Source organism: Oryctolagus cuniculus, chromosome 2, assembly GCF_964237555.1.
Source record: "Oryctolagus cuniculus chromosome 2, mOryCun1.1, whole genome shotgun sequence".
NCBI classification, from domain to species: Eukaryota; Metazoa; Chordata; class Mammalia; order Lagomorpha; family Leporidae; genus Oryctolagus; species Oryctolagus cuniculus.
In genome coordinates this window covers 127,242,355-127,386,533 of record NC_091433.1, presented here as the reverse complement: position 1 = coordinate 127,386,533, position 144,179 = coordinate 127,242,355, and the positions used below count along the sequence as shown (strand labels likewise).

Here is a 144,179-nt window from a genome sequence, read left to right as displayed (position 1 = left end):
TGAATGCAAAACCTTTTCAAAATATTTGGAAAAGGTATGCTATGAAAAAACTGTGTGTGATTTCAACTTTTTGGCATTAAAATCAATTCACACTTTGAATTCCATTTTCCACACGTTTTTTTCAAATGCTCTTGCATACATACACAGAAATGCACACTCGTGTAATTACATACAGATCAGGGGTCTTCAAGGGGTTCATGAAAACGAGTATTATGAAAGATTACACTAGATTTCAATCTTTTTGCACCAAAATAAATTTATCTTTTAAAATTCCATTTTCCTACCAACTGTAAGTACCATGTATCTATTTTGTTCCTTTCTCAAGCAAGTTTCATAGCCACTGATGTTGAAAGAGGGATGGGGTACATCCGCCCAGGTTCTCCAAGAAGCTGTCTCCAAGATAGAATTAGGCGTGCAAGAACATTACATGGAAATGACTGGGAAGGACCAAGGAGGAAGCAGAAGGCAGGAAGAGCCTTGCAGTCTTGACACAGGTTTGACACTAAAGGAGAAGGCTGAGGAAGGAGATGGGGAACAAAGAGCCTTACACAATAGCGCTTCTCTGAGTTTTGGCTAGGCTGATGGAAAACTCAGAGCAAATATTGTCCTTCTTTGTTTTTAAAGATTGATTTTCTATTCTTTATGTGATAAGCAGAGTTACAGATAGAAAGGGAGACACAGAATGACAGATACGGATCTTTCATCCACTGGTTCACTCCCCAAATGGCTGCAATAGGCAGGACTGGGACAGGCTGAAGCCAGGAGCCCGGAACTCTATCTGAGTTTCCCCTGTGATTGGCAGGGGCTCTTTTGTTGCCTTTCCAGGTGCATAAGCAGGGAGCTGGATCAGAAGTGGAGCAACCAGGACCCCAACAGGTGCTCATATGGGACGCAGGCAAGGGGTTACCCAAAGCATCACAAGTTGGTCCCAAAAGTTGTCCTTTGAAGCAATCTGTCATTATGTAGAAATGGACCAGAAAAATAAAAATCCTCCAGTACTAGACCTGGAATTGTATGGTGCTGGCATGGAAGCTCCAGTAGGACTTGAAGACCAGCTTTGGAGGCTGCCTACCAAGGATACTGCCTGCAGCCACTTCTCCTGAAAAAGGAGATTGATTCTTGGCTGTACATGGAAGTAAAAGGGGAAGGTGTCTCCATGTCTAAGTCATTCCATCTGGTGTTCACAGGTACTACAGGCAGGAATATGTACTCAAAACAGAGACTCTTTGGGTTTAAATTCCAGCACCCAGTCCAGGACTCAAGGGAGGCCCCCAGGGCACCGACTGTAACAAGACTGTTACTCTCAAGAGGCACATGCACACACTGGGATTGAGGTCCTCCTAAGTACTGTGGCCCAGAAATCTCCCGCCTCTGCCAGTGTCACCCAGCAAGGCCATTTACTTCATAGTGAGACTTTGGGCCAGTTACTTAACTTCTGTTTTCTCATCTGTAAATGGGAACGAGAAAATAGCCCCTACTCACAGGACTGCTATGAATAGTAAATCAGTTAATGACATTGAAACTTAAGACAGTGCCACAGAGTAATGGTTATATAAGGGCTGCAAACACATGTTGTGAGATGTTACCTTTCTTTTTAAAACTGAGATTTTCAGGCACCATCTCCCCTAGTCCAACAGTTTTGATTCAGCAGGTCTGGCATCAAGTAGAAGAATAATGTTCCCTCTTGGTTGTTCTTAAGCACAGCAAGTCTGAGAACCACTGAGCAGCCTGCAGTCACTGAACCCCTGGAGACTTGATTATCAGCCACCTGATGCTCATTGTCTAAAAAATTTTCCAAGTGTCACAACATGGGCAGTGAACCTAAACATTTGCAGGTATGCCTTCAGCACAAAGAAAGCTGTGGGGGGAAAGGCCGAGGCCTCCAGGGTCCAGTCTTACCAGGACATGAGCTTAACCGAGTCCAGGTCACTCCATCACTGGGGGACACAGCCCTGGGGAGCACACACATCAGGTCTGTTCCCCACAGCATGCCTGAGTTCTGTGTTACTGTGTTACTGCGGTCTCACCTGAACCGAATTCCTCTGCCTTCTCATCTCTCCCCCTCCCTGTCTGCCTCTCTGAAACCTCTGGAGAATGCAATCACTAGGCTATTCATGGTGCTCCGGATCACAACAAGGACACCTTTCCTAAGTGGCACCTTCTTTCACACATAGAGACGCATCAGGCACATGGTTGTGACGCTTCCAAGCTGACTGGCATCAGGCCCCCAACACACACTTGCCCCCAGCTTTGAAGTCTATCATCCTGGAAATGCAGACCTGAGAAGCACACAGGTGCAATTTGAATAAGGGTGTGTGGGGGACAATAGCTTCTGATTGGGATGCAATCCCACCCATGTCAGAAATCGGCTGAGCATAATCAACAGCTTTGTGTTAGATGATACCACCGAGCCACCGTTACCTTGTGTTCTGAAGGAATTGGTTAACATAAAAAACACAAGGCAGGAAGCAGGAGAAATAGCAACGGTTCTACCTAACTCTCAAAGAAAGGCTGGAGTAAGAATGAAAAGTCTCTGTTCCCAACACAACCTGAGAAGTCACAGAGGCAGGGAGAGCATCCCAACCTGATCATCCATTCCCAGCTGCTACCCTCCTACATTCAGTACATGGCATGGATGCCCAGCACGGCCTTGTGTGTCACCCAGCTCAGAGGACAGTGTGCTGCTCGTCACAGTCAGAAAAGCTGCTACCCCAAGTTGTTGTTGCTATGATGCATCAAGTTCGGACTGAATACTTGGCTCAAGTGTTTACAAATATATTATTTCATTTAACAGTAAAGGCCTCTATGGAGCAGGTATTTGCCTTAGTCTGTTTTCAACTGCTGTAACTGAGTATCACAGACTGGGTTGTGTATAAACAAGAGAAGCTGATTGAGTGCTCGATACTGCAAGTCTAAGAGCACTGTGCTGGCAGGTGGCTGGCACCTGGTGAGGGTCTTCTGAAACACAGGCACTTTATAGTCCCTCTGATGTAGATGCTCGCTATTATCAGCCCTCAGCTTCCACTCTCAGTCTGCCTCCCTCAGCCTAAACTTTCCTTGCCAATCAACTCCTTACTGCCTCCTAAATTCAGAGAGTGGTGCAGCCTGTCTTACATGGTCCCTGATCACAATGCTCCTGAGACTGTTTATCTCCCCTGTAGGTAACAGCTTGAAGTATGCTCTTCTCTTTAAAGTTTCTCCAGGAACCCAGGCCCTGAGCAAGAACTACTCACCACCTGACTGACTGGATCCATCTTTGCCATCCTCAAACTCCCTCAAGAACACTATATTGCTGACCAAAAGAAGAAGGGCCACAAGCACTGCCGCCAACCAGGAACCGGGACTCAAACTGAACTTGCATCTCTCAACCCCAGCTTCAGCCTACAGATCCCTTGCTTCTAATCCCAAGGTGTCTAGGAATTATAGTGAGACATGTCTGGACTCCTGGGTCTATGCTTTGCTGTAACTATATCTACCGTTTTGTACCACCTTAACATCAGTGATTAGCTTGCTCAGTGTCAGGCAAGTAGACCAGGTTTTGAAGCTTCCACAACACTTCCTGCCTAGTCATAACATGTCAAGGAGAACGTTTGCCACCGTGGGTCCCCCTTACTCTAATAAAGCTACTCATGCATATATGGGGGTCTACTTTTATGCTCTCATTCAACTTTAATTACTGCCTTAAAGTCACACGTCCAAATACTGTAGTCAGATTACATTTCCACTCTTCATACGTCCTACTGGGAATTGAATTTCAACATGAATTTTGGTGTGGACATCCAAACCACAGTGATACTACTATTATTATACAGCTGCAATTGCTAGAGATTAAATAACATGCCCCAAACCACAAAGTTAAATAGTAGAGAGTCAAGGCCACAGTCGAGGTCCATCTGGCTCCCTAGTCACTGTCCTAAGGAAGAGACTTTGAACAGAAAGCAAAGCATTGTATGATCTTCTCCTATTTATTACAAAATATACCTGAGTGATGTAACAACCATCCAAGAAGGGGTTGGGAGGCAGTCCATTTTGAATATGATAGACCATGAATTCTACAGAATCAGAGAACATCAAAGTGGAGATGAGATGAGTATGGATCATAGTAGGTTAGGAAGACCTCTTATAGCTAGTCCATGTTTTTATAGAATCAAGACTAGGCAGACTGTAAGACCTGGGCCTCAAAACTGAATTCATCTCCGGGACCGAGACCCAGCTGGGTATTAGTGGGTAGTATCTGGGCTTTGGGTGAATAGATCTAGGTAATTTCTGCCCCAAAGAAGTACAAACCAAGGAAGCAGGATGTGCTGATGGAAAGACAGGGAGGTCAATGTGAGGACGTTGAGAAAGGACTCTTTTTGCCATATGACAGAGGAAAAATCGTGAGGTAGAAGAGAGCACAGACTGGGTTTAATTGAGCTTCAATCAGAAGCCTTGTGATTTTGAGCAAATTATGTAGTCCCAGATTCCATTTCTGCAACTGGAAATTGGAAATAAGGATACATAAATCAGAATTGTAAGGAATACTGAAGTACCTCACGGAAAATACCTAGCATAGTATCTGAAACAGGCTATTTACTAAAGCTTTAATAAGGATTTCAGGTTTATTAAGTATGTAAGGGGTTGCTATTAGTTTAACCATCCATACGACGTAGTGAAAATGGTTTGAAGGAAAATGTTCTCACAACCGGACAGGGCAGAAAGGGGGAGGATAAAGCACATCTGACAGCCTGGGAGCAGTGGACAGCAGTGATATGTATTGTAAATGGTGAACCACAGGGACACTGTCAGTGGGAAGTTGAGAAGTACATAGCAATTCATCTTTAATGCATGCCCAGCTCTGTACTAAGCATCATATGCCTTACCTCTTTTATACCTGTGACCCCTATGATGTATGTAACTATGGAACCATATTTTATAAATGAGAAAATCAAGGCTCAGACATAGGAATTAACTTACCCTGGATCATCTAGCTAATACATCCTAAAAATCATTATTTATAAGTGAATCTATCTACTATCTTCAGACTTCCATTAAATTTTTGGTCCAATTTATTTTGGTCTCTATCCCATATGTTGAGAATATTTTGATCCCCCTCTAGATTTTAACTTGACTTCCACCCCTAGCAATCCCAGTTACCCAGTAAAGTAACACTGTATCAGCATACATTTGGTCTAATCTCACTGAATGTAGCCATATTCTGATAAGTCTCACGCTGTCAACTATTATTCATTCTGTCTTTCAACCAATACTTTCAAACGTTTTTCCTATATTCTAGTCATCATTCTAGGCTTTACAAACTCAAACATAAGAAAAACAGAGGCAGAAAAACAGGTAAATAAATCAGAAAATTCTTGTAAGTACTGTGATAGAAGCACAAGAAGACTTGTATGGATTTAAGCAAAGGACAATGGGCAAAGCCCAGATTATAACATTTAAAGGATGCAAATATTGGAATCTAGGACATCAAGATCAGTCCTGGATATGCTCACTCTAGCCTCCATGTTGCTCCATTGCAAGCTGCCCTATGTACAATGTCTCCCTTTATATTCTAAGCCTTAGGTTGACTTTGGTTCCAATCCAGTCCCTGAAACTCCTACTAACATTTCTTTGACCTTATAATATGTAAATTGACTAATTAGTATTAGAACTGATATCTACTTTCTTCCAAAAAGTCAGATTTAGGTTATAAAAAAGCATAAAAAAGACTGAATTCTAAGAGGCATGGGATAGGAACTATTAAAAGGAAATTCTGTACATATTCTAAAAGATTTTTGTATGTGTATATGATTTGCACTGGGAACCAATATTGAATGTAGCAATATATGAAATATTTATCAGTACAAAATGTTCACAACTACAAAATTATTTTCATTGGCCTTTTAAAATACATTAATAGACCAAGTCATGTTACCTTCTCCACAGTAAAGATTTGACAGGTATTCATGGTCCTACTAGCTAATATTTTCACAATGCTGTGATGCTAACCTGATCAGTTGCAATAGCTGTTAGTACCACTGGTCATCAATTTAACACTTGTTAAGACCCTATATCCTAGCAACCAACACAAACATAATTGAGAAGATTCCCCTTGCTAGTTCATCCAACATGTAATCAAAGTCAGGATTTGACTTTCAATAAGTTTGGGAGGGAGAGACTTTCTCCTTTGTGTATAAGGCCATTAAGTATGGCTTTTCATCATCATTAGGCAATCTTTTCTGCCCCAAATATTTTCTAAACTACTGCTGGAAATTCTATTATTAGTAATTTTTATATCAACCCTTTCCACCACTAAATCCAAGAATTTGAGAGCTGCAGGCAAGAAGTTATAATCAATTCAGTTTGGGTCAATAAACATGTATTGGGTGCCTCCAACAGACCCACACCATGCCAGGCTTAGAAACACAATGAAAGTAAACCACATGCTGTAAGGACTATGTAGTCTACACAACAATTTCCCAAAATGGGCCAGATTACAAATGATCACAACCATGGTCCTTGTTAAATAAAAATAATGACCCCAAGGCTCTATCCCCGATTCTGATTCTATACCTCTAAAGTTCTCCAAGTAAGTTTACTATGGAGTCAAAGATTCACTAGGCTAGGAAGGAAAGTAAGACACCCATAAATTCATTTTCACAACTCCGTAATAGAAAGATCTATGAAGTGCAATGGGGGCAAGCAATTATACCAACAGGAGTATGAAGTGGGAAATCCACAGGTAGATGTGGTGTTTAGACTGGGCAGTGATAGATAAATGGAGTTCATTTGGTGCACAAAAGTGTGAGAGAGGTGCATTCCAGCTGAGAGAAGAGCTTGAGTACAGATGCTAGAGAGGAAAATTCTTGGCATGTTCAGTGGGCAATCACTGCCTGCTGAGATTTTACAGACAGTGGAATATGGAAGACAAGTGGACCAAGGGGATGAAACTATGGGAGCGGTCAGCAAGAGGCCAGACACAAATAGGAAAAATGCATTAAGTTATCCACTCACTTGCAGATTTATTCATTTGCTTATTCATTTATTCACTCATTCAACCAAGATTTATGGAGCACCCACTGTGCTCACTGGATTGAGCACTTTGTCAGGTGATTAACAATCACAAGACAGGATGGGCCTTGGGTTGCGGAAAGCTAAGAAAGAAGGTGCAAAGATGACCCACTTCAGCAATTCAATGCCGATTGTTGAAAATCTTGGGGGTTAAGCAGAGGAACTGCAATTAGGTAATTTGAATGTTAGTTGTAATGATACTGCTATACAAATGGTCCCACTGCTCCATCTCTGGACAGAAATAGTGTCATGTGTGAAGTGTGATGAGAGTAGACTGGTCCCAAGATGGGTCATTATTAAGCCGATAGTTTATTCTAGTCTGGTAGTTTAGAACTAGAGCAGTCGGTACCTGTTGTCAGAAAAGTTAGAGGCTTGAGTCTGACTTGTCATTCCTTAATGATCATAAAATCTCCCAGGGGAGATCTTAAGCCATATACAGTGGTTCTGTTCAGAAAAAAACCTATGTGCCTCCAAATAAGAGTTCAATTAAGCCAATAAACTATGTTGCTCCCATCCTCCTCCCCTTTTCTGGGAGGGGGAACTTAGAGGAGATTTTGCTTTGCTTTTGTTGTTCTAGTTGAACCTTTGTTTTTCTTTGTGGGGATTTACAGTGCAGGTTTACTGGTGTGATTGATGATCCATTACATGGTAGATCCCTGAAAGATTCTCTGCTTCAAGAGACCTGGGATGGAACTCCTGCCGGGATGGAGATATTCTCAGTGTCTTCAGGAGGAGAGCTGGGCCAGGGCCTTAGTTAGCTCAGGCTGCAACCACAAAGTGCTGCAAACTAGGAGATTTCAACAGTAGAAGCTAATTTTTTTTAACAGTTCTGGAAACAAAGATGAGGATGTCAGCCAATTTTGTCTGATGAGAGCCTAATTCCTGAACTGTGGCTGGCCACCTTCTTGCTGTACCCTCACATCATGGGAGTAAAGAGTGAGCTCCCTGGTGTCTCCACTTATAAGGGCACTAATCCCACCATGAGGGCCCACCCTCATGACCTCATCTTAACCTTATTACTTCCCAAATGGCACATCTCCAAACACATCACACTAGGACTTAGGGGTTCAACATATCGATTTGAGGGGACACAATTCAGCCCATTGCAGCTAGTGCCTACCCAGAGGCCAAGAACCTTCCTCCTTACTCTTCCCATGCTGGGGCTGGTGGTCCAGGGTACTTATTTTTTTAGAAGCCATGTGGGCTATCAAGTCTACCACACCAATGCTGTGGTCAGACTTGCCACTATAACTGAAATTAAGTGCAAGAAAATGGTCGTGAGGCCAAGGACAGACAACACATCAAATGTAAAAGAAAATAGATCACTGTAAGACTTCAGTGCAGCCTGGGGCACCCCTAAAGGGTCCTTCTAATTCCTGCATTGTCAAGCTTTGATTTTATGTTTTGCACCTATCTCCAGAGGTCAGATCCATGACACATACATCATGAGAACTTGGAAGGTCATGCTAGTGAGCTTCCTTTCCAGCTCAGAGATTATCTTCGCACACACAGCCTTGGCAATGCCTGTTCACACAGGGGTGATGTTCTAGATGGCCCTCCCATTATCATGCTAGCTTCTAGAAGAGTTGCCTAGAATTTTTTAAAGATTCATTTGAAAGGCTGAGTTCCAGAGAAAAGCAAGAGAGAGAAATACTCAGTTGGCTCACTCTCCAAATGGTCCCAATGGCCAGGAATGTACCAAGCCAAAGCCAGGAGCTTCTCTCAGGTCTCCTATATGGGTGCAGGGGTCCAAGGGCTTGGGCCATCCTCTGCTGCTTTCCCAGGCACATAAGCAAGGAGCTGGATCAGAAGTGACATAGCCTAGACTTAAACCAGTGCCTATGTGTTATGCCAGTACTGCAGGCTGTGGCTTTGACCTGCGGCACCACAGTGCTGACCCCTACAATTTTCTGTGTCTGAGATAGCATGGGCTGTGGTCACCAGTCTCTCTGCATTGTCAGTGTCATAATGCTATGGTCACACATCTCATGGCTTTCTGCCACCATAAGTGTGGCAGCCTTAGGGGAAAGAACAGAGATGATGTCCCTTTCAGGTCCACCCTGCAAATGAGCCCCAACCTCCTGTAAGGTAGTGAGGATGGCGGTGGGCTCCACAACATATTCAACACTAGCTTCACTGCCACTCAGTGCTCTACAATGGAAATCCATTTGCTATTCATACGATTTCCAGTCTCAGCTTTGACAAAGGTGCTTTTGAACTTGAGATAGGAGGAACCACACTAGAACTGTGGCTGGTGATTGAAATGTGGTAGAGATCAATGAAGGGGTCAACAAAGGTGACAATATTGCTCTGTGGGATTCAAAGCAGCCACACATATGTTTACCCTTAACTACCTCATCCTAGGGAACACAGGCGACATGGCACAAGAAAGCACTGCTGGCCATGTCAAAAGGAGATTTTTCTCAAGTAGGAAAGATGGCTACCTGATCCCTATCATCTCCCATTCCCTCTGAAATACTCAGAGAAGTCACTTATATTAACACTAATACCTAAGGATGGGTATCAACATATGCCAGACACATGAAGAAATGTTAGACATTATGTGAAGGAATCACTGGGGACTGTCATGATGCTCTAAGAATGAACAAAGAAGCTAAAGACACTGTTAGACAAATAACTAAGGCCAGAACATGCAGCCCCTTGCAGCTCATAGGAAGGGTATTTTATTTGCTCATTGAAGCCATTGAGAAGTTTTAACCATGAGAATGAGATAATGGATTTATGTATTTTTTACCAGTTAATCAATTTACCATATATAGACTGGAAGTGTACAGGAAAGGATAATCTACACCATTTAAGATCCTTGGATGAGGGTGGTGGATGTGGAAATGAAGTAAAGTGGCTGGATTTTCTATGCAGATTGAAGCTCCAATAATAGGACTTTGTTGGATTAGGCATCAAAATTAACCACCTCTGAGTGGTGGGATTGGAGGATGACTTTTAAGCTACCCTCTTTATGTTTTATAGCCTTTCTCCAATAAACATAAATTATTTCAATAATTTTTCAAACTAAAAATTTTTTAACTTCCTTCTGAATATACTAGAAAAAGAGTAATTAGGTTATGTGCAACACAGATCCTCAAGAAATAGTATCCCAGTAAGAAGGGCTCTGAAAAGAAAAAACAGACTGAAAATGATCAAGACTGGCTGCCGGAGTGTGTAAGGGGGTAGGAATTTTTCTGTCTCTATGTTTGGTCAGGACAGTGGCTGTCAGATTTTTTTTTCTTCAGCATTGGAATTCTTCCTTCAAATAAAATCTCCAGGGAGGCTCTGTATACAGTAGAGATCACACGAGCAGTGCTCTGGCTGAAGGGATAAAGTTCCCAAGCCCTCCCTCCATCTCCTCGCTTCCTCAGAAACAAAGACCCAGGCCTCTCTGAAAGTACGATCAACAAGGGTTTGCTTTTTCTGTTTTCTTGGTTTTAGGGATTCCAGCAGAGGCAGCTCTGTTTGATGCATGGGATACACGGATGTCAGGCAAAGCTGAGTAGAAGCCTGGTTTCAATCCTACGTCAGTTAGTTACTGTGCACTGGCTAGGAAAAAGGCATTGTGAAGGCAACACTGCCCTGATTACAAAGATGCCTTAGATGAGGAAAAAAAAGGTGGAGAAACAAGTCTTTTCTCTTTTAAGGAAAGAGAAGACAAATGAGTGACAAGATCATGACTTGAAAGCAAATGTCTGCCCCAGGGTGGGCTTGAACTGCGTCTCTTTGATCTTCTGTTTCAATTCAGCACGTAGCTAAGGACACTTAAGACAGCTGCAGTGCCAGAGAAGCAGGGCCAGCCTGTACCCAACATCAGTCACTACCTGTTGTCTGTTGCCATTCAGATACTGTAATTTCTTCCCTCCAATTTAGTTTACAACACAGTATCAATCAAGGAAGAACACCAGTACTTTTAGACTGGTCTGTAAGGGAAGAGGTTTTATGAGAAACAGCCTTTTTTTTTTTTTTTTTTTACATTTTTTCACCTTGCACTCCTGTTCCTCTCCATCCTGACAATCTCAGATGAGTGTAAACTCCTGGTCATAGATAATGCACCAGAAATAAGCACGGACCTGGCTGGACCAATCCTAGCACCTCTCGCCTGCAGTCCTGGCTTATTTCTCCAAGGATGGCCATCTAAGTCATGTCGGCTCTCTGGAAACTGCCCTGGAGGTTTTGAGATTTGAAACTAAGAACATCAGTAAATCTTTTTCAGGTGACTAAAGGGTAAAGCCCTGAGACGATTTCCTTCTTCAGCAGAAGAGTAGATGAACCAGTACATCCACGCATGGAATGCTAGACAACTATAAAGCAGAAGACACTACTGATACACGTTAATTTGCATTATTCCCAGACACTCTACTACTGAGGAGATGCCGCTCTCCAAAGGCTACATCCTGTATGCTTCTGCTGCTATGACATCCTAGAAGAAAGCACAGTGCTGTACATTGAGGCTTAATGCTATAACGAGTACTCAAACAGTATATTTCACTTTGTGTTTCTATGGGGGTGCAAACTGTTGAAACCTTTACTTAATGTATACTAAACTGATCTTCTGTTAAAAAAAAAAAAAGAAGAAATTAGCAGTTCCCAACTTGACTCTCGCTGGGATTAAACATGACAATAGGTCTGATCTGATTCCATCATCATTTAAAAAATCATCTATTATTTGTCACTTTATGTTTCTGTGTGGGAGCAAACTGTTGAAATCTTTACTTAATGTATGCTAAACTGATCTTCTGTATATTAAGAGAATTGAAAATGAATCCTCATGTGAATGGAAGGGGAGAGGGAATGGGAAAGGGGAGGGTTGCGGGTGGGAGGGACGTTATGGGGGGGAAGCCATTGTAATGCATAAGCCGTACTTTGGAAATTTATATTCACTAAATAAAAGTTAAAAAAAAAAAGAAGAAAGCACAGTGAGAGAGACACATCAACAGCTTGCAGGAGTTATGGGAGGGGGGCAGTAGGACTACAAAAGGGTGGTAGGAACTGCTTTGCCCTGTGTCCCAATTCTAGTGACAGTTATATAAATTTATACCTGTGCTAAAATTCCATAATTTTTACAAAAGGAAAAGGACAATTTTACCACATGAGGGTCTTTTAAATGAAAATTTAAAACTAAACAATTTCTCTCCCCTGTAAAGAAGAAATAGATGATTGATTTACAAAACCTAGAAAGCAGAAAAAATTACCACTGCTGAAACATGAGAGATGATGAACCCGAGGCCTCTTGGGTCCAGTTCTTCCAGAGGTAGCTGCAATCTCAATCTTTGATTCTATCAGACAATCAGCTACTTTTTGGTTATTTTTATAGAAAAAATTTGTTGACCATCATTGAAAATATATATCTACACTATTTGTGTTTTTATCATCAGCAACATGGAGCCATTACCACGTGGAGCAAAGGCAGACACAGCACCACACAAAGAGCTGTTGCCATGGCAGAGCTAATTGACTTGTTTAGTATCCCATTTTCTTTCTATCAGGAAGAGTGCCTCTGACCACGCTCGCCATGGAAACATTCCTCATGTCCGGCTGTGGGTGTTCCTTATTTAGGGTTCACAGTGTCCATCTAAGGAGAAACCAATTGATCCCCAGTGGGAATGACTGCCCAATATTCAGACAGCACTCTCTACAGTTTATACTCAGGATATCTCCATTTGAAAATTACACATTTTTATTTATATAACGAGAACATGTTTCATGTATTGTAACATAGATTTAAGAACATGATGGTATTCCCTACTCTCCATCCCTCCTTCATTTTTCTTTTGAATTTTGTGATGACCTATTTTCATTTTACTTCATAATCACAGGCTTAATCTAAATTAAAAACTCAATAAGAATTAAGTAGAATAACCACCGATCCTTAGGTGTGTAGACAAGGACTATAAACAATAACCAAGTCTCAAGACATAAACAAATACCAACAAATCTCGGCAAATGTAGTGAGACATCACTGGTCCAATTTTGCATCCATTGTTCTGTAGCCAGGGACAGCTTTACTCTTGACAGTGTGATAATGAGTGGATAGATATATTACAGACAAACCCAACTCTGCAGGTACGGATTTTGCCAGACAACTAAAACCTGCATTCCAAACTCCTGACCCACTAAGTCCTAACCCTTGCCAAGGAGACTCTAAGGTTGCCACACAATGCTGCGAGTGCTCATTAAATCTCCAACATTTTTAAGTGACATTTGTTGTTAGACACAGTTGAATTGACCTTATGGGGTAGTTTCCACAAAGCATGCCAGGAAAAGTCCCCTGTTGCTGGCCTGCCAGTGAACATTCCTTACAGGGTAAAGGTGGGGAGAGAGAGGTCCAGAGCAGATACAAACGTTATCTTCTTTTCTGTTTAAAATTATTAAATTTTTATTTGTAAATCATAATTACATGCATCTGTAGGATACAGTGAGATGTTTTAATACATTTACAATGTGGAATAATGAAGTCAAACTAATTGACTTCAGTTCATTGGCCTATCATTCGAAATTTACTGTTATTTTGAAGTACACATTGTCTATAGTAATCCTTCTGTATAATAAATCTCAAAACCTAGTCTTCCTATCAGAATCTCTCTCCCTCTCCCCACCCCTAGCCTCTGATAAAAATTTTTAAGGAGTGAGTTACTGATTTGAAAAACAAAGAGACAGACAAGTCTGCCAAGCACTGATTCACACTCCCAATGGCCTCAATGGCCAGCGCTGGGCCAGGCTGAAGCCAGGAACTCCATCGGGGTTTCCCATGTGGATGAGAGGGACTCTAGTACTTGAGCCAGTGTTGGTTGTTCTCGCAGGTGAGTTAGCAGGGAACTGGCTCTGAAGCAGAGCAACAGGACTCAGATCAGTACTAGGATATGAGATGTCAGCATTACAAGCTGCTTAATTCACTGCACCGCAACACCAGCCTCATTCTGTTTCTATGGGTACAGTTTTCTAGATTCCATATTTAGGTGAGATCATGTGGTATTTGCCTTGCTCTATCTGGCTTGTTTCACTTAGCATAATGCCCTCCAGGTTCATCTACATTGCTACAAATGGCATAATTTATTTACATCAAATAATATTGTGTATATATATATATATATGCCCCATATCTTATCTATTCATTCACTGGTGGACACTTGGGTTGATTTCTTATCTTGACTGTTGTATATAATGCTACACTGAACACAAGAGATATCTGACATCCCGATTTTAGTTCCTTTGGGCATACAGGAAGAAAAGTTATTACTGAAATCACATGGTAGTTCTGTTTTTAGTTTTCTGAAGAGCCTCCATATGGCTGTACAAATTTAAATTCCCACTGACAATACACAGGAGTTTATTATCACACACTGTCCTTAATGTGTTGTACTATGCGAATTAATGTTAAACTACTACTTCAACAGTACTCTATACTTTGTGTGTCTGTGTGGGTGCAGTCTGTTGAAATCTTTATTTAGTATATACTAAGTTGATCTTCTGTATATAAAGATAATTGAAAATGAATCTTGATGAAGAATGGGATGGGATACGGAGTAGGAGATGGGATGGTTGCAGGTGGAAGGGAGGTTATAGAGGGAAAAAGCCACTGTAATTCCAAAGTTGTACTTTGGAAATTTATATTTATTAAATAAAAGTTGAAAAAAATTCCCACTGATAATACACAAGAGTTCCCCTTTCTCTACCAACACTTATTTTTCGTATTTGCTAAGATCCATTCTTACAGGTGTATGGTGTCACAGTGGTTTTAGTTCTCACTTTTATAACACTTAGTGATGTGAGTCATTTTTCCTCAGAATTGACAGATACTTGGGGGTATCCATCAAGTTTGTTTCATTCTTCAAAGATTTATTCTACTGAGGGACAAATGCGATGAACATCTCATTTGTTCAGGATTGCACTTGGCCCCCAGTAGTACAGGGGATAAAAGAGGAAACTGTGCTAGGGGTATTCATTCATGTGTTTATTTATACGCCAGTGGTTGATACCATCTCATTCCCTTCAGTGCTGGCAGCATTTGGAAGGAAACCAGGGTGGGTGAAACAGTGATCCAGGAGCCCATGGCCACTTGAGGAAAACTACTGCACGCTGAAGGCAGATCAGTATTCAGAAATGGCACCAAGGAAGGAATAAAGGAGGGAGACAGTACAAGGCAGCTACCTGGGAAAAGTGACTGATTGGAATGACGTGGAGGGGTTCACCATGCTTCCAATCAGAAGGGCGGTCTAGACTGAGAGGACACAACCATGGGTGCTACCTGTGCACAGTATTAGGAAACTCCATTCAGTTTCATGTTGCAGGGGCTAAAGAGGCAAGCCAAAGTAGAATCAAGGTGAAAAGCTCGGGCTTTGGCCTGACGAGGGGACAATGAGAAGTCTGGTTGTGCACAAATGATCCAGGTACACTTACAAATCCACATTTCAGGAACAGCACTTGCCTGGCCACAGCGATGGTGGATTTCAGGTGAGCCAAATCTAATGGGAAGCAGATAAATTAGGAGTCCAAAGCTGCAACCCAGAAGGAAGTATTAACAATGAAGGCCAAGATAAATTTAGAAGAGAAAAATGGCATCACTGGGTTTATGGTCAGAAGGACAAAGATGCCAACGTGCCATTCTCATTTATGACTGGGATCTCCAGTGCATGGTGAGATAATGGTGTTAAGGAACAATAAAGGCAGAGAAGGATCATGGAGTCAGTAATGGTGAGAAATACTGAATTCAAAAGGGAAATTGAGACCAGCATTGTGACACAGCGAATTTAGCTGCCACCTGCGATGCCAGCATCCCATGTGAGTGCTGGTTTGTGTCCCTGCTGCTCCACTTCCAGTTCTGCCCTCTGCTAATGCATCTAGGAAAGCAGTGGATGATGTCTTAAATGCTTGGGCCCTTCCCACTCATGTGGGGAACATGGATTGAATGCAAGGCACCTGGCTTCAGTCTAGGTCAGCCTTGGCTAATGTGGAGCAAATTTGGGGAGCAAATCAGCACACTCAAGAACTGTCTCCCTTCTCTGTAACTCTACCTTTCAGTTAAGTAAAATAGTTTTTAAAAACAAACAAAAGCAACCAGGAGGGATCGCTTTCATTGGAACAAGAAGTTGATTTGATCAACAATGCAATGTATCACATATCTTGTTTAAATCATATAGAAGTAACAGAGAAAGCTCAGAGGCAGGCTGATGAACCCGGGGAATTTTTAGCAGACCAAGAAATAAAGTCTTCTCATTTGAGACACTCAGGGCCACTTGGAAGAGCTGCAGCCCACAAGGTAAATGCAAGCTGCAGAATGAGGCCTACAATGTCATGCTCAAATGAATGACTTAAAAATGCAGTAGGAAGAAGCCTTCTGGGACATCCACATCCCATAGCGCAGTCCCTGAGTTCAAGACAAGCTACGTTTCCAATTATAGCTTTCTGATGTCCACATTGGGAGGTGGCAGATGATAGCTCAAGTACTTGGGTCCCTGCCACCCATGTGGGGAACCTGAATGGAGAGTTCTAGGTTCCTGGCTTTGGCCTGTACCAGCCATGGATATTGTGGGCATTTAGAGAGACCAGTGGATGGAAGATCTTTCTTCCCCACCCAATCAGCCTTTTGAATGAATGAAATTGAAAAAAATTCATTTTAGCAATCTACTCACTACTTGTACATATGATTAGGTCTGGATAAAGATAAAACCTCTTATAAACAGCGAGACAGGCAAAGGTCCTTTAGACTGAGATCTGGTCACCAAGACTTGTAACATTAAGACCATGATTTTAATTATTTGAAAACTGAGAAATGTTGGCTCAAGCATGCCTTACTGCTCCTGTAAACAAACAAGAAAAGACAGGCAATTCTGGGGGCGGCGCTTTGACATAATGGACTAAACATCCGCCTTAGGCGCCAACAGCCCATGTGGACACTGGTTGTCTCCCAGCTGCTCCTCCTCCCATCCATCTCTCTTCTGTGGCCTGGGAAAATAGTAGAGGATGTCCCATGTGCTTGGGCCTCTGCACTCACATGGGAGACCAGAACAAAGCTCCTGGCTTGTGGCCTTGGATCCTCCCAGCTCCAGCCACTGCTGCCATTTTGTGAGTGAACCAGCACATGGAAGACCTCTCTCTTTCCTCTTCTCTGTAACTCTGCCTCCCAAAGAAAATCTTTTAAAGAAGTAACATCTTAAAGGTTGATTTTACAAAGCAGAATTCAAAGAGAAATGCTATGGTTTTATTTATAAAATTTAGATTTTAGAAGCTCTGAAACAGTCTCAGCTAATCAGTATATAATAATCTAGGTTCATTGTCCTCTTTGGAAGGCGTGGTGACTCATGCTTAGGCGATTGCTGCTCTGTAGTGTGCCCCAGCCTTTTGCATCTACCAGTTGAGTTGGTCTTTTACCAAGAATATTTGGTTCTACTCCAACTCAATGTATTACTTTACACACATTGTAGTTAAATATTCCATCTGGTAAAATGTGACTGCAAGAGGAGTGTAATGTTTTAGAAAGACTCATTAAGACAAATTGCTAAAAAAACAAAAAACAAAAAACAAACAAACAAAAAAACCCAGAAGTTATATGGATTGAGAATCTTTTCTTGACCAAGAGGAAAAGTGCAATCTAAACAAGACAGGTATTTGGTGTGATGGCGATGCTACTTCTTGGTACACCTATGTCCCATGTGGAGTGCCTGGTCAGAGTCTCGGCTCCAGTTCCAAATGCAGCTTCCTCCCAATGTGCATCCTGAGCAGATGATGAGTCAAGTCCTTGCGTCCCTGCCACAACATGGGAGATCCCAACTCGATTTTCAGATCCCAGTTTTGGCCTGGTGCAGCCCCCACACACCCAGCTGTTGAGGGAACCTGGAGAGTGAACCAGTGCGTGGAAGATACTATGTTCAAATAAAATCCAAAGGGAATATGCTTTTCTTCCAAGTGTCTTTTGGTTCTCATTGTACTTTATAGAGAGAAAAGAATCTAGAAAATCTAGAAATCAGGTAATGAATTCATAGTGTGATTTAAACAATCAAGTCTATGGACAACTCCTATCATAGGCAAGTTTTAAAAGATACACTTTTATATCAAAGACTATCACGTAAATGTATTTATGTATCAACATAAAATGTTGTAGTATTTAGACATACATTTGTTTTAATCCTCATTGTAACCAACATTCCAGTCACCTGCCTTCTCACTCTTCTGACACTAGATGAGAGAGCACCTGGTCCAATACTTCATCTGTCTGCTCATATTACTTCAGTTAGCATCAAAATACTTATGTCTCCCAAATTTGTATCTCTAGGACAGATTTTCCAATTTAAGGTCAGACTGCTTATTGGGTATTTCCATGTGGATGTGCATTCCCACCCCTGACCTTGACTCATTGTAGGCCTCTGTGTTTCCTATTCCCATAAGCCCACACATAGCCTTCAGCCCTGATTTCTTCTCTAACTACTACCACAGCATCTATGCAATTCCTGTTGGGGCGGGGGGGGGGGGGAGAAATGGACTCTCATTTCTATAAAGCCCCTCACCTCTGTGTCATCCTCTCTAGCCACCGTCCTGCCTCCAGTCTCTGGCAACCCTCTCCTGGATTACTCCAACAATCTCCAAATTGATCTCATCTGCTTTAGTCTTGTTCCAATTCAATCACTCTCCTTACCACTAGGTGACCTTTCTAAAATGGAAGGGTGACAGACTGAATCCCTTGCTGAGTTATTTATTGCAATTCTATGCTTTCCCTTTATTCCTGTAATAACATTCAAAATCCTTAACATAATCTTCCTCTCATTATGGCTCCAGCCTTAGATGTTGCCACTCTTAGCACAAAACTCAAGCTAGAATATGTCTTTCCCTTTTAGGGACACACTGAGCTCGCTATTGCCTCCTGGGATTTGAGTACATTCTTTCTTGCTGTACCCCCCTCTCTGCCCATTTCACCCCACCCCCAAACAAGTACCTTCCCCTGAATTATTCTCCCATCTCCTGTCATTCTTCAATGGACATTGATTCCACAAAACACACAGGGATCCCCACCCCACCAGGATGTTTCAGATGTCCTTCTAAGAGTTCCCCCAAGCATCCTGAGCCTTCCTTTACATGGCACTTGTCCCTCTGTGTGATAGGCCCTGGGGATAGAGCAGAGAGTCAAACAAAGAGTTTAGCTTCCTAATCAAGACATGTTGGATGAGTCAAGGGCCCCTGAATGTATTCATGGTTTTAACAATAGGGTCTCCTTTATTTGTAGGACAACCTCCCTCAGCTTCCACTGTTGTTTTTCCTTATTTTGTGTTCATACTCCTAAGTACTCTAGTATTTATTACCCTATCACTAAGACTCTAGTTCCAAGGGCTTCTAGAGGTAGCATATCTTAAAGATTCTTCTCAGAATCCTCACAGTTAAAAAATAAATAAATAAAAATATATTTCTGTCTCAGCCTGTAATAAAGTCAACTATAACTGACTTGTTTTTATTTAATAGCCCTATAATGAAATCATCTGACATCAATATTTAAGGCATAGGATTTCATCTAATTCAAGGGGCTGCATTTTCTGTGAGGAAGTTAAACATGCCTGAAGTAATTCATTTAGCATACACTAAGCATACACTAAGCTCCAAATGTACTCACTGGTCCTGTCACAAAACAATATGGTCATCAACATTAAATTGACTTTTGAGGTTTAGGCATGGCATACTGGCATACATGGCTATACAGTCTTTCACCAGGCTAGGAACTCAACCTTTATCATCTGAAAGCTGACCATAAGGACAGCGCAACAGCTAATGATATAAGGTATAAGACAGCAGAGAGATCGATTTTCATGGATCAAACCTGCGTCTAGGCCCTCATCACTCACATGTCCATAGCTTATCAATTTGTCTCAGGTGATAGTCTACACTGAGGGGGATTCTATATGGTCCAAATTTAAAAATATAGTTTCTGGTGCTGTGACCTGGTAGGTTAAACCTCCACCTGTGGAGCCAGCACCCCACAGGGCTGCCAGTTCAAGAACTGGCTGCTACACTTCCAGTTCAGCTCCCTGCTGATAGCCAGGGCAGGCTGTGGAAGATGGTCCAAGTGCTTGGCCTCTGCACTCCTGGCTTTGGATGGGCCCAGCTCTGGCCACTGGAGCCATTTGGGGAGTGAACCAGTGGATTTGCCTCTCAAATATTTTTTTAAAATTCACAAGGATAGATCTACTTGTAAGACAGCTGATTGTACATGGTAACTATTAGCAAAATAACATTATGGTTGGCTGGGGCCAGTGTTTGTGGCACTGCTGCCATCTGCAACACCACCATCACTTTTGAGTACCAATTTGAGTCCTGGCTCCTGTGATTCTGGTCCAGTTTCCTACTAATGTGCCTAGAAAAGCAGCAAAGGATGGCCCAAGTGGTTGGGTCCCTGCTACCCATGTGGGAGACCTGGATGAAGCTCCTCCTGACTTCAGCCTGCCCCAGCTCTGTTTGTGGCACCATTTGGTGAGTGGAACAGCAGGTGAAGTCAATCTCTCTCTCCCGTGCTCCCATTTTCAAATAAGTAAGCAAATGTTTCCCAACATTATGGTTGGCCCCTTTGAATAGGTCAGTTTATCTTATTCTCACCCGGCATATTTGGTCATATACCTGTGTGACCATATGAGCTCTTAGGGTAACGTCTAGACTCAACACAGAAAACTACTCAGCCTGCACCCAGCTCACATCTAAAATTCATTTCTTCTGAATCTCAGTATCCTAATTTCTCTAAATTAGTGGACAAACAATACACTCTGCATGTTCCATAGACACGCTGTTCCAGTGCTTGGTTAACACTTATTTAAGGATGACAAACAGGCCATGAGAAAGAGACAAGCTGTTGAATGGCTACACAATTTTTCCCCAGACAAGGCATGAAAAAGACAACTCTGCATTAGAAAGCCATAGAAATCAGCACCCATCTGTGAACCTCTAAAAAGCTGAAATACACTTCTTCATTAGTGATCCAAGTGTGGCTCTGCAACAAGTCTTTACATTATTGGGATCAAAAAACTGACAACAACCTGGTATTGTGTTGTTCATTGGCCTCATGGGTCATGGCAACACTAAGCCAAATCCCTTGGCAAAGGATAAAAGCAGTCACAGGATGGATACTTGGTGACAACTCATTCTGGGTAACAACAACTGTATTGCAAAATCATGTGAAAAATCTAAAGGCGTGAATTATTTCCTTTCTCAATATAATGTGAAAAACTAGTTTTCTTCATTCTTTTTGTGAGCAGCAATTGTGTGTGTGCCCAGTAGAGGGAGGCTTCTCACCTGCAAGATAACATTCCATACATGAGAACATTCAGATTTACAAGGGGGAGAAAGAGAGTCAAATCAACAGCTTGCTTGACATGCAAGATCCAGCCTGCTAGCAGTATCGTTGGCTTGAAGTCTACCAGAGAAGTAACAGAAAGTAACAGAAAAAGAGAATAGAGTACAGCATTTTGTTCCTGGAGATCCTTACCAAGCTCTCAGGTTTAGCCTGCCTGGGTTACAGAAAGACAAGAACACATAGCCCAGCCTGGGACTAGAAAGTCTAATGGATGACCCAGGATCTCCACCCTTAACAACTCGTGCAATGTGATATAGAGGATTTCTACCTCCAGGGCTGGTGGTGTCAATCATATTGCTTTGTTATAGGATATGTCCTGGGAGTAAGCATTTTTAGTATCATATCCTGAGCAGAATGCAGAATTCTGAACTTACAAAACCTACAGAACACCATATGCAGTATGGGGATGGGTTATAAGCAAATGCAGGCTCTTGTCTACCTTAATCATCAGACTGACACATTCTCTTCATGAATGAAGCTGGTTTCACAGAGGCCCAAACCAAGGCTCAGAATGAAAGCACACTACTGGGGCTGGCGCTATGGCAAAGTGGGAAAAGCCGCTGCCTGCGGTGCCAGCATCCCATATGGGCACCAGTTCAAGTCCTGGCTGCTTCACTTCTGATCCAGCTCTCTGCTATGGCCTGGGGCACCAGTAGAAGATGTCCCAAGTCCTTGAGTCCCCGCACCTGAGTGGGAGACCCAGAAGAAGCTCCTGGTTCTGGATCCGCGAAGCTCCAGCCATTGTGGCCAACTGGGGAGTGAACCAGCAGATGGAAGACCTCCTTCTTTCTCTCTCTCTCTGCCTCTAACCTCTGTGTAACTCTTTCAAATAAATCAATCTTAAAAAAAAAGAAGGGGCCATCAAATAAGTAGGTACCTTTCTCTGAAAGGAAGAAAGACCTTCCACTTTGCTTATGGCCCTGTCTAAATACTGACAGAGTTTGTGGACTCAAAAGGCTTCCATAGCCTTGGCAGCTCATGACAAGAGCCTCGGGTGATTACGGACATCATAAATAAGAGTGTCAGTTGTTACATCAACAACAGGAGTCACTGTGCACTTGCTCCCCATGTAGGATCTCTGTCCTTAATGTGCTATACTATGAGAATAAATGGTAAAACTAGTCTTCAAGCAGGACTTTATACTTTGCGTGTCTGTGTGGGTGCAAACTATTGAAATCTTTACTTAGTATAGAGTTTATTTTCTGTATATAAAGATAATTAAAAATTAATCTTAATGAAAAATGGGATGGGAGAGGGAGTAGGAGGTGGGATGAGAGTGGTGGTGGGAGGGTGGGTATAGGGGCAAGAACCACTATATTCCAAAAGCTGTACCTATGAAATTTTATTTATGAAATCAAAGCTTTCTAAAAAAAAATGAAAGCAGACTAACAGCTTTCTCCCAAGAAGTTGAACTCTCATTTCAGCCTCCTAGGCCTTGTCTGATGATGAATACAGGGGAGCCAAACATAATCTAAGACCAAGGAAAACCCCCACCCCACCCCAGCACAGCTAACAAATCACTGGCCTCAAGAATGAGGTGTAATCTAAGTCACTAAGGGCTATAAACACATGTTTGAACCCAAGGCACCTTTGAAGAACTGATTAAAAAAATTGAGGACCAAACAAAAAAATTATGCAGGCTCCACAGTAGGAAAAGCAAACTACACAATAGAAGTGGTAATATTGGCAAATGCGTATGTAGTACTTACGCAGCCCTAGGCCCTCTTCCAAGAGCTTTGGTCTCACTTGCTCTTCAGCATCCCTCTGGCACTGATAGTTACATAATCAATTTTATAGAGAAACTGAGGCACATAGTATTTAGTTCATCTGTGACTAATTATAGGGTTTGAATCCCAGTAACTGGTTACCAAGTCCCTTGATTCTGAACCTCTAAGCCAGGAATCTCTCCATACAGCACATCTTGAATTTCAGTAGCTACAAAATTGAGTTTCTGTCAACCAGAAAACTACAGCTCAACTCTTAAAGTTGCATGTAAGTTACATTTTTTAAGGATAGGGTACATTTTAATGAACTTTGGTCAAGCCTGAAAGACCAGCAGCTGCAGATCTAAAAGTGGTTCTGATCCTAGGCCTTCAGAGTCCCTGCAGCCTCATTGGGGAGCATGGGAAGAAGGTGCCAAAGAATCACAGGAGAGAACTCAATGCCCACTCAGGGCTCCAGCATCATCTCTTGCTCTATGGCCCAATCAGTGTTGCTGACCACCCTAAAGGAAGGGTTGGCCAACTACTTCTGCCAAGCACAGACAGTAAATATTGTCAATTCTGCAGGCCATCTGAGCTCTACTGCAACTACTTAATCCAGCCATTGTAATGCTAAAGCATCTACAGCTAATACGTAGATGAACAGAGTTGAGTGCATTCCCATAAAACTGAACACCAAATCTGAATTTCATGTAATTTACATTTGGCAGCCAATATTTTCTTTTGATTTGTTCAAACAAATTTCAAATTCTAAAACCCTTCTTCGCTGACAGGCCTTACCAAGACAGGTGAGCTGGACTGGGCCTGGGGCCTTAGTGTGGTATACCTGCCTGCTTTGGAAGTCAGGAAGAATACAGTGACAGATGGGGGAAGGAGAACGTGGGGAAGCATCTAAAGCCATAAATTCTAATGCTTCTCCAAAGAAAATGAGCGATTTTTTAAGTTACACTGCAAGTGCCTACAGAATTATACAGGGCACTTATTCAAAACAAAACTTTTCAGGCAATACCCGATCCACTCATCCAATTGAGCAAACAATATAATATTTTAAAAGCAGCCTATAAAGGCCAGCGCTGTGGCGTGGCTGGTAAAGCCGCCCCCTTACAGTGCTGGCATCCCATATGGGTGCCAGTTCTACTCCCAGATGATTCACTTCCGATCCAGTTCTCTTCAATGGCCTGGGAAAGCACTGGAAAATGGTCCAAGTCCTTGGCCCTCTGCACCTGCGTGGGAGACCTGGAGGAAGCTCCTGGCTTCTGATCAGATTGGCCCAGCTCCAGCCATTGCAGCCATTTGAAGAGTGAACCAGCAGATCAAAGACTTCTCTCTCTCTGTCTGTTTCTCTGTAAGTCCGCCTTTCATGTAGATAAATCATTTCAAAGAAAAAAAAAAGTAGCCTGTTGATCTGGGGAAGAGATCTCCAAAATGTGGCTTTCACTCTAAGGAAGTACCAATGTTTCGAGTACAGTGAATAAAATAGTTGTTTGAATAAAAATACCATTCTTAGTAAAGGAAGCTTTTAAAATATCTACCATATGAATTAATTTTAGTTTCCTCACTAGAGCACTGGTGAGCATTTATCTATAAGCAATACATTAACTTTCCCAAGGAAAAAACGCACATTCTACAATGTAGAGAAACAGATGACCCTTCTATGTTTACTCTCAATGCCTTGCATAAAGAAAAAGTCAGTGCTAAGGAACAGTTCTCAAACAATTTTAAAGGTAGGAGATTGTCTACCATATTCCCAAACTCACTATAATGGTATGTTAATTAAGATGATGGTAATGGTGCAGATACAGACAAACAGATAAATAGAATGAATGAAAGCATCAAGCATATTGGGTAAGTGGGACCAAGAATGTTCTGTTAGTGATAAGGGACAACTAGTCATCCTTAGGGGAAAAAATGAAATTAGATCCTTAACTTACCACATCAATAAGAAATGAATTCTAGGATAAATAATGTCTGCACAATATATTGAAACTTGAGTATAGAGGAGTAACTTTAGTTTTGGAGTAGGGTAGGGTATCTTAAGAAAGCACAAACCTCCAAAATGACTCTTCCAAAATGAAGACGTGTCCACAAAGAGAATCCACAAATTAAATTGAGATTTGAGCCACATAGACTTGCAGAGCATATCACTAACAAAGGCTTGTATCCAGAATTTGCAGATACTTACAACAAGTCAAGAACAAAACTATCCAGTGGGGAAAAACAGCAAAGATTATGAATGCACAATTCACAGTACAAGAACCCTGGATGATTTATAAACCTGTGAAGAGTTGCTCTGTATCATTAGTAATCAAAGAGATGTACTTGGAAGTAACAAAGTATCATTGCATTTATTGGAATTATGAGATTAAGATCACTCATAAAACCCTGTTCTGGCAATGAGAGGCAGCAAGGGGGACTTGAGAGAATGAGCTGGTACACTCACTAGAGCTATTAACAGTATCTGGTATAGTTGAAGAGATAGATACAAACCTACAATCTCAAGCCTGGCCTCTGGAAACATACCTTAAACTCATACATACTTCAGAAGATATACAGAAAAATTCTCACAGTAGCATTGTAACTGCAAAAAAAATGGATAAACATAATATTCATGAATAGGAGAATGGATAACTAAGCTGTGGTCTGTTAGAAAGAACTATAAGCAGTGTTTAGAGTGAGTGAATTGGAACGACATGTGTCAGTGTGGATTAATCTCTAAAACTACAGTGTCCATAAGAGAGACAAGTTGCTAAATGCCATGTTTTTAAGCCAGGGAGAATGATCCAGACGCCTATGGATTTGTAAATGTGCTCAAGTATACAACCACGCAAAGGAATTACATTCAGGAATAACTCAGGATGATAATTCTGTGGAAAGAGGAAGACAGGGAATACAGGAATCCTACCTGTATCTCACAGATATCTTCTGGGTTAGGTGTCATTTGTGATGTTATTCTTTGTACTTTTCAGTATGAATGAAATATGCCATTATAGGATTTAAAAGAATAGAGTTATATCTAAGCTCACAAATCTGCAATCAAATAGCAGGATGCCCAAAGATCTTGCAACAGATAGGGCAAATTTCAGATAGATTTTTATTAGTAGTCAATAGATGCAAGGAACAGGTAGTGATGGGATTAAAATACATCCTGGTTTACTTCAGACATTCCCAGTTTATGCCTGTTGTCTGGTATGATGGTTAGCAGTTCCCCTTTTCACTTTCACAAGTACTTCCACTTTGAAATATCAATGGTATCACCACCCTGATGAGGCCGGGTATGGGAACTGGACTCAGGGACTTGTCTGGTTGAACCAGAGGGTCATTAGACAATTGGGGACAAATTCACAAGCACAGTGACAGTACCTAGTCTCCAATAGATCTTTATATAAATATATAATATATATAAACAAAAACCCTAGAATTCTTACCTTTTCTTTAGAGTTGTATCAATTTATAACATAATTCTTTTGTCTTCTAATCTTCACAAAGATGGCCAATAGAGTAAAAGGGCCTACAAGGCTAAACTCATAGACCTGGCCATGGCCACTATCACCTGGAGAGTTTTTGAAGATGAGATTCTTGGGTCTCAAAACCATATTATTAAATTCATTTCTAAAGAGTTGTGGCCATATCAAAGAGGGAGGTACCTTTCTCTGAAGGGAGGAGAGAACTTCTACTTTGACTATGACCTTGTTTAAATAAGATCGGAGTCGGCAAACTCAAAAGGATTCCATAGCCTTGGCAACTCATGACAAGAGCCTAGGGTGATTACTGATGCCATAAACAAGAGTATCAATTTGTTAAGTCAACAACAGGAGCCACTGTGCACTTACGTCTCATGTAGGATCTCTGTCCTTAATGTGTTGTACAATGTGAATTAATGCTATAACTAGTACTCAAACAGTACTTTAGACTTTGTTTCTGTGTGGGGTGCAAACTGTTGAAATCTTTACTTAATATGTACTAAATTGATCTTCTGTATATAAAGATAATTGAAAATGAATCTTGATGTGAATGGAATAGGAGAGGCAGCAGGAAATGGGAGGGGTGCGGGGGGGAGGGAAGTTATGGGGGGAAAGCCATTGTAATCCATAAACTGTACTTTGGAAATTTATATTCATTAAATAAAAGTTAAAAAGAAAGAGTTGTGGCCATAGAATCTCACACACATACTCCCCAGTTGCTTGATACCTGGATTCATTGACTTTAATAAGTATGAGAGGATTAACAGTAGTGCTATTTTTAATAGCTTATTACTGAGAACTAGTCATACATTAAATTCAAATCCTTTTAGCTCATGTCTTCATCTTTTGCCTGAATGTAATGATTTTCTAGCCTCATTATATACCGCTGGCAGCCAGTCCCTTCCCTTGGTTGGGTCAGAGTGAGCCAATGTGGGCTGGCATTGTGCCACAGCCAGTTCAGTCACTGCATATGCTGTCAGCATTCCGTGTGAGCACCAGTTCCAGTCCTGGCTGCTTCACCATTATCCAGCTCCCTGCTAATGAGCCTGGGAAAGCAACAGAAGATATCCCTAGTACTTAGACAGCCTGCCACTCCTGTGGATGCAGTTCCAGGTTCCGGGATTTGGTCAGGCTCAGCCTTTGTAGCCATTTGGAGAGTGTGCCAATAGAAGCACATACACATCTTATGTACGTGCACGTACACTACCATGCACATGTTCGTCCTTCTCTAATGCTGACTTTCAAATACACCAAGTCTTTTTAAGAGGTATGCAAGTGACTGCTATTAAGAATAAGGGAAGGTTAGCATTCAGGGTTTGGAATATTCTTGCCGTGGTTCCTACCAGCAGCACTAGGGTTTCTGAGAGTACAGTGGACAATGCTAGGTTCAAAGAATGACCTATTAGGGACCTGAGCCCAACACTCAAGTGCAACAAATGAAGTGCAACTCCAGCCCTGGTTATTGACTGAACTGGATGCTGGCGAGCTTCTTTTTGAGGTGTGCTAACATGGATTTACTGTCCTGTGGCCTCATGCTGGTTCCTGTTGGGTTGCTAAGAAGGTAAGCTTCAAGTTACAGAGATTTGCCACAACCGGCAATAAAATTTATTCATAGATTTTTTTACATCATCTAACATTAGGTTTGTTTGGCTTTAGTATTCTTTTGCGTTTTATTTGATTATTTGTGTATACTGAGAGATATCTGTATACAACAAAGTGTGAATCTGTGGCTGGGTGTGCTATAGTCAGCAAGGATGGACATGCATAACCTGGTTCCACTGAACCTGGGTGATAGCCTTTTCCATTTAAATTCTTTTGACAGAGATAAAGAGAGGCAAAGAACCCCCATCCACTGGCTCACTCACCAAATGCCTGCAATGGGTGGGGCTGGAGCCTTGGAACACAACCAAGGTCTCACAGTGGGTGGCAAGACAACTTGAGCCATCACCACTGTCTCCCAGAGTGTGCATTAGCAGGAACTTAGAATCAGGAGCTGGGACCATGAAAAGAAAAAATGTGGGATACAGACATCTTAACTGCCATCTTAAACACTAAGCCAAACATCCAGCCAATTTGAAATTTTTTAAAGATTTTTTATTTATTTATTTGACAGGTAGAGTTAGAGAGAGAGAGAGAGAGAGAGAGAGAGGTCGTCCATCCAATGGTTCACCCCCCCCCCCAAATGGCCACAATGGCCAGAGCTACGCCGACCCGAAGCCAGGAGCCAGGTGCCTCTTCCTGGTCTCCCATGCAGGTGCAGGGCCCAAGCACTTGGGCCATCCTCCACAGCCTTCCCGGGCCACAGCAGAGAGCTGGACTGGAAGAGGAGCAACCGGGACTAGAATCCAGTGCCCATATGGGATGCCGGCGTCGCAGGCAGAGGATTAACCAAGTGAGCCACGAAGCCAGCCCCCCAATTTGAATTTTTATTCCACTGGCATTGGATTCTTCAGGAACAAGTAACATTGTGTATGATGTGTGAATGCCTAGAAATTGTTCACAATTATCTGAAGAAATCGCTAAGTACAATGTTTAATGTATCTCTAATTTTGGATAGTTGCTCTAACTGGATTTTCTCATTTCCTTGTTTGGCTTTTTTCTTCTGAAGGTTTGGAGAGTGTTAAGCCATGAGAAGCTTCACTTCTCAAGGCCTCTGAGAAATTGGGGTCAGGTTGGAAATAGATGAGAAATGTCTCATGCCCTAAGAATCCTTTTGTCACTGGTCTAAGCCAATCTATTTTATCTCACAGGTGAGGTTTTCAACCTCTGTTATAAAAACACATAACACCTGAGTGCACTTTTAAATGATTATATGACCACCCAGGCCTCTTAAAAGATAGTCTTCAGAGAGGCACTGGATATCAGTGATTTGTTGTGCTTTTTTTTTTTTTTTTTTTTTTGACAGGCAGAGTGGACAGTGAGAGAGAGAGAGAGACAGAGAGAAAGGTCTTCCTTTGCTGTTGGTTCACCCTCCAATGGCCACTGCGGCCGGTGCGCTGCAGCCGGCACATCGCGCTGATCCGATGGCAAGAGCCAGGTGCTTCTCCTGGTCTCCCATGGCGTGCAGGGCCGAAGTACTTGGGCCATCCTCCACTGCACTCCTGGGCCACAGCAGAGAGCTGGACTGGAAGAGGGGCAACCGGGACAGAATCCACCGCCCCGACTGGGAATAGAACCCGGTGTGCCAGCGCTGCAAGGTGGAGGATTAGCCTAGTGAGCCGCGGCGCCAGCCCTTGTTGTGCTTTTAAAAACAAAATTCCCAGATATGAAGTGGTTAACCATCAGTGCGCCTGAGACCCAGGGATTGCAGTACTGAAACCAGGAAGTCCTCCAAGGACTCGCTATAGGCAACAAGTGCTGTCTGGGTGGTTTAGGCCAAGGCCCTGGGCTCTTCGTATAGGGTCTTCAGATACTGAGGCCGGGGCTGGCCAGGGCCAAGGGAGTGCTCTCTTCCTGATTTCCAGCGTGTGTCCTTTCCAAGAATCACATGGGGAGAGAAAAGCTGGGGAAAATGGTCTCTTTGTGTTGCCCACCTGCATGCCCCAATTACCAGAGGACAAGAAGAGCAGGAAACCAGGTGGGCCCTCTTCCCACTGATATGCATAGGAAGCAAGAGATTCGAGCTCTCTGGGAGAATGGCCTGGGTGCCCGTGCCAGCAGGGGCGGGTGCTGCAGTCCGGCCCTCACTTACTGCCTCAGTGCAGGTGTCCTGCCGTGGCTCAGGCAGGAAGCAGCCAGCAACTCTCCACTGCCAGCAAAGCCAGCCTCGCCATCTTTCCTTTTGCTGTTTCACAACTCGGTGCTCGCTGGGTCGCTCTTTGTGACCTGAGCATGAAGCCAGGCTCCATTCATCCCTATTCTCCTCCGAAGCCTCCCCCACCACAAGGCCAGGCCAGGTTCCAGGGCTGTTTCTCCAAGTGTGGTCTGAAGACTACCCAATGGCGAGAGACTCTCCCTGCTGCCTCGTGTGTCTCAAGTCTCCCGACACTCGCTGTCAGGCACATCCCAGTTGGAGAACCCCCTTGGAGATGTTCTATCCCACTCATTGCTTCGTAACTCATTGTTCTTGTTCCTCCAAGGCCTTTAGTTATTCGTCTACCAAACCCCATGAGAACATAAGCTCTACGAAGACAGGGGATTTGCCTCATTTGGTCACTGATGCAGCCCACCGTCTTAGAACAGCGCCCCTCACTTGATAATTTCTCAATAAGCATTTGCTAAATAAATGCATTGTTTCTTGGATGTTCACTTTGTGCCAGGCATTGGGCTAAGTGTTGAAGATCCCACAGCACCCTGGACAGGCACAGGCTGTCCGCATGCGGCTTGTGGTATTTGGGAAGGGGGATAGAGAACAGCAGGCAGGTTGGCGAACTAAGCAAGCAGCCACAATAAAGCGTAAGGAGGACTATGACACCGTGTGGGGGCCATACTGTCAGGGTTGGTGGAGGTGACTCACGAGGCCACTGAGGAGCAGAGAAGCTTGGCACACATCTTCATTGTTCAGGAGCTGTTGGCAGCTCCTTGGTCCTACACCAGACACGCAGGAGCCCACATGGCCTCCCAGGGGGTCGGGAAGGTAAGAGGCAGACCAAATGCCACCCATGGGATGGGCCTGTATATAGAAGAACTCTACAGAGGCCGGCACTACCTGCAGTACCAGCATCCCATATTGGTGCCAGCTCAAGTCCCAGCTGCTCCACTTCCCATCCAGCTCCCTGCTAATGTGCCTGGGAAAGCAGTAGAACACTCAAGTCCTTGGACCCCTGCACCTATGTGAGAGACCAGAAGAAGCTCCTGGCTCCTGGCTTCAACCTGGCCCAGCTCTGGTCATTGCGGCCATTTGGGGAGTGACCTAGCGGATGGAAGACCTCTCTAACTCTGCCTCACCCTCTCTGTAACTCTGAGTTCCAAATAAATACATCTTTAAAAAATTTTAAATAAAAAAACTCTACATCACCCACAGGGTGGGATAAGTGGAATGACTGACATTTCATGATCGACAAGACTCACTAGACTTTCCCAGTAGCTGTGGCCTCACCCAGACTAAAGGCAGCAACAGCAAGAAACTAAAAGAGAGGGTGAGTTTGTGACAAGCACTGCACAAATGGGCTGTAGAGAGATTCCAAGCCCTGGTGCAGCCAACAGCTAGGCCAGAAGGAAGAAGACAGCGTGGGAAAGTTTTATGAGCAGAAAAGAGGGTGTGCAATGAGCCAGCTTCAGCAGGAGAGAGAGACCCCAACCCACAGAGCCCGGGGGGCCTGGATACCTCAACCCTCGACTCTGCCCTGTGCTTCCCCCTTACTCAGACCTGCCCCTTCCACCTCGCTCGCCATGGCTTCCTGCAGCAGATTCTTTTCTCTTTATTTGGAATAATGAAGTTTCACTTAATCCCGCTGCTTTCTCTTCTTGCACTGCCAGCTATAAAATCCTCCTCTGTCTTTCCCTTACTACTAGGAAATTCAAAACTAAAGTCATGGTCAGTTAAAATAACCAGAATTTTCCTAGGCATTGACTCAATTTGTTTCCTGTTCCTTTTTGTTTAAAATTTTTCTTTTATTTCTATTTTAACAGCTGCACTGCAATTGTTTCTATTCTTGAAAGCTGCCTTAACTTTCTGGGAAGTTTTATGCAGATATAAATTATGATGAAATAAAACACATGTGTCCTTTTTCTCCCATCCACTAATGCCTTAACCCTCCCCTGACTGCAGTCACATTGCCACGGAATCTTTTCTTCCTATGGCCTTTCCCTGGACCCCATGATAGCCCGCTGTTCCCGCTCAGGGCCGACTCCAGCACACCTGTGGAGCCTCTCCACCCTTTCATTCTCATCTTGATTTCCACTTGCTGGCCTTGCTTGTGGCCACCACCTCTCCTTGAACCCTAATGCTTATCTGGTGTTCATTTTTCTTCTCTAGCTTTGATGCACTTCCCTGTCTCCCAGACCTCAGCCCTTCAAGTGGAATTAGTACCCCCTTTATTTTCACAACAGTCTCCCTCGGGGAAACTGAGTAGTCCATTAGTGGGGATCTAAGTGAGGCTTCCTTGGTTCCTCCATTCTCATATCCTACCCCCAAATCCTGAGCATTGGAATAAACTTAGCTAAGGGTTTCCTTTGTGTATTTCTGCCCACTGCTTCATAAACGCATGCTCACTCATTCATAACCAAGGCTTCCAAGCCTAGCATAACTCATCCTGCTGTTTGACAGTTGTGCCTCTCAAACCCTTTGAATCCTAAATTAGTGTCACTACAGTGTTATAACTCATTGCTTTAACTCGCTTTCTCTCTCGAGATTGTGGCTGTTTCTTTTAAACAGCTCTTCCATTAAGGTGCAAGAGCCAGCATGGAACACACACATATGTCATCCCAAATCCCCTGCTCAGTGGGTGGCCCCAGCATTTTGTTCCAAATTCCCATAGCCTCTGGGAATGGGAGGAGAGGGAACCTTGCTTGTTTTTCTGCTCCTAACACTGAACTTTCAATGGCTGGCTGTTCTTGTCCCTTTGGGTTGTAGGGATTCTACTCTTCTTTCCTTTAACTAAAAGATAACTGAAAAAAATTTAAAAGGGTGCAACTGCTGGTATGCTGTACTGTTTCTGAGAGACCTGAATCTGAGTTCACAGTCTCAAAGATGAACTTTATCTTATTCCCGTTAGGCTAATTGGAGCATGAAAACCAGTCATTCATTCAACAAATGTTTGTGGAGGATGCTCTATTTTTAGGCTAAGGGAATATAGAAGTGAATTCCTTGTGGAGTTATATTGCAGTGAAGAGAAGATAGACAATACAGTGTGCATTCATGAAGTAATGTTGAATCATACTAAGCGTTAGGAAGAAAAATAAGATAATTTTGATAAAATGACCAGGAAAGCCTCTTGAGGGGGTATGATTTGAGCAGAGACAAGAATGAAATGAGATCCATCTTTTTTTCTTTTCATATAGCAGACATCAATAATTGATCAGAGCCATAAATTCTTTTCCATGGAGCCACACAATCCTCCAGCCCTCAGCGCTCTAGGCCATCACCGCCATTGACTGGTGTTAACATACACGATTGGGCCTATTTTCCATCCTGTTCCAAACTATTTTCCTTTTCTTCTTTTTGAAGGAGAAACTCACAATTATTTTGATTTACTTATTTGTTTGAGAAGGAAAGAGAGAGGATTGGAGTGGTGAGAGCAGAACTCCAGCCCACTAGTTTACTCCACAAATGCCCATCACAGCTGCAGCTGTGCCAGGGCTTCCGCCAGGAGACAGGAACTCCATTCAGTTCTCTTACATGGGTGGTAGGAAGCCAATTAACTGAGTCATCATCACTACCTCCAAGTGTCTGCATTAGCAGGAAGGTAGAGTCAGGAGTCAGGAATTGAACTCAGATACTCTGATGCAGAACAGAGGTGTCTCAACTGCTGGGTTAAACAGCACCCCACTGTGTTCTTTTTCTAAAGCAAGGAGAAAGATGTAAAGAGAGACCAAATCTAGAGGCCAGTTTGGACTCAACATTCTTTAAAAGCCTGGTGATACAGCATCAACCATCTCCTCCGTTTCTCTTGTTCGAGATGCAGGACGTTTTCACCCCTTGTGATGCTTACTTTGCATCTTTATGTGTGTGACTCAGCTCTCACGTGGCTCACGGCTTCGCTACACCTTCACTATCACGGGGTTCGGCACCCACCTCAGGTGATCAATAACTAAAGACTCGCCCTAAATAGTGGAGGTTGTGATACCACAGGCACAGTCTCAGACTACAACATTAAACACAATATGGGTAGCATTTCTCCTTGTCAAAATCCATTTTCATGAATAAAACCAGAGATTTTTTTTTTACCCATTCATTATTAAGCACCTATTGGGTACCTGACACAGAGTGTGAAAGATGAATGATAATGTATTACTTAAATCTTATATGAGCGTGCTTCAAAAAGTTCAGGAAAAAAAATGAATGAAAAGATAACTTTATTCTGCAAAAAATACTCAGTCCCATCTAGTTTTATATAATATGCATTTCCATGACCTTTTGGACGACCCCTCACTGATGCCAATGGAGGACAAGAGCTAATGCTATGTATTGGGGGAGTCACATCTTATCCTCTGATGCTGGCTTTTGTGACAAATGACCCTACTAATCACTACCTCAGTGATCACCAATGGCTTCAGCCAGTGAATCTTCTATGCTCCTTGACTTCTAGTGCCCCCTGAGAACTGTCCTTTCTTCTCTCCAATTGTTTCTCTCGGTTCCTATCATCAGGCACTCTCCTGCTCTCTGTTCTCTCCCATCCTCCTCTCTTGCTCTCGGGGATCTCAGTGCCTCCTGGAAATCGAGTATCTCTTTCATGTAGCTGAGTCTCACATGTGGGTGCCTTGTTACTTCTCTTCTGTGTAATAGTTCTGAGATTATATTCTGGAGCTGGAAATTCTGTGAGCTCAAGCACATCGTGGCCATGCTTACCAGGGTCTTTTTGATTAGCAGACATGCTCTACTAACTTTAACTGGCTTAAGTGAAGGACAAAAGGAAAATATTTCCCTGTGTTACCAAAAGGGCCTGAGCCAGATCCATGGACTCAAACAGTGTTGTCAGGAAATTCTTCTTCTCTCCACCCTCCCCTTTATTCTCCCTTCCTCCCCTTTTTCTCCACCTCCATCCTGTGTGTGTGTGTGTGTGTGTGTGTGTGTGTGTTACTGATGCTCTAGGTCAGGAGCTCCTTACAGGATCCAGAGAACCCAGCTTGCCTTTTCTGGCTTAGAAAACCTAGAGGAAAGCGGGAACTTACCTTGTCCAGTAGTTTCATCAAAAATCCTACAATCGCATTTATTTTTCTAAGATTTATTTATTTTATTTGGAAGGCAGAGTGAGAGAGTTTTTTTTAAGATTTTATTTATTTATTTGAGAGGTGGAGTTACAGACAGAGAGAAGCAGAGAGAGAGAGAGAGAGAGAGAGAGAGAGAGAGAGGTCTTCCATCCACTGGTTCACTTCCCAAATGACCGCAAAGGGCACAACTGGGCCAATCCAAAGTCATGAGCCAGGAGCTTCTTCCAGGTCTCCCATCTGGGTGCAGGAGCCCAAGCACTTGGGTCATCTTCCACTGCCTTCCCAGGCCATAAGCAGAGAATAGGAGCAGCCAGGACATGAACTGGAGCCCATATGGGATGCCAGTGCCACAGCCAGGAGCTTAGCCTACTATGCCACAGTGCCAGCCGAGAGAGAGAGAGAGAGAGTGAGAGAGAGAGAGAGAGAGAGAGAGAGAATCTATCATCTGGTTCACTCTCCAGATGGCCACAAAAGCCAACTCTGGACCTGGCCAAATCCAGGAGCCAGGATGATCCCATGTGGGTGGCAGGGACCCAAGTTCTTGGATCATTTTCCACTGCCTTCCCAGGCATATTAGTAGGAATCTGGCTCAGAACTGCAGTAACCAGGACTAGAACCAGCACTCTGATTTGGGATGCCAGCATTGCAAGCAGCAACTTAACACACTGCCCACACTGCTAGCCCCCTACTATTGCATTTCACTGGGTTAACTTGGAACACTTAACATCTGGTAATCAAACACATTATTGAGTTCTAAATCATTGGGAGCCATGGACAAGTTTCAGTCACATGAACTGAGTGTTGGGAGCTTTTTTCCATAGAAACACTGAATAAAAAGGCCAACTTTGCAGCAAAGACAAAAACAATACGTGTCTATTAAATCCACCCCCTCTCCAGCAACCTCACTGACTTGTTCAAACAAGATGGTATTGTACAAATGTTATGTAAACTGAATGGTATTCCTTGGATGTTACTAATTGTACTACTACCATTTTAATGATATCACAGTGTAAATAATTCAGGCTTCAACTCTCAGAACCGACTTTGGCTACACTTTTTTCTCCTTTGTTCCTCATTAATATTTAATAGGTTGTCAGATCTCCTTGATTCTGTAACCAAACCACTACAATAGTCATTCACCTCCATCCCCTTTCAACTAGGCTCTACACTTTCCAACCCAGATAAACTGTTTTTGAAGCACAGGGCTGCTCATTGTCTACTAAACCTTCCGTGCCCTCATTGCCTGAGAACAAATGGGCATTCTGATTGGTCAGTCCTCAAAGTCCACGCCCCCAGGAACTTGATCCAAGCCACCTTTCCAAATGTATTCCTGATCTCTCCTCCAGGTACACCCTATACCTCCAGCCAACAGGAACAACTCACTCACTACCCCTGAATCTTTCCACTCCTTAAACTTGGTCTGGAGGTTGCCTACACTTCTCTTCCAATATCCTTACCATTCTCTGGGCCCAACTCCATGATCTCTGTGGATATTTCTGAAAAAGATTGTTATGTAGTTATTTAAAGTTATTTCAAAGGCCTGGATTAACAGGTATTTCTTTTAAAAATGTTTTATTTGAAAGCTAGAGTGACACAGAGAGAGGGAGAGACAGAAAGGAAGAGAGCTCTTTCATCCGCTGGTTCATTCTTCAAACGGCTACAACAGCTGGGGCTGGGCCAGGCTGAAGCCAGGTGGGTGGCAGGGGTCTAACTACTTGGGCCATCTACTGCTGCCTTCCTGGATGCGTTAGCAAGGGGCTGGGTGGGGAGCAGAGCAGCTGGGACTTGAATAGATTGGTGCTCTGATATGGGATGCTTGTGTTGTAGGCAGCGGCTTAACCTGCTGCACAACAACACAGGCCCCAACAGGTATTTTCTGTTACTCTAGGATGATTGGTTTCCATCTTGCAAGACTACCTTATTTATAAGAATACAGTATTTACCCACAAAGGGCTGTGGTAAACAAGAATTAACCTAGTGTGCTGACACTAGAATGTCCTGCTAATGCTGTCCTTTCTAGAAGTGAGGCATACTATGAGCGACCCCCCAGCTGGTGCGGGAGGTGTTCTGCATTATGTAACGATGGCCAGTGGATGCATATTTACTTTGAATGCATGTTTTTTTGTTGTTTTTTTTTTTTTGCTTTTCTTTGTGTCTTCATTCTCCCTAAAACCAAACACTTCAGGGAAATGGTGAGAATTCTGTGGCTATTTTCTCCAGCTAGCAGTTTTCTCTGTCTTTGGAAGCTTTAGCACTCTTCTCTTTTAGCATTGTTTTTATTATATTATACTGCACAAAACAACGCTTTCTGGTTTCTTATCTCCTCTGGCAGACTGATGCAGGGTTCATAATCCTCCTGATATCTTGAATACAATGAGTACTCAGAAAGCACTTATAGAAATGAGGCTAATAGAAACTCCAAAAGCTTTATGAAGGAGTCCAAGAGGTAAAAATATGTGCTTTATGGGCATTCTACAATTTCATATGTTTTTCTCATATTGAATAATAGCACCTTTGGATATAAACAGAGGTTATGTTATTTATTCATTTTTACTAGAAGGAGACATTTTTATTTTGTTAGCAACTTCAAATAATCTTCCAGAAAATAACTCAAAATAATGCAATTAGTGTTACCACTTTGAATAGCAATAGTGGTGACACCAACATTTCCTCTGAATTTCAAAAGAGGTTCTGGATGCTAAACCTGAACATCCCGTCATTCATTCATTCAGTGAAAGTTTACATGCTAGGGCATGGAATTGTGCAAGGAATTCTGAAAATATGGGCTGACTTCAAAGAATCTATAGGAAGAGACAGACTGTTAAGCAAGCAATTGCCTACCTCAACATCCATTAAGCACTGGGTACAAAACAGCAGTGAAACGCAAATGAATTGCCTGCCTCTGTATTAGTCAAATGTCAAGATTTATTCTGGTTGAGTCTTGGGGCACTGTTTCATATACAACCAGGCAACACCAGCATTCCTGCAATTACTTCACAGTTTCAGAGTTAGGCAAAAGGCAGAATTGGGCATCCTGTTTGTCAAGGCCTTTATCAATGCCTGCTGCCTTGCTGTTCCCTAAAGAAGTCTGGCTAGGGGCCAGCTTTGTGGCATAGCGGTTAAGGCTGCTGCCTGTGCTGCCAGCACCCCATATGGGTGCTGGTTTGTGTCCCAGTTTCTCCACTTCTAATCCAGCTCCATGCTAATGGCTGGGAAAAGCAGCAGAGATGGCCCGAGTAGTTGGGCCCCTACCACTCACATGGGAGACCCAGAAGAAGCTCCTGGCTTCTGGCTTCAGCCTGGCCCAAGGGTAGGATCTGTGGGAGTGAACCAGTGGATGGAAGATCTCTCTCTTTCTCTCTCTCTTCCTCTGTCACTGTAACTCCAACTTTCAATCAAAGAAAATAATCTTTAAAAAAGAAGAAGAAAAGAATAAGTCTGGCATATGGATCCTGTCAATCTAAAAGGAGCTGGTGGTGGTGGCTGGAAACCATGAGTACAGTGACAAAATGGATCACTGTGCCCCTATGTAAGTTGGTTCAAAAAATTCAGGGATGTGAAGAGAATTCCCAAAGTAGCTTTGGACTCTCGTGCTTTTATGTCCACATTATTCATAAATAATTTTGAGGCCTATGCCAATATTTACTCAGGTTTCAGGAATTCCAAGTATCTCCTTCAAGGCCCAGACACAGCAGGAACTCATTCTGAATTTCTTTAGTCTGTGTCCTACACTTAGCTTAAACAGTTTAAGGAGGCACTCCCCAAAAGTTTATCTGTGAATCCTTGGTTCCAACAGGCAGTAACTGGTGATCTGCAGAACAGAATTTGATAAATGTTGTCTTTGAACCCTAAAGGCAGTACCTGTGACAAAAAAAAACTGGTTTCAACAATACCACTGTGCTAATTACAGAATATAATGAGCAGATGAGTTCTTGGTTGGAGGTGGAAAAACCATCTGAACTTAGGAGGTAGGTGGAAATAAATGTTCTGGTCAGAAAGAAAGTGATGAGTTTTACATGGCTGGTCTAAAAACACCCTTACAGTCTTACCCTCTCCTTCGTTTTTTTTTTTTTTTTTTTTTTAGATTCATTTATTTATTTGAAAGTCAGAGTTACAGAAAGAGGGAGAGACAGAGAATGACATCTTCTATCCACTGGTTCACTCCCCAAATGACCACAATGGCTGGAACTGAGCCGATCAGAAGCCAGGAGGCAGGAGCTTCTTCTGGGTCTCCCACACAGGTCCAGGGGCCAAAGCACATTGAACTAAATTGTTGGGCCAACTTCTGCTGCTTTCCCAGGTGATAGCAGGGAGCTGGATCTGAAGTGGAGCAGCTGGGACATGAACTGGCTCCCATATGGGATGCCAGCGCTGCAAGCAGTGCCTTTACCCACTACGCCACAGCGCTGACCCCTGCTTTCTGTTCTACCAATGGGAACATCTCTAGGTTTCAGGTAGATATCTGAGAGGAGTCTATTTGGAAGCCCAAGGCTAGCCTGTGCAACCAGGTGCCATCTCCCTGGTCCTTCATTCATCTACCTCCCCTTGATTTATAGCCACATTGAACTCCACAATTATTCTTTGTGCAGTTGACCATAAAACTGAGCCCTTCCTCAACTGCTTTTTTCAAGAGCTCTCTAAAGTCATCATTCTATAATTAGAGATATGTCCAACACCCTGAGTCCTCTAACAACATTCTCTCCCTTCTACAGGGATTACAAATTTTTTAACAGCCCAGGACGAAGCCTATGATTCTTCTACCATAAGAGGGGGCATAGGGCTGATATTTTATTGACTTGTTTCCTGGTGCTGCTGTAATGTATCAGTATACATTTAGTGGCTTCAAACTGATTGTTATTTTACAGTTGTAGAGGTCAGGAAGCTAAAATAAAGATGTCTGCGACTCGAGACTCCGGCGAATCCTTTACTGGCCTTTTTCAGCTTCTAGAGGTTGTCTACATTTCTTGGCTCATGGCTGCATCACTCCAACCTCTGCTCCCATTGGCATTCCTGCTAATCTGTTACCCTCCTGCCTCCTTCTTACAGGAGCTTTTTGATGACATTGGACCCACCCATATAATCCAAGCTCATCTCTTCACCTCAGGATCCTTCATTTGAACAAACCTGTGAAGTCCCTTTGGTCATGTAAGGCAACACATTCACAGGTTCCAGAGCTGAGAACATGAGCCTATTGGGGAGGGGGGGATGGTATTCAGCCTGCCATAGCTGGGGAGGGGGAGATAGGGTTCTGCATTGGTCTTGTTTCTTTTTTGACATCTCAGGAGCATCTGGGGGAGTGAAAAACAGGCATGAGTGAACTTTTTCTATGAAGGGTTGTATTGTAAATATTTTACGATTTGTGGACTAAAAGTAAAACCAAGATGTAAGTGCTTATCTAGCTATTTAAAGTGTAACTATTTTAAAAATGTAGGTAAAATTCTTAGTTTACAAGCAGTATATAAACAGGCAGTAGCTGAATTTGGCCCATAGGCTGTAGTTTACTGAATTCTGCTGTATGATATCTCATATTATATTTCTGTAAAAGCGCAGGCCATTCCTCTAAATCTCTTCTGTTTTGTTTTGCCTTTATCCTGTACAGATAACCTAGTCACTCTTCCATACACACTGAGGAAGGAAGATGGATCCAAGGGGGTGGGAATAGCCCTTTGAGTCCTGGATATGCAAAAGTTTAACCCCACAACAGTACATCATAAGGAGACAATGAATTTCTGTTCATGCATTTCCTTTCTATCAAAAGCTCCTGCTTCAGGAAGTGGGTGCTTAGTCTGCTAGTTAAAATGTCCATATTTCACATTAGAGTATCCAGGTTTGAGTCCAGGTCTCAGCTCCCGACTCCAGCATCCTGCTAATGAAGACCCTGGGAAGTAGAGGTAATGACTCAAATTAACGGATCCCTCCCAACCATGTGGAAGACCTGGATTGCATTCCTGTTCCTGGTTTTGGCCCTAACCAGGGTGTCATTCAAGGCATTTTTGGAATCACCTAGTGGATAGGATCTTTCTCTCTCTCTCCTTTCCTCTTCCTGCCTCTCAAGCAAATAAAAAATAATACATAAAAATGTTTAAAGTTCACAGAAGAATGGAATTGAAAAATGTGTCTACTTTTTAAAAGGTTCCTGGTTCAGAAATGCACTCTTTCCATTCAAGAAACAGAATATCTGGACAATGCCCTGAGTGGCCATAGTTTTTTCCACTCCAAAACATATGCCAGATTTGGTGTCATAACAGGATATAAGGCATCAGATACTCCTCATAAAAGGCTGGAGGCTACAGCTAAAAACAGAAATTTTCAAAACGAAAGGAACATTTTTAGTGAATCACATGGACTTTGACGCTACGGAGCTGGTCGCAGACTTCTGAGCCTGAAAGATTCCCCTAAATGGACCCTGTCCTTGTGCTCAGATAAATCTTTCTTCTTGGAGCTACCGTGGTGCCTTGTGCTCTTCCAATGACAGCTGGACGGGAAGGTCATTTTTAGTTGTTCCGCTGTTACCAGTGGGCCCAAGTTTTTGCTGAAAGAAAGAAAACAAAAGGGGCCAGCCGGCCGGTGCTGTGGGTGCTGTGGCCCAGCAGGTTAACACCCTGGCCTGGAGCACTGGCATCCCACATGCGCACCTGTTCCAGAGCCGGCTGCTCCACTTCCAATCCAGCTCTCTGCTGTGGCCTGGGAAAGCAGTGGAAGATGGCCCAAGTCTTTGCTGAAAGAAAGAAAACAAAAAAAGAAGAAGAAAAAGAAATGAAAACAAAACAAAAACGGACACCTGGAAAGGACTTGCATGCAGTCGTCCTGTTCTCCGTGATGGAATGATGGGTTTTCCTACAGAAAGGAGATAGAACGTGTGTGAGGGTTGGGGGAGAGGGGATAGCCCCTTGGGTCCTGGATATGCAAAGGTGAGTGAGATCAGGAAGGTCCTAAGTCAGGAAAAATCAGGGCCAAATGATGCGACTGATTTGGAAACCCAGGAGGCACGCTGACAGCACTTAAGCTTTCCAACTTTCCCTTTATTTGTTCAGCCCTTGAGGGACTGGAAAACTGGCCATCAGTGAGGTTAAGAGGAGCCATCCCAGTTCAAGGAAAAACACCCATGACTTCTAGGCCTCTAAAAATTTTCTAAGACTCTCAATGCTCCATTGAACTTGTAAAATGCACTGTAAGCTCTGGTACAGGGTCAGTCTAAGTCAATGTGCAGGGAGAGGGGAAAGACTCTGAAGCTGAAAGAGCTCAGAACACATGAAGGCAGGGAAAACACACCTTCATAAACCTCAGAAATCATTCAAGTCACAGACCATCTTGAGGCTCAGTGGAATAGCTCACGGCAATAGGCTCTACTTCACTTTCTCTGAGACTTTATTCATTGCATTATTAACTCAAATATATTCAAGGAGATGCTACTGTGAGACAGGTGCTGCACACACAATGTGAATCCAGAGGTGAATAAGATGCATAACAGCTGTCGGTCTCAGAAAAAAGAGCACAAAGACAGGTGCAGACACGTCACACACAGCATTCATGTGTCTGGGATCATGGGGACGCGGTGGAAGAATTTCACTATGTGGACAGAGGTAGGAAGATATTATCCGCCGTGACAAAGCAGTGTAGGTATTTACAACTAGAGAAATAACAAGAATTTTCAAATCTACTGAGTAATACAGTGAGGGCATGATGCAGATATTTAAAGATTTGGGGTCAGCGCTGTGGTGTAGTAGGCTAAGTCTCTGTCTGTGGTATGGGTATCCCATGTGGGTGCTGGTTCGAGTCCCAGCTGCCCCTCTTCCAATCCAGCTCTCTACTATGGCCTGGGAAAGCAGAAGATGGCCCAAGTCCTTGTGCCCCTGCACCCACGTGGGAAACCTGGAAGAAGTTCCCGGCTCTTCGCTTCAGATCGGCCCAGCTCTGGCCATTATGGCCATTTGGGGAGTGAACCAGAGGATGGAAGACCTCTCTGTGTCTCTTCCTTTCTCTGACTGCAACTCTACCTCTCAAATAAATAAATAAATAAATCTTTTTAAAAGCATTAAAAGAAGGGCCGGCGCCACGGCTCAATAGGCTAATCCTCCGCCTGTGGCGCCGGCACCGCGGGTTCTAGTCCCGGTCGGGGTGCCGGATTCTGTCCCAGTTGCCCCTCTTCCAGTCCAGCTCTCTGCTGTGGCCCAGGAGTGCAGTGGAGGATGGCCCAAGTGCTTGGGCCCTGCACCCCATGGGAGACCAGGAGAAGCACCTGGCTCCTGCCATCGGATCAGCGCGGTGCGCGCCGGCTGCAGCGCGCCGGTCGCGGTGGCCATTGGAGGGTGAACCAACGGCAAAGGAAGACCTTTCTCTCTGTCTCTCTCTCACTGTCCACTCTGCCTGTCAAAAAAAAACAAAACAAAACAAAAAAAAACACACACATTAAAAGAAGATTTGGGATGACTGACTATTACCTTGAAGGCTGATACTTTTGGTTCTATTTTTTTTAAATGTTAAATATTTAGAACAAAGAAATAATATATCATAATAGATTGGTTTAGGTTGGCAAACAGATTGTTCTGCTTGATCACAATTATTTTTTAGAAAGTCTTTTTTCATTTTATTTTAATTTATTTGAAAGATAGATATACACACACACAAGAGAGAGAGAGAGAGAGAGAGAGAGAGAGAGGTGCAAAGACAGTCTTCAATCTGCTGGTTCATTCTCCAAATGCTCTCAACTGCTGGGGCTAGGCAAAGCTGAAGCCAGGAGCCTGGAGCTCAGTCCAAGTCTCCCATGTGGGTGGCAGGCACCCAACTACTTGGGTCATTACCTCTCCATTCCAGGATGCACATTAGCAATGAGCTGGAATTGGAAGTGCAGTGGGACATGAACTGGGGTACTCCAAATATGGGATGTGGGCATCCTAAGTGATGACTTAACTGTTGCATCAAATGCCCAGCCCATCACAATTTTTTTAAAGGAATATGTTTTTTAAAAAAGGTTTATTTATTTATTTGAAAGACATAGTGACAGGGGTCAGGGGGAGGGAGGGAGGGAGGGAGGGAGAGAGGGAGAGAGAGAGAGAGAGAGAGAGAGAGAGAGAGAGATATCAAGGTCTTACATCTGCTGGTTCACTTTCCAAATGCCCTGGCTGTTAAATGAGGCCAAACACTACCCAAATAGCCAGGGTTGGACCAAGCTGAAGCCAGGAGTCAGAAATTCCACCCAGGTCTCTCATGTCAGTGGTAGGACCACAAGTACTTGGGCCATCATCCATTGCCTCCCAGGTGCATTAGCAGGAAGCTGGGACAGAAGCAGAGTATCTGGGACTCCAACTGGCACCCCAATATGGGATGTGGGCATTGCAAACGATCCTTAGTCCAACATCCAACCTGAGTCCATTTTTTGAATTTGTGCTATTTCATATTTAGCATTAGAATAAAAAGGGAGAAGTACCATGAGAAACATATAAAGTAGAAAATAATTAGCACACAGAGTGGAAAGCCAAGGAACAAGTCAACTCTGAGTCTTGTGAATTAAGATAAAGGAAGACGAATAAAGAATTGTTATGAACATCAGGTAATTTCAATTAAAGCATAACTTAAAATTAACAAAGGAAAATGATGACCAAAATAAGGTGGTTACTCTGGTCTACAGAATTCCTTCTGAAGTTTTAGGATCCATTTTACTCATGAAGAATGAATTAAGAGTAAGCTTACCCAGAGACAGGGAGTTAGAAGTAGACTTAAATCTTTTTAGGCGTAGATGCAGAGATTCATTTATTCTGTCAACCTTGCTTTCCTCACACAAAATTCCAACCATGTGGACCTTCCGGGCAGGCAGTGGTCATCTACGTGCTCATTCAGAAACCCGGACTCCTTTGGTTTTGTGGCTCCACCCCTCTCCAGCAGAGGTGGGGAAACTTTTTCTACCAAGATTTAGAACATCTTTCACAGGCCTACAAAATTCTCAGCTTCCAAAGCAGCATGCTGAATATTTATTCACTTTTGAGTCCTGCCTGTGGTTGCCTTGGCAGAGCCAGACCCAGTGATTTCGTGGGCCTTCTGTGTGGCATGCACTAAACATTCCCCACCCTGAAGGGTCTTGCAGTCCTGTTGGATCCTCTGTATCCAGCAAGCAGAGAGGGGGAGAGGATATAGAAGATCAGGTAGAAGCTTTTATGAGACAGGGAGCATCAAAATGACAAATGTCAATTAGAAAGGCCTGCTGCATTCCATTGGTCAGAGCTTGGTCACACAACCACACTGAACAATAAAAGCGACTGGGAACTGGAACCGTCTGTGTGCCCAGGAGACAGAGGAAAACAAGATTCAGTGAATACATCATAGTTTTTACTGTAGTTCGACAAATAATAGCTGAAGGCATTTGTTGTGACAAATTCTGTGCATCAGGTGGGACCCAAGAACAAGGCAGACTCCCTACTTCTGAAGCACAGGTGCTAAGTCCACAGGAGTGTTGTAAGAGCAGTGAGCACAGCCAACATAATGAGGGGATGTGGAAATGGAGAGGACCATACTTAGTCCAACCTGGGGTAATCTTGGAAGGCTTCTTAGCAGAGGAAACATTTGTGTTGCACCTTGAGGATGGGTAGAGGAGTAAGAGAATGAGGGAGATATTTTAAGCAGAAGATTCTGTCAGAATAAAGTGTATAGGAAGCAGTATAAGCAGTTTATCATCAGAATATAAAGAAATGGGCAAGGAGGGGTAGGAGAGAAGCTACAGAGGGCTCCCACAGAGAGTGGCATGCTATTTGCAGGCATTTGGACATTTCCACATGCAACGGGAAGGAACTGTGGGGTGGGTAAAAGATAGATTGGCACACGAGTACCATTCTGATGGCTGTATTCAGGATGGCTTTGATGGAGGAAGGAGAGAGAACAATTTGGACATTTGAATCATTTAGGCAAAAGATTATAAGGTTTGAATGAGATTGTAAAGCAAGAAATATGAATGGCTGAAAATTGGGAAGAATTGCTAATTGATTGTATGTGAATGCTCAAGGAAAATAAGGAGTCTGGAATGGTCCCAAGCCTCTGGCATGGGTTGTAACCCTGAAACTCACCTTGTCATCAATGGACAGGAAACAGAGTAGGGCCAGGAGAAGGTGAGCACAGTTTGAGGAGTTGTGCAGTTTCTATTGTTACAAACCACCACCAAGTATCATGCTCATGGATTTGGCAGACTGAGAAGTTGGACGGAGCTCAGCAGAGATGATTTCTCTCTGTTCTATAACAGCTGAGGTTTGACTAGAGAGAGACACATGGCTAAGGTCTGGAATCCCTTGTAGATTTCTTTACTTACTGCTGGCATCTGTGGAGATAGCTGGAGAGCTGGTTTCAGCATTGGAGAATGTTTAGCAGCATCCTTGGCCACTAGAAATCAATAATATCCCAGCAACCCAGCAGGGACAACCAGATTATCTTCCTGACATTGCCAAATATCTCCTGTGGGACAACTGTCTCCCTTGTTTGAGGACCAGTGGGCTAGGGAGAGACATTTCAAACCTTCAGCATATAGGTGGTCTTTGGAATTATTGCAAAGCATGAGCTATCACAGGAGATGTGCAGTGAAATCAATGCTGCTGACTTAAGCTGCGAAACTGCCACACACATACACATGCACGCACACACACAACCTGTGGACCGTGTGGGGATTTGGTCAACAGCAAGCTCTCCAACACCCTACACTGGCACAAGCATGTGACAGTTTAATCTCCAGTAGAAGAAAATGAGACCAGATGCAAAGAAAAGCAGAGCTGAGAGCCGAGAAAGACCAACACTTTGGTAGCTCTTGGGCTCCAGGACCCAGTTATCCAACCCAGACCCAGATCCAAACCTGTCTCCCCATTATGTGAATCAATAAATGCTCTTACCTTGGATATCTATCTGTTGGAAACAAAGGCATCCTAATCCGGAAACTGGAAACATAAGTAAATTAGTAGACCTAACCTATGGAACTGGTTGAGTTGAGATAGGGCAGGTTGACAAGCTAGGATCCTTACACGGCAGAAGTGAAGCAGCTGGTTAAACTTCTACCTAGTGTATTTTGCGTCTCAGGTAATGCCACCACCTTCCTAAAAATGGAAGCATTCTGGACTTAGTAGAAAGGCATCAGGATATTGGAGTGAGAACTGAGAACGTTATGTGCTCCTGAGTCCTTCCAAACTCTTCCACTACTTCATTTCTGCCTAATAAGGGTCATAAAATCAGCTCTGCATCCAGTTCTAGACATGAAAGCAGCTCCCAATTGTTCTGCTTTTCTAAGAGGCACAGATGGAGATACAAGACATTAATCTAAAATCCAGAAGGTTCACTGATTCCCTCAATTACTGCTAAAGGACTAAATCCACGGAAGTGGGAACTCCAGGACCAGTGTCTGGTGTAGGACTTAAGATGCCACTTGAGACACCCACATCCTCTACCAGAGTTCCTGAGTGCAAGTCCTGGCTCTGCTTCCAATTCCAGCTTCCTGCTAACACACACCCTGAGAGGCAGAAGGTAATGGCTCAAGTACTTGGGTTCTGGCCATCCATGTGGGAGACCCAGATTAAATCCCAGCCTCTTGCCTTCTGCCTGGCTCAGCCACAGCTATTGTGGGCACTTGAGGGAATGAATTAGCAAATAGAAAATCTGTTCTCAGGGCCAGCGTGGTGGCGTAGCAGGTTATAGCCCTGGCCTGAAATGTGGGCATCCAATATGGGTACCGGTTCTAGTCCCGGCTGCTCTACCTCCAATTCAACTCTCTGCTACGGCCTGGGAAAGCAGTGGAAGATGGCCCAAGTCCTTGGGCCCCTGCACCATATGGGAGACCCAGAAGAAGCTCCTGGCTCCTGGCTTCGGATCAGCGCAGCTCCAGCCATTGTGGCTAATTGGGGAGTGAACCAGCAGATGTCTCTATCTCTCTCTGTAACTCTTTCAAATAAATAAATCTTTAAAAAAAATCTGTTCTCTTTCCAAATAAGATGAAAATGGGACTTTTAAAAAGTGGGAATCACAATTCAGGAATTTGGGGACTTATTTCTAACCAAGACCATTTAAAATGATGAAAGTAGGCCAGCCACCGGGGCATTCAAGCACACTGTTGTTTTCCCCTGGGGAAACAGAGATTATGATTGTTCTGCTTGTAAAACAGCCCTCCCAACGCATGTAATGAGAGCAGTAAAGCAGTAGAGACCCTGACAATCCTCTTAGGCATAGTCACAAAAATCAGTGGACTGCGGAGATCCTCCCCCGGGGGAAGGAACCTACTCTAGGGCAGCCCAAACACAGATCTCCCTGTTCCTGTTTATCAGTCTAGAGGATGTTGCTTCCTCCTCCACAGGCCACTTCTAAATGCGGCACAGTCTTGCCTCTCTTCCTTCCCTGCCAACTTCCTCTCCCCATATGGGGGTCACCATCTTACTTGTAGCCCAAAGGAACTCTTCTATTTCTCCCTCTGCTTAACTCAACCTTAGTGCCGCCACAACATGCAATGTGCAGACATCAAAAGCCCATCATCACACAGGGGGCTGTTTCTCTATTCCAATCCTGGCAGGGTCTGGCAAACTCGCTCACTCACCTGCATAAATGGCCGTCATTTAGCCATCAAGATAGACATGACGCAAGAAAGCTTTTATGAAACATTCATTTTTTTATTCCACCCTAATATTGGCTCTTTAATCCTTATCTCCCATTTCCATTCTTTTCTTGGAAATCTAAACTCTTTTTTTAAAAAAAGTATTTTAAACCATGATTGTCTGAAGCATGAAGTCATACTAAAATTTTCTTCTCTCCAAAGTGGAGGGGGAGGGGAAGACAGACACTTTCTTACGCAGCATTTTCAAATCTGCATGTCAATATATATTTTTATAAACTATTTAAAATAAAAACCCTTCATCCTTTGAGGTTATCAACATTTTCTGGTTCACTGACACATCTCCCGTAATATAATAATTCTATTCATTTTCATGAATGAGGCGGGAACTATACTAAAAAAAATAGGATTTTGATCCCTGAGGTGCCAGTTAAAATGCTGAGGTTGCCATTGCAACACAAGATTTGCAAAATCAGCCTTAAATAATAAGCACGGAGCATGCTCTCTGAGTCAGAAGTGCCTCCACGCCCGGAGTCGCTTAGCAAACTGCATGTACCGGGTCACGTTCGCCCTGCTGGTCCCAGCCCTCAAGTCACGGCTGTCTTGCCTTTCGAAAAGGAATGACACACAGCGATGAAGACAGCCCAGATCTCCATTCGCATTGGTAGGGAGGGATTTTCAGCACCATTCCAACACCTGGAAAGGTTGAGGAACCCACGTGTGTGTGTGTGTGTGTGTGTGTGTGTGTTCACAGAGGAAGAGAATCTGCCCTCTCTGCTGAGAGGCCGGTGTGCTCCGGCGTCTCTGGGCCACCGGTGGGCGTCCAGCCCCGCTGCCCCGCAGCCCCGCAGCCCTAGTAGTAGCGGTTGAGGCTGCGGGCGCCGGGCGCCTCGGGCTGCCCGTTCATCCAGATCTCGCGGATGATGCGCTCGCGCTCCTCCAGCCGCTGCGCGCGCTCCAGCTCCTCCGCAGAGGTGAACACGTTCTTGTTCAACGTCCGCTCGAAGCGGCGGTGTCTCCGCACCGAGAGGTCAGACGCCGTGTCCTCGCTGCCGTCCTCGCTGTCACTGCTGTCGCTGCTGCTCTCTCGGTCCTGCAGGAACTTCCTCTGGGGACGCCGCTGGCAGTCTGTATGGCAGGAGATCCTCATCACCAGGGCGGCCAGGGTCAGGACCAGTCCGATGCACACGCCAGAGACGAAGTACAGGGCGGCTCGCTCAGGGTTTTCTGGGGAAGAAGGAAGCATTTAAGAGATGGCAGCTCCAAAGGCAGAAACCAAAAATGACCAGCTTGCCCCTGTCACCAGCCCAAAGCAGTGATGGCCACAAATACTGCTCTCCCGTGTGACAACTCCCAATACGATTACTGACAAGCAGCAAGTTGCTAAAGGGTAAAGGATATTTACTATTCTTTCAACTTGAACTTGGAAATTATTTCTCGATGAAGAGTAAAAGGCAGAAAACCTATAATTATTTAGCACCGGTGAGTATGTGAGTGAGCCACGGGGCTTCGGTGACATTTAACAGTCACATCTGTTGAAAGCCTCTTTTCATCCATTCCACCAACAGCAAAAACAACCAAAAACCAAAAAACTCTGTAATTTATTTGCACAATTCCCAGAACTATTTTTTAAAGATTTATTCATTTGAAAGTGAGAGTTACGAAGAGCAGGAGAGGGAGAGAGGGAGAGAGGGAGAGAGGGAGAGAGAGAGATCTTTAACCAGCGGTTTACTTTCCAAATCGCTCAATGGCCCAGGAGTGGGTCACACCAAATCCAGGAGCCAAGAGCTTCCTCTGGGTCTCCCACGTGGGTGCAGGGGCCCAAGGACTTGGGCCATCTTCCACTGCTTTCCCAGGCCATAGCAGAGAGTTGAATTGGAGGTAGAGCAGCCGGGACTAGAACCGGTTCTAATCCCAGTTGCTCCTCTTCCAGGCCAGCTCTCTGCTGTGGCCCTGGAGGGCAGTGGAGGATGGCCCAAGTGCTTGGGCCCTGCCCCCGCATGGGAGACCAGGAGGAAGCACCTGGCTCCTGGCTTCAGATCAGCACAGTTCTGGCCATGGCGGCCATTTGGGGGGTGAACCAATGGAAGGAAGGTCTTTCTGTCTCTCTGTCTCTCACCGTCTAACTCTGTCAAGTAAAAAATAAAATAATATATCACAAAGGGATCAGTAAATTTAGGAATATTCCTGACGAAATTTCCCAGTCAGTGTATTTAGCCTAACAGCATTTTTTGACTGCTGCATAGTTTTGTACATTTTATTAAAGTTTATTCATCTCCTTATATAAGTTATCTCCAGTTTTCCACAATTACAGCCAATGCTAAAGTCAGTGTCCTTTGTTCTGTGCACACCTCTTCAAGAACATGCAGGATAAATTTCTACAGGCTCCCTAGAATCGAACAGCATCAGAGAGCACAGGGGTTTTGAAGCTGGGGCATTCTAAATTGTATCCAATAAAAGTCTCAATCTAAACACAGCTTATTGAATCCATGTGTTAACAATCCCTTCTTCCCTCTGAAAACCCCAACAAAATGACAGTAATGTAAATAAAATAGACAAAAATTACAAAGAGAGAAGAAAAAAGCACAGTGGGTGAAATAGTCAACAAGCGGACGTCAGTGCAGTGAAGGAGTCTGAAACTGGATTCTGTCCAGCTGAAATGAAGCAGACAGAAGGCTGAGGGGGCACCAGCCCTGGGGAACCAACAGAGCAGGCCACAGACCCACCCCTGCTACACAGAAGGCAAGTACAAGCAGGAGGGAGCTCTGGGAACACACAGGCAAGCCGAAAGACTAAGGTCAGACGTGGGAGTCAGAAGGCTTTCCAGATAAGATAGTTTGGATGCAGGCAGATGGGATAAAATCGATTAGGTTTGTGAGCTGGGAGACCACGGTGCCTGTGTGATCTCATGCCTCTACCTGACCCCACCTGTATGCCCACCTGCCAATCAGACTACGTAGCCACTCCCTCTTTGGGGATAAATAGAAGGCCTGGAATACAGTGGGCCCTTCCCTTGTTGCTCTGTGCCTCCGGGTGCGAGGCCTGTAGCCTCTGCCCTGCCTCCGCTTTCCTGCCCTCATGCTCGTTCCACATGCTCCTGGCCTGCCCTCTGCCTGGTATGGACCCAACTTAGCTTCTAGACTTCTTTCTCCCCTAATCACAGCCCTTACCTTCCTGTGCATTTATCTCACTGAATAAAACCCTTAAAAACTTACCATGTTGTCTGGTCTATTTGAGCCAGTATTCAGAATTCTTCTCTGAATAAGTGTCAATAATCCATAGGATTATTAATATTGAAATTATTAATAAGCAGTTTCTGAGCCAAGAGTTGAAGGTTGAGGTGGGCTAGCCCTGTGAAGATCAGCAAGTGCAGGAAGTGTTCCAGCACAAAGTCTAAGAGGCTTGGATCAAATCTAACAAAAAAATGTTAAACTCTTTTCCATGGCAGTCCTTTAATTATTTAAAATCATCATATAGCTAGGCTTCAAAGAACACTGGTTGGTATTCTGACATTGCAGTCACTCTTTGGACATATTCCGGCAGAAAAAATGATAGAGCTGTAACCTCCCCTGATTCTAGTCATGCAGCCCTAAATCATTATCACCAACTCACAAAATTCTCATGCAGTGAGCTTGTTGTCAAGTCAACCCTGCAAGTCTTCAACAAAAAGGATGGCATAAGACTCATCCTCCCATTTTTAAAAATGATGACCCTTTAGGATTCTTTCTGATAACAAATATAAAAACTTCACTGTTTCAGCCTGGTTCTAGAATATTGAAATTATTTTATCATCTTAATAATGTCTTCTCAAGTCCCTAGAACCAACTATTAGCCACCCAAACCCACTTGTGTAACTCCATCAAAGAACAATACAGAAAGACTGAGTAGCAGGCTGACCTGCAACAAACTCCTGTTAGTGCTGTCGTCCCATCTACAGGGAGCCCAGTGATGTTCAGTGGCTGTGAGTCTCCCTCATCACCCTAGCACTGGACAACACATCTCGCTGTTTCCTTATCTCCTAGGGCTACTCAGCCTGACAGTGTGTACCTCCATCAGAGACAGCCCATTGTATTACCTACAGTCAGTTGCTAACACCTCACTGGATGCTTTCTGAAGACAAGAACTGGATCTAATTTAAATATTTCAAACCTACAGAACCTACGAAAAGTGCTTAAATCTGTTTCCAGTTTCACGCAATCCATCAATGACATCATTTTCTTTTTCTTTTTTTTCCCTTCTTCCTTCCTTTACCATCTCCTTTCCTCCTTTAATGGTTGACTTCAAAGAAACAAAGGCAGAAGCAAATGCAAGTGGTGTGACCTCCCTAGGGCAGATGATAAGTCTAAACGACCAAGCAAACAAACTGGAATCTGTGTGGTTGCAAAACCCATTCCCCCCTCATCAATTCCTACCATGGAGTCTGTATAAAGGCTCAGGTGCCATCCACCACACAGGCTATTGGGACAATCACCATATGCAAGACAGTGCTTGGTAAAGGCTTGTTTCTGGGTAAATGACAGGTATTTTTGTCATTTGCTTGTCCACTGGCATTCTGCTATGCCAGATACCATAGGCCCACAGAGGAGGTACCATCTCTCTCCTTGGGTTTACAGTTTCCCTGAGAAAATAATGACCAGGACAGTCCATGAACTGCACACCAATCTGCACTTGCCTAGGATTAAATCACGTCCACGTGGCTGCAATCAACACATATAAATACATAACAACAAGCCATGTGATGACAAGCTGAAGTGGTCCGAGTCTCACTTAGATTCTAGAGTACACTTAAGAAACTATTATGTACTCAGATACATGGGACATGTTTCAGGACAAAGAAAAGCCATGAACTTGGCCTCCCAAAATTGAGTTCAACTAAGGATTTGCTTTTCTTTCATAAAGTTTGGAGAAGGACTCTCTCTTTTATTAGTCAAATGACCCTCGGCCAATCTAACCCCACTGAACCTCTAAGTCTGACAGAAGCAGCAGCTGCACAACAAAACATAATGAGAACTGAGTGTGACTGAGTGAAGGAAGTGTGTGTGAGGCACCAATGGGGCCAAGAGAGTGCAGAACTGGTGAAGCCAGAGGGTCCAGGGACTGGAGAACTAAAACAGGCGAGAAACATTTAGCCCAGAGTGGTCTTTATAAAACCTAGATCCAGTCATGAGTCAAAATTCAAAAATCACAGGAGCAATGGATTTTGCTGTTTATCAAGATGAACCCTGTCCCAAGAGCCATGCCTTGGGGCTGTCTGCTTTGACCAGAGTTCCCTTTTGCTCTAAAACCATGTTATGCTTAACTCTACCCCAGTTGCTAACCAAAGTGATTTTCTGCCACCAGCTGTCACAGGCAGGAATAAGATCATTTCATTCAGAGACAGCCAGTCCCCAGGGAGCCAAGGGTTCTGCCTCTGTCCACACACTCATGGCCCCAGAAGGCCCTGGAGCCTGCCTCAGTATCGGTGGGTTTACAAGCACCTAAGCTTTACCTCTGTTTTGCTTTTCCTTAGATAAGCAGGCTCCACAGTAGGATTATGTGCCACCCAAAAGGCGAGCAGGCACTTAGGATTTTAAGAGAATTAATTTCCAAACCTTCAAGGGCCATTTCTTTGTTCTCACCTATGCTGGATCTGTCTGATGGGTACCTGTGGTGGAGGGACATTCTCACATGTTCTCCTTTGCTGCTCTGTGGCACTTCTCCTATTCCACCCACTCCACAGTTGCTCTTCCGCATATCACAAAAGCTAGACTCCCTCTCACATCCTGAATCTTGGTTCAGGGTGCTACCCCAGACTTCAAAAATGCTCAACAAGAAAAACAACTACTCAGAATACTGATGGCCATGTCACGAGGCAAAAGCTTCTAATGATTGCCTAATACATCCTCTTCCAAGTCAGTTTCCAATTCTTGGTTTTCAACAAAACCAAAGGAAGGCCTAATCAAGTTGTCAGCTGATAGACCATTCAAGAATAATTTCTGATGACAGATCACTCTGATTTTTGGCATAGAACACAAATTTAATTCAGAGACTTGAGTGATGTCATTAAGACAAAGCTCCTTTTGTTCTTTTCTATATACTTATATGAGAACAAAGTTTCTCAACATCCATGCCTATAAAAAATGAAGACCAGGAACAGGATTTTCACTGTACCAGGCCTCATTCCTACAGTAAGGGATACTTATCCTTGGATACTAAGCAGGGGGCGGGGGGGGGGGGGGGTATGACAATGGGGGAGCAGGGAAGGAGGCTCCTCTGTCTCTTGAAGGGATTCATTTCTTATGTAAATGAAACTTTAAAACTTGTTTACAAATTCTTTGCACCTTACAATCTCATCAAAATATACCTCACCGGGAACTCTTCTTCCTCTCAAACTTCTCAGTTGTTCCTCCCTCCCTCCCTCTCCCCTCCCTTTCTCTCTCCCCCCTCCCTCCCTCCCTCCCTCTCTCTCTCCCATTTACCCCCCTCTTCTGTTTCCTTTCTGCCTGAGGCTCCCTCCATCTCCCAGTGATCCATGCCTGAAGCGCAGGGTCCTCTTTGACTTTCTCTTCGGTGTCATTCTCTGAATTAATCAATCGTAGCGGTTCTCATGCCTCATCCACCCTCTGCATTCTCACTGCCATTTTCCCACACCTGAATTATTTCTGCAGCTTCCTGGATCAACAATTGGATTAAAGTTCCTCCCATTTCCAATGCATTTTGCACATGGATGTCAGTGCCACACTTTTGAATGTGACTCCTATTACGTGGTTTATTGCTATTTTTTAAATGGACTCTTAAGACTCTCAAAAACCTGTTTCCATTATGTCTCCCCAATCATGTTCCCCTAAACTCCCCCATAGAAGCCTTCACTCTAGACAAGCCAAGGGCTTCGTTGTCCTCTTCTGACCCACAAACATACACTCTTCATGTTCATTTCTGACTCCTTTGCTAGGATGCAAGAGTGTGGGTTACTCAGTGGATTTTTCCAATGGACAGTTCACTTGCAACTCTTAAAAATGACATGCCTTGAACTTCACACATATTTAATTACTTCTTTCGGCAGTATAAAATCTTCTAAAGGCTTTTTTTTTTAGAATTCTAGTAAGGATCACTTTATAATGAGTATAAAAATGTTCTACAGAAGGTTATCATGAAAAGTCTCCCGTTGGAAAATAAGAATTTAAAATCCTCCTCCATATGTTTGGTTTAGGGGGTATGGCTTTGAGTATAATGTTCCATGTGATCTAGCAAATACATATTTTGATTTATGGCTGTGGTTAGCTTTTTCCTTCTTGATGAAGCTAAAGAAACTGAGCCATTAATAATTACAGATTTTTCTAACTTAGAATGAAATGAACCAAAGACAGGGATGGGCCCATTTCCCATACAATACCAGCAGTGAGATGCTGGCCTTGCTCTCACAGAGAGGGGAAGCAACTTCACAAGAGTGAGCACCATCAGCCAGTGGAGCTAGTGTGATTGGAACTCCGTGGATGAGCCTCATCCTGGGGCTTTCTGCTACCCCGAAGCCTTGAAGAGAACTTGCCCAGGACGGGCTGTGGTTGAGAAGAATATAGCAATACCGTCTCTGCTCCAGTCCCTTCAACCCAATGAAAAACAATTCCCCAACCAAGAAGGAATCTGCTTGGATCCCAGAGTGGGGGAAATAGGACATGAATGTTCAGTGACATTTACTTTATCATCCAACTCACCCCATAAACCAAACCTTCCTCCATTAGTAAAATGGAAGAACTTAACCTAACCAATCCCTACGGACAGGCTAGAAATAAATCTGAAATAAAATAGAAATAAATAGGCTGCCTGTACAAAGCTTTAGAGAGCTCTAGTATCCACTAAGGCAGCAAACACAGCCCCATCTCCTCTGCAGCACGCATCTGGAGTTCCATAATTCTGTCTCTATTTCTTGGAGACTTGCCTATGTTCCCTACAAGTGTTTTCTGGTGATGAAGTTCCAGCATAATCCCCCTGGGCACACAGACCACTGAAATACAAGTCAAGACAAACCTGTAAATGCTGAACAGACATAGCAGAAGGGCTTTGGTTAGTCCCTTTACTTCCCAACTCCTTCCTGTAGCCTTTTCCCAACACTGGGATCTAAGAAGGTTTAAAGCTATGTACAGAGATACATACTGCATACGCAAAGCGACAGTGATACACAATCTCAGAGAACGAAGTGGGGATCAGAAAAGGAAGGAGGGAAAGAAGAAAGGGAAAGAGATAAAGCAGACAGACAGACAGAATGAGCTATCATTTACTGAATGCCTATGTTTGCCAGGGTCTGGAATACTTCTTCTATGCTGGTCATCTGTAATACCTTTACCCATGACCATAATTCAGCAGGTTAGCTAGTAGCTTCACCTTTGTTTAAAAGAATGATGTGCTGGCCAAGGTTGTGGCATAGTGGGTTAAGCAGCCATCTGGGATATGGCATCCCATATCAGAGCATTGTTCCAAATGCTGGCTACTCTGCTTCCAATCCAGCTTCCTGCTAATGTTCTAGGAAGGCAGTAGATGGTGGCCCAAGTACTTGGGTCCGGCCACTCATGTGGGAGACCTAGATGGAACTCCAAGCTCCTAGCTTCAGCCTGGCTCAGCTCTAGCCATTGTGGCCATTTGGGGAGTGAATCAGAGGATGAAAGATCTCTTTGTTTCTCTCTTTCTCTTTCTCTCTTTCTCTCTTTGTCTCTCTCTCTCTCTCTGTCTCTCTCTCTCTCTCTGCCTTTCAAATAAATAAATAAATCTTTAAAGAAAAAAAAAAAGGCCAGAGCTGAAATGAGGAGTCAAATGTAGGTCTGCCTGACACTCAATTCTTTGCTTCCACCAGGAGGGAAAATGATTCTTGAGGTTAAAATGCATACATTCAGACATCAAGTTGGCTTCCACATCCATGCTTACCTCACAACCCCTTCCCAATTCCATGGGCATAATGTTGAAAAGATAAATTCTGAACTCCATCTTAGAAACCTCTGGTCTCCCTCCAGCTTGGCGAATCCACCCCATCCTGCTCCCATACCAGAAAACAGCCTCTGTGACTCCTGGCATCTCAGGCATGGGTTCCCAGCAGGGCCCAGCAAAAGCAATCAGAAGGAGCACAGGAGTCCCTGTTTTGTCTCACTGGGTCCAGGTTGGTGACTCTGGGCTGATTTTCACAGCTGATAGAATACGTCTTGTGTCTTCATCATTTTGCTGCAAAAATCAAAGCTAGAGCTCTATGTCGGCTTTTTTCCCTTGTGTAATACTTTTTGCTCCAGGTCACTTCCTCTTGGCCAATGATCCACCCTAGTCTTGACCAAATCCAGACAGCTGTTAATTGCCCAGGAAGCAGAGTGGGGAGGGCTATTGTCGTTGTTTTCCCTTAATAAATAAAAATAAATGTATTGCTGTATCTTGCTTCCTGCAGGGTCATTGTTTTCATGAGCAGGAAGAGGCGTATGAGGAGGTCCTGGGCTAATTTCATTTGCACCCTCAGAGGTCAGATCATGCCCAGGAGATTCTTGACAGGAGGGGACGGCAACAGTGGCTCAGGCCAGCTCCACTATCTCCGTGCAAGTATAACCTTCTCCCTACCTGGGCTTCTACTTGGTCCCCAAGCTTTTAATCCTTCGAGTGGGAAGAGAGGGATGGGAACTGTGAAAAGAGGGAGTGTTCAGCAAAATGGCTTCTTTAAACCTTTAAAGCATTATGAGGAGGCCTTTTTAAAGAAATCTGCCTTCCTTTTAGGAAAGGGGAGGGAAGACCCCCACTTCCACTTCTGTCCTTCTGTCTCCTTCCATCCCTGACTCGTTCCTCTTCAGGAAGGAGAACTGGAGAATCTCCATCTCCACCAGACTGGCTCTGGTGTGTACGCTCCTTTGATTTTACTCCTTCATTTTCCTTGCCCTCACTCATCCCAGGCCACAAGGAAGCTTCCATCTCTCTACCCATCATCTGAATCCACCTGTTCTCTTTTCCTCCCCTGCAGAAGCCAACACCTGCGGTCTCCTAAGTGCCCAGGGAGTACAGACACTTCTCCAAGCAGCTCTTTCACTGCTGAAGTTGGTGCTGTAGTCTTTAAGTTTAAAGATTCATTTATTTTATTTGAAAGTCAGATTTACAGAGAGAGAAGGAGAGGCAGAGAGAGAGAGAGAGAGAGAGAGAGAGAGAGAGGTCTTCCATCTACTAGTTCACTCCCTAATTGGCCATAATGGCTGGAGCTGTGCAGATCCAAAGCCAGGAGCTAGGAGCTTCCTCTGGGTCTCCCATGTGGGTGCAGGGGCCCAAGAACTTGGGCCATCTTCTACTGCTTCCCCAGGCCATAGCAGAGAGCTGGCTCCAAAGTGGGGCAGCCAGGACTTGAACCAGCACCCATATGAGATGCCGGCACTGCAGGTGGTGGCTTTACCCACTACACCACAGCACCGGTCCCAGAACTGTATTCTGATGTTTTTCTGGACCTTTGAGTTTGGAAGGGAATAAAAGTGTGACTAATTAGTCCCTCTAATGCAGGAAGCACTTTATGAAGCTGTATCATAACCAGTTCTGTAAACGTAATCTTTCTCAGATGATAGTGAGATTTGAGGGCAGAATCCATGAGTTCTTTCAAAGTCTCAAGAGCATCCAGTATAGTACATGGCTCATGGTGTGGATCTCATGCATATTTGAGTTAAATCATGAATACATAATTTCTAAAAGTTCAGCAATGAATGTATTACATGTAGATATATATACATAAGTGGTATATGTACATCTGTATATATACAATGGTATAACAATAAAACAGTAGGGAACAGAAAAATATAAAAACACCATAATATCACAAACTGAATAGGAATATATCGTATTTAGTGTAGTTAAATGATTTTCTTCTGTTCTTTCTCTCTCATATAAATATATTCATTTATATTTACTTTATTATATAATTTGTATCTTTTTCTCAGGATATATACTTTGTACAATATAAATTGTGATTTATAGTCTCTATAATCCCCCCCAATCATGCTAAATAATGCAACATAGTATTCTATCCAGTGAATGTTCCACAGTTAACAAAATTAGTTTCCTGCCTTTGGTATTTAGGCTACTGAAAAAAAATCCTTAAAATAATTACGGAAGGGATATTTTTGTGCTTAAAACAATGTCCTTTTTTGATTGCTTGTCGGTTATTGCCTTACAGTGAAATCTGAGTAAAGGAATTTGTCCAATGCGATGTACCTTATTACAGATCTTGATACACACTGCCATGTGATTTTTAGAAGTGGTAAATTAATTTGTCTCACTATCAGCTGTGTACCAAAGTATCACTTTCACCAAACCCTCTTTCTCTAAATTCTCTGAACAGGGGATATTCCGATGGTTAAAAAATTTAGAGGCTGACACCGCAGCTCAATAGGATAATCCTCTGCCTGTGGCACTGGCACACCAGGTTCTAGTCCCGGTTGGGGCACCGGATTCTGTCCCGGTTGCCCCTCTTCCAGTCCAGCTCTCTGTTGTGGCCCGGGAGGGCATGGAGGATGGCCCAAGTCCTTGGGCCCTGTACCCGCATGGGAGACCAGGAGAAGCACCTGGCTCCTGGCTTCGGATCGGCGCGGTGCCCAGGCCGCAGCGGCCATTAGAGGGTGAACCAATGGTAAAGGAAGACCTTTCTCTCTCTCTCTCTCTCTCACTGTCCACTCTGCCTGTCAAATAAATAAATAAATAAAAATTTATACATTGTATAGGTCAGAATATAGTTAATTTATTCCGCAAAAATTAACTGTGGGTCTATAATGCCTTGAGTATAACTGAGAGAAGGATACAAAAGTTTTAAGTGTTCACTGGATTCACAGGATAAAGGGGAATAATAAAAACCAGAAACCACAAAGCTTTCTCCGATGGCCACAATCAACTGAGGTAGGGACACTCATGCTCTCTTACTACTGAGCGACCACCCCCCGGCATCCCGAGCTCATAGGGAACGTGATTCAAATTCTGGCCAAATAATATACAGTCAGCACAGCTATACATGCAGTTACACATTCAAAGAATATTGGTTGAAAGAAAAAAAATTAATGATCCCTCAAACCTTTTATATTGAAAAAAATTAAGTCAAAAGAAGAATGACAAATTAGGAAAAAATATTTTTAATATGTAACAGACAAAGGGCTAATATGCAAAGAGCATCTACAAAGGGCATTAAGAAAAAGATCAACAACCAATGAGGAAAATGGACAAAAGACATAAACAGTTCTTCTCAACAGATGAAAAGATGCTCACCTCACACAGGGATTGGCACACCATGGCTCAGAAGTCCAATCTGGCCAGCCACCTGATGTCGTAAATAAAATTTCACTGGACACAGCCAGGCTCATTCATTCATTTACTGTCCACATTTGCCTTCACTTTACAGTGCAAAGCTGACTCAAACACAGAGAGTAGCCTCATAATATTTACTCTCTGGCCCTCTAGGGAAAAAGTTTGCCACCTCCTGATCTAGAGAGACAGAAATTAAATCTCATTTAGATATCATTTTTTCTCTCGGGTTGACAAAAATCCAAAAGTTTGAAAAGCATCATTGCAGGAGATTCTCATACATTTTTAAGTTATGAAAAATTTATTTTATTTTATTTGAATGAAAGAAAAAGAGAGAGAGAGAATATCTTCTATCTGCTGGTTCACTCCCCAAATATCAACACCAGCCAAGGTCAGAAACCTGGAATCCAGTCTGGCTCTCCCTTATAGGTGACAGGGACACAAGTACGTGAGCCCATCAGTGCCTGCTGCCTCCCATGGTGTGACTCAGCCAGAAACTGGATTGGCGGCAGAGGCAACCAGGCACTCAAATAAAGATGCAGGCATCCCAGGCAGCGACTTAACAGCTGTGCCACTGGCCTGCACCTCATACATCTTACAAAGAGTAAATTGGTAAAATTTTAGATGACAAATTGATGATATTTTTCTTAATGTATATATACTTTGATCCAGCAACTTTGGAAATTTATTAAATAAATGCACTTGAACATGTATGCAATGGTCATACTGTGTCTCTGTGGGTTGTTCCATTTGAAGATCTGAACCATTTCTACTGGCTATCAGCAGAGGACTGGCTGTATTAAGAATGATCCATCTATACAATAAAACAATAAGTAGTTGCCTAAAAAGATGAGGAAGCTGTTTATATACTGATCTGAAATATCTCCATGATGTATTACAGTTCAGTGAAAACGTCAGAGGGAGAAACAGCCTGACCCTATGCATCCAATGGGGGAGGGAGAGATTGTATGCTCATATTTTCTTACATCTGCATACAGGACTCTGGAAGGACACACAGAAGCCTGATGATGGCTCAAGCATAGAAACTGGATGGAAGGGACAGCTCTGGGGTAAGTCTTCTTGCTAGGTCTTTTTATGTTATGTGGTCACTGAGGCATGTTCAGTCACTGATTTACTGAGTGCTCAATAGATGCCAGGCATGATTCTACATGCAGCCAACAAAACAGACATCGCTCTGCTCCTGGGAGCCTACATTGTGGTAAGGGAAACAGATCTAAACACACAAAGTATGCACAGTGCCAAATGCTGGTTTGGTGACAAGGAAGAGAAAAAAGGACAAATAGGAAGGAGGAAATGAAGGTCAAATGCATTGGTTGGGAGGAGGCAGACAGAGTGACTAGGACAAAACTCAGAGAAAGTAACTTTTAGGGAAAAACCAAAAGGAGTCAGAGGCATGTATTAAATATTCAAATCATTAAATTAAAATGAGTAATTATTCATTTGCTCTTGCTAACAACCCTGTTAGGAGTTATTAATGAGGTTATTATTATTAATGACATTGGTATCCTCATTGTAAAGATAATCGTATCTGGTCTCAATGGCTTACTTACTAATCATTAAAACAAGAAATGTTACCTGCTCCAATCCAAGTTCTAAGAAAGAGGAAAACAAAGCACATGTGCAGAGAACAGGGAGGAGCACCTGAGCAGGCTGGGGCAGCGCGGGGAGGAGATGATACCCAGAGGTTCTGAAGGGGGTGAGGCATTATGCAATCCAAGTCAGGGGAAGAATTCTTGAGAAAAAAACTGTGCAGAAGCGAAGAGGTGAGAAAAATCCTGGCAAGCGGTTTAGAATTCCTGGAGCAGAGATCTTGATCCCGGAAGGCTGTGACTAAGAACACAGAGAAGGAAAATTCAAATGCTAAAAGCCTTGATAAGCCACACAAGGAACTACAGACTGGGATGGCCCACCAAAGCCCCCTTTCTTCCTTGCTTGCCTCTACTCTACAGCAGGTTTCTCAACTGTGACACCACTGACATCTTGGACTGGATAATTCGTTCTTGTGGGAGGTTCATTTCTGCAATATAGGATGTTTCTCTACCCACCAGATGCCAGCAGCATCTCGCTATCCATATTGTGACAGTCAAAATATCTCCAGATGTTGCCAGAAGTACCCCTTGTAGGGAAAAATCACCCTTAGTATGAATGATTGGTCTAAAGACTGAAAAAGCTAAATGTCTCATTTTTCCAGCCTCTCTCACATCCCAGGGACATACATCAGGTCAATTAAATATGAGAGAAGTTCCACTGGAATTTCCTTCTATTTTCTCTTTTTGTTCTTAAATGACAGCATGAACAACAGCAGCTACTTTGTAGCTATGAGTTGACAAATGTAACAGAAAGGTTACAAAAATTTCAGAGATGTTGGCCTCGCATTTTCATTATATATATGAAATATATATATTTAATGTATACAATATGATATATTAACATGCATATACAGAGTGAATTAATTACTAAATCAAGTGAATTAACATATAAATCATCTTCTACAGTAATCTTTTTGCTTTTTGTGGTAACAACTGGACTCTACTTTCTTGCTAAATTTTTGGTAAAATACATTATTAACTACAGTCCTCATGCTGTACATTAGATCTTTAGACTTATTCAGCCTGCGTAACTACATGTACTGTTTGATCCACTTCTCCCCATTCCCTGCCTCTCTCCTCTACTGGCAATCACCATTCTCTTCTCTGTTTCTATGCATTCAACATTTTATTAGCTCCTACATGTAAGTGAGATCATGTAATATTTTTCTTCCTCCATCTCCACTGGGCATATAACCAAAGGAAATGAAATCAGTACCTCATAGAAAGATCAGCATTCCCATGTTCACTGCAACATTATTCACAATAGGCAAAATATGAAAACAACCTAAGACTCCACTGACAGGTAAATAAAATGAAAAATATAAAATGGAATAGTATTCATCCTTAAAGAAGGATACACCACCATTTATGACAACATGGATATACCTGGAGGACATTGTACTGAGTGAACTAAGCCAGGCAAGGAAGAAAAACACTGGTCCCTACTTTTTTGAGCAAAAGGAGTAACACTAACAACCAGCTAACTCCAGACTTCTTGCTATGTGCTTAGCTCACTTAGTGGAGGTTTTTTGTCATTTGCAGCGGAAAGCAATCCTAACTGTTAAGTCATACAAAGCTATTTGGATTTTATCCCAGAGATAATGAAGATTCACTGAGGAATTCTTAAAAATATTAAGAATTACATCATCACACCTGAATTCTCGAAAGACTGTACAGACTGTGAAACAAGCTTGGAAGCAGGAAGCCCGTGGAAAATTCCATTAGGGTGATGCAGGCCCCGGCGCGCTGGGGCTTGAATCAATTCAGTGATGGTGGGAAGCAAGTGAAGGCAATGCAGTTGAAAGGCCTCTAGAGGTGAGAGGAGTCAACCCAAAACCATTTGTGACAACAGCAGTGAAGAAGAGCATCAGTGGTTAAAACCGTACTTTCGGATTAGGTGATACTCTGGAGGGGCGCACAAGGAGTGTTAAAGAGAAGGACCCAATTCCATTCTAGGCCAAGTTGAATTGTAAATGCTTCTAGCACTTCCAAGTGGTAATTCTCAGGTCACTCAGATAGGTAGCTCAGGAAGTCAGCAGACGGGGGAGTGGTAATTGTCTAACAGACACATGATAGAATTCAAAATTTAATATTCCAATAAAATAACAATACTCACTATTAAGTAATATCAATAAATAGTAAAACACCTAAAATATAACTAAACAAAAGAACACACTCATAAAAATACAGGAGCACACACCCACACAATCCTGGCGTCCAGAAATAATTAGCAATAAAACATGGTTATGCATACACACATAATATACCCACATAAAGAGTATCATACTGTATGTGCTCTGTGATAAAGGGCTTTATTCACTTGATAGCATGTCAAAAACATCTATTTCAATTAATATTTAGGTTTTTTCATTTTTTCCTACTATAAACAGTTCTGTCATTAATTTTCTCCAAGGAAAATTTCTATTTACATCGTTATTTCCTTAGGAAAAATTCCTAGAAGTAGGATTTCTAGAGACACATACATAGAGAGCGCTCACATCTGCTGGTTCACTCCTCAAATGCTTGCAACAACGGATATTGGGCTGGGACCAAAGATGAGAAATGACACTGCAATTGGACATCCCTGTGAGCAGCAGGGATTCAAATATCTGTGCTGTCACCACTGCCTCCAGGGTCTGCACTGAGGCCAGAAGCAGAACTTGAACCAGGCACTGCAAGGCGGGATGCAGGCCTCTTGAGCGCCAAGCCAAACGTCCATCCCAGCATATGTGCTTCTGATGTTGCCAAATCATTCTTTAGAGAGTTTGGAGCAATTGGAATTACAATTCCATCAGTACTTTGTGCACATACTAATTTCCCCAAACTTTCTATAAAACCAGTTAGATATTTCATCATTGAAATCTTTGGGAATTTTATAAAATGAAAATGTTAATCTCATAGCTGCTTCCATTTTGCATTTGTTTGCTAGAATTTGAGTTAACGATGTTTTACTGGCAATTCGCATTTTTTTTACAAACTGCTCATTTCTGTCCTTTGTTATATTTTCTCTGGGGAAAAATTTATTGATTCGTAAGAGCTCTTTATATGTTATAAACTTTAACCTTTGTTCACTAATGGCAAACTAAGAAAAACTAAAGTTTGGCACTTGTCATTTACTTTTAGGGAACATAATGGTAAGTAGAGCTTTTAAATTATTGGCATACTCTAGGTTTGAAGTGGATGTTGTGAAAAATGGGAACAAGTTGTAACCAGAAAAAAACAGAAAGACTAAATCACTATGAGGAAGACTCAACTGAAATCATGAATTTTTCATGGATTAAATCTGCAAATTGCAGCAGTACTTGGTAAGTTAGGTGTAGAGGGAGAATGCGTCATCACCTTACCAGGTTTTCACATATTAACCCTGACTACAGAATCAGATAGTGAAACCAGTTCTTCCCCAAAGGAAATCTAATCAGCCATACAATATTCAGAGGCACCAGGCAAAACAAAACAAAGCGAACTATGAAAATAGGAAAAACTCATTCATGCAGCAGAGGAACAGTTTGGGCATTTAAACCACTGAGCGTTTACCACCAGGCAGTTTTAAACTAGCTCCTTTTATATGCACAGCATCTGTTCTCCAGAAATGATCCAGAGGAGAAAGCCAGCCATCTTCCTAAAACAGTACAACTGTGAACTAAGAAATAGACCAAGGCCAGACCCTCACAGGCTCACATCTCTTCTGTCTCTATCTGTCCACGAGATTATCAAACACCTCAGACATCCCCAGACACAAGACTCACACAGAGAGAGTGTGAGTAGGATTCAGTTAGAGTTAGCGGTTCATCTATTACTCTAACCAATTCACTGGATCTAGCAAATTTTACTTTAGCCACTCTACTTCCCATGTTCTTATAGTCTCCTTTTATCTAAGCCCATATTCAATGCAAAGATTCATTGTCAGTATTTAATTCTAGACCAAAGAGAGGGATGGAAAGGAGGCAGATTGAAAGGGACAAAAAACAGGGTCATGTACCCTTTCAGCCTTGACAAGATCACAAGACACACAGCAAACACTAGGCCATTCAATGAATTACCACATTCAGTGGTCACAACTGAGGGTCATGCTGGCCAAAATGGAAAACTGCCAAGCACGTCCTGTGCCCAGCAGAACGCCAAAGTCCAGCATTCTGTTCACTCACATGCAAGAGGTTTGCTTTTCTTGCTGTTTGATTTATTTTCATTTCATTTCATATTTTAAAGGCAAAGAGACAGAGAAGAGAGATCTTCCATCTATTAGTTCACTCCCTCAGTACCTACAAGGCCAACCAAGAGCCCAGAACTCAACCAAGTCTACCATGCGGGTGACAGGGATGTAAGTATTGGAGCCATCACCTGCTGCCCCCCAGGGTATGCATTAGCAGAAAGTTGGATGAACAGCAAAGTAGAGAAGACTTGAACCAGGTACTCCGAGATGGGATGCAGGTTGCCCAAATGACATCACCAAATGCTCAGCCCTAAGATATTTCCTGCAGCAGCTAATTTTCAGGTGTTTTTTGTGGTCTTGGAAAGTCAAGAGCCTCTCTTTTACCCCCACTTCATTTTGGGGGTATCTTCATCATACATTTCAAAGATCTTCACTGGGGCCAGTGCTATGGCACAGTGGGTTAAAGCCCTGGCCTGAAGCGCCAGCATTCCATATGGGTGCCGGTTCTAGTCCCGGCTGCTCCTCTTCCAATCCAGCTCTCTGCTATGGCTTGGGATAGCAGTAGAAGATGGCCCAAGTCCCTGGGCCCCTGCACCTGTGTGGGAGACCTGGAAGAAGCTCCTGGCTCCTGGCTCCTGGCTCCAGATTGGCGCAGCTCTGGCTGTTGCAGCCATCTGGGGAGTGAACCAGCAGATGGAAGACCACTCTCTTTGTCTCTACCTCTCTCTGTAATTCTTTCAAATAAATAAAATAAATGTTACAAAAAAAAAAAAAGAGAGTCGATCTTCACTCATTCAATTGCTTGTGAACACATGATGTCAGAGTTTCAAACATCTCTTTTCCAGCTCCAGTGTCCTTTCTATCTATTTCAGCCTCAGAGAAAGAGCAAAGATGAAATTCCTTTGATATGTGAGTACCTGGGCAAGGAGGCCCTAGGCTCTGGATTTCCTCAAACAGGGTGAGGAGCTGACCAATGATCTGAGCCTTTGCTGATCCAAGAAGGCACGAACCTGATCTTGTCCACTGCACATGAACCTGCCAGGTAAGGCCAGCCAGTTAAGCGCTGAGAAGCCCTCCTTTTTGAAATCAGGTGACACACCATCCACGGCCCCCTCCAAAGAGAAGGCACGAGCTGCCTTTAGCCTCAAGCCTTCAAATAGAAATGTCAGGTTATGCGTCTTAACTCTGAGGTCACCACATATCAACACTGGCTAGAGAAATACAAAATAAAACCACTCCTTGTGCACAGGAAATCTAATCAGAACCTCAGTCACTTCCTTTTCATATGACAGGCCCAGACATCAGACAAAACAAAACAACAGCAAACTATCAAAAAATTGAAAGCTCAGTCAAGCAGCAAAGGAACAGTTTGGTCACTCAAACCACCAAGCATTTCCAGGTATGTTCAAGTGGTCCCTTTCTTATGAACAACATTGGTTCTTAGGAGATGATCTGGAGAAGAAAGTCATCTTTCTAAAGAGTACAACATATCCAGGGAAGGGACAAATATCAGACTCTCCCAGACTCACATACCTTCTGTCTCCACTGCTCCCAGAAGGCTACCAGACACCCCAGAGGGTCCCCCAGACAACACACACACACACACACACACACACACACGCAAACGGTATGGGGTTGAGAACTGCGCAGAAATAACCAGCCCCGGCCGGCGCCGCGGCTCACTAGGCTAATCCTCCACCTTGCGGCGCCCGCACACCGGGTTCTAGTCCAGGTCGGGGCGCCGGATTCTGTCCCGGTTGCCCCTCTTCCAGGCCAGCTCTCTGCTGTGGCCAGGGAGTGCAGTGGAAGATGGCCTGAGTCCTTGGGCCCTGCACCCACATGGGAGACCAGGAGAAGCACCTGGCTCTTGCCATGGGATCAGCGCGGAGCGCCGGCCGCAGCACGCCGACCGCGGCGGCTATTGGAGGGTGAACCAACAGCAAAAGGAAGACCTTTCTCTCTGTCTCTCTCTCTCTCACTGCCCACTCTGCCTGTCAAAAAAATAAATTAAAAAAATAAATAAATTAAAAAAATTAAAAAAAAAAAAAGAAAGAAAGAACCAGCCCCTTCCCTCCTCCAGTTAACAAACGATGACAGAAGCCAACAGTAGCCCCAGGCTAATTCACTTACTCACTGAGCCCAAAGGAAACCAAACCTTTTCAGCAAGATAAAGTTCTTAGAATTCTGCATCTGCCAAATGAGAGGCTGCCAAGCTTATCTCCCAAGCAGAGGAAGGTTCCTCTCAAAACTCAGCAAGGCAAAGCGTGGCTAGGATAACACAGTGTCTGTCCTAGCACAAGGCCGGAGACGGCCACCCAGGAGACAGCTCATGGCGACGGACACCAGGCACCTACCTGAGACAAACGAATAGGTGGCAAGGATGTTGCTGAGCAGAGCCATCTCCACGTGCTCTGAGGTCGCCGGCTCTGTGCTGGGGCTGACGGGCAGCTTCATGGGGCATCCAGAGGAGCCCTCCTGTGATGCTTGGGCTCAATCAACACGGCCACTCTCCCCCTCTTCTCTTCTGTTTGGGCACACAAAGTGAGGATGAGACACATTTTGCTTTCTCAAGGCTGTAATCCAGGTAGCTGAGGCTTAAGAACAAAAGGCCAAGTTCTCAAGTGCCAGCCAACTTTCCCAGCCAGGGGAACCCGAAGATCTGAGGTTTTGTCCCCTTTGCTAATTGAGCTTCTTGACTTTCAAGGAAGTAGCAGCTCCTTCCATCTGTTTTCCCTAGCCTTTCTCCTCTCCCTTCCCCATCTTTTCCCAGCTCCCCACTGCAATGCCTCCCTTACTTTACCTGGTACTCCCTGGTCCACCTGCAAGGCATTGGAGCCCACTGGGTTCAAATCTTCACCATCTTAATCACTGGGTTTCAACACTAAGCCACGGTCCTCTCCTCTCCTTTCCCTGGAGCCTACACTGAGGGCAGTTGTGTACCTTGATCAGGTTGCCTCATCCCTAAGGTCACCAAATGTGCGTCCTTGGCAATGAATCAGAGCTGCCTATCCCGGAACTGCTAACATAGCCAGAAGAATTTGGGAGCTCAAGCCTGCTCCCTGCCCCCAGCTCCGTGAGTTCCCTGCTGACTGTAACAAGACAACCACGCACACACCCAACATGGTTCACAGACTGCCCTCCGACAGAGCAGTCCCATCAGGGGTCAGAACAGGGGCTCAGAATCCCAGTGTCAGTGGTACAACCTCTGGCAGGAGGAGGACATCCCCTCCTAGCTGCTGCTGTGGTTCTGACGCAGTGGCATTGTGCAGCGAAGGCCTCACTGAGAGCCCCTGAGGACGGAGGGTGTGACATGGCAAAGACCCAGTGACTCACATTCAGAGCTGCCATGAGCTGAAGGCAGGAACTGAGTCACAGCAGTGCAGGGATGTCGCACTTGGGGCAAGCTAGAGAGACAGAAGGCTGCAGGCCTTGGAGAAGAAACTCCGGTTTCAGTGGGTCATAGACCTCAGGAACGCGGATCACATTCAGAGAGCTCAGAGAAATGCAGTTCCACCAAGTGGATGGAACAGGTTACAATGGAAGAGACACCTCTCCATCTGGAAGATTCCAGTAGCCTTCAGAGAAGAGCAAAGTGAGGAACAACGGACAACTCACAGATAAGATGGGAACAGCCACAGGTCCTGAGAACAGCCAGAGGCCCTGGGAGTGGGCGCTTCCAGGGATCTGAGATGGAGCTGGCCAGTATGGGGCTCAGGGGTCCCCCAAGCCTCGGAGCCAGAGAGCAGAGCCTTCTCCAACAGCCATTTGAGTTCTTAAAAGGTGACAACTGTATGATACATGTGAGGAGTTGGAATTACTTTCCTGAGGACTTCAGGACCCAGGAAGAAAATGAAGTCACTGGAATATGGCTGACTATGTAGTGAGACAAGGCTGTTTTAGATCCATCCCCTCCTACTTTCCTCCACAGCATAAATCTCATCACTTCATTTCTGGGAGTTTGCAACTACGTTCTACCGGGCCTTTCTGCCGATACCTTCTTCCTGCTCAACCTAGTAGCCATTCTCACTAACAGTGTTGTCTTCCTATAGTTCAAATCTGATGACATCACTCCATAGCCCAACCCTTCAGGTCTCATTAAACTTCTCAACACAGATCTACTTTCACAATATTTGATGCCTGACTTAGCTCTAACTCTGTCTGCTACCCAAGTCTATATTCAGACATGCACACAGCGATACGCACACGCTTAAGGCTCCAGCAACTCCAGATGACTCAGTTCCCCAAATACACAACTCTCTTTCATCTCTGTGCTTTTGATCATGTTCTTCCCCCTCATCTGTCTGGCAAATGTTTCCTTTAAGAGAAAATTCAAAAGTTCTATGGCAGTCTCAAACTCCCAATGACTCAGAAACAGAAAACTCTGTACTAAAATATGAATTCTCAACTGATCCCAAATAGCCAAAACAACCTTGAAATTCTGAAGATCAAGGTCGGAGGTCTCCCTCTTCCTAATTTAAAAACCTGTTAGCTACAGTAATCAAAGCAACATGGGACTTGCAGAAATCAACCCCAAGGAGCAATGAGATAGAATAAAAAGCCTGCAAAAAAACCATCATACAAGCTGGCGCCGCGGCTCACTAGGCTAATCCTCCGCCTTGCGGCGCTGGCACACCGGGTTCTAGTCCCGGTCGGGGTGCCGGATTCTGTCCCGGTTGCCCCTCTTCCAGGCCAGCTCTCTGCTGTGGCCAGGGAGTGCAGTGGAGGATGGCCCAAGTACTTGGGCCCTGCACCCCATGGGAGACCAGGAGAAGCACCTGGCTCCTGCCATCGGATCAGCGCGGTGCGCCGGCCGCGGCGGCCATTGGAGGGTGAACCAACGGCAAAGGAAGACCTTTCTCTCTGTCTCTCTCTCTCACTGTCCACTCTGCCTGTCAAAAAAAAAAAAAAAAAAAAAAAACCCATCGTACATGTATTTTTTTTCAAATGATTTTCAACAAAGAACCCAAGCTTCGGCCGGCGCCGCGGCTCACTAGGCTAATCCTCCGCCTAGCGGCGCCGGCACACCGGGTTCTAGTCCCGGTCGGGGTGCCGGATTCTGTCCCGGTTGCCCCTCTTCCAGGCCAGCCCTCTGCTGTGGCCAGGGAGTGCAGTGGAGGATGGCCCAGGTGCTTGGGCCCTGCACCCCATGGGAGACCAGGAAAAGCACCTGGCTCCTGGCTCCTGCCATCAGATCAGCGCGGTGCGCCGGCCGCAGCGCGCCGGCCGCGGCGGCCATTGGAGGGTGAACCAACGGCAAAAGGAAGACCTTTCTCTCTGTCTCTCTCTCTCACTGTCCACTCTGCCTATCAAAAAAAAAAAAAAAAAAAAAAAAAAAAAAAAGAACCCAAGCTTCTTCAGTGGAGAAAACCTGCCTTAATACCATAGGAAAAATAACTCAGGGTCCAGTGTTGGAGCACAGAGGTTAAGCTGCCACCTGAGATGCCAGCATCCCATTATGAGCACTGGCTCAAGTCCCAGCTCCCTGCTAATGTGCCTGGGGAAGCAGCAGAAGATGATCCAACCACCTGGGCCCCTGCCATCCATGTGAGAGTCCAGGACAGAATTCCAGGCTCCTGGCTTTGGCCTGGACCAGCCCAGGTCATTGCAGCCACTTGGGGAGTAAACCAGCAGATGGAAGATCTCTTCCTCTCTGTGTCTGTCCGTCTCTCTATCTCTCCCTCTAACTGCTTTTCCAATAAATAAATCTTTAAAACAACTCAGAATGTATCAAAGGCTTAAATGTAACAGGTGAAACTTATACAACTGTTAGAAGAAAACAGGGGTAAAGCTTCATGACACTGTATTTGGCAATGATTTATTAGATACGACACTAAATCCACAGTCAATAAAAGTTTAAAAGGGGGGGGTCCACTAAAATTAAAAACTTCCATGCATTAAAGAATATAATTAGCAAAGTGAAAAGGAAACTACAGAATGTAAGAAAAAAAATCTACAAATCCTATGTCTTGATATCTGCAATATATATGAATCAACAACAAAAAATGATTAAAAGTGAGCAAGGGATTTGAGCAGATATTTCTCCAAAGATACACAAACACAAATAGTAAGCACTGAATAGATGCTCAACATCACCAATCATTAATGAAATGCTAATCAAAACCATAATGAGATACTACCTCACATCCATTAGCTACTGAACTGCTACCATCAAAGAAACAGAAAATAATAAATGTTGGAGAGGGTTTAGAGAAATTTGACCCCTTGCACATTCCTGGTGAGAAGGTAAACTTAGGTGGCCACTACTGGAAATAATATAGCTGCTCTAAATATTTTAAAATATAATTACTATGTGGCTCAGTGATTCCACTTCTGGGTATACACTGTAAAGAATTAAGAGACAGCAAATAGACACCCACGTTCAGAGTGGCATTACACACAACTGCCAGAAGGCAGAAGCTACTCAAGTGTCCATCTACAGCTGAACAGAGAAACAAAATGTGTTGTTGCATACAATGGAACACTGCCTTAGAAAGTAAGGAAATTCCAGCCGGCGCTGTGGCTCACTTGGCTAATCCTCTGCCTGCGGCGCCGGCACCCCAGATTCTAGTCCCAGTCGGGGCACCAGATTCTGTCCCGGTTGCTCCTCTTCCAGTCCAGCTCTCTGCTGTGGCCCGGGAGTGCAGTGGAGGATGGCCCAAGTGCTTGGGCCCTGCACCCGCAGGGGAGACCAGGAGGAAACACCTGGCTCCTGGCTTCAGATCAGCGCAGCACACCGGCCACAGCAGCCATTTGGGAGGTGAACCAATGGAAGGAAGACCTTTCTCTCTCTCTCTCTCTCTCTCTCACTAACTCTGCCTGTCAAAAAAAAAAAAAAAAAAAAAAAAAAAAAGTAAGGAAATTCTGACATAGGCTACAACATGGGCAACACTTGAGGGCATTATGCTAAGTGGTATGACTCAGCTACAACTGGACAAATATTGTATGCTTCCACATATATGAAGTACCCTGAGCAGTCAAACTCAAAGATCAGAAGGGAGAACAGTGTGCATCAGGGGCTAGAGGAAGGGAGCCATGAAGAGTTACTGTTTAATGGGCACAGGGTACAAAGTTTCAGTTTTGCAAGATGAAAACAATTCTGGACATGGACAGTGGTAACAGTTGTATAATAATGCAAATATACTTAATGCTACTGAACTGCTCATTTAAAAATAGTTAATAAGATAAATTTTATGTTATGTGCATTTTGCTAAAATTTTAAGAATTAATAATAATAATAATAATAATAAGGTGTTGGTAACGTACAATAGTAAATTTTGCAGGTTACTTAGAGAACTCTACACTCAAAGTTTGATATTAAGTTAACAAGAATGGTGGCAGAGTTACCTGTTATTGGTATTAAAATTGAAAACAATAAAATTCAAACTCATATCACATAAGATTATGGTTTGCTTTTTAAGTAAAAAGTGCTATCTCACTTATTTAAAAATTGAATAGTAAATAAGTATAACTGATTACATTTATAGGTTAACAGAAAAACATATATCACTCAATAGATGCAAAAATATATTTTTGCAAATGTAATGAAAATTCATGATTTTTTAAAAAAAGGCTGGAGTGGGAGTTTAGCCTGGCTTTTAAGACACCAGTACCGCGCACCTGAGTTTAATGCTCCGCTCCAGCTCCTGACTCCAGATTCCTGCCAAGGAAGACTCCGAAAGGCAGCTGTGATGGCTCAAGTAGTTGGGTTCCTGTCACCTGTGTGGGAGACCTAGATGACATTCCTGTCTTCAGCCCTGGCTGTTGAGGGCATCTGGGGAGTGAACAAGTAAATAGGAGATTCTCCCTCTCCCTCTCCCTCTCCCTCTCCCTCTCCCTCTCCCTCTCCCTCTCTCCCCAACCCTCCTCCCTACCTCTCAAATGAAAAAAGTCAATGATGGGGAAGCTCCCCATGAGCTCTCCAGACGCCTCTCTTTGGCTATCAAAGTATCCAAATGTTCTTCTAATATTGTACCTGTGATATTACAATTGGAATGATCAGTTTATATGTTCTGTCTCCTAAACTGAAGTGGCATCTTATAAATTCTATTGTCCAAGCACCTAGTATGGTGCCTGCTAAGAGGAGGTTCTCATTAAGTGCTGGCTGGATGGCTGGGTGTTCAGATGGACAAACAGAACAGAGGACAGATGGAGGAATGGATGGACGCATGCATGAGAAGAGCAATCAGGCGTGGGGCTTGTATGCATAAGTCTTAGAGGATGTTTCTCACAGGTCTGAGGGTGAGCCATCTTGGAGATGGAAGGGACACCAGAGCTGCCTGTGGCTTCGATTGGGGACACCAAGCAGAGCACTTCCTCAGGACTGTGCAAGGACCACACGCAAGACAGAGCTTTACTCTGACACACACACTCTTCCCACAAGTCTTATGCCCCAGTGCCAATGGTAAAGGCTGCAGGAGTCAGGGGAAAGACAAGAGGGACAAAGAAGGAGGGCAGGCTTAGCAAAGACAACCTCTGGATGGCCCATCCTGGAGTAACCTTGTGTACATGGTGCAAAGGTCAGCACGTCTTTTCTGTAAGGGGCTAAGAAGAAATATTTTAGGCTTTGACAGACATGTAGTATCTGTTACAACTGCTCACATTTATCACTGTGGTACAAAATCAACCATCAATGAATGGGAGTATCTGCATTCCAATAAAACTTTTTTTAAAGAATTTTTATTTATTTTGAAAATCAGGGTTACACACACACACAGAGAGAGAGAGAGAGAGAGAGAGGAGTTTTCCACCCACTAGTTCACTCCCCAGATGGCCACAATGGCCAGGGCTGGGCCAGACCAAAGCCAGGAATCAGGAGCTCCTTCCAGATCTCCCATGTAGGTGCAGGGGTCCAAGCACTTGGGCCATCTTCTGCTGCTTTCCCAGGCACATTAGCAGGGAGATGGGTCAGAAGTGGAGCAGCTGGGACATGAACCAGCACATATGGGATGCTGGCATTGGAGGCAGCAACTTTACCAGCTATGCCACAATGCTGGTCCCTCCAATAAAATTTTATTTCCAGAGCTAGACAGTGGCCTCTCGTTGGCCAATGGGCCACATCTGCGGACTTTCCACCTTGATCCTTGATACTCCAAGGACCAGCAACAACATCAGCATTACAGGGGAACTTATTAGATTTGCATAAACTTGGGCATGAGACGAACTGAATCAGAATCTCATTTCCCAGGAGGCCCAGTCCAGTTTGAGAAGTGCTCTGCACAACCTTCCTGACCCCTTTCAGCATGGGTGCTAAGACGCTGTCAACACAGAGGCTCAGGAATATTTCACTTAGTGCCATCTTTACAAATCTGATATGGGCCAGGAGGGACTCTCTCATATACTTCAGTTCTCCAAGCAGTTAGAGTCCCTTGTGAGGCACCAGGCCACAGGGTGGGACTTGACAGATGACAATCTGTTCAGAGCAGCTGCCAATGAGACAAGGTCTACAGAAGTTACAAAAGCAATGAACCCCAGAGCCAATCTACTCTCAAATTCTGCTCCCTATGCCTTCCCTTTTCAGGGATGGAACATCTTCAAGTAGCTCTGAAAACCTCTTTTTCCCCCCAAAGATTTATTTATTTGAAAGGCAGAGTTGTGGGGGAGGGAGGGAGGGAGGGAATAGAGAGAGAGAAAGAGAGATCTTTATCCATTGGTTCCATCCCCAAATGGCTGCAACAGCCGGGACTATGCCAGACCAAAGCCAGGAGCCAGGAGCTTCTTCCAAGTCTCCTAAGTGAGTGTCAGGTACTCAGACCATATGCTTCCGCTTCTTCCCAGGTGCATTAGCAGGGAGCTGGATTGGAAGTAGAGCAGCCAGAACACAAACCAGCGCCCATATGGGACGCTGGCATCACAGCCAGTGGCGGCTTTACCTGCTACACCACAACACCAGCTCCACTGACTGACTACCTTTTACTCGCTGTTTGCCTTACAGTTTCTCGGTCTCCTACCAAGATAAAGGGAAAACTCATGAAGTCTCCACTCCCAAGTGCAATTGTGTGCTCTGCATCTCAAGGAAGCTCCCCATCACCGATTAGCTCCTCGAACACTGGTTCGCAACCTGAAGTAGTTTTGCCCCCCAGGGACCAATTGACACTATCTAGAGACATTTTTGGTTCTCAAACTACAGTGGGGAATGATACTGGCATCTAGTGGGTAGGGGCCAAGGATGACGCTAAACATCCTGCAATGCCCCGGACAGGCCCCCAGTCTGAAGAACTGTCCATTCCGAAGCATTTTCACAGTGCCCAGCCTGAGACACCTGCCTAGAACAAACATCACTAGTTCACCAACCAGCCTCAGCCATGCTCAGGGCTTGTGGACCTTGTGTGCATCACCAGAAAGATGTCAAGGTGGGGGCTGCTGGGCAGCCCTCGGCACCTTGATCAGGGAAGCACAGGTCCAAGCCCTGGACCAGCAACTCAATATTCCCGATCACAGAAGCGACCTGCCCAGGCTCTGGGAGGATGACACAATAACTAAGCTCTCCAGAGGCACACTACACACCAACACATACATTTATTTATTTATTTCAAAATGTTGTTTTATTCAGGGATAAATTAAAATAAATTTAACTATTTATTTATTTATTTGAAAGGTGGAGTGACTGAGAGAGGGAGACACACATACACATACACATTCACACACTCACACACACACACACACTGATAAAGAGACACCTTCCATTTGCTGATTACTCCTCACATGCCTCAAACAGCTAGGATTGGGCCAGGCCAAAGTCAGGAGCCAGGAACTCCATCTGGGTTTCCTGTGTTGGTGATAGGAACCCAAATACTTGGGTCATCACCTGCTCCTCCCAGGCCCATGATCAGGAAGTCTGATCAGAAGCAGAGGAAGGACATTATCCCAGGCATTTTGCAAATAAGCTTATTTTATAAGTCTCCTAATAAGCTCTTACTGAAAACCTTCAGATTGAGACTGGGAACACATGACCTTATGTTCTCTTTCTTAAGTAATCTATGTATTGGAATAACATCAATCTGAATGTTTCATTAAAGAAACAAATTGTGAGGCACCCAGGTTTCTTTTCCTTTGTAGACACCTAATAGGCCTTAATATACAGTGAAGTGGAATTATTGGTCATCTCACTGAACTCTCATCTTGCCTAGATGATTGCATAGAGCTGACCAACACATTTATTAATTTCTAGATGGAGAGCCACTTGGCACAAGATCTAGACTGGTTCCTCCTTTAGATACGTCAGTCCCAAGGATTACGTTGGCAAGGACAGAATTATGACTTAGGAGCTAGATATTTACAGAGCAAGGGCTCTCTCCCAGCAATAACTCATGGGATTAACCTTATCCCACTCTAGAGAAAAAAATCTTCTGTAGAAAACATTATGGAGGGGGCCGGTGCTATGGCATAGCAGGTAAAGCCACTGCCTCCAGTGCGGGCATCCCATATGGGCAGCAGTTCAAGTCCTGGCTGCTCCACTTCTGATCCAGCTCTCTGCTATGCCTGAGAAAGCAGTAGAGGATGGTCCAACTCCTTGGGCCCCTGTAACTGTGTGGGAGACCCAGAGGAAGTTCCTGGCTCCTGGCTTTGGATCGGCACAGCTCAGGCTGTTGTGGCCAACTGGGGAGTAAAACAGCGGATAGAAGACCTCTCTCTCTCTCTCTCTCTCTCTCTCTGCCTCTCCTTCTCTCTGTGTGTAACTCTGACTTTCAAATAAACAAATAAATTGAGCTGGGCTGTGGTGCAGAGGGTGAAAGCCCTGGCCTGAAGCACCGTCATCCCATATGGGTGCTGGTTCTAGTCCCAGCTGCTGCTCCTCTTCTGATCCAGCTCTCTGCTATGGCCTGGGAAAGCAGTAGAAGATGGCCCAAGTCCTTGGGTCCCTGTACCCATGTGGAGACCTGGAAGAAGCTCCTGGCTCCTGGCTTTGGATCAGCACAGTTACAGCCATTTAAGCCATCTGGAGAGTGAACTAGCAGATGGAAGACCTCTCTCTCTTTCTCTACCTTTCTCTGTAACTCTTTCAAATAAATAAAATAAATTTTAAAAAAATATTTTAATAAAAAAGAAAAAAGCATTAAGGGGCTAGTCTGCCAGCATCAGCTACATTCTCTTTGGGTAGCACCTACCAATTCTTACAAATCTCTCATTCATCTATGGCCCAAAGATCCTTCACCTATCACTGATGAACGGCAGCCAATGGGCAAGAGACAGCTTCTTTAGGGAAGAATCTTGTTTTCCTGACCACACGCTGGTCTCCTGATGAAGATGGCAATAAACCCTGTCTTGCGAGCATCATCTCTCAGACTGAATGGCTAATAGCATTGCATGGTATCTTACTTTCACTAGCTTCCATTTTCCAGGTAAATCATTCTCAGTGTTGCAAATCCATATTCTCCCCAGGCGTTTGAGCCTGCCCATTTACACTGAGTGACAAAGTTTAAAATGCAAGATACCTGGCGATGTCCATTTCATTTCATATATATTTCAGTAGAAGTAATGGGCATCCTCTGGGAAGCCTGCATACGGGTGACTATATCTTGTTATATAGTACTCAGCAGGTGGAAATCTCGTTATCTCATTAGCTACCTGTGCAGAAGTGTGCTGTCAGGAGCAGAGACGTATCTGGTAGGAAGAGTTCATCCCTGAAGATGTTGGGCTCAGAAAGCAGAGGACTTGGCTGGCCCCAGTTGGCGTCTGAGATTCTGAAAGAAAAAAGAAGCAACAGAGAGAATATCACATACCCAGGACAGCCCAACACGTCGTGGACCAAGTGGCACCAGGAACCCAACAGAGAAGCCTTGGTGGTGTGTGTGTATCTTTAGAGAGATGAATAGCACCCCCAGAGATGAGAAATCCCCTTGCCAGAGTTTGTTCTAGAATTTGGATCAGACAGTCTGAAAAATCAACCTCCCAAGGTCATAACAGAAAGGAAGCAAAAGGAACAAGATCAAAGACACCTGCTTCCTCTTCGCTTCCAACAGCCAAAGCCTACAAAACTGCTACAGTAGGACATGTGGGCCCAGCCCTTTGTCAGTGAGGTTTACAGGGCAGCCCCTCTGGAGCAGGGAGAGAGGAAATTTGGTTCCCAAACAATGAGGCCCAGATGGGCCATGAACTGAAGTCTGACGCAGCTCTGTGTGGGCACTAAAAACCTGGAAATGCTGACGTGTGGATTCCCAGAGGTTCCTTCCACGCACAAGAAGCAAGTCCTCTGTGCAACCCACTAGGAAGCTCCCTCCTGCTGCCAGCTTCATTGCAGAGTTTGTAGTTAGAATGAAGTCAGTCACTGAGCTCCCGGAGCACTGAGCAGCCCCTGCTCCATATGGACACACTCATTCAGTGTCACCGCTGCATCCTGCCTACTCCCATAGCACTACTGACGTCTTTCTGTGCCTTTATGGATACTTGTCTCAGCTGCTTCTGCCCCATAAAGGATTTATGCTTCCTCCTTCTCTGTGTTTTACTGGTCAAGAAATTAAGAACAGAGCCGGCGCCGTGGCTCAATAGGCTAATCCTCCACCTTGCGGCGCCGGCACACCGGGTTCTAGTCCCGGTTGGGGCGCCGGATTCTGTCCCGGTTGCCCCTCTTCCAGGCCAGCTCTCTGCTATGGCCAGGGAGTGCAGTGGAGGATGGCCCAGGTGCTTGGGCCCTGCACCCCATGGGAGACCAGGAAAAGCACCTGGCTCCTGGCTCCTGCCAGGATCAGCGCGGTGCGCCGGCTGCAGCGGCGGCCATTGGAGGGTGAACCAACGGCAAAGGAAGACCTTTCTCTCTCTGTCTCTCTCTCTCACTGTCCACTCTGCCTGTCAAAAAAAAAAAAAAAAAAAAAAAAAAAAAAAAGAAATTAAGAACAAAAAAGAAAAGGAAATTCAAAGTGCTGGATTAGTGCTTTACAGACCGATGTACCAAAGAGCAGAAGCAGGTCTTTGAGGCCCATGAACTTCCACTCTGCACCTGTGAGAAACATCAAGGGCTGAATAGAAGGCGATCACACAGAGTCGGATGGCAAAAAGCTTGAGTGCAAAGACAGCTCCCACATGACAGACGAGCCAGAGAATACACAAGGCCCCCGAGAAATGACTGCAGAGAGAAACCCTGATTTTCTCCCTAGGACTGATAAGCACTCTATGTGACACATCGAATATGCTAGCCTGCCAGTCACTGGTTTGCTTTGCTCCAGTACTCTTCCCCTCCAACCTACCATGGTGATTCACTTCCAGGGACACATCCTGGACCAGGCCACCACCTGGAAAGGCTCCTCCATCTCCGAAGTCTGGGCTGTGAACTCCTCGAGAGCAGGGACCACGTCTGAACTCCTCTTTGTTCCCAGAGCCTCCCACAGGAAGCGCACACAGCTAATTCACAGTGACTTGGATGAATGACTCACCCAGAATCCCACTCTTCAATTAGAAACTTCTCTCCTATTTCTCCCACGCCTGGAATCAAAGTAAACACGCTCCAGCCTCTCAGACTGCTAGCTTCTCCTCCTCTCCACGCTCACCACGTTCATGCTTTCATCCTAGATGTGTTTTCCATGTGCAGCCTATGCTGGCGACCACAGCTACACCTCTGCTCTAACCAGGGCCCTTCTGCTTCCCTCCCTCCACCCCAAGTCTAACCCACAAACCCCTCAACCTTCCCCCACTTGCTCTCCAGCCCATAGTCCAACTGCTTCTGAAAGGAAAAAATAAAATCATTTTATTTTTTATTTATGTGCTTACGTCACTGTAAATGTTTCGTTTACAAACTCAATCCATTGAGGCTTTGATGTTGCTTGGAAGTACTATATGTATATCCCTGATGTCACTTTCTCATTCCGTAGAGAAAATCTATCAAATCTCTGATTGCTTTTTCAGGCTCACCTGTCTATCCTCGCCTCTTCCAAGCTTCCCACTTCCCAGAAAATAAAGGTCACTCTACGTGAACTATAACTTCCTTTCCTTCGACCTCAGTCTGACCTTCTCCATCCTGTGCTTTTGATCAAATATTTATTTTTTCTTCCTACAACACATTGTTCCATGAATAACTGACTCTTATTTCACTTTTCCTTTTTTACTGATCTGCATGTAGCTTCATAAATAGGTAGGCAGATGCATGGTTGGATAGATGGGTGGGTGGGTGGATGGACAGATAGATGTCATGAATATATGGATATTATATACATGTATAATTCTCTCTCAAACTTTCTCTCAGTATCTCCCATTCCCCTCACTTTCTTCCCTGTCCCTTGATTTGTGTGTACATAAACATATACATGACTATACGTATGGATATACACGTCTCTGTGTATTTATATATGCGTATATGTACCTTTGTCCTTTCCAAACTACTCTCTCAATCTTTGTATCTATTCACTCTCTATAAATTTATTTAATTGCCCCCTCTTAAATAATCTCCTATTTGTTCCATTTCCCCTGTAGATCCTTGTCACTCACTCTCCTTCCCTTCACTGCCAAACATCTTCATAGAAACTTACACTTCCTCTTTTCATCTCTTCCATCATTCAGTCTTTGCCCTGAAAAAAATCCGACCTTGTATCCAGCCTGTCTATGAAAGAATCGTCAGTAGGGTGGCCGAGTTGAGACAATCAGGTCTGCACTTCCAATGAGTGCTCCGGGATGGAGACTACGAGCTCCCAGCTGTCGGGGATCTCACATCACATCCTCCACAGATGCTGGTTAGCGCAGTGCCTGGCATGTAAGTTTTTTAAAACACATTCTGTCAAGGTAAAGGGAAGCTAGATGTGTGGGCTAAAACTGCTGACACGGGATTTAAAACGGAATCAATAGGTGTTGAACCATCTGTCGCATAATGCCTGAAACTCCAGAAAAGAAATTTGTCTTGATTGTAACACAGAGCTATGCTACAGAATCAGAGTTCAGACCTGGTATGGGCCCCATCAAGACTCACGTGACCACAGACCACGGAAATCCCAGTGCTATTACAGCAGAGATGGGACACGAAGAACAGGACTAGGCAGAGGTCAGTCCTAGGAATGGCACACCATTAACCCACTGCAGTGCACTCTAGCCTGGAGGCAGACTACCTTCCTATATGAGGCAGGGCCTGCTTGTCAATAAATATTTGCTAAGCCCTACTAGAACCATTTATTCAGCAAAGCAGTCTACTGCTCCCAAGAGACAGAAAATGCCTTGAAGGAAAGTCTATGTCGTAGTCACCTCTGTGTCCAGTGCTTGACTCAATTAAGTGCTTTCTTTGAATGAGTAAATACAGAAAGGAATAAATATGGTCAGCAAAAGACATTTGCAACCCAGCTACTTATAATGCAAACAGAATAAACTGTAAAAGGAATGCAGATTAAATAGTATGGGGCATTTGGGAAAGAGTAGTTAATTCCAATAATAGGGTAGCAATAGTGAGATCCCACGAAGACTTCAGAGAGGTAGCATTCAAATTGAACGTTGAACTACTGAGTATTAATTTAATACCTAATTATACTAACAGCTCACATTTTCCAAGACCTTCCTTTATAACCAGGCAATTTGCTAAAGGTATTATGCAGATATTTAATTTAAGCCTCTTAACAATCCTGTGAAGTGAGTGCTACTATCTCCCTTTTTAGAAGGTAAAACTGAGGCATGGGAAGTTAAAGTTATCCAAGATCACAGTTTGCAAATGTTGGAGTTTGAATTTTTTTAAAAAAGATTTATTTATTTATTTATTTGAAAGGCAGAGCAATAAAGAGGGCAAGAGAGAACAAGGGAGAAAGGGAGGGAAGAAGAAAAGGAAAGGGAGAGACAGAGACAGAGATATAGAGAGAGACATCTTCCATCCACTAGTTCACTCTCCAAATGGCCACAAGGGCATGGGCTGGGCCAAGCAAAAGCCAGGAAGCAGAATCTCCATCTGGGTCTCCCATGTGGGTGTCAAGGGCCCAAGTACTTGCACCATCTTCCACTACCTTCACAGATGCATTAGCAGGCATCTGGATAAGAAGTGAGACTGCCAGGGCTCAAACTGGCACTCTGATATAGGATGCTGGCATTGCGGGCAGCAGGTTAGCTCACTGTGACACAACACCTGCCGCTAACATTGCAATTTAAATTTAAGCATCCCAACTCCAGTGCTTTTAACTTATAGACTATACTTGCCAAGAGTAAAGAAAGGCACTGAAGACAGAAGAAAGAACATGAGCTAAAATATATGGGACATCTGAAGCAAAGAGCTGTACAAAAGGACTTAATAAAAATTGAAGATGGAGGGGCTGGTGCTGTGGTGAAGCGGGTAAAGCCACAGTCTGCAGTGCCAGCAACCCATATGGGTGCTGGTTTGAGACATGGCTGCTCCACTTTCGATCCAACTCTGCTATGGCCTGAGAAAGAAGTAGAAGATGTCCCAAGTCCTTGGGCCCCTGCACCCACGTGGGAGACCCAGAAGAAGCTCCTGGCTCCTGGATTCAGACTGGTCCAGCTCTAGCCGTTGAGGCCATTTGGGGAGTAAACCAGTGGATGGAAGATTCTCTCTGCCTCTGCTCTGCCTCTCTCTAACTTTGCCTTTCAAATAAATAAATAAACCTTCATTTAAAATATGAAGATGGAAAGGACAGAATTGGATCTTGGAGAATTTGTAGTGCCTTACAGAGGTTAAACTTAATTTTACAGGCAATAAATAATATCAACAGGAGAAAGACATGGTCAGTTCTGCATTCTACAAAGAAAAGGCTGGGACTGGCACTGTGATATAGTTGGTAAAGACACCACCTGCAGTGCTGGCATCCCATATAGGTGCCGGTTCAAGTCCCCACTGCTCCACTTTCGATCCACCTCCTTGCTAATGTGCCTGGGAAAGCAGTGGAACAAGGCTCAAGTACTTAAGCCCCTGCACCCATGTGGGAGACCTGGAAGAAGCTCCTGGCTCCTGGCTTTTAGATCAACCAAGTTCTTTTGCGGAGTGAACCAGCAGATGGAAGATCTAGCTCTTTCTCTGTCTCTTATCTCTCTCTGTTTCTCTGTCTGTCTCTCTTTCTCCCATCTCTGTAATTCTGCCTTTCAAATAAATAAATAAATCTTAAAAAGAAATAACTACAGACAAATCAAAATGCTATTCTAAAAAATATTCATATAACCCAATGAAGGGAAGAAACAGAAAACAAAAACAAACAAAAAAACACAAAAGGAACAGAGGACAAAAATCAAAATGGCAAACTTAGGTACTACCATATCAATACATTTAATGTCAATTATCTAAATATAGCAATTAGCTATTGGCAAAGTCAATTAAAAAATCATGACTCGGGGGCCAGCACTGTGGCATAACAGGTTAAGTTGCCATCTGCAATGCCAGCAACTCGTAAGTGTGCCATTTTTATTCCTGCTGCTCCACTTCCAATCCAGTTCCCTGCTAATGTGCCTAGGAAAGCAGCAGAGGATGGCCCAAGTCCTTGGGCCCCTGCACCCACACAGAAGACCCGAAAGAAGCTCCTGGCTTTGGCCTAGCTGAGCCCTGGCCATTGAGGCCATTTGGAGAGTGAACCAGTGGATCAAAGATCTCTTTCTCTCTCTCCTTCTCTCTGTAATTCTGCCTTTCAAATAAATAAATATTTTTTTAAAAAGATACTGGACTGCTATCTCACACTGGATACAAAAATTAACTTAATATGGATTACCAAAGACCTAATTGAAGCCATTAAAACTATAAACTCTTAGAAGAAAATTGTAAAAAAGCACGACTGGGGTTGGACATTTGGCCTAGTAGTTAAAATGCCAGTTAAGATGCTCACATCCTGTATGAGAGAACCACACTTCAATTCCAGAGTACTAAGCTCTGACTCCAGATTACAACCTTCTGCTAGTGCAGACCCTGAGAGAGGGTAATAATGGTTCAAGTAATTGAGAGTACGTGAGAGGAATCAGCCTACCCAATTTCAGTAAGGACAACACTGCTAACTTAATCAAGACTCTGTGTTATTACAAAGGGATGGATACACAGATCAATGGAACTTCAACAGAGAACCTAGACATAGACCCACACAAATAGTACCAACTGATTTTTGACAAACATTCAATCAATTCAATGCAGGAAGATAGTCCTTCAACAAACAATGCTTTAGGAACTGGATAATCATAAGCAAAAATGTAGTCTTTGACCTCAACTTCACATCTTATATTAAAAGTTAACTCTAAATGGACCCCAGACTTAAATGTAGAATGTAAAATAATGACACTTTAAGAAAAAAATAAAAGGAGAAAACTTTCAGTCAAGTAAAGAATTCTTAGACTTGACACTAAAAGTACTATTCATGTCAGGGAAAATGAATAATGTGGGCTTCGGCAAAATTAACATTTCCTCTGTGAAAGACCTTCTTAGAGGGGATGAAAAGTGAAATACAAAAAAAAAGATAAAGTATTTTCAAATTATATAATCTAAGAAGAAGTATCTAGAATATATATACAGAACTCTCAAACACAATAACAAAAAGCAATCATATTACCCCAGAAAAAAATGAATGCTTACATTATGCAAAACCTTTGATATTTAAAGCTGCTTTATTTGTAATAGCCAAAAACTTTAAAAAAATCTATATTTCATTCAGTCAGTGAATATTTAAACAAACACTGGTACATCTATACCATGGAATACAACTCAGCAATAAACAAGGAATAAACCAGATATATGCAATATATGCAACAACCTGGATAAGTATCAAGAGAATTCCACTGAATGAAAAAGTTCACTCCCAAAATATTGCATATTCTATGATTTCACTTATATAACATTCTAAATGACAAAATTATAGAAACAGGCAACAAATTAGTGGTTGGCTGGGGCTAAGGAAGGGGTGAGATCAAAAAGGAAGTAATTATAGATACAAAAGGGCAACACAAAAGATCACTGTGATGACAGAAATGTCCTGTATCTTGATTGTTTCAAGGTCCACATCCTGGTTGGGAAACTGTACTATAGTTTTATAAGATGTTATCATTGAGGAAAACTTGTTAAGTGGAACATAGACTCTCTATATTATTTATTGCAATGACATGCGAATCTGAAATTATCTCCAACAAAGATCTAAGTTAGGAGATATTATTTAATGAATGTTCTCTAGAGTCATTCTGAATCATAACCTGCATATTAAAGTTTGAGCAATAATAATCTAAAAGTTCCAACATAGTCATATCCTGTTTCTCATGAAGAAGACTAAGGGATCAAAGTGTTTGATTTTGAGAATTCCTGGAGGAAAGGACCATGAGAGTTTTCCTTTTCCAGAAAATGAAGAGATTACATATAAATTAGAGTTGGTTTGCATGGTGCCCAAAACACAGACTGATATACAGAAAAGTTCACACACATCAAGATTAATCAAGCCTGGGTTTAAAATTGAGCTCTACCATTTCCTAGTTTTAAGAATGGACAAGTTAGTTAACCTCTTTGAACTGCTATCTCCTCATTTTTATTTAAATTTTTTTCATCTTCTCATTTTTTTAAACAAGGCTAATAATTCCTACCTCAATTCATCAATCAGAGTCTAGGTAGAGAAATAGAAACCACATTATATTTGCAAGAGAAGAAATTGAGCCGGCGCCGCGGCTCAATAGGCTAATCCTCCACCTTGCGGCGCCGGCAAACCGGGTTCTAGTCCCGGTTGGGGCGCCGGATTCTGTCCCGGTTGCCCCTCTTCCAGGCCAGCTCTCTGCTATGGCCAGGGAGTGCAGTGGAGGATGGCCCAGGTGCTTGGGCCCTGCACCCCATGGGAGACCAGGAAAAGCACCTGGCTCCTGGCTCCTGCCAGGATCAGCGCGGTGCGCCGGCTGCAGCGGCGGCCATTGGAGGGTGAACCAGCGGCAAAGGAAGACCTTTCTCTCTCTGTCTCTCTCTCTCACTGTCCACTCTGCCTGTCAAAAAAAAAAAAAAAAAAAAAAAAGAGAAGAAATTCAATACAGGGATTGACTGTAGTGATAAAGTTATAAGTAGGTAGCAGATGACAGAGAAGCTGTGATTTGAAAATGGCTGCAAGAGATGACAAAGAGTTTAAAGATCTTCTCAATTTGTTACGATTATAGCAAGATGAAAGTTGGAATGAGGTCCTACGGGATGGTATCACTCTGTAATCCAGATATTAACAATCATAGGCAGCAGGTTGCTGCAGGGACAAAGGTAGGAGGCAGTGTTGCCAGATCCCAGGAGCCCAGGTCAGCAGGAAAAATAGGGAACCATGGAGGCCCCAAAGAGTGGGAACAGGAGCTGTGAAGCAGATGTTCGAAAAAGAGTAAGAGTAAGGAAAGACTCTGGCCTCCTTTGGCCCCTACCCTCCAACCTCCCCCTGCTGCCTTTGTTGGCCAAATCTAGAAGGAAGTCAGGAACCCTTACGCCTGGCAAAGACACCTCCAAGTCAGCACTGCTGCGAAGTGCAGCGCAGGGATCAGAACAGCTTCAGGTCTGGTGCGTTCAGAAGGTGTTTGTGAGGATGCTCAATGAGTGATGACTACAGTTCTCAGGACAGCACTGAGAACCACATTTTGTATCTGAACACACAGACACACACACTAGGGCTCATGTCACATGGACTTTGCCAAGAGTCATTTTCCCAGTGAGCACCATCTCTGAGAAATGTGAAAAGCAGGTCTGTCCTGAAGTTTCACTGCACAGAGCGAATGTTGAATTTCCACAGCTGCCGGCTTCAGCCTACCCAAAGGAATAGCGTTAGTGAAACATTAATCTCTGAGAAAGCCATACTGGGGTACGACTGCACAGTAATTCAAGCAGCATGTGCAGAATTTATTTAGTGTTTGGCTGGAAATGGTTTTAATTATGTGAAGTCTTCAGAATGAGAAGAAAGTGATTGAAGATGTTTGACTACATCAGTCATGGAGGCCCTGGCTGCTGCCAGACCGTTCTCTAATTTCAGTTTATTTCTGTAGTCCCAACCATAAACACAAAGGAAGCTCCCACGGAACTGATGACAGCATTGTCAGAAGCAAGATGCGATCACCAGTAAAAACAGCCAAGATAAAATACACCAGCACCAGCAGTCTAAGGACCTCCAGAGTCGCACGGATGGAGGTCAGGGGTCCACTCATGGGTCCCTACACACAGAGTAGGAACAGAGAAGTGAGAAGACAAAAGAATGCTGGAGTCCTGGGAGGCAGCATGCACACTGGTTTCACCAAAGGCTCCCAGCGAATGCAAGGTGCGGAGTATGTTCTGCATCTGCTGTGACCGTACACTTCCCTAGAATCACTGGAAAGGTGTGAGTTGAACTTGAAGTAGTGCCTGGGAACAGGGCCAGGGCCCATCTGTGAGGATCATGCAGGCACTAGGGATGGAGCCTTGCTGACAGAAGCATTCAGCTAACCCTGTACAGCTTAAAAATGGTAAAAAATCAAAAGGCATAAGGTATTTCCTAGGAAGATAAAACATAAGAAGTTAGCAATAAAAGTGAGCTTTTAGCCTCTGCGTTCTGTCCATGGGCTTGGAGGCCCTGGCACTACCCAAGGGGCAGGGATTTCTGTCCCAAGAAGGCCTTTATGAATTAGAACCTCAGGAAGGGGACAAGGATTCTCAGAGACAATCAAAAGTGAATCCTGTGAGGTAGAGCACATTTTGGTTAGATATGGGCAGCAAGGTTCTCTTGATCAGCTCCGGGTGGGTCCAGCAGAACTAATGCCCTGGAGTGGGTGTCGGTGTGGTGGTGAAGATGCAGCTTGGGACGTCCACATACCATATCTGAGTGCCTGGGTTTGAGAACTGGCTCTGCTCCCACTTCCAGCGTCCTATTACTGTTTACCCTGGGAGGCAGCAGATGATGGATCAAGCAGTTGGATCCTCACCACCCACATGGGAGATCTGGTTTGAGTTCCTGGATCCTGACTTTGGTGTGGCCCAGTCTCAGCTGTTGGAAGTACTTGGAGAGTGAACAACTGGATGGGAGAACTCACTCTCTCTCTAAATAAAATAAATAAATGATTAAAAAAAAATTGAAGTGATGCCCCAATATCTATGCCCAAAGCACAGGACCTACTGAAGTACTTACAGCCTCAAGTCAGAGAAGTGTGAGCACCAGTGTGGGCTGGTCCTAGCTGGGCAGAGGAGGGAGGGAGCCAGACCATGCTGGCCTGAAAAGGGAGTCTAGAATACTGAGGCTGGGGTACAGGTTGATAGAGTCTCCACCTGGATTTCCCAGAAATTCCTTTACAACAACATAATCCAATTTCATTCTACCAGTCCACCCACCTCCTCCTCTTCATAGTATCCTGAGCCTCCCACTCAGGCTCAAACCTGAGGGCCATCATGAATCCTTCCTATTCTCTGCCCTGAAAATACCAGCTCATGTCGTTTTTAACTCTCCATCTCCATCTCCATCGTCACTCCCTTAACTCCCCTCAACCTTCCCTAATCTCAGACAATGGTGCAGGGTTGAGCATTTGGAAACAGTATTCTACTCAAGCCACTTCTCTGTCCAAAACTGATAATGGATCCACATCACCTAGAGTAGAACACATATTTGATGCTGGAAATCAAAGCCCTTCATGATTTCTTCCCAACCCTCCTAACCCAACCCAGTGTCAGGCAAACAGAACCACTCCCTCCTCTGTGTACTTCAACCCGGCTCTACCCCTAGGTTTTGTTCTGCTTAGAGTGCACTCCTCTGCATCACTGCATTTCTGAGTCCTATAATCCCCTCCTGCAGGAACATCCTCTGATCCCCCCATGCCTGCCTAATTGCTCCTTCTCTTTGACTCTATAACTTCCTGTGTTGCTCCTTTGCACTGAGTAAATGCAAGAGTCTTTCAGGTTTTTCCATTGGGCCGAAAGCTCTTTGAAAATAAAGCCCTTCAGATGTCCTAACAGCACTCTGGCCTCAGAATCAGCCCTTAAGGCACGTGGATCTGGCTGAAAAGCCCATGAGAGCATTACAGGCATGGAAAGCCAAAACACTCTGACAAAAAAAAAAAAAAAACCTGTGGGGAGCAACTCAGACTAGACTGTTACTCCTGTTACTCGAATTAAGACTTATTCTATGCATCTGCTCTCCCACAATATGGCTCTGGGAGAGGAGGAAACAGCTTCTACACAGCTGCCTCCAGTTCAACCAATAAACAGCAGGACCTGCTCCTGATTGGAGGAGAGCAGCGTACTCGGCGTGTGGGTAGCAGAGTTGGGATTGGTGGAAGAGGACTATAAAGGAGGAGAGAGACAACATGCACCAGGAACACCTGAGGAACATCTGAGCAGCCCCCGAGAGAGCCGGCCGGCGGTGTGCCGCTCCCCCGCGGAAGTGGGGAAAGTGGCAGGGGGAACCGCCCTTCCACGGAGGTGGAAGGGTCGGTAGCCAACCCGGGAAGAACCAGCAGCAAACCCGGGGAGGGCCGAGCAGACATAAGAACAGCGCAGGGTCCTGTGTCGTTCCTCCGCGAAGAGGGGGAGCGACAAAACCCTAAATGAAAGATCTCTGCGAGTGAGATCCCAGTGGAAAGAACAGGTCATCAAAGAAGGAGGTACCTTTCTCTGAAGGGAGGAGAGAACTTCCACTTTGACTACGACCTTGTCTAAATATGATCAGAGTCGGTGAACTCAAAAGGCTTCCATAGCCTTGGCAACTCATGACAAGAGCCTAGGGTGATTACTGATGCCATAAACAAGAGTGTCAATTTGTTAAGTCAACAACAGGAGTCCCTGTGCACTTACTCCTCATGTAGGATCTCTGTCCTTAATGTGCTGTACATTATGATTTAATGCTATAACTAGTACTCAAACAGTATTTTTCACTTTGTGCTTCTATGTGGGTGCAAACTGTTGAAATCTTTACTTAATATATGCTGAACTGATCTTCTGCATATAAAGAGAATTGAAAATGAATCTTGATGTGAATGGAAGGGGGGAGGGAGAGGGAAAGGGGAGGGTTGCGGGTGGGAGGGAAGTTATGGGGGGGAAGCCATTGTAATCCATAAGCTGTACTTTGGAAATTTATATTCATTAAATAAAAGTTAAAAAAAAAGAAAATAAAGCCCTTATTACACTGGATTCTCCTTCAGACCCAAGAACACAGACTTCTCTAGTTTGTAAGAAGTAAAAAGACATCTGAGAAACTATCTTCAGACAAGTATACTGGAGTCCAATTGTGACTTTAGAGTGATAAAGGCATTTGGGAGTTATCAGCAGAAATACAGCAACAGATGCAATAACCCTGAGAAAGGACATGGAATGTGAAGGGGGCTGGCGCTGTCGCATAGCAGGTTAAAGCCCCAGCCTGCTGCACCAGCATCCCATATGGGCACTGGTTCAAGTCCTGGCTGCTCCACTTCCGATCCAGCTCTCTGCCATGGCCTGAGAAAGCAGTAGAAGATGGCCCCTGCACCCGCATAGAGACCCTGAAGAAGCTCCTGGCTCCTGGCTTTGGATCAGCTCAACTCAGGCAGTTGTGGTCATTTGAGGAGTGAACCAGCGGATGGAAGACCTCCCTCTCCCCGCCCCTCTGGCTCTGGCTCTTCCTCTCTCTCTGTAACTCTATCTTTTAAATAAATAAAATAAATCTTTAAAAATAAAAAAAGAAATGTGAAGGCCCCTGGCTGCAACCACAGGGTGGACCACCCCGCAAGTACACAACAGATAGTGGAGAATGTAGAAAGTGTCAGGAAGATTGGCAGGAAAGGATCTCGCGGAATGGAAGAGAATCACATTTGTGCCGTAACCCACATGAGAAGAGTTTCTGCTCCACCAACGCATGCTTGAATGATATGATCAGGCCCAATATGGCTTTTTTCTCTACAACTGCAAATAAAGCAGGACATGCTGCAGACTTGAGGATCCTTCATTCAGAACATGAAAAAAGGGGATCCACTTGCCGCCCTTGTATCCCCAACCAACATTTCTCAAGCGCAAGCTGCCATCCACTATGATTGGGTCTCCCAGGCCCAATGCACCTGAGACATCTACAGATGGGGAAAATTCACAGAAATAATGCCTGGCTAAGGGACACAGACGTGGGAATGAGAAGCACTCCTGGTCAACTGATTCTTTTCGCCCCAGAAGTGACTTCTAAGTCCATTATACATATTAAAACCACAGCAATAGCTTAGGGACCCAAAGGAAGCCAGCATGGGATACTCAAACACCTCCAGTATGCACAGCCTGGAAGCCCATGGCAGGCTCCATCCCCACCCAGAACCTGGAGGAAAGAACAGCTGTAGATAGGGGAGGCCGGGCCAGCCTCTCTGGGCGGGAAGTGTGTGGATTCTTGAGGAAACCTGCAGCTTCCAACAGGGACCTTCCTGACCCTTCCTCACCAGGGGGAGCTGCTCCCACAGTCACACAGGACCTGCTCTGTGCCAGTTCAGTCCAACTCAACAGGGCCAAAATGAGAGCACCTGGGAGACAAAGGCTGAGAGCTGGGCAGACATTTATCTGATCGCAACTGGAAGGCCTCACAAGCCAGTGCCCGAGAACTAAATGCCCCACTTGAAAACACAAAATGTTTTACATTACTTCAGTACAATGGCAGCCAAGTTAATTGTTTCGAATGTTTGATTCAAATTACATTTAAAAATGTTTTTAAAACTATAACCAGACACACTTCAGTCTGATAAGCCTAATGTGAACAGTCACAAACCTTGGTGGTTTACAAGCTGCAGGCTAACACACTCACGTCCACCTCAGAATACAGTTTCTTCTGCCAAAACTATGAATATGGTTGATCTCATATATGTGTAGATGTGTCATTAATTAAGAAAGGTGTCATTCCAAAAAGATCTTTTAACAATTTTGATGATGCAAATCTTCTCTTGCTGAAAAACTGTATGAGCATGTCTACTACTGCTTCCTTGGCTCCCATGTGTCATGTTCTAATAAAATCAGACAAGGCTCAGGGGCCTCCATCGCATGCATGCTCTTAGAAAGACATTAATAGTAAACCACGCAGTAACAAGTGACCATATAACATGCTGGACCAACTGGGGGAAAGGGGAGGGGGAGGTGAGCATTTAGCACAGTGGTTCATCCCAATTCCAGCTTCTTGCTGGTTCGCCCCCCGGGCAGCAGCAGATAATGGACCCAAGCACTGGGTCCCTACCACCCTTATGGGTGACCCAGATTGAGTTCTGGGCTCCTGACTGTCTTGGCCCAGCTACAGCTGTGTGGGCATCTGGAGAGTGAACTAGCAGATGGAGGATCTTTCTGTGTTTCTCTATGTCTCTTAGCCTTTCAAATTAATTTTTTAAGGAAAACAATGTGCTGCATCATGGTAAGTATCATGAGTACATCGATTGGTCGACTTCTAAAAATCTGAATGAGACTAACATACTAACGCAGGGCCACTCTGTTGCCATTCCTCCTGTGGCTAATAAAGTGTTGGTTTTGAAACCGACATGTGAAATTTGGACCCAACATGCCAAGGTAAACATTTTTTGCCACGTTAAAGGCTTTACATAGTCTGACAAAGAAACAAGCACTGAAGCTTTTGGAAAAAATATAACAATAGAATTAACATCTCATAATGGTACAAGAGTACAACATACTTTTGCCAAGTACTTTTTCCAAGATATAAGTTGGTAGAAGCAAGTTTGTCTGTTCCTTTCATTAATGGATACCCTGAATTTAAGGAATGCAAACAATTATTACCTAGTGCTAGTGAGTCAACATTAAAATTGATTTTTCCTACCTTCTTCTTTGGAGTTTCTGGATCGTTGTTGTCAGAATACCTTGAATCTGCAAGGTATCTTGTTTGAAAGCACTATCATTCCCCGTGTTTAGCTGTTGCCATTGCCCCACATTATACAGCCCATAAAAAAAGATAGGGGTACATTTGGTAGCAAGGATGCTGTGTCACCCACATCCTCAATTTCAAATTTCCATATTCACAACATGCTAACCGTTTTGATTAACTGTATGTTATAAACTAGCTTTATCAAACAAAAATTTATAGATAATACAGCAAAGTGTTGGTTTCTTCTGTTTTACTTACTGACATTCCATGTAAGATTTCACCTGAAGACTTTTAATGCTAAGAAATTTATGTCTTTTAATACCTAGGAGAAACTCAATATATTAAGAGGAAGGAGTGAAAGAAATAGAACTTTTTGGTTAGAAAGGCAGAAATGAGATGAGAATGAATGTGCTTCGAGCAGAGCCCACCTATAACTCTGGGGCTCAAAAACATCTGGGGTGAACTCATCAATGCAGCAGAAATACTGTGTCCCCTGCTCCTGGAAAGGACTGGGAGAGAAACTTTAGGAATGGAGAAACAGGGAGAGGGTGGAGGAAGGCACCCTCCTCCTGGCAGGGAAGCAGGCCCCTCCACTGTGTGAAACAGGGCAGACCAAACACACGACGGTCAGGGCAGTGACCACGAGGCCTGGCATAGCTGAGGGGTCGGCAGGACGGAAAGAAAGTCACAAGCAGTGACATCTCGGGACCTGCACTGACGAGACGTGATTTTCGGGGAAGGAGGCCAAAGGAAGAGTGTAGGCTGGAGAACAGAAGCAAAGTGTGGAACCTAGAATCTCGTCTATGCATGCACACGGAAGCTCCGCTTAATTCAGGCTTTATCTCGGGTACTGAAATGGCAGTGATAAAGAAGTCTTGACTGGGCCGGCGCCACAGCTCAACAGGCTAATCCTCCACCTAGCAGCGCCAGTACACCAGGTTCTAGTCCTAGTCGGGGTGCCGGATTCTGTCCCGGTTGCTCTCTGCTGTGGCCAGCTCTCTGCTGTGGCCCAGGAAGGCAGTGGAGGATGGCCCAAGTGCTTGGGCCCTGCACCCCATGGGAGACCAGGAGAAGCACCTGGCTCCTGGCTTCAGATCAGCGCGGTGCACCGGCCGCAGCACACCGGCTGCGGCAGCCATTGGAGGCTGAACCAACGGTAAAGGAAGACTTTTCTGTCTCTCTCACTGTCCACTCTGCCTGTCAAAAATAAAAAAAAATACAAAATAAAAAAAAAAGAAGTCTTGACTGTTGTGCCTTCAGGGAAGAAAGGTTGTCACTAAAAGGGAACTGAGCCGATAGAAGGGGCTTCTTGGCAGCGGTGGCCCCAGAGTGATGTCTTGAAGCAGGAGTTCATCAAGTAGCTAACAGCTGAGGATGGGGGTGAGAAGCACATCCCATCTGAGAGAACACCCATGGAGACAGACAAGATTGGACAGAGACAGAGAGAGCTGGGCAGCTAGGGAATAGCAAGCAGATCAAAACGGGTGATGCACAAACTGCATGGGAAAGGTGCGAGAGATGGAACTGTTGAGAGGGCTGTGGCAGCCTACAGGGAAACAGGTGTATTCTGGGAGGTCAGCACTAGGGGCCCATGGGAGATGCTAAGCTGGGCACAGCACAGTGAGAACCTGCACGCAACGTCCCTCTTCAACTGTCTTATGTCATTGGCTTGTGTGTCCTCACAAAGAAGGCTCCAGAGCAGGAGCTGTCTTCTTCATTGTGTATCCTTGGAGCTTAGCATAGCACCTGGAATGCAAACGGAACTCAATGTTGGTTGTTAGATGAACTACCAAATCAAAAGCAAAGTGCAAAGCAGGAAAAGGAGGGGCTGGGAGGCAGACACCAGATCTCTGCTGAGTGCAAAGGCTGAAACACTAGGACACGAAACCATCAGAAATATCAAAATTAAGTGCTGAGGCAGGCGCCGTGGCTCTCTAGGCTAATCCTCCACCTTGCGGTGCCGGCACACCGGGTTCTAGTCCCGGTTGGGGCGCCGGATTCTGTCCCGGTTGCCCCTCGTCCAGGCCAGCTCTCTGCTGTGGCCAGGGAGTGCAGTGGAGGATGGCCCAAGTGCTTGGGCCCTGCACCCCATGGGAGACCAGGAGAAGCACCTGGTTCCTGGCTTCGCACACTGGCCGTGGCGGCCATTGGAGGGTGAACCAACGGCAAAAAGGAAGACCTTTCTCTCTGTCTCTCTCTCACTGTCCACTCTGCCTGTCAAAAAAAATTAAGTGCTGAGAAAGTACGGCCAGAATCTGTCCATCCTCAGCAGCATACACAGGAAGTAGACTCAAAAATGAACCCCTGGGAAGATACTTTGGAGTAGGAAAGGACAGAGACCCACTGAGGCACCTTGCTCTGAGGAAGTTCCCGAATTCTTCTCGGGCAAGGGTTGTGTTACAGGTTGAACTATACCCTCTTCTCCCCTCCACATAAAAGATGCAGAAAAATAAAGTCTGAACCTCTAGTACCTCAAAATATGACTTTATTTGGAAAAAGGGCCTCTGAAGATTTAATCCAAATTAAGATGAAGTCATGGGGTGGACCTTCATGCATTGTAACTGGTGTCCTTACACACAGAGGAAAGGTGACATGTAGACACACAGGAAGGGGACAGTTACCTACAAGCCAAAAAAAAAAATCTACGGCTACCAGAAACCACATGAGAATCCTGAAGCAGTTTCTTCCCTAAGGCTCTCAGGAGAAACATGACACTGCTGAAACCTTGACTTTGGACTCTTGGCCTAAAGAATTGTAAGTCAATGCGTTTCTGTTGTTCTAAGCCACCCACGTGGTGATGCTTTGTTAGAGGAGCACCAAGAAATCAATACAGGCTGCCAGTTAAGACCCTGGGACGTGTGCAGCAGACTTTGCGGTTCATCTCCCCAAAACACATTCTCCCTTCATCCTTGCAGAAAGAATCCTACCATCACGAATGTGTCCACACTCCCCAGCCCAAGGCAAGAGTTACACAATGATTCATGACAATCACAGAGGTCTCTGTCTCCGTTTACCACGTGACCCAATCCTGGCCAACAGGTCTTATTAAGAGAATTGCTGTATCCATGATACAGTCTACTTGGTCTTGAATATTTCCCTTGTTGCAAGGGTCCTGTTTATAGTGTGTGGTGCAGAGACAGTCTATGTGAACCTGGACAGACAGAATAAATAATCAGTGAGGCTACTGGGCAACTGACTCCCTGATGGAGAATGGTAACTGAATTGGTTTCTTTGACCACTCCTATTAAATCTGTCCTTTCAGATGCTAACCCTGACCGCTAGGTTTCCCGTGTCTGCTACTATTACTTCAATCTAATAAACATCTCCTGGGCATCCACACCAGACACTGACTAAAACAGTGCTCTAATCTAGGCACTAAAATTCAGGGATTCCCTAACCTATAAACTAATACTATGCTGTCTTTTCCATGAGGTAACATGCACCTAACATGGGGTTAGAACTGCAAATCCATGCCTGAGTTTTCCTTCTTGTCCTTTAAAACTCAAAATAACCTCAAATATAAGTTTTACAGAAAAAATACAGGCCCAATTCTTGCTACACCAGAAGTTAACTGAAATCCTTAAACAATTACAAGGTCTTAAAAGGGACAAAGAATAGATGGGAGAGGTAGGAACACACAGATTCACAGATGGTGCTTCATGGCACACCCTGGAGGATGGGAGAGAATTCTACTGTCAGGAACAGCCCTGGCTGTGACACCAGACCAGAGTTAAATCTCAGCTCCACCACAGCTCCACGAGCTCTGGGACTTCCAGCAAACAACTTCACATTTCTAAACTTCAGTTTGGAAACAAATACAACTTAAAGTTCTTAGGAATTCTTAAGACTTATGCCTAACAATGAGATAATCTATGTAATGCATGAAGCTCAGTGTCTGGTGACCAGCAGGTGACCTCCCAAGATGTGCGCATGACTCTGAGTCACACGTCTTGAATGTCCCTGATTTTTTTCCTTTGCTGAAAGGATCAGTCCACTGAGCATTGAAGAAACAACTAGACATAGCCCCATCAAATCGGTCACGTCATCCTGTCATTTTCACCTTGGAGCACAACACCAACCATTTCTCCCCATGGTCCCTTCCTTAGTCTCCCTGAATTTAAACACTTGCTCCCAACTGGCCTCTCTACCTCCATTCTCTCCCCATCCCCCAGTGCAACCTTTGAAGAGCTCGAATTTTCATTCTAGAGCAGGCAATGGTGAATTATAGTGCAGGAGCCAATCCAGCCCACTGCCTGTTGCTGTACATAATGTTTTTTTTTTTAAGATTTTTTATTTATGTATTTGACAGGTAGAGTTACAGACAGTGAGTGAGAGAGAGAGAGAGAGAGAGAGAGAGAAAGGTTTTCCTTCCATTGGTTCACTCCCCAAATGGCCACTATGGCTGGAGCTGCACCAATCCAAAGCCAGGAGCCAGGTGCTTCTTCCCGGTCTCCCATGCGGGTGCAGGGCCCAAGCACTCGGGCCATCCTCCACTGCCCTCCTGGGCCACAGCAGAGAGCTGGACTGGAAGAGGAGCAACCGGGACTAGAACCCAGTGCCTATGTGGGATGCCGGCGCCGCAGGTGGAAGATTAACCAAGTGAGCCACGGCGCTGGCCCCACTGTACATAATGTTTTACTGGCACAGAGCTATACCCAATTATTTACAAAAGACCTATGGCTACTTTTGTACTATGATGGAAAAGCTGAGTATCTGCAACAGAGACTGTATACCTCACAAAGCTTAGAATATTTACTATCTGATCCTTTATAGAAAGTTTGTCAGCCCCTTTGTCACTCCCTCCAGAGACTTGCCTCTAAGCTGTATTAGTAGGCCTGGCTCATCTCTAACCACTCCCTTAAGCGCCACATAAACTCTACCCTTGCTGAGTAAGAGTCCCCCAAACATTCCATGTTCCCTGCACCTCCAATGCCACTACTCCCTTGCAACACAGAAAACTCCTATTTATTCTTCAAGATCCATCTTAGATGTCCCTTCCTGCCTGAAATCTTCTAGAACTGGCCCTTAGCCCTATTCAGGGGTCAGGCACTCCAACCTCAGAGCCGCCTTGGTACCATTAGCAACTCCACAATAAACAGCATGTTGTATATAGTGAATATGGGTTTCCAAATCGTCTCCTTCCCGAGACCCTGTCTGTACTGTCTTCTCCCTCATTTCCTCCAAGACCACCCTATTCTTGTCTAGCACATGGCACTTACCATAGCTTGTAATCACATACGATCATGCATCACTTCATAATGGGAACTTCCCTGAGAAGGCAGTCAGGATATTTCCACCTTGTGTAAATACGATAGGATATGAAGAAGGCTAAGACGTCACCAAGCAATATAATCTTACGGTACCAGCATATACGCAACCCTTCTGTGGACCAAGGCAGCATTATGCAGTACATGACTGTGTTTATCTAGATTTGTATTTCTTCTATGTCTGTTCACTATCAATGGTGAGCTCTAAGAAGGTAGGAACAAAGATTGTCAGAATTACCCACAAAGTCATTTTTCAAATGTTGAATGAATGAATGCTCCTAATTGGATGAGTGAAAAAAAATAGTTGACTAATGAATCAAATACAAGCAAAGGAGTCTCAGGTATCAGGGGGTTACTTTCTGAGCACATCAGATACTGCCTCCCAGTCCTTTCTGGCTTCCCCATGGTCCAGAAGGTTGGATGGGCATAGGCAACACTCATGGCTTGGATGTGAATATTTGAAGCCTGACGGTACTTCAAAAAGTTCTTGGAAAACAGAATAAAAATATAAGTTTGGGTCAAAAATATTTTGAAATCCATGCCGTTTTTCATAATGTGCTTTTTCCATTAACTTTATGAAGATCCCTTGCACGCAGCCCTGTGCATTCTTCCTTGGAATCAGCGTGGAACCTGTGCAGAGGCCTCTCCCATGACAGAACATGCAGACTCTGTGGAATTGCAATAAAGCCACAGACTGGATTCTGCATCTCTGTGGAGTCCACATTTGTACTGAACCACGAGGCGTCCCAGACTTGTACAGAAGACCATCATCCAATCCGGTAAACTGAGGAAAGGTGGAGTGAAACTCTTATAGCTCCTTGCCTCTTCCCTATGGCAACGGTCCTGTCTGTCCATCACACCCACACTGAGGCAAAGGCACTCTGCACAATGCCCACCTCAAAGAGAGAGGCCTGGGTGGGGCAGTGGTGGGCAGGGGACCCTGTCCTGCCTTCCACCGCGTGGGTCCTCCAGTACCCAGGGAACCTTCAAGCTTGCTTTGTGATTCTTGAAAGAGGCACTGTTAAGCTGCCTGATCAAGCAAATAATTCAGCCAAGTTGTTGCTTCCTGTGGGAGAAAAAAAAAACATCCCAAGGGCATTTCCTGTGTGGCCTTTCTGATTCAGGACAGCGGCTAGTTGGGAGAGCCCATCCACAAAGGTCCTCTGTGAAGGTGTGTGCATTTCACTGAGATGTTTGCTGGAAAAGCAAAGATGCCATTTCAACCAGGGTGAATTTATGAAGCTGGCAGCCAAACCCTGTTGCGAGCCCTGAGCCTCAGACCCTTAGTGCCTTGAACCAGGGCACAGCTGAACTTTTTGTTGAAGTCAGGCTTTTAACCCTCTGTGGTTCCTGATGTGGGCTGAACAAAAGAATCCTATATACTAAAACCACACTGTCATTGCCCATAGATAAGCACAACTTCTCAGAGCCTTCAGACCTGAATTCTCTAAGCTTCATAACAGAGCATTCATAGGAAGATGGCAGTCTTTTCTGTCATTTAGAACTTCCATAGCCAAATCATCCAGGGTCATTGTAAGCAGACAGCTGTGACCCCAGTCAACCTCTTTCCATCTCCCACAAGACGGAAGCCACCTTATCTCCTCCCACAGATACGCCTTTATCTGCAACCACTCTTCCCTCTGCTCTGGTCAGGTGTCTCATGTGCAGTCCCCTAAATTAATCTGGTACAGTCAGGATTCAATAATATGTGGTGATTCACCATGGGGCCCTGTGAAAGAGATTTTCCCTGCCCTACCTAATAAAAACTGAAGATCTGGGCCGGCGCCGCGGCTCACTAGGCTAATCCTCCGCCTTGCGGCACCGGCACACCGGGTTCTAGTCCTGGTCGGGGCGCCGGATTCCGTCCCGGTTGCCCCTCTTCCAGGCCAGCTCTCTGCTGTGGCCAGGAAGTGCAGCGGAGGATGGTCCAAGTCCTTGGGCCCTGCACCCTCATGGGAGACCAGGAGAAGCACCTGGCTCCTGCCATCGGATCAGCGCGCCTGCCGCGGCAGCCATTGGAGGGTGAACCAACGGCAAAGGAAGACCTTTCTCTCTGTCTCTCTCACTGTCCACTCTGCCTGTCAAAAAATTAAAAAAAAAAAAAAAAACTGAAGATCTGAAATACCTATTGAGCACCTGAATATGTACAGCCATCAACATGGAAGCCATCCAGAACATGGGCAGAAATCCTGAAACAGCAACTTTGTAGGAAAGCAAAGTGAACACAGAGAAACTTCTCCCAGAGTGCACCAGGCATTTGCAGCTACACTGCAGGGCCTCCTCTGACTCCATCCTCCCCATGTAAATACGCACAGGTCTTTTCCATCTCTAAAACACTGCCTCTACCGAACGCCTCTAGCTGCCATCTTCTTTCTCTTATTTTCACAGCCAGTCTTCTAGAAACAATTGCCTGTGCTTCAGATCTCTACTTCCTCACCTTTCATTTGCTTGTTAGTCCATCTCATCTCTCAAACACCCCTCACCAAATGCCAGCAGTTCCTAACTCCCAAATCCATGGGCATGTATGTTCTTCCGCGTCAGTTGATGCTGTTGATCCCTCCCCCCAGAAATGTCCCTCTTGCACACATCATCTCTCATTTATTCCCTCCTCTCTGCAAACCCCTCCCCCACTGCCTTCACTGGGGCCTCTCGTCCCCCACCCCAGCAGTCAGTATCATACCCTACAACACCCCCCTACACACACTCAGAGGCAAGGTGGTATAGCCCCCCACCCCAGGTCCTGACAGCTGGGCTCAAATCCTAGGTTCATCAGTGATAGCTGTGTGACCTTGGGTAAGTTACTTACCATCTCCGTCCCTCAGTTTCCTCAGCTGTGAAACAGCACCAGCTAGCCCCAGCAATGGTTTGGAACACTCTGGACACACTCAGCAACCACTGGCCATTACCATTCCTCTCCCCACACTCCATCACTCTTCTTGATTAACTGGACCCCACCATGACTTCATCATCTCTTGTTAAACGTTTTCTCACGAACCTCCCTTGAGACCTCTCTCCTTAATGTCAAGCCTGCAATACCATCTGCCCACAAGGCATCTCTCCTCGCCATCCCTGATGCTTCAGCCTCAGCACGTCTGAAACTGAGCTCATCATCCTTTCCTAGAAAATGCTGCTCTCCCCCACTCCTCCCTCCCTTCCCTCCTGGGTCCTAATGAATGGCCCCACTATACGCCCTGCTGGTTGGTCGGGCCAAAATTCAGACTCATCCTGGATTCCTGCCCCTCCCTCCCTCCTTCCGTCATTCAATCAGTCTCCAATCATGTTGACTTTATTGCCAAAGTATTCCTTGAGTCTGTGCCCATATTCTCCACACTGTTGCCAGTGTCTTACTGAAAACCTCATTATTTCTCACCTGGATGATAATAAGTAACAACAATAGTAAAAAAAAAAAATACAGGCCACTATACTCACAAGCCTATTATGGGTAATTCACACTGTAGACATTTCACAGACTTCATCAAACATATTCCTGTCCACTAACCACAATGGAGAAATTACGAGTTCCTGTTTTCAGAAAAGGCAGAGACATGAACTAAATGGCCCAAGTTGCACAGAGACGTTGTGGGGCTGGGAACACACTGAGGTGCCCTGACTCTAGACACCAGCTGTTTCTAACTGCAGTGGTGCCCTCGCGGGTCTCCTACCACGTGTCTTCTGCTCCAATACTTACTCTGCTGCCAGAGAGATCTATCAGTACAGCAAACCTTGCATCCAGTCTCTCCTCTGTGTGAATCCCTCTAGTAGCTCCCCAGCGCCTTCAATGTCAAGTTCAAACTCTTCCACACAGCCCTTCCTGACATGGTCTCTCAGCTCCTTTACAGATCGGCCTCTTTGCACTCCCCAACTTGCTTCTTTTCACAGCTGCTCCCCCATGTGCGCTCTACTTCTCATTGGGCTCTCTGCCTGGGTTCTTCCCTCTCTTGTCAGCCTGGATGTCTCCCTTTCAGCCTCTTGGATACACTGCTGTGCAAGCAATGTTTAGGTGCCCTCCAGGTGGTGGTGGGAGCAGGTGCTAATGTTACTGTGATTGCCTCTAGCACAGCGTCTTAGGGTAGTAAAAGTTACCCTTTCAGAAAACTCACTTCAATGAGAATGACAGGACGCAAAACGTGTCACTGCTACCTCTGGTTCCCCTGTCTGTCTCCCGGCTCCATGGACAAAGAGAGTACCTCATTCACCTCTGTTCCCAGGGGCTAGAACTGTGCCTGGCACATGAAGGTGGCAGCAAACACTGACAGCTTGAGCTGAGCACACACACCAAGACCACCAAGCCATCTCCATGAGCATACAACCCTCCCCAAAAGGGGCATGCACTTCACTTTCTTATTTTTTCCAAACCAACTATCGAAGTCACTATTTTCTGGATTTTCATCAGGTCCCCACGGAGCACCCTGTTTTGACACACAGCAGGCTATAACTGTGGAGAAGACCTATACCAATCACTCCCTCCTAGTGCTCATTCACCCTGCTCACAGCATTACTGCTGCCTCACAAGAAGGGAGCCACTGTCCGAGACTGCTCAGCCAAAGGGACACACAGGCTGGATGCCTCAGGAGAGAATCCCATGGGCCTGAGTGTGTCTTCCAGCAAGAGGCCCTACCACGCCTTCCCATGGGCTGCTGCTGAGCTGAGAGAGCAAAGGGACAAGTAGGTATAGCCCTTACGGTCGGGTCCCCATGCAGGAACCACATTCCCTGAGGTCCATTTCCTGCAGCGACCGCCCACCTGAGACCTTGGGCAGTAGGGCGCATGGCAAAGGGGAGAGGCTTCAGTTAACAGCAGGTGTTCTGTAAAATGCCTTGCTTCTCTCTCAAGTTTATGGTGGCCTCTCTGCTCAGTAGCATTTCCGCCTCCTCTCCCCATGCAGGACAAAGTACAGGCTGCCTCAGTGATCAAAGAAGGGCCAAGAGGAGCAAAGACTGGTGGAATCCCAGAGCAGGCAGCTGCTAACTGCCCCAGGCATGGCCTCAGATGTCAGGTAGTGGAGACGGAAGGCAGGCAATGGCCATTCCTCAGCTGAGTGCAGAGGCCCGTATCCTGACCTTCTCTTTTTGTAAACGGATTTTCTCAAAGCATCACTGATGATACAGCTATCCTGAGGCTGTCCAAAGCAGTGTGAAGGACTCAAAATATAGTTGCCTAGATCTGATCTGGGGTCTAAGTTTTAGCTGTGGGTAGGAGCCTCTAAAACCAATCTCAAGGGGTGCAATTTAGGCATGTAGGGTCCCTAGCACAAGGCCTGGCACCCACCCCAGGTGCTACTGTCACAGTCGACCACTAGGAGCCATCCACAGGGAGGACAGTCCCCAGGAGACAGCACCCCTTCTCCCTGCCTCCATTCCCCAACCCCTGGCTGGACTGGGTCTTTGTCTGCACCTACAGTTATCTTTACTGTCACAGACAAAAAAATGCAGCACTATTGTATCTGTGTCTCCATGCTGGATTGCAGAGCTCCATGAGCAAAAACAGAGCTTTGTTCATCTTTGGTCCCCAGGGCCTAGAACCACATGTGACACACAAAGGTGCAGCAAACACTTGAGCCCTGTGCTGCACTTTCTTGCCGGTCTCCCCGTGCAGTCGGTGAGCATCTGAGAACTGGGAACTGACTTCTGTGCTCGAGTCTTCTTTCCGTCATCATCACCTGCTAAGCCTCCAGTGTGCCAGGGGTCACTACATCGTCAATCAGTGAGTGAAGTATGAGGATGACCCACAGCAGAACCTGTACCAACTGTCAACAGGCATGTGTAACCATCATCTGTGGACAATCAGGACACCCCCAAAGCTCTGGGCTCAGACAAGAACTGCAAACCTGAGCAGATTCCCAAGATATGTGTCAGGCTGGAGAGCAGACTGCATGTAAAACAAAGCTGAGCACTGAAACACAATCCCTCAATCTCAATATCTCTCTCTCTCTCTCTCCCCCTCTTCCTGCTACCACCCCACACCCCTGTCCCTCCCTCACTCCCAAGTCTGGGGAGACTTAGCAATTCCTTAGCAATTCATACCAACTTTTGGATGCTCTAAAGATCATTGTTCAAAAGCCCAGACTGGAGGGATCATCCACGTAGGTCATCAGCCAGGGCTTTGAAAAACAGACAAAACAACCACCAAGCTCCTCTTTGTGTTTGACTGTGGTTTCTGGGCTTGTTGGAGACAGTGTCCCTCCCCGGCCGCTGGGCTCTGTTCCCACTGTCCCAGGAGGAAGCCAGGCCAGCAGAGTCAGGGGCAGAGAGCCGCCATTCACACAGCTCAGCACACGTGAGTTTTCAATACCTGCGCCGCTGTCTCCCAGGACAGGCACGGTCTGAAAAGTCAGTCATTCCCCCAGGCCCATCTCCAGCCCTTGCTCGTCTCCCAGGCTGTTCCTTGACCATCTAGCACATGTGGCTTCCTGTCTGTAACCACCTTTGATCACCAGTCCCCAAACCCAACAAGCTCCAACCTAAGCGTTAGGGTCCCACTCAAACATCCTTCTCTCTGACACCTTTCCTGGCTTCGCTGGCAGAGATGAGGCGGCTTCCTTTGAGCGCTGGTTCTCTGCTTGGATCTCTCTTATTCTACTTATCTCTGATGACAGGTCACTCATGTGTCCCTCATATGACACAGGCTATGACCTTGATGACACAGACAATGTCTTCTTCGTCTCTGGGTCTCTGAAACCCAGCACGTGCCTTCCAAGTCCACACTCACACCTCAAGATTCTGGCCACCACGTTAGTCTGAGACCAAAACGCCCCTTACAGCACCAAACAAGATTTCACACAAACAACAGTCCGTTTCACACAGAACACAGCTGAGACCTCAGTGGGCAAGGTAGAGCTCCCTGGAACCAGGAACTTTCCTCATTAGAAATCTGATGGCCAGTTACAAGCTGCTGACCAAGAGGGCAGCCAACAAGGTGTGACATCACAGGCCTGAAGACCTGGCACTGAGCCTGACTTCTCCCCACCCCACCACCTCTGGGGCCAGTTCATCTTCTGGGCCAGGCTACAGAAGCCTCATAGAAATACAAGTGACACCCAAAGATTCAGAATCTGATTTTTATTCCAGCCATAAACAACACAGGAAGCACTTTCGTCTCAGATCAGCCAGCCAGTGAGCTAGGAGAGCAGAAAATACCAGGAGACAGGAGCTCAGTGTCTACAAGGGGAAGCAGTACCACAGGGGTTCTGCAAGGTCTCGGATGTGTGGGTGCCAGAGCAGCCCCTACTAGTGTTTCTGCAGCATTGAACACCACAGGATCTTTCACACGCAAGGTGACCTCATCCCACCAAAGTTTTGGGGACAATCTGCCAAAGCAAGCAAATGCTGGGGGATTCCAGCTGTGCTGAACAGCTGGGGAGGAAGCCAGGGTACACAAACATGCAGGTACTTGTGCAAGGCAGCCAGGACTACACAGCAAGTGGCCCAGGGACAAGCAAAGGAAGGGACTCAGCTTTCAAAGCCAGGGCTGCCTTCAAGGAATAAAACACTCCAAATTGGTGGGTGATCAGCTGGAAACACATACAATCCACACATGGGGTCAGCCACTGGTTCCGCACCTGGTTTCCCAACACACCCTATGGGTCATTAAATTCCCTTAACAAGCTTTCTCTTTCGTGATAAATGCTCCTTAGAACACTTGGAGACAAGGCATACTCTGTATCTGATCACGTATAAGGTGGGAGACCTCACTGATGGCAATGAACAACACTTCCCCCTTCACCCATTGATTGGTTTCACCAATATTTATGTACTGGGTGCACATTGCAAGGAGCACATGCTTGGTAAGGACAAAGCTGAGGTCATGGCATTTTTGAGCTCAAGTCTGCACTTTCTTCTCCAGGCAGGTGTGTTGACTCCATCCTTCCCTAGCCCTAAAGAGTTAATGCTGCTTTAGTCCTGACCAGGCACATGTAGGCTCCATGTAGCATTCACGTCAGTGGTGCTGGCCCATCCCTGTGACAGATCACTGACTTCAACATCCTGGCTCTCTGTGGCTAAGGGAAGGAACAGAAGTTGCAAAAATAATGGTAGTTTTAAATCACAAGGATAGTGTTAGTGAAAAAGCCAATGGACTTAGACAAACCTCACGTCACATTTACAGAGCACTTATTGTATTCCCAACACCATGATGAGCCTCCATCTGCACAGAACTATGAAATCCAGCTGTTTTGTGTGAATCCTGGTTCTACCATTCATTAGCTGTGTGACTTTGGCCAGACTGCTTAGCCTCTCTGTGCCTCCATTTCTTTGGAATGGAGCACTAACTTTAAGAGGACATAAAAGGATATGATAAGAATTAAATAAGTGAAAACTTGGGCAAGTATTGTGGCCTAATAAGTTAAGCCACCGTCTGCAATGCCAGCATCCCATACAGGCGCTGGTTCAAATCCTGGCTGCTCCACTTCCAATCCCGCTCCCTGCTAATGAGCCTAAAAAAAAAGCAGAAGATGGTCCAGGTCCCTAGGCCCCTGTACCCATGAAGGAGATCTGGACAGAGTTCCAAGCTCCTTGCTTCAGCCTAACCCAACCCTGGCCATTGAGGTCATTTCTGGAATAAACTAGCAGATGGAAGATTTCTACCCCCCATCCCATAACTCTGCCTATCAAATAAGTAAGATAAATGTTTAAAAACAAATAAGTGAAATCTTATAAACTGCTGAACTTGAGCCATGTCCAATTATGGAAGAGGCACTCCGAATGAAGATGGACAATTACTATCACATTAGTCACACTGGTCTGTAGAGAAGGCAGACTTTCTCTTCATATTTTACTAATAAAGCTGAAGGGACAGAATGAACTTGCCCAAGGTCACAGAGTTAACAAGTGGCAGAGCTGGGATTTGAATGGCGTAAGACCTGACTCCTAAACCTGAAAGCCTGGCGCCCACAGTGAGCACAGCTCTGTGCTAGGTTCTAGTGAGCAGAGACCACAGGAGGGATGAAAAAGGGATCCCTGCATGGTGCACTAAAGAGAAGGAGACAGAATAAACGGGTAGGGGATGCTGGTGCAGCAAGAAGCAACACAACCGTTCACGGGAATCGGAGAATGCTTCATCCAGAAGCATGAGTCTGAAAAAATTTAAAAAAATAAAAAAAAAGAGAGAAAATGGAGAGGAATTTGCCATCAAAAGAGGAGGAAGGGCATCCCCAAAACTTAGAACCTGGAATACCAGAAGGTGAGTGGGAAGATAGGACAGGCACATAGAGAAAGTGATATAAGGTGAGGCTGACAAGGTAAACTGAGGCAACTGTGAAGAGCCCCGTGTGTCAAGTTAGCGGCTAGATTGTATTCTGTAAAGACGCTGATTCTGGAACATTAACCAGCACAGGAACTACCCGCAGTGCACGCAGAACTCCTGCAGACTCCCATCCCTTCAGGTAGCAGTAGGGGACCAACACAGGTATCAGGGCAATCTAGTAGCATGTCCTGCTGCAGATGCAGTCACAGAATTCCGGCACTGGACTGAGGGGAGACATGGGGCCAGTGGCTGGTACGACTAGCCAAAAGGACAGGAGTTGGAAATAATGGCACTCTTGGTGAACACATCCGTTAAACCAGGGTTTCTCGGCTCAGCACCATCAGCACCTGGGGCCAGGGTTCTTCACTGTGGGGGGCTGTGGTTGCCCACAGGCTCTTCAGCAGGAGCCCTCCCCTCTCCCACTGAGATGATGCTGGCCCCAAAAGTCTTCAAACATGGCCACATGTCACATGGGAGGCAAAGTCAAAACCCAGGCAGAGAACCATGGCTTTAAACCCTGGGACCCTACTTTACAGAAGAGGAGATCCAGCTACAGAACGACACAAAAAAGACCTCAGCCAGGATTCGCACACTGGGCTCTCAGCTACTGTGCTTCCCTGCCTTCCAGGGAAAACGGGCTCTGGCGGCAGAATCAGAGATGTGGTGACAGGGAGGTGACAGGGTGACAGGACCGTAATGCCCCTCGCCACTGAACTCGAAGACAGTAAACATTAAATAAATAATTTGGATTTAACAGAATCGCCCCGTTCAAAATGGGAAAAGCCTGCCCTTATATCATGAGTAAGCAGGAAGTGGTGGGTTATTGATCAGACTGAACAGAGCAACCACACACTAGGTTGGAACCCGCGGTACCAGCTGGGACCAAACCTTGGCTAGACCCCTTCCTAGCTGACATTGTAACCACACTCACTTTGCTGCTTTGTAAAGAGGAAACAGGAGTTCCTACTCAGAGGCCTGATGTGAGAACTCAATTCTATGAGCAAAATGGCCAACCTGGCACAGTGCGGTCCGCCCGCTCTCCTTCCGAGCCACACTCATCACCTCCACGCCCCGCTAAGAGCTCCGTGTCCAGTAACCCCCAGCCCCTAATATTGGGACCCCCGTTGCCCCGCGCTTCAGAAGGCGCAGCAAGGAACAGCTGCGCCCCTCTCCAGCAGCCCAAAGTCTCAGTGAGGCATTAGGGGGCGCCAACAGCCTACCAGCTCCCCAATCCACTCTCATTTCAGGGTCCTGGGGGTCGTCGCCCAGCGCGCGCCCAGCTGGGTGCCTCCGAATTGAGCCAGGTAAACAGTTCAGCGTGAGCCACCAACGTTTTAAGGCGGTCTGCACCGGGTAGAGCCGGGGTCAAAGCCAGTCACAGCCGCAGGCCGGCCGGCTCAGCCCTGCTTTCAGGAGCGGAGGAGAGAGGCGCCGAGATTTGGGAAGGACCCGCTCTCGAAATCCAAGCTGGAGAGTTCGGGAGCCCCGAGTTCTTTGATCCAGAAGCAACAGCTGGGGGGCAGAGGCAGCAACAGGAAAGTAAGAGGAAGAGGAGGCAAAAAAGAAAGAGCTGGGACGCAGAGTTCCCTGGGAAGCCCAACCTTCAACACCTGGGCAGGGGCGCGGGAACAAAGCAGCGGCTTCAGGTTAGAAGTGCTCTGGGTGTTTCGGAAGAGAGGGTATTGAGGAGAAGCCGGGGCCCGCTGGGGATGCCATTGCGCCCTGGGCGCGCTCTTGGGCGCAGCTTACCTTCGTGCACTTCCGGGGGCTGCGCCTCGGGCGCGCGGGGCCGAGCCGCGGGACCCACAGCCCGATCGCCGAGGGGAGGACGCGGCAAAGTCTCGCCCGGGACTTGGGCCAGTACCCGCGCCTCGAGAGAAACCCCGGCGGACGGGCCGCCGCTGTCGGGACCGCTCTGGGAATGCGGGGTCCCGGCCTCGGAGCTCACGGGCGGCCGCGCCGAGCCCCGGAGACGCTGCAGGAGCCCGAGTCAGAGGGAGGAAAAGGTTGTCTCATTTCCTTCGGTCTCCCCCTCCTCCACCCCCTGGGCTCGGGACCTGCCCTCCCTATCCCCCGCCCCCTTCCCCAAGCCCGCGGCCCGTGTGGGCGCTTGCAGGACGGGAAAGCTGAACAGCAGAGGCGTGCGGCGCCTCCCTCCGCGCCAAGTGACTTCACGCTCCCCACGCCCGCCCGCCGCCCCGCGCTTCCGAGCGTCTCCCCGTCGGCCGTCCCCACCCTGTCCCGGAGCTCCAGCCTTCCCCGTGCTGCAACGAGCCCAGAATTGAGAGCAGACCTCCAAGCCCCTGCCAGCATCCATCCTCTCCTTCCTGCCCTGCCGCCGTCGTTGAGCCTGTATTAAACCACCCGACCCAGACAGGAAATAACCACTTACGTTGTTCGATTTCAGCAACTTTTTTTTTCCGAGGGGGGAGCGTAAAGCTTGATGCATAATCTCGATGGAATGTTTATTTTTAACGGAAGGAGAGCAGCTGAGGCCTTTGTTTGGCCTTGCTTGTTCAGGGCTGGGGTTTTGTTTGTTAAATTCAACAAGTATTTATGGAGAGTCTGAGAGGCACTGAGCCAGGTGCTGCAAAGAATTAACGAGTCAGAAGGGCATCCTGTTCCTAGACAGCGGTCATAGGTGACTGGTGCAGGGGGCGAGGAGGTCCAGGCACGTGGGGATCTCCTTAGAGATAGATCAGAGGGTGGAAGAGCTCTGCATGGGCAGAGGCAAGGAGGGAATCAGGAGACAGGCAAGCAAGGAACAGAGCCAGGGGGCTGTGATGGTGGGGGGAGGGAAGGCAATGTTGTGTCAGCCCATCCAGAAAACATAGGAGCTGCAGGGAGCAGGGGAATGGGACTGACAAGCCCCAATGACCAAGGGCTGACAGGGTGGAGTCAAGGAGAAGATGCAGGAGAGAGGGGTTTCCAAGTCTCTGGCCGGAGGAACCAGTGACCAAACAGATGACTAGAGCCCCAGAGCTCATTCTGGAGCTGCTGTCCCGCGTGTGGGTGAGGGACTGGCAATATTCCCATCACAGGGAAGCTTGTTGGAAATGCGCATTCTCGGGCCCTATTTGCCTGCTGAATCCAAAGCTGCGGTTTCGCAAGCTCCTCAGCTGACTCGAATGCACAGCAGCATTTGCAAACACTTCGCTCTGGACCACTCACTGTGTATTGCACTGCAGAGCCTTGACTGTATATTGGAAACACCTGGGAGTTGTAAAACCCAATACTGGTCCCAGCTCCGTACCCACAAATATTTAATAAGTCTGAGCTAGAGCGCCCACATCAGGGTTTTTGAAATGCTCCCCTGATGATCTAATACAGCCAGAGCTGAGAACAACTTATCTAGCCTTGTTTAAGAGCTATTTCATTTAGCCTTGAAGGGCAGCTCTTCAGAAAGGAAAACAGCACCCATGTGTTGATAATAACAAACATTATCACAGACAATTAGTCTGGTATAAAGGACCTTGTTTGATAAACTAATCAAGGAACCAGGTTCTAGCCTCAGCCAGCCACCAAGTGACTACCTGAACTTGAACAAGCACTCTCAAACTTGAGTTGCTTTATCTGTAAAAAGAATACACACCTACACTGACCCACATCGCATACCCACATGCACGTTACCATCATAAGAGCTCCATGTAAGTTTCTAGCATTATCAGCAGATGGAAAGGTAGCCTCGAGAAGTAGGCTTTGCTGATGTGATACACACAGATGAGCTCAGGACACATTCACAAATCCCAAAACTCTGAGGTCTGTGTGCTGAATGAATGAACACACCAGGCACAGTTGCCAATATGTGAGGACAGACTTTCTGTTGGGACTACTTGGCCCTAGTCCATTTTCTAGTGACTGTTTGAACCTAACCCAGAGCCCATTCTTTTGCCTCCCCCCGCCCCCCAGGCTGCAAAAAGGACTTTTGGAAACATTCTGACCCAATCTAGCTTTGGATGTAAAACTACTCTTACTAAGAACTGCCAGTAGATGACCATACTCAGTAAATTCCTGCCATTGAGCTAAGTGTTCCACTGGTAAAGATTGCCTCATTTCATTAAATGAAGCAGATACTGTTGAACGCTGCAGTGCGACAAGATTTAGGAAGCAGGGTGATTGAGGGACTAGATTCGCCATCAGGGTAGTCCCAGCCTGTGGTTGTGTAGCAGCTCACAGGTATATGTAATGCTTGCCAGAGAGACTCCTTGGCATTCCTGTGGGTCATTGTCCGACCTTGCATTTTTGCATGGGGATGAACCTTGAGGAGCATGACTGCCGCAGGGCCTTACAGAGAGAGGTGCTTCCGGTAGCTGTGTCAGGGGACCTGTGAGCTATGGCTGAGCCTTGGAAAGGGATTTCTCAAATCTGCCATTTTCATGACTGCACATGTATATGTACACATGTGTGCATGCATGTACTGCCTCTCACAAGAGCCTCTGCAGTGCCATACCCTGTGCTAATCCTTTTCACAATATATTTCTTTTAATCCTCGCAGAATCCTGATGGATTAAGTATACTTGTTCTCTTATAAGAAATCGAGACATCATGAAGATCTATTTGTCCCTAAAGTCGCAGTTCGTTCCTTCCTTCCTTCCTTCCTTCCTTCCTTCCTTTTTTCCTTCCTTCCTTCCTTCAAGATTTATTTATTTGAAAGGCAGAGCAACAGAGAGAGAGAGAGATCCTCCATCTCCTGGTTCACTCCCCAGGTGGCCACAACATTCATGTCTGGGACAAGCTGTACTAGAAGGAACTCTATCTGGGTCTCCCACAGGGGTGGCAGGGGCTCAGTACTTAGACCATCTTTTGCAGCTTTCTCAGGAATATTAGCAGAGTGCTGGGTCAGAAATGGAGTAGCCAGGACTCAAACCAGCACTCTGTGTGGGAAGCGGGCATCACAAGTGGCAACCTAATCCCTCCATGCCACAGTGTGAGCCCTAGACATTTAAGGTGTACACTCCATTGCAACCTTTGGCTACATACATTACCACCCCTACTCACACCTCTTCCACAGAGGAGAGAACCCTGTTAGAATTCCCAGTCTCCTGTTGTGGTTACAAGTCATCAAAACTCTGTGCCTCATTCTCTCACTTGTAAGCTAAGTTTTTCTTGATTACTTTTTTATTAAGGTTCTGTGTATGCCTTGACACTTGCTAGTCTGAGAGGACATGAGGGGAGATAATGTAGTTAGAAGACAATTTGCTTCCCCAGCTCATGCAGACATTTAATTCCCAAACCCGGTGGTGCAGAGAGGGTAGAACATGAATCTAACCATGATATCTGAATGTAGGCTGTTTGGGAAGTGACTGCTCTGGATTAGGCTGCTAGGGTGCAGCCTCATGACTGAATCGTGGTGGCTTCATCAGGAGCATGCTCCTTGTCTTGCTCTGCTTCCCGGCCCGCTACAAGATCTCTTCTCCACATGTGTTCTGACACCCACTGCTCCTATCAGATGCCAGGTCAACGGGGCTGCTCCAAAGCAGTGAATGCAAATAAAGCTTCTTTCATAAGTTGCTTCTTTCAGGTATTTTAGTTGTCATAACAAAAAGTTGACAAATATAGGAAATAATCCTATAGACTAAGAGAAACCGAAAACATCAGAATGAGAGAGGGACAGTACATGATTAATCACACAAATCTTATAGAAGAGGGAATCATTTCTAGAGAGACCTATTGAAAACCTAACATTAAATATCAATTAAGACTTTAATTCAGGGAACAGGTGTTTAGCTTAGCATTTAGATGCCAGCATCCCATGTTGGAGTGTCTAGGTTTAATACCTGGCTCCAGTTTCTGATTCCAGCTTCTTGCCACTGAAGACCCTGGGATAAAAAGTTTCTTCTGGGGCTGGCGCTATGGCGCGGCAGGTTAATGCCTTGGCCTGAAGCGCCAGTATCCTATATGGGTGCCAGTTCTAGTCCCGGCTGTTTCTCTTCCCATCCAGCTCTCTGCTGTGGCCTGGGATAGCAGCAGAAGATGGCCCAAGTCCTTGGGCCCCTGCACCCATGTGGGAGACCCGGAAGAAGCTCCTGGCTCCTGGCTTCGAATCGGCGCAGCTCCAGCCATTGTGGCCATCTCGGGAGTGAACCAGCGGATGGAAGACCTCTCTCTCTGTAACTCTGCCTTTCAAATAAATAAAAATCTTTTAAAAAATTTCTTCCACTATTTGGGAGTCCTGGACTGTGTTTCTAGTTTCTGGCTCCTGGCTGTGGCCCTGGTCCGGTCCTGCTTGTTGCAGACATTTGGGGAGTGAACCAGCAGATAGGAGCATTCTGTCTCTCTGTCTCTTTCTGTCCTCCACTCCCACCCCACCTCCCATTAAATAAAAACAAAAGCCGCTGTGCTACACCAGGACGGATGTGCAGTGAATGAACATGTGAGGCTGCTCAACCTGGTCTCACAGGGTTTGCTGGACTGGCCTTAAGGTCACAGGTGGTTGGGAACACAAGCTGGGGTTAGGATGCACAGGATAAGACAGGCATGGCAGAGGAGGGGTGCATGCATGAAGCCCCAGTTCTAATCAGAGGTGGGGAGTTAGAAGGTTGAAAAGGTTCATTCCCAGACAGCAGGATCTGAAGTCACCATTCAATTTCTGGCCTGTAGGCCAGGGCTGTGAGCTGGACTCTTCGTATGAGCGGCTTTGCTGATAGGGGCAGATGCTGGTGGTCAGAGCAGAGGACTGATATCCTGGCCAAGAACACATCCAACTCCTAGAAGAAGGTCTAGAACTCAGAGCCTCTCAGTTCATACAAGGGAGAGGTGGTAGTTTTGCCCTTAGTGATCAGGAGGCTGTGGCATGCCCTCAGTGGCACAAACCACCTAATGACAAGATTTGGTAGGGTTGCTGCTTCCCTGTCATCATGGAATCCTGTTGATTACCACTGATAAGAACCCCAGCCACATTGTTTCTGCTGCCACTTCCAATGCGCCATCCATGTTTGCATAATAACAATTTGACACAGAACTCATTGTGGCAAATTTTTACTGATTTTTTACCTCAAACGAAAATACAACCTTGGGCCCTGAACACCCCCTATTTTGCTGATGAGCAAAATAAATCACAGCATCCAACGGCAGACAAAAAAAAAAATGCTGAGCTACCAGCTAACTCAGGTAGTGGAGACCTTTAGACACCTACGATTTACCCCAAATGATAAGCTGCTGATGACACTGCGCTATCTGGAGTGATATATGTCCAGGAATGTCCTCATCCAAAGTTGTCTGCCATTGTGTAAGCCATGTGTCTGTCCACGCAGTTCAGCTTCACTGTCATCATGCTGAAAATGCCTGCCTTTCACAGGGGGACTGTCCCAGATAACTAGAGGCCACCTGGCTGCACAGGACACTCAGCCCTCACCTGGGGAGTGTTCTAAAATCACCAACTGGGCTCCAGACCAGACCAATTCAGAGTCTCTAATGAGAGGGCTTTTTTATGCTTTCTTGGCCTTTGCATGAAATGAAAGCGTGTAGTAAGGATTGGGAGCCACTTGCATAGGAAATGCAGACAAACCCTCAGTCCTCACAGAGGTGGAGTTTGTAAAATGTTAAGAAGCTCAGTCTAGTAGTGACTCCAGAACTCCTAAGGAAAAGGAGAATCTCAGTGCCAAATAGACAAAAGTCCCTGGACTCACCTCTTTGCCTTGAGTTGGGTGAAGGCATTCCCACATAGTCAGGAGTAGGAAATCTAGTTCTGTCCCAGGAAAGTACAAATGATTGAAACCAGAATTCTTGCCTGCTCCTACTATAGCACTGCTATATGCAGGAAACCTTCAAACTTCCAGCTCTTATTCATTCCAGAAGTAGGAAATGATCTGCAAGAGCATTGGAGCAAAGCAGTCATGTAAACTGAATAATGAAAGACAAAGAAGAGTGTCTCATGGCACAGTGAAAAGCTAATGGATGTGCAGACAGAGACACCAATGTGTCACCATTAATGATGTCACTTTAAGAAAATCAGGAGGCTGAGAATTTTTTAATGCTTTGCCCTGTGGTCATTTCATATCTCTTCATCTTAGCAAAAGTGAGCTTGAAAAGAAAATGTGTACTTGGATAAAATGTTAGTGGGGGAAAGCAGGACAACCTTCTTCCTTGCCTCTGTTCTTCCCAACTCCCCTCCCTCTCTCCCCCACTTCCAGCCTTCCTTTACTTTATTTTCTTCTTCCCTTCCTTTCATTTTATAACCTACTGTCTTACTTTTGCCATTACATTCCCCAGCAAGCCATTGGAATTTTGTTAAGGATTTTGGATAGTCATTAACCAGGTGGAATTTAAATTCATTCATTCCATGAGAGCCACTGAAATGAAACTATTCATTGGGTTGTATTAGCTACCAACACCCAATAGACACCAAAGGATGAAGAATATCGAATCACTTATTTACAGCTCAGCCTTTCAGCAACTTTTTATAAGTTCTAACGGATGCTTTAGATCCTCAGATAAATCAAGGTTGCCAGTTACACCCCCTCTGAAGTTCTAGGTTCCAGATTTAGGCACCAAATTATAAAAATTCATGTTATCCAAGCCTTGCTTTCCTTTTCCAGACATGAAGTTTTACTTGGCCAGAGGAATACCAGAAGATGCTGGGTGCACCATTCAGTTGTTTAAACAAAAGTTAATAAAACCAAAAATCCAGGAAACACACATCACACAGCCAAGTCCCCACAATGTTCTCACTACATCTGCCAACTTTTTTAAATTTAATGTGGCCCAAAAGGATGGAACAACGAGGAAAAGGCATCAATTAAGTATTATCTTTATTTCTTTTGTCGCAGACTGCAGAATTATTTCCTGGTCAGAAGAGTAGAGATCTAAATACTCTTGGTTCAACCACTTTGTCTTGCTTCAGGGAGTATGGTAAAAATCAAACTATTTCTGAAGCCAGTTGCTACTGCCCAATACAACATACACCTGAGTAATGAAAGATTCTAAATCAAAATGTATTCACCAGTTAAACCATACACATAGCTTAGTGTAATTTTTGTTTCTTTCCCCCCTCCATTCTCTATAGGGAAATTCTCATGCTCCAGCTGACACCTCCTTTCCATTTTCACCCTGGTTAACAGCATTAAATAAGCATGAACAGAACTCTAATAAATCCTCCCTCTGCCCAACAGGAAGCCACTGTAAAAATAAAAGTTCTCAATTATAAAATATGAGACAATGGAAGTATGAAACATGCCTTAAGAAATTCCTCATAGGGCCGGCGCCGCGGCTCAACAGGCTAATCCTCCGCCTTGCGGTGCCGGCACACCAGGTTCTAGTCCCGGTCGGGGCGCCAGATTCTGTCCCGGTTGCCCCTCTTCCAGGCCAGCTCTCTGCTGTGGCCCGGGAGTGCAGTGGAGGATGGCCCAAGTGCTTGGGCCCTGCACCCCATGGGAGACCAGGAAAAGCACCTGGCTCCTGGCTTCAGATCGGCGCAGCGCACCAGCTGTGGCGGCCATTTGGGGGTGAACCAACGGAAAGAAAGACCTTTCTCTCTCTCTCTCTCTCTCTCTCTCTCTCTCTAACTCTGCCTGTCGAAAACAAAACAAAACAAAACAAAATCATCCTTCAAATGCAGAAAACTATTCATTTTAAGAACAAAAAGAAAGACTAGAGTCTGAAGTTAAGTATATGTTTGAATTACAGTTGCTCAGCCTACCAGCGTAATTGTAATATTTGGATAATCCCTATTCTAGTGTTCATTGAAGGATTGCCTGTAACTCTTCCAAATTCCTCCAAGATGTAGCTCCTATAACTGTGAAATGTGTGACCTTGAGAAATTAATGGGGCAATCTGGTGTGAAAGATAAATGTGTAAATGCAGGACAAAAGACAAATCCTACCAAACTGTTAATTTCCTTGAGAAGTGTGTACCAATCAGAAGAGTTAATTGAAGGGGCCCTGAATTTCTGAAAACTCCACAGTACCTGTATTTAATCAGTTCTCTCATTCATAAATTTCATGGCAGCAAGGTCTGGAACATGGTGTCCTTACACACAACTTACTAGATCTAATCAAATCAACAGAATGGCAATGTTTTCATGACCCCAGTGCCCAAACTGGAGTGAATTTCATTCGTCCCTGAAACCAGTACACAGTCAATCTGCAGTCTGGACATATCAGATCGAGTTTAGGATCTTCTATAAATGTGGTTTTAATCCTAAGAGAAGAAGAGATCATAAATAAATGGTTGATTCATTTGTTTCATTGAAGTTTCCAGCTCAGGAATCCTTTTATTAGAAACTTTGATTAATATATGTATAATATAATGCACTTGATTTGTGTTTAGTGTTTTACTGCACTTGTACTTCTCAGAAGAGTAGGATATACTTGTAGTGAGATGGCAGGGCAACAGCTGCCACACAGATGTGTGACTTCAAACCCCCTGGGAATATGGGACTCTTTGAGCTGCAAACTCTTGCTTCTTCCTCAGCTTCACTTCTTTCCCTGACTCCTTCCCCTTAACACTGAACATGCCTGAACCCTCCCGGTTATGTAAGACATGTAATAGCCATTATGGAAAACTGTATGGAAGAGTCTCAAAAAGCTAAAGATACAATTACCATATGAACCAGCACTCCCCTTTCAGGGTATTTACCCAAAAAATTGAAATCAGTTTGTCAAGATGTCTGCGGCCGGCGCCACAGCTCACTAGGCTAATCCTCTGCCTTGTGGTGCCAGCACACCGGTGTCTAGTCCTGGTCGGGGTGCTGGATTCTGTCCCGGTTGCCCCTCTTCCAGGCCAGCTCTCTGCTGTGGCCAGGGAGTGCAGTGGAGGATGGCCCAAGTGCTTGGGCCCTGCACCCCATGGGAGACCAGGAGAAGTACCTGGCTCCTGCCTTCAGATCAGCGCAGTGCGCCGGCCGTAGCGCGCCAGCCGTGGCGGCCATTGGAGGGTGAACCAACGGCAAAAAAAGGAAGACCTTTCTCTCTGTCTCTCTCTCTCACTGTCCACTCTGCCTGTCAAAAAAGAAAAAAAAAAAGATGTCTGCATTTCCAAGTTAATTGCAGTATTATTCACAATAGTCAAGATGGGAAATCAAGCTAAGTGTCCACAGCAGATGAATGGATGAAGGAAATGGAATACTATTCAGCCTTTAAAAAGAAGCAAATTCTGTCATTAGCAACACCATGGATGGAATTGAAGAACATTATACCAGGCAAAATAAACCAAACAGAGAAAGACAAATACCACGTGATCTCTTTTATGTGGAATCAAAAACAATGGAACTCTTAGAAGCAGACAGTAGAATGGTGGTTACCAGGAGCAGAGGGTGGGGGATGTAGAGATAAGCGTTAAAGGGTACACATTCTCAGACAGTAGAAATAAAGGTTTGAGCTTTTTTAGTTCTTCTGTACAGCCTGGTGAATATAGCTAGTAATAGTGCATTATACATTTCAAAATTGCTGAGAATAAATTTCAGATATTCTCTCCACAAAAATGATAAACACGGGCCCAGCGCTGTGGCACAGTGGGTTAATTCCTTGGCCTGAAGTGCCGGCATCCCATATGGGCTCCGATTCTAGTTCCAGCTGTTCCTCTTCCGATCCAGCTCTCTGCTATGACCTGGGAAAGCAGTAGAAGATGGCCCAAGTCCTTGGGCCCCTGCACCCACGTTGAGAGACTCGGAAAAAGCTCCTGGCTCCTGGCTTCAGATTGGCACAGCTCCAGCTATTGCAGCCATCTGGAGAGTGAACCAGCAGATGGAAGATCTCTCTCTCTGCCTCTACCTTTCTCTGTAACTCTGTCTTTCAAATAAATAAAATAAATATTTCAAAAAATGATAAACACATCTTACAAAAAATGATAAATATTTGAGGTGATGGATATGTTAATTAGCTTGATTTATTATCCCAGATTGTATCCATATGTCATAACATTATCTTGTACCCATAAACATATACAATGATAAACTGTCAATTTATATGAATATAAAAATTAATAAAATAAAAATTAAACAAATAAAATATGATCAATTATGATTAAATACATCTTCCACATTCTGAACTCATTTCCAGATATTTTTGCATGTCTTTTATTTCTTTTCATAACCAAACTTCCAAACAAATGACTGTATTTGCTGTTCTCACTTTTTATTTTAACTGCCATTCAATCCTCAGCTCACTGGAGTCTAGTTTTATCTCCAACACTCCACTGGAATTAAAGCCTCCAATGGTCTCTGTCTTTGGGTTCCTGTTCTCTCTGCAGAGTCTACACTGAGGTCCACTTTGCACTCTCTATTCCCTTCATTTCTGCACTTCACCCTTCCTGGGGTCCCTCCTCCCTTGGGACCTTCCTTCCCTGGCTCTGCTTCAGAACAAACACATCTGTTCATATCATTAAAATGCTGGGATGCAGAGCCCATCAGGATCAGCCCTACCTGCCTCCTCCAGTAGCAACCTGTCTTATGCTTCAGCCTTGTCAACCTCTTTACCATTTCCCAAACATGTCATGCCATTTCACGTTTCTGTACCTGTGTACAGAATGTTCTCTACTCCACCCCCATCCTCCTGGGAGGAACTCCAGTTCATCTTTTAAGCTTCAGAAAAAGGGAGCAATTGGGGGAAGCCGCATCTGCCCTCAGACAGAGGCAGCAATCCCTCCTAAGTCCCCACCACCTGTGATGTGCTCCTGGTTGAGCCCTGCTGTGGATTGCCTCGCTGGGACCCAAGTCCTGTGTTTCACTGGGATCCAAGTGCTATGAGGGCACTGGAGGCTTGGTCATCTTCCTGCCTCCAAAGCTTGGCATTGCATCTGCTGCATGATCAGGGTGCAAGAAGTGTCCTGTTTCTGTTATTTCTCTGGGCTGAATTTAATTTACTGTTAGCTCCCCACTCCCTGCAGAGAGAAATGTATGTTCAGTCCTCATGGGTGTGTCCCCTCCCCAGGGTTGGGTGGCTGTCTCTAATGAGTTGCAGGGCACACAGTAAGCAAAGGAGCGGCCCCATTATGTCTGCAAGGTCACCACATCCAGCTGATTGCCCACGGCAGGCTTTTCTGAAGCTTGCACCTGGGGCTTTTGTTCACAGAAGTTCTCAAGGCCACCACCCCTCATCTCAGCAGCCCTACGGTACGTGCTGAGGGAAAGCAGGATCCAGGAGACCACAGTTCACAGACAACCCCAGTGATCCTGTTCTTTCTATCATTTTCAGGGACTCTCTTATTTCCAGTCAGTCCAATCATCCTCAGAAATGCAAGGCTTGGGCCTGCCAGCACCTGCAGTGCCGGCATCCCATATGGGCACGTGTTCATGTCCTGGCTGCTCCATTTGTGATCCAACTCCCTGCTAATGTTAATGAGAAAGCAGCAGAAGATGGCCCCAGAAAAAGCTCCTGGCTCCTGGCTTCAGACTGGCCCAGCCCTGGCTGTTATGGCCATTGCGGGGAATGAACCAGTGATTGGAAGACTCTGTCTCTCTGTTTCTCTCTGTCTCTGTGTGTGTGTGTGTGTGTGTGTGCATGTGTCTTTCAAATAAATAAATATTTTTAAAAAAGAAAAAAAGATGCAAAGTTTGCACCCCCACCCCAGCACAAAGCAGCGTGAATGCCCTGTGTGGGCACAGGCAGCGAAACACAAACAGGACCAGGGACACGCTGCCTACTAGAAAGTCTGTTTTTTGTCCCTGTGGCCGAAGAGCTCTCAAACACCAGGGCACATGGAGAGCTCACTACCTTCTCAAAGAAGAGCCACACAGCCAAGAAAACAAGGCACAAATACATTTCCCAATCGATTATTCTGTCATGCAGCCAACTACAAGAGTGTTTCATTGCGTCGTTCAAAGCAGGAATATCCATCAGAAACATGAATGGAATTGCTCTTTGAGGAAAGGCACCCCCACCTGGCAGCCCTCCTCCTCGCTCAGCCTCATGCATGTTCCTTCCCCAGGGATCCTGCGTCAGAGTCCCAGGAAAGCTGCTCACATGGCCAAGTGCATCTGAGCTGCTGACACAGGGCATTCGCAGCAGCGGCAATCACCCACTTTCTCTCATGGATGATTTTAATCTCTTTAATTTTTGCCCAGCCCATGGGAAAATGGAAAGCATGGTGGGGAGGCTGGGGCCGGCGGTGGGGGTGGGGGGAGGGGGGAGGGATAGCAACCGCAACCGCAAGTGTAATCATTTGAGGAAAACAAGTATCAACGGGGGGGGGGGGGGGGGGGGGGGCGCCAAAGCCACTTTGTGGCAAGAATAAATCACATTTTTCCCCAGTGTTTGCTTTCCTTTGAGCCCCTCAAGACCCCCTGGAAATGCCTGACCAGTGATTTTTCTCTCCTCTGAGGCTGGGGAGAAGGAGCCACAAGCACTGGTCTCAGAGTCCTCAAAGCAAAGCCGGAGGAGGGGCTGCAGGCCAGGCTGGAGCCACGAGGCCTGTGGAAGCCAGAGAGCCAGATGTTTCAGGGAAGTTTAATCACCACAAACATGCCACAGTATTTCCAAACATGCTGTCCCAGTGCCCAGAAGCCATTTCAGTGGGAATAAGAATGGATAGGGTCTGTTTGACCAAGGCTCCTGGCAGCCAAAGGAGCCTGAAAATGAGAAAGGCAGAGCTCAAGTGGGTTAATGTTTAGCTTGGGTCCCAGGTAGAGTGAATGCCTGCACACAGGCTGGCCGACAAGAGCATGCCCTCGCCATGGGGAGTTTATGGTTCAAGTGCTCTAGAAACCACGGTCGCTTGTTGCTCACAGAGCTCCCCCTTCTCCCAGAGAGCTTCATTCCAAGGGAGTTTCAGGCTGAGTGATGTCAGTGAAAGGTGGGGGCCTTGGTATCAGACTGTGTTGTGCTCAGGAAGGCAAGTTCGGTACTCAGCTACCTCTGCTGTCAGTGGGAACAGTGGGAATAATGATTCTTATCGATGGTTAGGAAGAGTATGTGAGGATGGATGTAGACATTTACATCATGCTTGAACCAAGTGTTTGATAAATGTCAATTCCCTTCCATCACTCTCCCCCTCATAGCATTCAAACTGCAAAATGCTTACTAAGCACAGATTAATGGAAAGACTTGGCACCAGGCTTATGCAAAAAGCCAAGAAGTTAAAAAAAAAAAAAAAAAAAAAAAAACACACACAACTCTTAAGGATTTCAGCCTGGGCAGTGTCAAAAAACAGGTACGTGTGATTTCATAAAACTTCCCATAAGGCACTGAGCAACAGGACTGATCAACAGTCCTGGAGACCCCCAGAAGTTAGAGGTATCTGCAGAAAAGGTTTATGGAGAAAACTGGGCTTGTTTCAGAGAGTCAAGGGACAGCAAGGCATATTTTATAAATGCTGGTAAATGCATCTGGCTTAAATAGGAACTCCCTGGGAGACTTTCAAGAGATATTGGGAAAGGAGATTGGGAAATGTGGTGGGTTAGAGATGGTGGAAATTCTTCATCCTTCTCCCCATTGAGAGGGAGAGTTTGTTTCTCTTCTTGACTCTGGGCTGGTTTGGTGACTGCTCAGCAAACAGAATGCAACAGAAATGTTGCCTTGTGAGTGTCCCAGTCCACTTTCTGTTGCTGTAACCAAATGCCACAGACTGGATAACTTACAAAGAACAGTCATGGCAATTGGCAGAGGGTACCACATGGCAAAGACAGCACCAAAGTGGCTTTTACAACAGCCACTCCCAGGATAGCCCATTCATTTGTGACTCCATGAATGAATTCATGTTTTAATGAGGGCAGAGCCCTCATGACTCAGTCACCTCACATATGTTCCTTCTTCAAATGCCATTAAAATCTGAATTTGGGGATCAAGTTTCTAACACATGAATTCGGGGGGCCCATTCAAAGCATAGCAGCCAGTTTCAGATGTAGTCTTTAGAAAAACTAGTAGCTTTCATTTCCTACTTCTTGAAACTTTTTCTTTTCAGGTATAGTCTCTTAAAACACAACCACCCTGCTACGAAAAACCCAACCACATGGAAAAATCAATTGCGGCCTCTGCAAACAAAAGCCCAAACAGAGCTCCCTGTCAACAGACAGTAAGGATACCAGTCATGTGAACAAGCCATCTTGCATATGCCAACAAAAACAAACCACCAGACCACAGCAGACTCATATGACTGATGACACCTGGAGCAGAAGAACTGACCAACTGATCTGGGTCAACCCACAGAATTGCAACAGATGACTAAATGGCCCTTGCTGTTAGATACGGATTTGTAGGAGGGGTGGTATGTCATACAACAATAGATGACTGAAATAAGAACAGACTTGGGGAAGGCACTGAATGCTAAACACCAGAGTCTACAGTCACAGCAATCATCATCATCATCATCTGCATTAGCTCATTTTCTGTTGCTAAAACAAAACATTTGAGGCAGGGTAATCCATAGAGAGAGATCTATTTAGCTCACAATTCTGGAGGTCCCAGAGCATGGCATCAGTTTTTTTTCAGCTCTGGTAAGGGCCTCATGGCACATGGCATCATGGTGGTAGGAGCATACAGAAGAGATCACATGAGAAGTCAGGAAGTAGAGGGATTCAGGGTTCAGGCTTGCTCTTTTACAACAACTCACACTCACAAGAAATAACTCAGTCTACACTGCTAACATCAGTCCCTTGTGAGGGCAGTGCCCCCAACAAGCTAACTACCTCCCACTCCACTCTACCTGATAAAGGTTCCCTACCATCTCCCAACATCACCGTCCTGGGGACCAAGCTTCTTAGACATCAGTCATTGGGGAACAAACCACATTCAAATCAAAGCATCATCATTATTAGCATCATCATCATTGAAACCATTATCAAATGATTGAGATGTGCCAGATAGTATGTTGTAAGTTTTTAAATACATTTAACATGTAACCTGCTTAAAAACCTAGAGGTAGATACTATTATCTATACTTAATAACCAGGAAAACGAAAATTTTGAAGCATTTACAAATGCACTCAAGTTTACACAGGCAGAAACAGTAGAGATTTGATTTAAACCAGCTACATTCTGACCATTCTCAAACCTTCTCTCTTTTTCTGCAAGGAGAAAAAGCAATGGGCATACTGATAGTGTTACAAAAAACTCTTCCAGATGGAAGCTGGCAGCCAGCTTTAAAGCTGATGAGCAGCCTGGGCTTGTCAAATAATTCAGACAAGAAAACGGCAATAGATTTAATTCTAATTGTTCAGTGACCGTATAATTCACATAAGACACTTGGGAACAAAAAAGAAGGAAAAGTCCACTAAGGAATATAGAGACCACTTATATTATTTATCTATTTCTGCAGAATCACCTTCCTCCAGAAAGAAAGAAGCAATTTATAACAACAATTATTTATCATCTGTCATGGTTTTGTGGATCAGGAATTTGGGTGTGGTTCAATTACGGAGTTCTGGCTAAGGGCCTCTCAGGAAGCTAAAGTCAGATGCTGGCTGGGATCAATTCATCTGAAGATTTGCCTAAACCTGAAGGTCCATTCCAAGGAAGCTCACTCCCACAGCTAGTAAGCTGGTGCTGGGTGGTGGTGGGAGGCCTCGGTTCTTCATCAGGTGGGCCTCTCCAGAGGGCTGTTTGAGTATCTGTGGGTTGGACAAATGGTTTGCCCCATAGCAAACCTTTCAAAAGGCCAAGGCAGAAGCCACTATGTCTTTTAGGATGTAGCCTCAGAAATCAACACACCATGCCTTCCACTTATTCTGTGTTACATGTGCCAATCCTAATACAGAGTAGGAGTAGATCACTCAAAGCCATGAAAACCAGGAGACAACAATCATGAGATCCATCTTGGAGGCAAGCTACCATATTTCTTAATCTACTCCAAGTACAGCAGGCTTTAAAACAAGGCAGGTAGACTTCTAAATGTGTCTGTAGTGCCAGGGAATACAGATCAAAGAGGCCATTTGGGATGAACCCAGCCTGCATCACCAATAAAAAGAATCTGAAGAACTCACTTGGAAGCTGCTTCAAATATCAGATTCTCTAGAGGCCACACTGGCTATCTCAGCCAACTACAGTATTCAAAGAAGGTCATGCACAGTAGAATATCCTAAAGCTATTGAGAACCTTACATCTGCCTCCTGCCACTGCCTGCAAGTGCTTCCAGACAGTGTGGCTCCCCTAGCCTCTCTGCCTTCCAATCTCAATGACAAACACCTTCCAATCACAGACAAGCACCTTTCAATGAGGACCCTGGGACCATGGGAGAAAGGAGGCTATGTAAACATTATTCCCAACCTCTCCTTGGTGGTGCAGGGAGTTCATGCAAGCAGGCAAGGGTGATGCTGGGCTGAGTACAGGTAATCAGCTCGGACTTGAGGGAGTTTCCAGCCAATGAAACATGCATGTTGGGGTGGCGTTGTGGCGTAGCAGGTAAAGTCATTGCCTGCAGTGCTGACATCCCATATGGGCATCAGTTCAAGTCCCAGCTGCTCCACTTCCAATCCACCTCTCTGCTATGGCCTGGGAAAGCAGTAAAAGATGGCCTAAGTCCTTGAGCCCCTGGACCCACATTGAGAGACCCAGAGGAAGCTCCTGGTTCCTGGCTTCAGATTGTTGCAGCTCTGCCCTTTGCGGCCAATTGGAGAGTGAACCAGCAGAGGATGGAAGACCTCTCTCTCTCTCTCTCTCTCTCTCTGCCTCTACTTCTCTCTCTGTGTAACTCTGACTTTCAAATAAATAAATAAGTAAATCTTTAAAAACAATGTGTGGTACCGTGCATTTTGGCCCACTCATGTTGACGGCAAATCTTCCTCACTTAGTACACTGGCTCACATACCAGTCTTCTCTGGAACCATCTTCACAGACACACCAAGAAATAATATTTTACAGTTCTCCAGGTATTCCTTAGTCTAGCCAAGTTGGCACCTAATTAGCCATCACAGCTCTCTAGAACTTTCTGTGTGATTTTTACCATTTGAAACTATATTCCAATTCACCATTTATCTTTAAAGGGTTTCCAATCTAGAGTTTATAACCCATATTGGTTTTTATTTGAATTCAGAGAATATATTGACCTTTCCAAGATTTATGAAGCTTTTCCTATCTCAAGATTTTTTCCATGTTCAAGATTCACATTTAAACTGTTTTTATTTCACAATTCCTTGTACTTTTTAATGGGTATTATTCTATTCCTTCACTCTATAGATATTATACTCAGTTTTAAAATTACCTATTACATAGAGTTTACTACATGCTAGGTATATTCATTTCTTATAATAATCCTAATTATTATTAATTTCTTATAATAATTCTATAGTGGTATTCTTATCATCCACATACTATAGATCAGAAAACTGAGGTGCAGATAGTTGAGTAAAAGTTGGCCTTCCAGAGAAGAGATTAAGACAGAGAAGAGTGAATCTAATGAAGGAAATAATGGAAGCGATTTGACACAATGTTATCATCTTCAATGCAATTCTAATGAAAATTTCAATAGGCATCTTCATTGAAATGGAAAAACTGATTCTAAGTTGTTTATTGAAATGTAAAAGGTCAACATAATTCTGAAAAAGAACAGCAAAGAGCTTAACTCACAAGAGATACAGGCTTACCATAAAGTACAATAGTAAGTAATATAGTCAGACAATAAGCAAGCAAGGGGATCAGCCCTCTAATGGACAAATGGATCAATGGAACAGAACAAAGAGCCCAGAAACAGACACAAGTATAAAAGATGCCTTAGGAAAAAGTTAATACAGCAGTATAAGTTATTGGGGCAAAGATAAGAGTATTTAATAAATGTTGATGGACAATTTGATTTTCATATGGAAATTTCCATACTGTTGGAGCTGCACTTCATACTATTTTAAAAAAATCTGTACAACTTTGGAAAGGGAAGGAATGCCTAAGCAAGATTCAAAAAGCAGAAATCCTAAAGGTTTCATTGTTTTGACCATAATAAAACTTCAGTACAATAAAGTCCACTGTAAAAAAGTTTGTTTTCAAGAGACACAATAGGGGCCGGCGCCGCAGCTCACTAGGCTAATCCTCCGCCTTGCGGCGCCGGCACACCAGGGTCTAGTCCCGGTCGCGGCGCCGGATTCTGTCCCGGTTGCCCCTCTTCCAGGCCAGCTCTCTGCTGTGGCCAGGGAGTGCAGTGGAGGATGGCCCAAATGCTTGGGCCCTGCACCCCATGGGAGACCAGGAGAAGCACCTGGCTCCTGGCTTCGGATCAGTGTGATGTGCCGGCCGCAGAGCGCGGGCCGTGGCGGCCATTGGAGGGTGAACCAATGGCAAAGGAAGACCTTTCTCTCTGTCTCTCTCTCTCTCTCACTGTCCACTCTGCCTGTCAAAAAAAAAAAAAAAAAAAAAAAAAAGAGACACAATAGAAGAAATTTTCAACAATTAGTAAAGGTCTAGTATCCAGAAAAGTCTTAATTCTGTAAGATTTTTAAAAGATAAGCAATACAGCTTTTCAAAAGAAGGGCAAGAGTTCCTTCCTTTTCTTCATAGAATAGCACATATGGAAGATTAGCATATGATACTGGCAACTGGAAAATGAAGTGCAAAACAACACTGACATTCCATTTAACATTTCTCAATGGACAAAAACCAAGTCTGACTTATTCCTATTGGTCAAGATCAAGGAAAACACAAATTGCCAAGCACTGCAAACAGAAGTATGATTTGGTTCAACCATTTTGAGATCTGTTTTAGAATAATGGGAACCTAAAAGCTGGCAGGTCAGGGATTCCAAATCTAAGTTAGCATCTCAGATGAAGTCCTGCACTCATACTCCAGAAAATAGAATCATGCTCATTTCATCTCTGATTGTCATCACAAAATATGGGAAGTTCTCAAACCTTCAGATAAAAGCAGATAAATAAATATCAATGTGTGTGTGTGATACAATACTTTATCACAATTAAAAGAACAATTTTTTTATATTTTGACAATGTATGTGTTGAGTGAGAAAGTATGCAAAATATCTATCATATGATACCATTTATGTACATTTTTCAAGACACAATTTTATATTGTTTGTGGACACACATGTATTTATACTTTTACATAGCAAATCTGTAGCAATCCTTGCTACTGGGAAAAGAAAGAGGTGAATATAATGAGAGAGGTGATAAAATGAGAACTCAACTTTACTGTGGTGTTTTATTTCTTTATGAAGAAACTAAAGCAAATATAACAAAATTTTACATTTATATATTTTTGACATTAATGTTATAGACTGAATGTTTGTGTCCCCCCCAAATTTCTATGTTGAAACCGAATTCTCAATGTATTTAGAGGTGATTATTAAGTCATGAGGGTGGCACTCCCAAGAGTGGGATTAGTGACCAAATAAAAAAAGACCCCAGAAAATTCCTCCGTTCCTTCTGCCATGTAAGGAGACAGTGTGGACTATGAAGATGAGCCTCATCAGACACCTAATTCATCAGCACCTGGATCTTGGAATTCCCAGTCTCCAGAACTAAGCTTAAATCAGTCTGTTGTTTATTAGTGACAGCCTGCAGTGTTGTTTTAGCAGCCTGAGCAGATCAAGACACTTAGGTGCACTGATGTTTTGTTTCTGTAGTTATTTTGGGTTTTGCCCTCAATGAATTATGGACCTTTCTATCAGAACAAATGAACTCTTTTATTTTGTTTAAATAATTTTTCATATTTTAGGATGTGCTCAGAGTCAGAGAATAGTCCCGAACACTAAGGCTGAACTCACCTAGAAATCCAGGGTTCTAATAGAAAATAGCCTTGATCAATCCACTGGCAAAAGGAAGGAAAACCTGACCTGGGTTGCATACAGGAGAGAACCAAATGGTTCATAAAATTTGGAGTCATATTAACCCTGAAACTAGAGCATGTATTCCTTTGGCTGTATCCCTTCAGATTTGGGGTCAGCAAGGAGGGGTTTATTTCTCCAGCAAGTTCTCAACCCAAGGAATTGTTTACCAAATTTTCATGGTTCTCAAATTCTTTGCATACTAAATTCTAACCCTAATTGAGCTGGCAGTAGTAAGCTGATAACAATTAAGGTAAGTTATTTCTACAGAGTCAAATCTATAGCACGCCATTTTCCTGAAAGAAGACACAGTCAGTATATCATCAAGGAAGGGTCAGTAATTCTGAAGAAAAAGTAGAGATTGATAAAAATAACTTACTAATTCTCAAACAGGGTGAAAAGTGGATCCCAGGAATTATATTCCAATCAGATAGAGCCCAGAACATATTTGTGAATATGAAAATAGAAATATGAATGAGAGATAATGTTGTCTTTCAAATCAGGCAGGCTTTGAAATGCAGCCTCACCGTTTAAGACAAATATGACTTTGAAAATCTACTTTCCTCGGCCTCACTTTCCAGTTGTATAAGATGCAGATATTAGGGGCCGGCGCTGTGGTATAGCAAGCTAAGCCTTCTGCCTATACCCCTGGCATCCCATATTAGCACCAGTTCTAGTCACAGCTGCTCCTCTTCCAATCCAGCTCTCTGCTAATGGTCTGGGAAAGCAGTAGAGGATGGCCCAAGTGCCTGGGCCCCTACACCTGCATGGGAGACCAGGAAGAAGCTCCTGGCTTAAAATCAGCCCAGTTCCAGGGAGTGAACCAGTGGATGGAAGACCTTTCTCTCTTTCTCTTCCCCTCTCTGCCTGTAACTCTACCTCTTAAATAAATAAATAAAATCTTTTAAAAATGTAGACATTAATAGTCACTTCATATAATTTTTTTTTATTATTTCAGAGATAGCGATAGAGAGACAGAAAGACAAAGATAGTTCTCATCTGTTGATTCACTCCCAAATGTCCATAATGACTGAGGCTGGGCCAGGCTGAAGCTGGGAACTGGAAACACAATTTGGGCCTCCTACATTGGTGGTACTAATCCAACCACTTGAGCCATCATCTACCATCTTTCAGGCTGAGCATTAGCAAGAAGCTAGATTGGGGAGTAGAGCTAAGGCCAAAACACAGGCATTCCAGTATGAGATACAGGCATCTTAATCCCCAGGCCAAACAGTTGTACCCCCTCATAGGATATTTTAAAAGTAGTAAGCAATGTATAGCATTTAGCATTGCACCCATATATTTCAACTACTCAGTTAAAGACAGTGATGATGATGATGATGGTGATGATGATAAAGAGACTTCAATGTCATTAGGGACTAAGAATGATTTAAGAGTAGTTGTTTCATTTAGTTATGAAATCAAATAAATGAATAAATAAATAAATGAAATACCATTATCCCCAATCTGTTTTCATTTTATTAAAGCTTTTAGAAGATTCTTTGACATCATGTGGTATATGAGGAGGAATCTTTAGTCTGTGAACAGTCATAACAAGCCACTAATTCTGTCGATCCTGAGCATGCCTACCGTATTAGTGACCAAAGTGCTGCCATTTTAATATGTTTAATGTTTACTTGGATCAATTCATAGTAAGGATACTTAGACAATTTAAGCCTCTAGAATTAAAATTATCTTGTCAGGTTAGGTCAATCTGTATTTTGTTGAAGGTAATAACTATATAATTTTGGTTATCACTTTCCCTAAGGAGAAAATTCTAATCTGATTTAATTTCTCTATGAAAAATTAAGGAACTGGGGGAAACAGGACACACAGCAGACTCAGAATGGCATCACTCTTGCCTCAGAATCAACCCTTGGGACATTCGGATCTGGCTAAAAGGTCCATGAGAGTCTCACAGGCATGGAAAGCCATGACACGGTGGCAAAAAAAAAAAAAAATCTAAATGAAAGATCCTGGTGAACAACACCCCAGCAGAAGGAACAGGCCATCAAGGAGAGAGGTGCCTTTCTCTGAAGGGAAGAAGGAACCTCCACTGTGATACGGCCTTGACTAAACAAGTTCAGAGTCAGTGAACTCAAGGGGCTTCCATAGCCTAGACAGCTCATAGCAAGAGTCTCGGGTGATTGCTGACGTCATAAATAAGAGTGCCAATTGTTAAATCAACAACGGGAGTCACTGGGTACATGCTCCCCACGTAGGATCTCTGTCCTTAATGTATTTTACTATGAAACTTAAAAACAATACTAGTCGAACAATACCCTATACTTTGTGCAGTTGTGTGAGTGCAGCCTGTTGAAATCCTTGCTTAGTATATACTAAGTTGATCTTCAGTATATGACGGTAATTGAATATGAAACTCGATGAAGGGCAGGATGGGAGAGGGAGTGGGAGAAGGGAGGGCCATGGGAGGAAGGGAGGTTGGGGGGGGGAAGCCACAACAATACAAAAGTTGCACTTTGTAAATTCACATTTATTAAATAAATAAAAAATAGCTATATAACAAACAAAAAAATTAAGGAACTTAATTAAAAATTAAAGTGTTTATCTCAAGGAAAAAGATTTTGTTGGGTAAGGGTGAGTTTTAGACAGCCACAAGCTATTGTAATGTCTAAGATTTTTTTCACTAATCCTTGTAATGGGGAATGTACAGATTACAATATGAGAGAGTAGTGAATTCTGTTTGAACTAATGTTCTGTGTGAATTAACAAAGAAATACAGTTGCCAAAGGAGGTATATCACAGTCATAGACTGTATCAAAATGCCAAGTGTTGAAGATGGAAATGAGGTAGTAGAAATTCCAATGTACTTCATTGGTAAGACTTCCAGAGTCAGGAAGTGTAAGCAATATTTCATTGATAAAGTTCTGCCAGGTTGCAAACAGAGTTGTAAAGGCTGAAATTCACAAAAGGAGCCAGATCATGGGAGGAACTGAATCACAGAGGAAAACTCAAAAGACACAAAATGATTAGACTGAAAAAAAGGAGTAAGAAACAAGAATTATATTCAAAGAAATAGAGAAAATAGTGACTTAAGAACTATGCATAAAAGGGCTGCCATTTATGAGCAAGGTAAGAGAAAGACATTGTTAGCTGTGAAAAGCCCTAAAAACACAACTTGGCTATCTTTCTGAGTGTATCACTTGTCACCATGTTCTAAAAATTGACTTCTAAATGTATTAAGGTCTCCTGGATTATATTCTGTAACAAAAAAAAAGGTATCGGAAAAAAAAAAAACCCTGGGGAAATCCAAAAAAAGTATAGATCTTTGTCAATGTCAACTTTCAAGCTTTGATAAAAGTGCCATGACTGTGTAAGATGTTTGAACTTTATATTAGTGATAGTGAGACAACTTACAGAGTTTCAAGTCTAGTTCTAGACAATAAACCACCTGCCCCCAAAGATAATTTTAAATACATTTTTAAAAGTCATAGGCAGGGGCTGGCACTGGGGCATATAGCCGCCTGCAGTGCCAGCATCCCATATGGGCGCTGATTCAAGTCCCAGCTGCTCCACTTCTGATCCAGCTCCCTGCTATGGCCTGGGAAAGCAGTAGAAGATGGCTCAAGTCCTTGGGTCCCTGCACCCACAAGGGAGACCCGGAAGAAGCTCCTGGCTCCTGGCTTCGGACTGGCGCAGCTCCAGCCATTGTGGCCATCTGGGGAGTGAACCAGCAGATGGAAGATGTCTCTCTCTCTCTCTCTCTCTGCCTCCCTGTAACTCTTTCAAATAAATAAATAAATCTTTTTTTAAAAAGTTATAGGCAAGAAGATGTCCATTACATCATTATATATACTAGTGGAAATTTTGGAAACAAAGTATTAAACAGTAAAGGAGTGTGGGGAGCAACCCGGACTAGACTAAGTTACTGGAATTAAGACTTATTCTATGCATCTGCTCTCCCACAATATGGCACTGAGAAGGGAAAAACAGCTTCTACGCAGCTGCCTCCAGTTCAACCAATAAACTGTAGGACCTGCTCCTGATTGGAGGAGAGCAGCGTACTCAGCGTGTGGGTAGCAGAGTTGGGATTGGTGGAAAAGGACTATAAAGGAGGAGAGAGACAACATGCACCAGGAACATCTAAGGGGAACATCTGAGGGAACACCTGTGCAGCCCCCGAGAGAGCCGGCCGGCAGTGTGCCGCTCCCCCGCGGAAGTGGGGAAAGTGGCTAGGGGGAACCGCCCTTCCACGGAGGTGGAAGTGTTGGTAGCCGACCCGGGAAGAACCAGCAGCAAATCCGGGGAGGGCCGAGCAGATGAAAGAACAACGCAGGGTCCTGTGTCGTTCCTCCACGAAGAGGGGGAGCGACATAATGGTGCCGTGACTCGGATAGGAAACCTAGGAGGGAAGAAACGGAAAGAAGTGGGAAAATACCAGAGAGAGCGACTAGCAAAGAGCCTAGGGAAAAGCCGGACAGAAAAGGTGCTGGAAGAAGCTATGGAAAGCCTAGGCATAGACTCGGATATGGACTGTGGGAAAGAAGTTAGGATTGAAAGCGAAAGTGAAAGCTTTCATAGACTCGGATGCGGACTATGGCGGGGAAGCTAGGAGATTGAAAGCGAAAGTGAAACCTGGAGGAGGCTTGGACTCAGATGCAGACTGTGGGGAGAAGCCGGGAGAAATGAGAGGGGAATATTGTTGGAAGAAAAGTTAGGAAACATACCAGGTAGAGAAAAATATGTTAGGGAGGATGAAGCCGCGAGTGCAGGCTGAAGCGGAGACGTAAGCTATCTTGGGATTCTTCAAGTCAGCCCGGGGAGCAAAAGGCGAAAATCTGGAACCAGAGGCAGAGACGTGGGCCGCCAGGTTGGAATCCGTCAGATTAGCCCAGGGAGTAAAGGAAGGGAAGCCAAGCCGAAGGGCGCAGATGTGAGCTGGGTTGAATTCGCCAGGTTAGCCCGGGGAACTTGGACTGAATACCAGTGGCGGAAACGTGAGCTGTGCTGTGTGACTCGTGGAAGCCGCCGCGTGCAGAGAGAGCACGGGGTGTGAATAGATAGGGAACGTGGGGCTAGTGCGAGGCCGTGGTGTGGGAGCGCGAAGCCGGGAAGCCGCGCAGATGAGAGAAGCGTGGGCTGAAGCAGCTCCGAGCCGGGAAGCCGCCGAGAAGCAGCCTCGGGGCGGGCGCCGGGAAGCCGCAGGGATAAGAGAAACAGAAGTTTAGAAGTAAAATGAGAGAAATAGGAATGCTGGCAGATAGAAGTAAAATAGGAGAAATAGGAATGCCCGGAGATAGAGAAATAGAGAAAAAGAAGGCCTCCCCACACCACAGCAATGAGAGAGCTTGGATTCGGTCTGCCTGATTAGTAAGGCGATAAGCACCAGCAGGCAGCTCGACTAGAGTATGAGCTGCAGGTCACCGAAGATAGGCACGAATCAACACCAGTAAGTCTCCCCACAATACGGCAATGAGAAGGCTTGGATTCGGTTTGCCTGATTGGTAGGGCTTGTAAGCACCTGCAGGCAGTTCTAGCAGAGCAGAGCATGCGCTGCAGGGCACCAAACACAGGCACGCATCAGCGCCTAAAAACCTCCTCACAACATGGCGAAGAGAGGACCCGGATTCGGTTTGCCTTATTGGTAGGGCTTGTAAGCACCTGTGGGCAACTCCAGCAAGCAGAGCAGAGTGTGTGCCGCGGGGCACCGAAGACAGGCACGTATCAACGCCAAAAAATAAAAAGAAAGGGGGATCTGTGGGGAGCAACCCGGACTAGACTAAGTTACTGGAATTAAGACTTATTCTATGCATCTGCTCTCCCACAATATGGCACTGAGAAGGGAAAAACAGCTTCTACGCAGCTGCCTCCAGTTCAACCAATAAACTGTAGGACCTGCTCCTGATTGGAGGAGAGCAGCGTACTCGGCATGTGGGTAGCAGAGTTGGGATTGGTGGAAAAGGACTATAAAGGAGGAGAGAGACAACATGCACCAGGAACATCTAAGGGGAACATCTGAGGAAACACCTGTGCAGCCCCCGAGAGAGCCGGCCGGCAGTGTGCCGCTCCCCCGCGGAAGTGGGGAAAGTGGCTAGGGGGAACCGCCCTTCCACGGAGGTGGAAGTGTTGGTAGCCGACCCGGGAAGAACCAGCAGCAAACCCGGGGAGGGCCGAGCAGATGAAAGAACAACGCAGGGTCCTGTGTCGTTCCTCCACGAAGAGGGGGAGTGACATAATGGTGCCGTGACTCGGATATGAAGCCTAGGCAGGGCTTAGTGTCATTCCTCCATGAAGACGGGGAGCGACAAAGGAGTAATTAAATTATGATAGATCTTGGAGTGGGCATTTGGCCTCTAATGATGAAGACATCAGTTAGGATGCCTGCATCCCATACTGGAATGTGTTGGTTTGAGTCCCAGCTTTGTCCCAAGTCTATCTTCCTGCTAATGTGCACCCCATGAGGCAGCAGGTGATGGCTCAAATATTTGGGCACCTGTCACCTATGTGGGAGACTTAGACTGAATTCCTGGCTCCCAGTTTCTGTCTGACCCGCAGGCATTTAGGGAGTAGAGGACCTCATGGGACCTCTATTTATCTGTCTCTTGCCTCTCAAATGAACAAATAAACAAATAATTTATATTAAAATTATGGTAGATCTGCATGATTGAATGTCTTGAAGCCATTACAGATGTTTATGATATTGATAGCAATGTGAGAAAATACTTATATAGCATGAAATTTAAAAGCTGGATATGGATCTGTAACTGCTTTGCTACTTATGTGGATAGAAAAAGAGGACTTTTTTTTAAAAAGGGCACTCTACATTTTCTCTGAATTTTCTTTTTCTCTATTTTCTAGTTTTCTCTAATAAGAATGTATTACTTTTTTAAAAAGATTTTATTTATTTATTTATTTGAGAGGCAGAGTTACAGTCTGAGAGAGAGAGAGAGAGAGTGTGTGTCTTCCATCTGCTGGTTCACTCCCCAAATGGTTGCAACAGCCAGAACTGCGTGATCCAAAGCCAGGAGCCAGGAGTTTCTTCCAGGTCTCCCTCGTGGGTGCAGGAGCACAAGCACTTGAGCCATCCTCTACTGCTTTCCCAGGCCATAGCAGAGAGCCGGACCAGAAGAAGAGCATCCGGGACTAGAACCAGCGCCCATATTGGATGCCGGCACCACAGGCAGAGGATTAACCTACTGCGCCACAGTGCGGGCCCCACGTGTAGAAGTGCTATAAATTGAAAACTGCCTCAGATATGAATATGTAAATTATACTCAAACATAATTAATACATGCAGTTTGTAAGTCAGGATGGGACCTATGGGGAAATTCCAGTAGACGATAGTGTCAGAGATAAATCTGAAGTCAGATTTTTTTTAAACTTGTCTGGGTCCCTTTCTTTTATAATCAAGATTTTTTATAATCAAGATTTTTAAATTCATAAAAATATTTGAGCTAGTTTCATTATATAAACTATTTAGAGGTCAAAATCTCCCCTCTCTCCCCCAGGCTTTGACTGACTGTAGGATGTCAAAAAATAGAATGGAAAGCACAAGATTTCACAACATAAAATTACTCAGAAGGGGTATTTTTTTCAAGAACATGGACTGTGGCTAAATCTGTTAGTGCTGGAAGGAAATTTTCTGTTTGCTTCTAAGCAGTTACAAATGACTTAAAGGCTAGAGGGCCAACAAGATAGAGTGTGCTCAAGATGTCTCCATTGGAGTTGAGTGAGCTCTCCACAAAGACAGAAACAAAACTGGAGGAGAAAGAGCATAATTTGTCCCAGACCTTGGACAATAAACCAAAATTACATTGTAGAGCAAATACGTTCATAAAATAAGTGTGGCAATAATCCAAGTTGAAAAGCATATAGTTGAGGATGGCATGTATCCAGAACAAAGATTTAAGTTCCATTATAAAAATGCTTTATGCAAGCATCAAATGCAGAGAAGAGAAAATCCAAGCCAGAAAGCTGTAATGCCACAGGCAAGACAGAACACAAAGTATGCAAGGATCATATTGTGTCATGAGGAGCCAGGGCTTGGATGAGCCAATCATTCTCTTCTCATGAAGGTTTCTTACAGAATGCCAATGAAAACAGAGCCACATGCACAAAAACGGAAGATGGTAATATCCCAGGTAGGGAAAGGTGGTCTGGCCAAGTGACAGTAGCACCTGTGCCCATCTTGCACGGCAGTCTTGGGTTTTTGGGAACTCTGCTACTCTTGCAGTGATCAACCATGGCCAGAAACCCTCTGAAGGCACCCCGTCCATCTGGGCATTTTGTTTTTCCAGGGATGGTCCACCTAGTGTGTGGACTGTATGGATGTGTGATGGGTAGTCTATTTGCCTTTCAGAAATGTGGACTTTTTAAGCTCCAATCCCAAATCAAATAAAAACACACTTTTTAAAATGTTGCTTCTAAAAAGTTTTTCATAAGGCTAGTGATAGTCTTAGTTTAACTTTGTTCCTGTTAATTATAGAACTGGTATCAACAGGCTGAGTTGTTATCAAAACTATGGAATTGAACCACAGTTTAGTCTACAGGATGTATCCTCGTCCTGAAATTTTAGGATTATGACTTCTTTCTGGTGGATGCAGTCCACTTTAACCCAAATACTGATAGTATTAGAACTAATGTTTGGCAGTTCTGAATATCATGAAATTTTTATTCTAAGGGCAGCTATAAAAACTTAAAGAATTATTTATATAAATAAATTAAAGTGTGGAACTCTCCTGATACTGTGATTCCATTTCCATCAGATAGCTACGATTTCCACATATCTGTATTGCCAGAGAACTCAGGACAGCCTGCGTCTAAAACCCTTCAGTTCCTTCAATAAATGAGAGGTCCTCTTGACTTTTCCTCCCTGTAGGTTCAAGGTCAATATATTTGAATGTCTTGTCACATCGCTAGATATGTGAAATTCTCTGAGTCACTGGGAATCTGACTAATGAGTTCTCATGGTATTTTCATTTCCCCAATCCTTGATCTGAGAACAAATCTCAGTAAACTCCCTTTGACTACATCAAATAAAAGAAACTTTTATTTCTGACCTCAAGTTACAAAAGTATCCTTCTAACTGCCAATGACGAAGGTATGTTTCTGAAGAAAATAGAAGAAGAATGATGGAAGCTGGGGTCACTCCTCTGTTGGCATAAACATAGACACCTGTTATGTTTATTACAGTGTTCATCTGTAACATGTCAATTAAGTCTTTCTATTCTATTGTGTATTAGTAGAGGAAAATGGTCAAAACCAGTAGGTGTTACCCCAGGATCAAATAATACATTGATTAAAATTCACTAACAAGAATACAGAGTTGAGTTGAATTTTTTGACTCTTTTGCATTCTTATAGATGGGTCAAAAAATAGGACACCTGTGTTCCCTAAAGTAAATAAGAGAGAAAGGAAAGATTAAGGGCCACTCACCAAGGCCTATGGTCCATAAGCAGGATTTTCCCCATTCCCTGTCACTTCAAGGAGAAGTTGCAAGGGCACATACTTGTCATGGGCATGAGCAACTTACAAAAATATTGCCCCTGAGCCACAAGCCACAAGCCAAGGCTGCTCTCTGTAATTTATGGTCTGTTTGTTTCTACTTAACCCAGCCAGGTTTGTTAGAGGATAGTTTTGTTCCCAAAGGACTCATTAGTGAGTGGCAGCTGTAGAAGTGTTACAACTTGAGAACTGACTCAGATATGAATATGTAAATTATATTCAAACACAATTAATACAGGCAGTTTGTAAGTCAGGATGGGACCTATGGGGAAATTCCAGTAGACAATAGTGTCAGAGATAAATCTGAAGTCAGATTTTTTTTAATCTTGTCTGGGTCCCTTTCTTTTCTTCATCCTCTTTAGCTTAAGTAAATAATCAGTCAAGCACAACCATGCCTATATCAGTATATTCACATTAATGAGGCCAATTCTCCACTCTTGCTCTGCTCTCCTTTGCCCAAGAGAAACATTTAATATTTCAGAAACATCAGACTGAATGATCCGACCTAAATCACTTTATATAATAAAATATAATAGTGTAATATAAATCACTATATATATTTATATAGTGTAATAGAAATGACTGATCTGATTCAAGAGGGCTGACAGATCACACACAGCAACCTCTTCTCTCACCACAAATTCTTAGAAAGCATTACTCACCTTGGAAGACAAAAATACGTTACCTCTGTAAACTAGAAATCAGGAAAAATCATTAAAACATGGAACACAGAATTAGAATGAAGGAGAAAAATCACAACCAAAATGCACAGAGGAGGCGGCAGACCCAAAAGGGGAAACAAAGACAGGACACACCCTCCCAGAGTAGAGCTGTTGCTTAGAGAGAGAGGGGTTCTGGAATCACCAATATGGGTATTTAAGGTCACACAGTGAGAACCACCAGGTATGGAATCCTTCCTCACCCTCCACTTTCCTCCTACCTACACCACTTGGATTGGACAACAAGCAACAGAACTGGTTGACACTTAGCGGTGAGCAATCTATTGCCTTGGGCAAGTGACAACTCCTGAGAGTATGAGTAGTGCTTGTGCTTAAGAGTGACTAACTGATAGAATAAAAAAGGAGAGAATGATCCAACATGGGAAGTGAGATACACAGCAGACTCATAGAGTGGCAGATGTCCTAAATAGCACTCTGGCCTCAAAATCAGCCCTTAAGGCATGTGGATCCAGCTGAAAAGCCCATGAGAGTATTTCAGGCATGGAAAGCCAAAACACTCTGGCAAAAAAAAAAATGACCTAAATGAAAGATCTCCGCGAGTGAGATCCCAGTGAAAAGAACAGGTCATCAAAGAAGGAGGTACCTTTCTCTGAAGGGAGGAGAGAACTTCCATTCTGACTACGACCTTGCCTAAATATGATCAGAGTCGGTGAACTCAAAAGGCTTCTATAGCCTTGGCAACTCATGACAAGAGCCTAGGGTGATTACTAAAGCAGAACAAAAGAAAAGAGTTAATGGGATTGGTGCTGCAGCATAGTAGGTTAAGCCTCCCATTGCCTTGGCATCCCATATGTGCATCAGTTTGAGTACTGGCTGCTCCAATTCCCTGCTCATGGCCTGGAAAAGCAGTGGAAGATGACCCACGTCCTGGCTTCGGATTGGCCCAGCTCCAGCCATTGTGGCCATTTAGGGAGTGAACCAGAGGATGGAAGACCTCTCTCTGTCTCTCCCTCTCTCTCTGTCTGTAACTCTACCTCTCAAATAAATAAATAAAATCTTTCTAAAAAAGTTAAAAGAGACATAGTTTTAAGAGTTAACAGAGATACTCAGAGAAGAATATTTGCAATGAATACGACAGACAAAGGAACAGTACACAGAGTATATAAAGAACTGCAAGAAAACAAAAAGAAAAGTTCTCTCCATCATGTGAGAACCCAGTGAGAAGGCGGCCAGCTGCAGGTCAGGAAGAAGAACCTTCACCAGAAGCCAACCATGCTGGAACCCTGATCTCAAACTTCTCAACCTTCTGAAAGATGAGAAATAAATGTCTGCTGTTTAAGTAAAAATAAATAAATAAATGGACAAAAAAGAGTGCATCCTGGGAGGCGGCAAGTAATGGCCAATGTTCTGGGGGTCCCTGTCATCCACATGGGAGATCCAGATTGAATTCCAGGCTTCTGGCTCTGCCCTGATCCAGCCTAGCTCTTGTAGGTCTTTGGGGGAATGAACCAGCAGATAGACAGTCTCTTTCTGTCTCTTTCAATCTCTTTTTCTCTTTCAAATAAATAAAAATTTTTTAAAGAAGAAAGAGGGGGAGGAGGTAATGGCAACAATAGGAAAATGGGGAAAGATTCTAAAGAAGTAATTTACAGAAATAAAAACATGAAAACAGGCTCCGGCATTGTGACACAATAGCTTAAGCTGCCACTTGGGACACCCCCATCCCACATTGGAGCGCCTGGTTCAAGTCCCGGCCACTCCACACTTTCAACCCAGCATCATGCTAACGCACCTGGGAAGGCAGCAGGTGATGACCCACGCATTCTTACCATGCATGTGGGATACCTGGATGGAGTTCCCGGCCCCTGGTTTTGGCCTGGCCCAACCATAGCCATTATGGTCATTTGAGGAATAAACCAGTAGATGGAAGATCTTTCCCTCTCTCTGTCACTCTGCTTTGAATTAACTAAATTAATCTTTAAGATAAAACAAAATGATGGCACAAAGAAGGAGAAACAGCCACTTGCTCCTACGTACTGATGCAGCCACTTTGGAGGGAGATTGGACGTATCTATTATGATTAAAGTTCCAGATCCCTGACAAAGCCTCCACATATGTCGGTATTGACTCTAGAGAAGCATTCAGGGATGTACAAAGTAACCCAAAGCAATAGATCTCTGGCCACATTATTTGTAATAATAAAATCCTGGAAACAATTTTGATGTCTCTTAGAAAGGAAATTATTAAATATTATGGTACACCCATATTATAAAAAACAAACCGAAAAAATGAGTTTTCTACATTTTTTCTGCTATGGAAAACTATGTTACCAAGTGAGCAAAGCAATTTTACAGAATAGTACACACAATAAATTCCCCATATATGGAAAATTAAAACACATGAAAGTATGATATAATTTTGCAGAGACATGAGGGTACTTCAAACAGTCTATGGAAAATGGAACTAAAATACAAATTTGTTTTGGTGCAAAAAAATACAAAATCCATACAGTTTTTTCATAATATGTATTTGCCATGAACTTTTTGAAGACTCTTTGTATAGACAAATAAATACCTATATAAAAATTTGAAGGGATGTACACATAATTAATAATAATTCACCCTGGGGAGAAGGGTTTCAGCATTATTTGCAATGTTTGGTTATTTATAAATAAAAAACATACACATATTACTTGTACAAAAGATAAAATCTTTCACATTCAGAAATCAAATTGATCAAGTAGGGGGATCTGTTAAGTAAACAAAGAAAATCCACTCCCAGGATATCCACACAAGAAGCACCAATGGCTATTTTTGCAAAAAAGGAAAAGAAGCAGCCACTCAGTTTATGTTCTCCCCTGAGAAAAAGAGTAATAACCAATGGTAACTCGCAGCTGCATGGAGACAACCTCACAGGCTGGTGCGGGAGACAAGGCATGGCTTCTGCTCTGGGAGTACCAGAGATCTCAACTTCTCCATCAAGTCATAAAGAAGAAAAATCCATCTCTGAAGATAGCTTCATATACAGTCAAGCATCATGTAATGACAAGAATATGCTCTGGGAAATGGTGTTAGGCAATTTCTTCACTGTGTGAACAGCATAACCTGTACTTAATACAAACCTAGATGACCCCAGATGGTACCGCCTACTACACATCTTGGCTATAACTTATTTTTACAATTTTTTAACTTTTAGCTTGTTTTACTTTTTAAGTCCTCTCTTCCAAAAAATTTATTTATTTATTTGAAAGGAAATTTGATGGAGAGGGAGGTGGAGAGAGGGAGGGAGAGAGAGAG

General features: G+C 44.6%; 1 protein-coding gene and 2 long non-coding RNA genes across 9 annotated transcripts; 1 reads left to right on the top strand and 2 right to left on the bottom strand.

Annotated features, from left to right (window-relative positions):
* Positions 1 to 48,973: 48,973 nt before the first annotated feature.
* Positions 48,974 to 111,496, bottom strand: EVA1A (eva-1 homolog A, regulator of programmed cell death). Of its 7 annotated transcripts, XM_008254192.4 has the most exons (5): positions 111,402 to 111,468; positions 81,144 to 81,378; positions 79,528 to 79,643; positions 69,318 to 69,487; positions 48,974 to 50,163 (listed from the first exon to the last, which is right to left on the bottom strand). In XM_008254192.4, the coding sequence occupies exons 4-5, from the start codon at positions 69,415 to 69,417 to the stop codon at positions 49,790 to 49,792; spliced, it is 474 nt and encodes a 157-aa protein (XP_008252414.1). In that variant the 5' UTR covers positions 69,418 to 69,487; positions 79,528 to 79,643; positions 81,144 to 81,378; positions 111,402 to 111,468; the 3' UTR covers positions 48,974 to 49,789. The 7 variants fall into 7 exon arrangements, with proteins under 7 accessions (XP_008252414.1, XP_051698690.1, XP_051698692.1 ...); XM_051842730.2 differs by lacking the exon at positions 81,144 to 81,378 and having other exon boundaries at positions 111,402 to 111,481; XM_051842732.2 differs by lacking the exon at positions 81,144 to 81,378 and having other exon boundaries at positions 111,344 to 111,455.
* Positions 61,168 to 69,305, bottom strand: LOC138848576 (uncharacterized). Its single transcript, XR_011386515.1, has 2 exons — positions 64,467 to 69,305; positions 61,168 to 63,054 (listed from the first exon to the last, which is right to left on the bottom strand). It is a non-coding gene; the product is annotated as an uncharacterized lncRNA (long non-coding RNA).
* Positions 110,279 to 115,270, top strand: LOC138848577 (uncharacterized). Its single transcript, XR_011386516.1, has 2 exons — positions 110,279 to 110,754; positions 115,050 to 115,270. It is a non-coding gene; the product is annotated as an uncharacterized lncRNA (long non-coding RNA).
* Positions 115,271 to 144,179: the final 28,909 nt, after the last annotated feature.

What these genes read in the sequence shown, in the direction of transcription:
- EVA1A (XM_017340495.3), bottom strand. Translation starts at nt 111,421, where the DNA reads ATGCTGGCAGGGGCTTGGAG. An exon ending in ATGCTGGCAGGGGCTTGGAG is followed by an intron (nt 79,644 to 111,401) that starts GTCTGCTCTCAA and finishes TTTTTCTTTCAG; the next exon opens with AATCTCAGACGCCAACTGGG. An exon ending in GACAGCACACTTCTGCACAG is followed by an intron (nt 50,164 to 79,527) that starts GTAGCTAATGAG and finishes CTTCTTCCCCAG; the next exon opens with AAAACCCTGAGCGAGCCGCC.